Source organism: Ursus americanus, chromosome 9 (genome assembly GCF_024610735.1).
Source record: "Ursus americanus isolate L20-20 chromosome 9, mUrsAme1.1.p, whole genome shotgun sequence".
NCBI classification, from domain to species: Eukaryota; Metazoa; Chordata; class Mammalia; order Carnivora; family Ursidae; genus Ursus; species Ursus americanus.
The window spans coordinates 56,315,189-56,459,367 of record NC_142135.1 but is presented as its reverse complement, the minus strand read 5'-3'; positions in this window follow the sequence as shown (position 1 = coordinate 56,459,367).

The following is a 144,179-nucleotide window of genomic DNA, read 5'->3' as shown; positions in this document are numbered from 1 at the left end:
TACTATTAAATAAGCTTTTCTTCTTTTAAATAATTTTCCTATTGATAATACAAAACATGAGTACACAATAGGAGAAGAGGAAAAAGAAAGCTTGAGAACTGCTGGGAAAATACCCAACCTTTTGTTTGTTATGTTTGGTGATGGAAACTGATTACATAACTTGCCATCATTTGTTTCACACAGACTAGAAAAAGGAATAAAACAATGAGGATTTAAACATGGGAAGCTGTTCTTTATCAGGGGAGTCTAGAAAAGGAATTTTGTGTAATGGAGACTATATTTTCAGTATTATGAGGTGAGAGGGGAATAAAGGAGGAGGACAGGAATGAAAGGCGGAGGATTTTTAAATTACATTTCCCAAGTGTTTCTCAAACTAAACTGAGGTTTACTGGGAGTAAATATTTTTCTCAGGATCAAGTTACTTAATATTGGTACTACTTGTGTTGTTTATATTTTTATGTGGTTCTCAGCATCAGCATCAAACTTGTACAAGTCCAAGATTCTTATAGGAAAAAATGGCAGGGCCCACCTGATAAGGAATGGCTTGATATTTGGCCTTCATGAATATATTAGCAAATTATCTATAAGTAGTAATCCAGCAGACTTTCCAGAGGCATTTCTTCCCTATTTCCTCCTCTGTTCTTGAGAAGTCACTGGGGATTTGTTTCATTTGCTTAGTTTTCACATTGTATTCCAGATTCTGTGTGTGTGTGTGTGTGGGGGGGGCACAGGACATCAACTAGTTGTGTGAGAAAATGAGTTATGTGGCGTGGCTGAAAAATGAAAAGAAAGATCATTTCAATGAATATTTCTTTAATATGTATACATGCAAAAATACAGCCTGGGATGATTTTTCCTTCTTTTGCTTTCTCCTTTTGAAGTTGCTCATCTGGAAGCACTGTCTCAAGATTTCTTTCTCTGCAACACATGCATATGGTGGCCTCCTTTTCCTCATACTAAATGAGAGATGCATTCATGGGACAGAATGAAGTGTTTGGTTCTGTGCCCCTGGGCAGGGCCAACTCCTAACAGAACTTTGATGTGAAATGATCTGATTTTCATCACAGCCACTGTCTTTCTTGCACCCTCCATTCTTACAGGGGAGATAAGATTAACACACAATAACAGCAGGAAGTATATGATAAGAATAGACATTTGAACTGTAGTTTTTCAGAGGCTTTACACAGAATCTAGACTTAGAGCTGAATATTGAAACATGGGTACACTTTAGATAGCTTGGCATTTCTTTTTCCTCCTTACTAAAGCCTGCTCTTTAGAAAGAGTATTGTATAAGCCATCAATGTGTTGGCATGCATTTTTGAACTTATCTTTTATAGAGTTATATACATTTAAAACAATGACTTTAGGTATATTGTAAGAAACATACCCTGAGAGGCATTACTGAGCAGGGAACAGAGATTATTTTTGGACAGGAGGATCTTCCTAGAACTTCTAAAATGATATTATAAATATTCATTATATATTTTATCAGCTTACAAGGGTCATGCTTAACTCCAGTCATATTGGATGAACAACTTCCACCTAGGAGAAGTTGGCAAGCTAATTCTTCTCTTTTGCTGAATCAGAGTCAGGTTCTTAAAATGCAGTGAGTTCTCCTGCTGCTGAGGAGTTGTTTGTCCTGGGTCCATATTAAAGGACAGTAGGCTTTTTTTGCTTCACAGTGGCTGTAGACCTCAATAGGGTGAAGTGACTTAAGAACTAATGTTATGAGGAATACATGACTCTGCTCATAAATGCTCCAGCATATCTATGTTGTCCCTTATTTGTTGGAGGGAAGAGAAAATTGAGGTCAATATGGAATTGTTAAAAATAACGTATTCAGTGGTGCCTGGGTAGCTCAGTCGGTTAAGCGTCTGCCTTTGGCTCAGGTCATGATCTCAGGTTCCTTACCATTGTAAACACACCCATTCATACATAAGCTGACCAAATTACCACAGTACTTATAAGTCATCAATGTTACTCTACTATCTACTAAATAAAGTTGAACTCTAATATGCAATGTCCTTTGTAATTTCTTTCTTTTGGCTTCCACAGCTTAAAGTAGTACCCATCTCTTTCTTACTGTTTTTTAGTGATACAAAAAAAGAAATCTTTGTGATACAACTCTGCAACCAAAAAAAGAATTCCAAAGATTTCTAAATAAAATTCTCTTCGTCCTTTGGAGGGCAGTGCAGCAATTTAATCAAGTAATTATTGACCACCTGAGTTCCACACTAGAGATTGTGACAGATACAAATAACAGGGTGACAATTAGTCTAGGTTTGCCAGGGACACCCCTTGCTTGTGTCTGAAATCCAAGAACTATTACTAATATCCTCTTTTTGCTTTCATTTTGGATGAGACATTAGGTGAGCACCCATCATATAGGGGACAGTTCTTGCTATTATAGAGATGTCATTTGGACATGTATGCAGGAAATTATTAAAAAGAAATACAAGATTTGATACAATCAAACATTTAATTTTCTGATGGAGCCCAAAATGTTATATTCTTGAGGAACAGTGAGAGGGTTGAAGTCATTAGGAAAGGTTTTCCATGGGAAGAACCTGAAGGCTAGATAGAGAAGGAGGGCTGACATTCCAAGTGAGGAGTCATAGGGGTGGGAATATGCATGATAATTTTGTGCTCCACTAAGGAAAGTGACTTGAATGTAGTGGGGAGAATGGTTTATGGGATGAGGTATGCTATTTGATGGGGAAGCATAGACTCTTTTTGGACAATAGAAATTGTGGCATTCAGTGCACAGGAATGAGAAAACACGGTAACAGTGATGATTTAGGAAAACTGGTCAAGAGTGGTCAGTAGGAGATGGCTACTGGTCCTGTGTGGGGAAGAGAAGTTGAGATACTAAACTCAGGGGGATAATTCTCACTTTACATAGCTTCACTTTAGGGAATTGTATTGAAGGGGATATCTATGTTAGCAATGCTCAGGTAGGCTTCTGTCATCCCATGGGACACAGTTACATGGCACAGACTAATCTCACTCTTGCCACAGGACTAATTGGACAGAAATAATTTCCTGGAGGAAACTGTTTTGTGTAAGATGATAGGTATCTTTTAAGTCAATAATCTATAGAGTCATTATTATTCCTTTTTTTAATGAGAGAAAGAACAGAAATAAAAATACAGTGATGTGTTCCACGTGGCTTACTGCCACGTTTTACAACACACTCATAGGTGATCAGTCTATTTTCTTGTCCCTGCTGTATCTTGCACACTCATCACACACAAGGCAAATGTTTCTTTTACTCTTCTATCTCTCTTCCTGCACCGCAAAATTTGCATACTCATGATCTCATTTTAATTATATTTTATCTTCAGTGCTTTGCATAATACACTCCATAAATAGTAAATAGATGACATTGAATTTCTGCTTTTGATGATTCAGTTTTCACCCAAAAAGATTAAAAGATCCTCAAAGAACCAGAGAAAGGAATGCAATATGCTTTTAGGGCTAACCATTGTCAAGACTTATAAATGGCTTCACTACTCAGTTCAGGCTGTTGTGAAGTTTGTAATGGATTTGACCATGCATAAAATTATTACCTGAAAGATGATAACCATAAGATGTCTCTCTTCTCAGCTAAGACATTAAGTTCCCTGTTTGGATATTGATGTATTTTACTCTTTTTAATGTTAGTTTCTAATATTACCTAAATCAACAGTCAATAAATATTAACGTTTAGGTACAGAATTTATCCTTTATTGCACTCCCTAATGCTTCTTATTATTAATTGTATTCCTAAGACCACAAACAGTCATATTAGGAACTCTAATGGGCTTTGGAATCAGATGCACCTGGCTTAAATTATTCTATTTCACCAACTAGCTTTGTGACCATTCATAACTTCTTTCTTTTCTCCAAGCCTCCATTTCGGTTCTGTAAAATGGGGACAATAATAGACCTATCTTATAGAGTTGTTATGATTATTAAGTGAGATATATATTTAAAAAGAATACTGTAGAGAGGTGATATCATCAAGATGGAGACATAGGTCATTTCTGACTTCAGTACCCCTTACAAGAAGGCAAACTAGAAATTAACCCTAGATAAGACACCACTGTGAAAATCCCAGAACTTGAGGATAAGGCTTAACCCCCCCCCCAGGAACAAAAAGACTGATAAAGACCTCATTACAAGGGTAAGAGGAGTAGTTTGACTTTGACCACATTGCCCCTCTCTCAGGTTGGCATGGCACAGCACTGAGAGGGCTCTGCTAGGCCTATGGTTTTTCCAGTGGGAAAAGAGAGCTGAAAGTAGATATGCTTTATAGGACATTGTAGGACACATCCTTGGAGGCCCATTCAGGTTTTGCTTCACAGGGACCATAGGGGGAGCCTGCAAGGATTAACCACTGGGAATCAGATAGAGATGGAAGAAGAGTAGAGGTTATTGCACCCACCACTCTATCTTAGTGGACCACACTCCTGCTTGCAGTGGCACCCAAACAGAGATCCCAGCCAGCAGCTCCGCCCAACTGCAGAGTTGAACTGGTGGCCCCATCTGGCCAGGGAGCTTGTTGGGAAGTTCTGCTTGATTTAGATCCCCAGTCAACTGGCTATACCAACTGTAGAGCCCATTCGACATTTTGGGCATGGAAATAAATTAGCAGCCCTGCTCAACTGTGAACTATCGTCTACAATTCTGCCTGAACAGAAAGCCTGGCTAGAGAACCTGGGTAGCTGTGGTGCCCATCCTATAGCCCTGCTTGGGCAGGGAGCCAAGTCAGCAGCGCTTTCTAACTGTTGAGCCTCTAGCCCTGCAAAATGAGGGATCCTAAACAGTGACCCTGGGCAGCCTCAGAGCCCAGCCTATGATATTGCCCAGCTGTGGAGACCAGGCTATAGCCCTACTCAGCAATGGAGACCAACATATGGCCTTGCTCAATTGCTGTGGACTCACCCAGACAAAAAGCCCACGTAGTGATCCTTCCTAATCACAGAGCATAGCTTGCGGCCCTACCTGACTAGAGTCTGGATTGTGACCCTACTGAGGAGCTTAGTCTCTAGCACCATCCAACGCTGGAAAACCTATATGCACAGAGAGCCTGGCAAGTGACTTTGCCTTACAACAGAGCTTAGCAACTGATAACTCATCACAGGACAGCTGTAGCACTGTCCAACTTTGGGTCACAGTCTCTGGCCCCACCTGTTCACAGAGCATGGCCTGAGGCCCCGTCTGATCATGGAGCCCTGCTTGTGGCCCTGCATGAACACAGAGTCCAGCCAACAGCATCAAGCAGATAGGTAGCATAACCTCAGGCCTCACCCAGCCAGGAGCAATTGTGGAGTCCAGCTCACAGCCCTGCCCAATTGCAGAGTCCAACCGGTAGCACTGCCCTGCCAGGGAACATAGCCTGAAACTTTGCCCAACCACATGTGAATGTAGAGCCTAGCTAGTAAAGCAGAACCAGCAGCCCTGCCTGGTCATACAGGTCACCTAGTGGCTCCACTTGAACATGGAGCTCAGCCAGCAGCACCACCTCCCACCTTAGAACATCGGCAATGGCCTTGCTTAACTAGAGACCCCAATATGAAACCACACCTACCTGTGGATGCTTCCAGCTGATTCATCCAGTATTGCATGCTGAGCTGACTGGTGAAGGTCTTTTTCTGTTATAGCAAACCTGTAAAGCCAGGAAGAGGAGATTGCTTATTCAAGTGCACAGATACCAATGCAAGGATCAGGGATCATGAAAAATCAGGTAAACATTATACAACCAAAGGAAACTAATAAAACTCTGATAACTGACCCTAAAGAAATGGAGATCTATGAACTATCTGAATTCAGAATATAATCTTAAATAAGTTCAGTAAACTACAAAAATACACAACTAAATGAAATTAGGAAAATAATAAATAAACAAAATAAGTTCAACAACAAAATAAAAACCATCAATAAAAAAAACTAGACAAATCTTAGAGCTGAAGAATCCAATGACTATACTGCAGAAATCAACAGAGAAATTAAATAGCAGGTCCAATGAAGCAGGAGAAAAGTCACTGAATTTGTAGATCATTGAAATTATCTAGTCAAAGGTACAAAAAGAAAAAAAGAATGAAAAAGATTATAGGATTTATGGAATACAATAAATGGAAACCATGTACACATTATGGGAAACCAGACAAGTGAAAAGGACAGAAAGTCTATTTAAAGCAATAATGGCTGAAACCTGAGTAGAGAAACAGACATCCAGATTCATCAGCCCAAAAGATCCCAAACAGGTTGAACCCAAGAAGGGCCACAAAGAGACACATTATAATTAAATTATTAAAAGTCAAAGATAAAAAGAAAGTTTTTAAGAAGTAAGATGAAAGTGACTCATTACATACACAGGAGACTCCATAAGACTATCAAAAGTATCTTCACAGACCAGGAGAAAGTAGAATGACATATTCAAAATATTAAAAGAAAAAACTGTCACTTAAGGACTACATCTAGGAAACCTGTCCTTCAGAAATGAAGGAGAGGTAAAGACTTTCCCAAACAAAAGCTAAGAGAATTTGTCACCACTAGAACCACCTTACAAGAAATATGAAAGGGTGTTCTTCAAACTAAAAATAATACCAATTAATATTATAAAAACATATAAACATGTAAAACTCACTAGTAAAGGTAAATATGTAGTAAAAGCCAGATTCTCTAATATCATAGTGGTGATGCATGAATCACAACTTAAATTAAACTTAAAAAACAAATGTATTAAAGATAACTATAATAATTTGTTATTAGATACACCATATTAAAAAATGGAAATTGTAACATGAATAACCTAAAATAAGAGGAAGTGAAAGTACAAAGTTTCTGTATGCTATTGAAATTGTTACAGCTTAAAATAAGTAAGACAGGAAGCAAGGAACAAAGGATCTGCAAAAAAGTAAAAAAAAAAACAGACAAAACAGACTCTAAGCTAAAAATGGTCAATGACAAAGAAGGCAATTATATAATAATAAAGGGGGTCAATGTATCAGGAAGATGTAACAATTTTAGGTTATTATGCATCCAACATCAGAGCACCTAAATATATAAAGCAAATACTAATAAACACTAATTAACAGCAATACAATAATAGTCAAAGACTTTAATATGTTACTACCAACAATGATAGATCATCCAGAGAGAAAACCAATGAATTTGATCAACAATATAGACCAAATGCATATAACAGACATGTACAGAATGTTCTATCCAGCAGCAGAAACCTGCAAATTCTTCTCACAAGTACACAGAACATATTCTAGGATAGATCATATGTTAGGCCACAAAAATGTCTCAATGAATTCAAGAAGATAGAAATTGTATCAAGTGTTTTTTTCAACCAGAATGGTATAAAACTAGAAATCAATAAAAGGAGGAAAGCTGGAAATCCACAAATACATAGAAATTAAATAACACTTCTGAACAACAAATGGATCAGGGAAGAAATCAAATAAAAAATTTCTTGAGATAAACAAAAATGGAAACACAATATACCAAAACTTATGGGTTGCAGCAAAAGCAATTCTAAGAGGGAAGTTTATAGCTATAAACACAAACATAAAAAAAGAATACTAAGATCTCAAACAATTTTACATCAGACCTCAAGGATCTAGAAGAGAAAAACAAACTAAGCCCAAAGTTGGCAGATCGTGGGGAATAATATACCATAGAAATAAATGGAATACAGGAAAACAATACAAAAGATTAATAAAATTAAGAGTTAGTTCCTTGAAAAGATAAATTGACAAACATTTAGACTACCCTCCCAAAAAAGGACAAATAAAATTCTAAATGAAAGAGGAGACATCACAATGGATTCCACAAAATACAGTCATAAAAGTATGAAAAATTATATGCCAACAAACTGGACAGCCCAAAAGAAATGGATTAATTTCTCAAAACATACAACTTACCAAGACTAAAAAAAGAATAAATAGAAAATCTGGACAGATCAATGAGTAAGGAGATTGAATCAATAATCAAAAACCTCCCACTAAAGAAAAGCCCAGGACTGGATAGTTTCATTGGTGAATTCTACCAAAAATTTAAAGAGGAATTAACACCAATTTTTCTCAAGCTTTTCCAAAACATTGAAAGGCAGGAAACATTCCCAAATTCATTTTATGAGGACACCATTATCCTGATACCAAAGCAAATAAGGACACTACAAGAGAACTATAAGCCAATATGCCTGATGAATATAAATACAAGAAATCTCAATACTAGCAAATTGAATTCAACAGCATATTAAATGATCATACACCATGGTCAAGTGGGATTCACTCCTGGGATGAAACGATGTTTTAACATATGTCAATCAATAAACAAATCACATTAATAAAAGATAAAAATTATGTGATCATCTCAATAGATGCAGAAAAAACACTAACAAAATTCAACATTCTTTTATGATAAAAACTCTCAACAAATCGAATACAGAAGAAATGTACCTCAATACAATGAAGGTCATATATAACAAAACCACAACTATTATAATACTTAATGGTAAAGGTTGAAAACTTTTCCTCTAAGATCAGGAACAAGACAAGAGTGTCCACACTTAACACACCTATTCAACATAGTACTTGAAGTCCCAGCCAGAGAAATCAGGCAAGAAAAAGAAATAAAAGACATCCAAAGGGAAAAGAAATAAAATGGTCTCTGTAGATGACATGACCTTATGTATAGAAATCTCTGAAGACTCTACCAAAAACAAAACAACAAACAACAAAAACCTGTTAGAATAAACAAACTCAATAAAGTTACACATTATAAGTTGACATACAAAAAATTAGCTATATTTTATACACTAACAATGAATTATCTGAAAAATACATAAATCCAGTTTAAACAGCATCAAAAACAATAAAAAATACTTAGGAATGAATTTGACCAAGGATGTGAAAGATATCTACACTGAAAATAATAAGACATTGATGAAAGAGATTGAAAGAGACACAAATAAATGAAAACATATCCTGTGTTTATAGATTGGAAGAATTAGTATTATGAAAATGTCCATACTACTCAAAGCCAACTATAGACTCAGTGCAATGTTTTTCAAAATTCCAATGACATTTTTTACAAAAGTAGAGAAAACAATCCTAAAATTCATATGGAACCATTAAAGACCCTGAATAGCTAAAACAATCTTGAGGAAAAAAAAAAAAGAAAGAAAAAAGCTGGAGGCATCGTGCTTCTTGTTTTCAAACTGTATTACAAAGCTAGAGTAATCAGAACAGTTTGGCAAAAAAATAGACATAAAAACCAACAGAACAGAATCAAAAGCCTGAAAACAAACCTATGCAAATATGTTCAACTAATATTTCATAAGGGAATACCGAATGGGGAATAGATACATGTTCTCAATTAATGGTGCTGGGAAAACTGGATATTTGTGTGGAAAAGAACAAAGTTGGACACTTATCTTTCATCTCTCACAAAAAATTAGCCAGAAATAGACTAAAGACTTAAGAGTAATTCCTAAAAACATCAACCTCTGAGGAAGGAAACAAGGAATAACCTTAACATTAGTCTTGGCAATAATTTTGTAGATACAGCTTCAAAAGCACAAGCATAAAAAGTAAAAATCAAAATATGGGACTACAGAAAACTAAAAAGCTTATGCATTGCAAAGGAAACATCATCAAAATGAAAGACAACCTACAGAATAGAACATATTTGTACAGCATATGTCACAAGGAGTTTATATCTAAAATATATAAGTAATTCATATGATTCTATAGTAAAAGAATCCATTTAAAATGGGACAAAAGATCTGAACATTTTTGCAAAAAAGACATACAACAACCAACGGGTACATAAAAAGGTGCTCAACATCATTAATCATCAGGAAAATGCAAGTAAAATCCACAATGAGATGTCACCTCATATCTGTTAGAATGACTTTCAATAGAAAAAGCATTTGACAAAATACAGCATCCTTTCCTGATTAAAACACTTCAGAGTGTAGGGATAGAGGGTACATTCCTCAATATTATAAAAACCATCTATGAAAAGCCTACAGCTAATATCATTCTCAATGGGGAAAAGCTGGAAGCCTTTCCCTTAAGATCAGGAACACGACAAGGATGCCCACTCTCGCCATTATTATTCAACATAGGACTAGAAGTCCTTGCAACAGCAATCAGACAACAATAAGGGATAAAAGGTATCCAAATTGCCAAAGAAAAAGTCAAACTGTCTCTCTTCACAGATGACATGATACTCTATATGGAAAACCCAAAGAATCCTCCCCCAAACTACTAGAAGTTATAGAGCAATTCAGTAATGTGGCAGGATACAAAATCAATGCTCAGAAATCAGTTGCATTCCTATAAACGAACAATGAGACTAAAGAAAGAGAAATTAGGGAATCCATCCTATTTACAATAGCACCAAAAGTCATACATTATCTCAGAATTAACTTAACCAGTGATGTAAAGAATCTATATTCTAGAAACTACAAATCACTCTTGAAAGACATTGAAGAAGACACAAAAAGATGGAAAAATATTCCATGCTCATGGATCGGAAGAATTAACATAGTTAAAATGTCCATGCTACCCAGAGCAATCCACACTTTCAATGCCATCCTGATCAAAATACCAACGACATTTTTCAAAGAACTGGAACAAACAGCCCTTAAATTTGTGTGGAACCAGAAAAGGCCCTGAATTGCCAAGGAATTGTTGAAAAGGAAAAACAATGCTGGGGGCATCACATTGCCAGATTTCAAGCTATCCTACAAAGCTGTGATCACAAAGACAGCATGATACTGGCACAAAAACAGACACATAGACCAATGGAACAAAACAGAGAACCCAGAAATGGACCCTCGGCTCTTTGGGCAACTAATTTTTGACAAAGCAGGAAAAAACATCTGGTGGAAAAAAGACAGTCTCTTCAATAAATGGTGCTGGGAAAATTGGACAGCTACATGCAAAAGAATGAAACTTGACCACTCTCTCACACCATACACAAAGATAAACTCCAAATGAATGAAAGACTTCGATGTGAGACAGGAATCCATCAAAATCCTGGAGGACAACATAGGCAGCAACCTCTATGACATTGGCCACAGCAACCTTTTTCATGACACATCTCCAAAGGCAAGAGAAACAAAAGAAAAAATGAACTTGTGGGATTTCATCAAGATCAAAATCTTCTGCACAGCCAAGGAAACAGTAAAAAAAACTAAGAGGCAGCCCACGGAATGGGAGAAGATATTTGCAAATGATACTACAGTTAAAAGACTGGTATCCAAGATCTATAAAGAACTTCTCAAACTCAATACACGAGAAACAAATAAACAAATCATAAAATGGGCAGAAGATATGAACAGACACTTTTCCAATGAAGACATACAAGTGGCTAACAGACACATGAAAAAGTGTTCAAAATCATTAGCCATCAGGGAAATTCAAATCAAAACCACACTGAGATACCACCTTATGCCAGTTAAATTGGCAAAAATTGACAAGGCAAGAAACAACAATTGTTGAAGAGGATGTGGAGAAAGGGGATCCCTCTTACATTGGTGGGAATGCAAGTTGGTACAGCCACTCTGGAAAACAGTGTGGAGGTCCCTTAAAAAGTTAAAAATTGAGCTACCCTATGACCCAGCCATTGCACTACTGGGTATTTACCCCAAAGAGATAGATGTAGTGAAGAGAAGGGCCATATGCACTCCAATGTTCATAGCAGCTTTGTCCACAATAGCTAAATCGTGGAAGGAGCCGAGATGCCCTTCAACAGATGACTGGATTAAGAAGATGTGGTCCATATATACAATGGAATATTACTCAGCTATCAAAAAGAACGAGTTCTCAACATTTGCTGCAACATGGACGGCACTGGAGGAGATAATGCAAAGTGAAATAAGTCAAGCAGAGAAAGACAATTATCATATGGTTTCTCTCATCTATGGAACATAAGAACTAGGAAGATCAGTAGGAGAAGAAAGGGATAAAGAAAGGGGGGGTAATCAAAAGGGGAATGAAGCATGAGAGACTATGGACTCTGAGAAACAAACTGAGGGCTTCAGAAGGGAGGGGGGTGGGAGAATGGGATAGGCTGGTGATGGGTGGTGGGGAGGGCACGTATTGCATGGTACACTGGGTGTTATACGCAACTAATGAATCATCAAACTTTACATCAAAAACCAGGGATGTACTATATGGTGACTAACATAATATAATAAAAAAATATTTAAAAAAATGAAAAAAAATTTGAATAAAAAAAGGAAGTATATGGATAGTAAGGAGGGCATGTATTGAATGGTGCACTGGGTGTTATACACAACTAATGAATCATCGAACTTTACATCAAAAACCAAGGATGTACTGTATGCTGACTAACATAATATAATAAAAAAATATTATTACAATAAAAAAATAAAAATTGAAATAGAAAAAAAACCTTGGAGAGAGGAAAGCCTTCCTAGTTAACTATGAAACCATAAAATAAATGATTAATTTATTCTGCATAGAATATCTTCTGCCATATCCGCATATAACAGAACATACCATAAAAAAGTCAAAAGAAAAATTACAACCTGAAATATCTTGCAAATCTTTTTACAAAGGCTAATCTCCTCTTATATATAAAAAGTACCTACTAAGCCAGTAGAAGTATTTGTAAAGGACAGAAACAGTCCATTGAAAAAGAAATACTAGTGATCATTAAAAACATAAAAAGAAAGGGTGCCTACATAGCTCGGTCAGTTGAGTGTCTGCCTTCAGCTCAGGTTATGATCCCAGGATCCTGGGATGGAGCCCTGCGTTGTCGGGCTCCCTGCTCAGCAGGGAGTCCACTTCTCCCTCTCCCTTGGCCTATTTCCCACGCTTGTGTTCTCTCTCTCTTTGAAGTAAATAAAAATCTTAAAAAAAAAAAAGAAGTTATTGGTAAAGAATATATGCTTTCAACGTTTAAGGCATCTGTGAAAGATACATATATCATTGTTGGTGTCTGTCAAGCTCTTAAGAAATAAAATTCCCATATTGTGGAAGGAACCGAGATGCCCTTCAACAGATGACTGGATTAAGAAGTTGTGGTCCATATATACAATGGAATATTACTCAGCTGTCAGAAAGAACGAGTTATCAACATTTGCTGCAACATGGATGGCACTGGAGGAGATAATGCTAAGTGAAATAAGTCAAGCAGAGAAAGACAATTTTCATATGATTTCTCTCATCTATGGAACATAAGAACTAGGAAGATTGGTAAGAGAAGAAAGGGATAAAGAAAGGGGAGGTAATCAGAAGAGGGAATGAAGCATGAGAGACTATGGACTCTGAGAAACAAACTGAGGGCTTCAGAGGGGAGGGGGTGGGGGAATGGGATAGACTGGTGATGGGTAGTAAGGAGGGCACGTATTGCATGGTGCACTGGGTGTTATACGCAACTAATGAATCATTGAACTTTCCATCAGAAACAAGGGATGTACTGTATGGTGACTAGCATAATATAATAAAAAAACATTTAAAAAATATATAATTCCCATGAATTTTTTTCTCCCCACTGGAGTTTGGGAAGTGTCCTATACTCATCAATTTTTAGCATAACTCTCTAATCATATGTGGGCATAAGAAGGACATTTCTTGAACTCTAATAAAGTAACTACAGCTGTGGTTTGTAATGGCACTTCTGTGGATCAAGTTAGCTAGCTGCTATTGACACAAGTATTTTCCTTACATATGAATTGAGATTTTTTTTTGGTTAATGTGTTCTTACAAACTGTCTAATTAGGTGTTTGAAGACCATGATTTATTTTGATGCAATTATCCAATTGATTTGCTTACTATTTCCAGCTTCTTACATCCAGTATACCAATATAAGAACACCTCACCTGGTGCCAAAGATAACAGAGGACTCAGCAGAGCTGGCTGCCTTGACAGTGTATCAACAACAGAGCTGATCTGGCACCTGATGGCTGGGTTCATTTCAGCAAATCCATTATTAAAATTTTATTAGCCAATGATGAATAAACAGGTTTGGAGCTTTTTTCTCCCTCTATCTTATTTTATATAATCAGCATTGTGTGGAAATTTTGTTTTTCTGGTTCCACATTTGTGTTTTCAAAGTAAAGTAGTCAATAAATCTTTATAATTGACTCAAATTGTACTAGGACTACAGGCCAAACATAGAAGGCTATTGATGTGTTTTACAAATTTGAGAAGGAAGCCAAAGAGCTCAAGCAAAAGAACCCTGGTTACTGGGAATTACAAAATATATGATGAACTCAAAGTAAAGCAATCTGGCTCTGGAGAAGTGGTGGTGTTTATGGAACTTGAGACATATTAACCAGATAGATTGCTTTTGAACAGAGAACTACATACAATCAGTGATGTATTATCTGGCATATATAAACACATGTAATCACAGAGCCTTGGGGTCTTTATAAGGCAATGCCATGCCCGGCATCTTGTCTGATAACAGAATGGTGCTTCAGGTTGAGGTATGGTAAAGGTCACACACATCTTGTGTATGATAAACACACAATTGTGTTTTTGCAGCTGACAGGAAAGAAATACCTCTTCCCACATCAGAAGCCTTTCAGATATCAATACTCTACTAATTTCAGAATATTAGAAAACAAGATATTACAGCGGTGAGAAAGACCATTATTTCTGAGTCCATTTATTAAAACTGTATAATTTCAACAGGGATGGAATTGAGATAGGGACAGTATGAAAGGTAAGTTATAATCCAAGACTCCACATTCTCTGATAAAAACCATGTTAGGGCGCTAAACAAAATATCTTATTGGTTAATTTGACAGTGGAGAAATACACTAACAAACATTATTTGTGTTACCTTATTGTAGCCATTCTGTATTATTAATATCTACTAATCATAGGTATTATTATTAACCCATTTTAAGGATTGGGAAATAAGGCTTAGAAAAGTTAAATGACTCACTTAGAGCCACCCAGCTACTACTAAGTGGTAGTGCTGGGATTTGAACCTAAGTCTTGTGTGTGTGTGTGTGTGTGTGTGTGTGTGTGTGTGTAAAAAGCATCTTTATTTTTAAAATTTTTAAAATTTAAATTAAATTAGCCAATATATAGTACATCATTAGTTTCATATGTAGTGTTCAATGATTCATCAGTGACTGTTTTTGAACTGAACTGGTATGCTCTCTTCACTCTAAAGTTTTGCCTCTGTTTTAAACACTATTGTCTGCCTTAGCTGACAGCTCCATAAACAGCTGTGGAAAATTACACCATTGTTGACAAATAGTCACATGCTTTGAATCAGTTGTGCAAATTTCCTCCATATAGATGCCTCATATCCATTTAGAACTTCTCTCAGATTTCCTAGTATATCCAAATGGTTCTGGAAGAGATTTAGCTCTTCATCCAAGTTTGTCAACCATCATGCCATCTGGGTTCATGAGACCATTTTTCAACACTCCTCAAAGCATATTTCTTCTTATATAATACTTCTAACCAAAGAATTTTAGATAAATGATCTAGAACCTTGTTCATTTGATCAGCTTTTAAAGTTTCCTAAATTCTTTCTACCAAGTATGAACTTTTTCATCAGCAACTCTAGCAAGGCCGTCTACTCTTCACTTATTTAAGAGGAACTCTCTAAGGGAAAACAAACATTTCCCTGAAAAAAGAAGGCTCTAATAACTCCTTACCAATTCAGGAAATCACACATAAGTGGAAAGGAAAGGCAGATTTTATCAAACCAATTTTGCTCCTTGAAGGGCCATTGTATCCAATAAAAAGACATGTTTTATTCTTCCTAGTCTCTCTTTTCCCTTTCTTTTACTCTTCCCCTCTCTCATTTGCTCATTTGTGCAATCTGTTTCAGTGTAGGTTTTATGGAGGCTTAACATGGCACATAAAATACAGCAAAGTGATTTAATTAGAAAATGCGTGAGGAATAAAAAGATAAGAGGAAGAAAGAAAAATACTCTATGAATTAAATACTTCAGAGGAGAAGGCTAGGACCAACTAAATTTCTTGATGAATAAATAATGCTATAATTTAAGCATGATAATGTTTAAATGAATACAGAATATTAATGAGATCTCTCAGAAAATTTAATTTCCAAATACGTATGCACATGTATCATTATTCACATTGTGCTGTTTATTTCTACTTATCTCCACTAAACTACAAGCTGTAGTAGGGTAGGACTCTAACTTTTGAGTAGAACAGTGTTGGTGTCCCATCCATACTTCAGAGGACTTCAAGGATTTTAAGCTGAGGAAAGCCAGTTTGCTCAGGCAAGAAATTAACACCTCCCCAAATTCTCCAACACTCCATTCACCAAAAATAATTAGTTGGTGTGTAAATACCTCAGCTCCCTCACCCCTTAGGCAATGTGACCTTATGGTGCATGTTTCCCAATCTTTCCAGGGAACTAAGTCCCAGTCACACCCACAGTAGTAGCTCTCTTGTTTTTATCAGCTACCTTCTTCTCTCACTTCCCTACCCCTCAACCAAATAAACTGCTCAAATATAAACCCTGTTTTAGCATCTGCTTTTGGGGGAACCCAAATTAATACACTAATTATAACCACCAAGCCTACTTTAGGATCTAAAATAAATTTTTCGTTGAACGATATAATTTTTAAAAATTATCTTAAATTACAAAATCATAGTTATTGCTATCACCTAAAAAGATGTTTTTAATGCAAAGGATTAGGGTATTGAATCCTGAAGCTCATTACAAAACTTAACTTCTTGGAGATGGGGTGAGTGGTGGTCTGTTTGAGGTCTCCAGTGATGACGTAGCCACACGTTAACCTCTGAAGTAGATAGTGCACCATGTCCACTCCTTCACTTGCTGTCTTTACTAACAAGGGAGGCAAGAAAGCCCTGTGTCTTAAAGACCTTCTCCATTATTGAGTTAAGGGGAAAGAAATGAAAACTATCTTTCCACTGGTTCATGTCTCTTTTTAGCACTTTAATTACTTTTTTTGTTCAAGGTACATAATAAGACAATACTTCAACCAATCACACACTTTATGGTACTCCTCAAGAGTTTCTGCCTTCTCCTACCCTTGAGAGCTGTGGTAAATGGCCAGGTCAACAGCATGGGAAACTGGTTTCCTCTCACTCTTTCCTGTAGTCCACAGCTTAGAGCAAATCCTCAGTGCCCAGCTGCCTGCTTCCTTCCTCTGGTGCTACATCTGGCTATTTAGATCCTCAATGGTACCATGCAAACAAAAATTCAGATTTTTGGCTTCTCTTGAAAATAATCTGAAGACCCCATCAATATTCTAAGCCTGCGATCCTATGTGGCACAAGTGGCTGGAACTGCATAACTGCTGTCCTGTTTAGATGGAGCTCTCATTGTCTAGTTTCCTAACCTGCCTTCTTCCTTCACTCATGTCCCTATTTCTCAGTTGAGCTTGTGATTTCTGGGGGCTCCCTAAAGCTCTTGTGTTCTGTTGTGCATCCTTTGTCTTGAAGGCTGGAGGGAGGGATAGGCCAGCCCCTCTCTGTCGTCTTTCCTCTAATGAAGAACATTCTCAAAATTTTGTAGTTTTATAGCAAAGTGTAATTATATAATTTTATTCATATATACTGCCCATTTTTGATATGAGAATTGAGATTTCCCCCCCAAATCCTATAATTGTCTTTATCATTTCATTTTGAAAATGCTCATCTACTGTAAAGACTATATTGATTTTATCTTGCCTACTATTTTCATGTAATGGAATCACCTTAATTCATTATATTTGCATATACATTTTTACTACTGTTTTTGTGATAGCTCTTATGTACAAAAGTGATTTGATGGCTCAAAAGATGTTTAATAACATGTAAAAGTAATGATAAAGACAGTAAAGTAAACCCTATAATTAATAACTTCTAAACATAAGTAGCAAACTGACTTCAATATTAATATTGAGTACAAATATTTATGGACTGGAGCAAGCAAACCTGCAAATGTTATTGTTTTGCACAAGAAAAAACTAAAAATGTAAATAAGATGAATAATAGTTAACTAGAAATGGGATATTGTTGCAGCAGTAGTCCATTTGTTTCTTGTTCTTCTGTGGTGTTATAAACATTTTCTGAAATAAAGGAACAAAGCCTTGGAAAATTTGCATAATTATGAACCAAAGGAGAATGGGTTCTCTGGTCCAAAACAAACAAATGACTTGCAGTATGAAATATATAAATTTTGTTGCTAAAGATAGCAATGAGTCCAAAACTCCTAGGTAGCCATAGTTATATTTACCGTGGCGAAAATTAGATACAAAGGATACCATTTCTGAGATAATTTTAAAAAGCCACAAAATTAATGCTAACTTCTATGCTTGGAGAGAAAGCAGAAAAGCAGTGTATAAAATCCCTTTATCAAATGACAGAGTTAGAGACTGAATAATATCAATGGCATGCAGTCTAGAAATCCATGTATGCATTAGCAGATGCAGGTACATGGTACTGCTGGGATACAAAATAAGGATCCTTTCTTGCATATATGAGGGAGAAGGTCCTGATGACTTGTCTCCTCATCACTCAAAACTCCTCTTATGGCTGAGATTTTCTAAGTTAATTATTGTTTTGTGATCCATGTTAGAGCCTGGAAAGGATATGCTGAAATCAGCAGTCACGTGAAACCCACTGTATCAAGGAAAGTTTTAACAAGTAAATTCTGGTCACAGGTCAAGATAGTGACAAAGGAACTCACCATCCATGGACATACCAAATCAACTGTTATACTGTGGAACGATTTCCTTTGAAAAGAACCTAAAACCTGGCAGAGTGACCCCTTCACATCATATAAATGAAAGGGAAACCACATTAAAGTAGGTAGGAAAGGCTGAGAGGAAATGTCACAATAAACCCCACCCCCTGGCACAGTGACCCACACTCAGGAAGAAAACTGAAACCTGGAGCTTGTCCCTGAGAAGCAAAGAGTTCATCAGGCGCCTCATATCGGCTACCCTAACTTTTAAGCTTGGCCCCTGAGAGATAAGCCCCCAAAACATCTGGTTTTGAAGACTAATCGGGCCTGTGCCAACAAGACCTATTGTGTTGTGGTGTATAGAGAAAGGGCTCCTAAAGGGTGTGCATTCAGACTCACCTGCTTCAGGGCTTAGTGCAGAAGCAGCCCTTGGAAAGCACCCAGACTTAATGTGAAAAAGACTAATTTGCAAATTCTAAAACTTTAGTCTATGGGGTGGGGTCCTCCTAGGTTACTCTCTGGTGGGTGCCATCTTTTTTCTCTCTTTGCTTTGTTAAAGCCAGCAGAACCACCTCTTTCTAAAATTCTTTTTTTTTTTTTTTTTTTTTTTTTTTGGTGGATGGTACCTTTGCTCACCCCCTTTCTTTGCTCTAGCCAGTGGGCACCATCTTTGCGTGTTCTGTTATACTCCAAGGTGCCAGTACCTCCAGAAGGGGAGCTTCCACACATGTCTGGTGCCCTGGTCTTACATCTGGTGACCCAGTTTTTTCAGCTGCAACCCAGGGGACATCTTTTGATTGCCTGGCTCTGAAAGCCAGTGGGCTTGTGTTCCTGGGTGCTGTGGGACTGTAATAATTAAAGAGATGGTTCTTGGCAGACTATTACCCCCAGGTACTGCACAGATAGCAGGCTGAAACACACCCCTAATCTTTGTGAGAGAGAAGCCTATTTGCTTGACCAGGAGCTTTGGCCTGAGGAGCAGACTTCTGGTTTGGCACATTTATGGGGCCTACAGAGGTATTTTTAGGAAATGGAGGCTGGTGAACATAATTACTATCCTTTCCCTCTGCCTCACTTCAGCTGGTATCTTAGGGAAAGGAGCTTATGCCTTTGTCTGTTGCCCTGATATTTTCAGCTACTACCAGGGCACACCTCTACATCATTTGGCATTGGAGGCCAATGGGGCTTATGCTCAGGTGTTCCCACAGGACTATAACCAATGTAGAAACAGTTCTTAACAGCTACCCCTCCAGGGCACAGCAAGAGGCAACAGATCTAAGAACTCAATCTTCCTATGAAAGAGACCTATTAGCTTATCAACATAGATGCAGCCTGAGTGGTGGCTTCTCCATTAAGCACACGTCTAAGGGCTGCATTTAAACCTTTCCTGAGCCTTGGAGGGCTGTCTTGGAGAAGAGCTTATACATGTCTAGTGCCCCCTGTTTTTATATTTGGTGCCCTGGTTCTTACAGCCACTGCCCAAAAGTAACCCTTGATTACCTGGTTCTAGTGGCTAGGGGATTTGCATTCCCACAGCACTGTAAGAATTAGAGAGATACTTTTTGGTGGGTTACCTCCCCCAGGACACAGACAGCAAACTGAAACACCCTCCCAGGCTTTCAGTGAAGGAGGCTTACTTGCTAATCCTGTAGCTTTGGCCTAAGGTTCAGGCTGCAGGTCTGGCATGCATCTAGTGGCTACAGAGGTAGTCTGAGAGCATTAGGCAGAGGATGTGATATTTGTGCTCTCTCTCTGCCTTGCTACAGCTCATTGGTATCTCTAAAAAAAGAACGTCGATAGTAATCTGCAGCCCCAGTTTTTATGACTGTCACCTGAGACACCTTCAGATCACCTGGCTATGGTGGCAGTGGGACTTATGCTTGCAGCATATATTTGCATTCTTTGAAAGCTGCTCACTGAGCTCAGGAGAAAAATGGATAAACACAATGAGAACTCCAACAAAGAGAGGATTTAAGAAAGTTCTGAACAGAAGTCACAGAACTGAAAAATACAATAACTAAAAAAAAAAAAAAAAAACAACACTAGAGTGGTTCAAGAGCAGAAGCAGCAGCTAAATGAAGCAGAAGAAAGGATCAGTGAACTCAAACAGGGCAGAGGAACTTATTCAATCAGAGCAGGAAAAAAAAACAACAACAACTGAAGATAGCCTAAGGAGGTTATGGGACAACATCCAAGCTTACTAATATACACAATAAAAGAAACTGAGGAGAAAAGAGTGGGGCAGAAAACTTATTATAAGAAATAATCCTGAAATCTTCCCAAACTTGGGAAAGGAAAAAGACATCCAGGTCCAGAAAGCTGGAGAGTTTCAAATAGCATGATCCAAAAGAGACTGACATCAAGACATATAATTAAAATGTCAAAAGTGAAAGGCAAGGAGATAATCTTAAAAGCATCAACTTCTAAGCATCAACTTTTTACATACAAGGCAAACCCTGTAGGGCTATGAGGCGATTTTTCAGGAGAAACTTTGCAGGTAGGAAGAGGACGGCATGATATACTCAAAGTACTGACAGAAAAATCTTCCAACCAAGAATACTCTTCCTGGCAAAATTATCATTCAGAACTGAAGGAAAGATAAAGAGTTTTTTAGACAAGCAAGAGTTAAAGGACTTCATTACCACTGAATTGGCTTTATAAGAAATGTTAGAGACTTTTTAAGCTGAAAAGAAAAGGTGCTAGTGGACAAACATATCAATGAAGAAATCAAAAGAGAAAAAAAAATCTTAAGACAAAAGAAAATGGAAATACAACATACCAAGACTTGTGGAATGCAGAAAAAGCAGTTCTAAGAGGAAAATTCATAGCAGTAAGTGCCTACCTCAAGAAATAAGACAAATCTCAAGTAGAAAACCTAACTTTATACCTCAAAGAATTAAAGGGGAAAAAATTTACAGGCTATCCCTGAACATAGATGCAGAAATCATCAACAAAATATTAGCAAACTAAATTTAAAAATACATTAAAATGATTGCATATGATCATGTGGGATTTTTCCAGTATGCAAGGTTGGTTTAACATCCATAAACCAATCAATGTAATACATCACATTAACAAAATGAAAGATAAAAATTATATGATTATCTCAATAGATTCAGAAAAAAGCACTTGCAAAATTTAATATCCATTTATGATAAAAAAAAAAAAAGATCTCAGCAAAGTGTGTACAGAGGAAACGTGCCTCAACATAATAAAGGCCATGTGGGAAAAGCCCATAGCAAACATTATACCTGATGGTAAAAAGCTGAGAGCTTTTTCTTCAAGATCAGGAATAAGAGAAGGATGCCCTCTCTTGCCATTTTTACTTAACACAGTACTGGGAGCCCTAGCCAAAGAAATTAGGCAAGAAAAAGAAATAAAAGGCATCCAAATTGGAAAAGAAGAATTAAAACGGTTACTGTTCGCATATGACATGATATTATATGTAGAAAACCCTAAAGACTTCACCAAAAACTGTTAGAACTAATCAATAAGTTCAGTAAAATTTCAGGATACAGAAATCTGTTGCATTTTTATATACTAATAATGAACCAGACAAAAAAGAAATTAAGAAAACAATCTCATTTGCAACTGCACCAAAACATAAAATACTTAGTAATAAATGTAACCAAGGAAGTGTAAGACCTGTACACTGAAAACAATAAGACGCTGATGACAGAAATAGAAAACACAAATAAATGGAAAGATATTCTGAATTCATTGATTGGAAGAATATTATTAAAATGTCCATATTACCCAAAGCAATCTACAGATTCAATACAATCCTATGAAAATGTCAGTGGCATTTTTTTTCCACAAAAAAGAAGAAACAATCCTAAAATTTGTATGGAACCATGAAAGACCCCAAATAGCCAAGCAATTTTGAGAGGGAAGAACAAAGCTGGAGGCACTACACTCCTTGATTTCAAACTACATTACGAAGTTTTAGTAATCAAAACAGTACAGGAATGGCTTAAAACAAATAGATCAATAGCACAGAATTGAGTCCAGAAATATACCCATGCATATATGGTTAATTAATCTATGACAAAGGAGGGCAAGAATGTACAATGGGGAAATAACAGTCTCTTGAACAAATGGTGTTGGGAAAACTGGACCATGCATGAAAGTTAACTCAAAATGGATTAAAGACTTGAACATTAGTTTCAAAACTATAAAATTCCTGAAAGACACCATAGGCACTAAACTCCTTGACATTGGTCTTGGTGATAATTTCTTGTATTTGACGCCAAAAGCAAAGGCAATAAAAGCAAAACAAAACAAAACAAAAAGTGGAACTCTATTAAACTAAAAAGCTTTGTACAACAAAGGAAACTGTCAATGAAATGAAAAAACAACCTTCTAAAAGAGAGAAGATATTTGCAAATCATGTATCTAATAAAGGTTGATATCCAAAGAATTTATACAACTCAATAGCAAAAAATTAAACAATTTGATTAAAAATGGGCTGATGATATTAATAGACATTTTTTTTGGAAAGATACACATATAGCCAGCATGTACATGACACCTGTTAGACTATCATCAAAAAGACAAGAAATAGTAAGTGTTGGTGAGGATATGAAGCAAGGGAACTCCTGTTCACTGCTGGTGGGAATGTAAATTGGGGCAGTGACTATGGAAACCAGTATAGAGTTTCTTCAAAAACTAACTGACTAACTAACTAACTAACTAAATGAATAAATAAAAAAAAAAACTACCATATAACCCAGCAAGTCCACTTCTGGATACTTACCCAAAGAAAATAAAACACTAACTTGAAAAGATATATGCCCACCTATGTTCATTGCAGCATTATTTACAATTGTCAAGATATGGAAAAAAACCAAGTATCCCATTGATGGATGAATACAGAAAATGTGGGATGTGTGTGTGTATGTGTGTGTGTGTGTGTGTGTGTGTGTGTGGCAAGATCTTGCAATTTCGATGGTCCTCAAAGGCATTCTGCTAAAGTCAGACAAAGTCAAACACTGTATGTTCTCCCTTGTATATAGAATCACAAAAAAACAAACTAAGACACAACAAAAAAATAAGCTCACGATAAAAAAATTCCTTAACTATGCATGGTGATTGATGTTAACTAGACTTATTGTGATTTCGCGATATACACAAATATTGAATCATTATTTTGTACAACTGAAACAATATAATGTTGCATGGCAATCATTCTTTAGCAAAAAAAAAAAAATGAAAAAAGACAAGTTGTACTTCAATGTCTATCTACTTGATTTTGGTTAGTGGTCAATAGTAATTTTCTCTTAATTCACTTTTGAAGGAAACAGTGAAAATCAGAAATATGATCAAATCATGACCAATAAGTGTATAGCCTTTCAGTGTTCAATGCAAAGAAATGTATCATGAGTGTCTATTTTGCACACTGAAGTATGGTGGCTTGGGGGGATAAAGGTGCTCACATTTTTTTTAGTGGTTTTTTTTTTTTTTTTGAGTTTTAGTTCAGAGCAAAATTAAGTAGAAAGTACAGAAATATCCTATATACTACCTATCCCCACACATGCATAGCTTCTCCCATTAACAACTTCACTCACCAGTGGTACATTTGTTATAACTGATGAAACTACACTGACACATCATTATCGCCCAAAGTCCATAGTTTACATTAGGCTTTGCTCTGGGTGTCATATATTTTATATGTTTGGATAAATTGGCTTCTTTCACTTAGTAGTATGCACTTGTTTCCTCCAAGCCTTTTCAAGGCTGTACAGTTTTTTTTTTTTTACCCAGTGAATAATATTCCGTTGTCTGGATACACCACAGTTTGTTTATCCATTCACTCAGTGAAGTACATATTGGTTATTTCCGTTTTGACAATCATGAATAAGACTGCTATAAACATCTGTGTGCAGGTTTTTGTGTGGGCATATTTTTTCAACTCCTTCTGGTAAATACCAAGGACTGTGATTACTGGACTGTATAGTAAGAGTATATTTCATAAGAAACCACCAGATTGTCTTGCAAAGTGGCTGTACCATTCTGCATTCCCATTAGGAGTGAATGAAAGTTCCTTGTTGCTCCATGTCCTCACTAAAATTTGGTGTTTCCAGTGTTCCAGATGTTGGCCATTCTAATAGGTGCACGGTGGTATTTCATTGTTTTTTTTTTACTTTGTATTTTCTTGATGTGGGCCATCTTTTCATATGCTTATTTGCTATCTGTATATCTTTTTTGGTGAGGTGTCTGTTAAAGTGGTCCATTTTTTAATCAGGTTGTTTTCTTATCGTTGAGTTTTAAGAGGTCTTTCTTTATATATTTGGTGTAATAGTCTTTAACAAATGTGTCTTGCAAATATTTTCTCCCAGCCTATGGCTTTTCTTATAATTCTCTTGACTTTGTGTTTTGCAAAACAGAAAATTTAATTTCAATGTAGTTCAGCTTATTGATTCTTTTATGGCTTGTGCCTTTGGTGCTTTATCTAAAAAGTCATTGTCAAACACAAGGTCACCCAGATTTTCTTCTATATTATCTTTTAAGAGTTTCATAGTTTTGAATTTCACATTTAGGTTTGTGATCCATTTTGAGTTCATGTTTTGAGGGATGTAAAACTTATGTCAGTATTGAATTCTTTTGCCACAAGTGGACGTTCAGTTGTTCTAGCACCATTTTTGAAAAGTCAATCTTTACTTCATTGTATTGCTTTTGCTTCTTTGTCAAAGATCAATTGAATATTATTTATATGGGTCTATTTCTAGGCTCTCTATTCTGTTTAATCAAGCTATTTGTCTCCTCTTTCATCTTGATTACTATAGCTTTATGTGAAGTCTTGAAGTCGGGTTGTGTTAGTCCTCCAACCTTGTTCTTTTCTTTCAATACTGTGTTGGATATTCTGGGTCTTTTGCTTCTCCACATAAACTTCAGAATAATTTTGTCCATATCCACAAAATAACTTACTGGGATTTTGATTTGGATTGCATTGAATCAACAGACCAAGTTGGGAAGAATTGACATCTTGACAATATTGAATCTTTCTATCCATATACATGGACTATCTCTTCACTTATTAGTTCTTTTGTTTATCTTATCAGATTTTTCAGTGTTCTCATATAGATCTTATACATAATTTTAGATTTTTATCTAAGCATTTTATTTTTTGATAACGTAAGTGAGATTGTATTTTTAATGTCAAATTTCACTTTCTCAGTGCTTGTATATAGGAAAGTGATTGACTTTCATATGTTAACCTTGTATCTTACCACCTTGCTATAATTATTATTTTCAGGAGTTTTTCTTAAAAAAATTCTTTTGGATTTTCTGCATGGATGATAATGTCATCTGCAAACAAAGAGTATAAATTTATACATTGTTGGATTTGACTACTATTTTGCTGAGGACTTTTGCATCTGTGTTCATCAGAACCATTAGTCTATAGTTTTATTCTCCTGCGAGGTCTTTGTCTGATTTGGCATTAGAGCCTTATAAAATGTGTATTTCCTCTGCTTCCATTGTCTGAAAGATATTTTAAAGAATTGGTTGTAATCTCTTCCTTAAAAGTTTAGGAGAATTTACTGGTGAGCCATCTGGGGCCAGTGCTTTCTATATTGGAAGATTATTAATTATCGGTTCAATTTCTGTAATGGTTATAGGTAGGCCTAATCACATTGTCTATTCTTGTGTGAGTTTTGGCAGATCATGTATTTCAAGGAATTGGTCCATTTTATCTAAATTATCAAATTCATCATCATAGAGTTGTTCATAGCACTCTTTTATTACCCTTTTAATGTCTATGAGATCTGTAGTGATACCCCCAATTTCTAATATTAGTTTGTGTCTTTTTTCTTAGCCTGGATAGAGACTTATCAGTTTTATCTTTTCAAAAAACCAGCTTTTGTTTTCAGTGTTTTTAAAAATTTTTTATTATGTTAGTCACCATACAGTACATCCTTAGTTTTTGATGTAGTGTTCCATGATTCATTGTTTGCGTGTAACACCCAGTGCTCCATGCAATATGTGCCCTCCTTAATACCCATCACCAGCCTATCCTAATCCCCCAACCCCCTGCCCTTTGAAGCCCTTTCTTGATTTCTTGTTTTCGATTTCATTGATACCTTCTCTAACTTTTATTATTTCCTTTCTTGTGCTTACATTGGATTTCCTTTTTTTTTTTTTTGGTATCTTAAGATGAAAGTCTAGATCATTGATTTTAGATGCTGTCCTTTTCTAATATATCATTCATTGAATGTTATGAACTTTTCTATAAACACTGTTTTCACTGCATCTTATAAATTTTGATAAGTTGTACTTTTACTTTCTTTTGGCTGAAATACCTTTTAATTTCTCATGAGATTTCTTCTTGGACTTGTGTTACTTAGAAATGTGTTGCTTAATCTCCAACTAATTTGGAATTTTGCAGCTATCTTTGTTATTGATTTCTAGTTTAATTCCATTGTGTTCTGAGGGCATATTATGTATGATTTTTATTCTTTAAAATTTGTCAAGGTGTGTTTTATGGCCTAGAATGTGATCTTGTTGAATATTCCATGTGAGCTTGAGAATGAAGTGTATATTCAACTAGACAGGAATTCCTATGATGAGAAGCTTTCTTTAGAAAATACAAATTTGGGGAGCTCTAGTGGCGCAGCTAGTGAACAGTCCTCATACAGAAAATATCAGATTTGAAACTCAGATCACAGTGTTACAGAGATGCAGCGATACAAATGGTTAGTTAAGTACTCTTGTCAAAAAAAAATAACTAATTAATTTAATCCTTGTGGTAAAAATACTTATGGTATGTTGTCCCTCACAGTTGTTCCAAATTTTAAGACTTGCCAACTCTTGTCTCTACTTATGTTACTCTCCACTTCTCTTCTCTCTGTCCCCCATTTAAGATCACCTGATGTGAGAACTCCCTTTCTTCACTTTTCTCAAGTCAAATGCTATCATCACGAATTTCATCTTTTTTTTTCCATTTCCACTTAGACGTTTTATCTTTCTTCCACAATGTTTCATAGATTAATGTTTTCCTTTTATTATTGCCATTATCTGATTTCATGACTTCTTGCTGTAAGACCCAGTAGATCTAGACTCATAAGACTTTGAAAAACTTGAAGCACTGAAAAGATTGGAAGCTCTTTCTCAGATGTATTTCAAAATAAAAACACTCTAAGTCCATAAACGTAAGATGTTCAACATAGTGACAGCTTCAGACCTTTTTAAATATAACATTTTCCAAGAAAGCCTCTGGGTGTAATGTCTGTGCTCTTTTTAAGTTGTTCTGAATAATGCCCATGGGGGCAAAAGGGCACAAAATACAGTTCTTGAATTCTTGGGCTGTGCTACATAGTTGCCCCAAGTGATGGGGCAAGGGATGTTTGCTTTAGCTGTAAGTTTATTTTTTTAAGACATATGTTCCATGTATTCCATTAATCACAGGATTACTTTGTTTTTTTTTTTTTTTAAGATTTTATTTATTTATTTGACAGAGATAGAGACAGCCAGCGAGAGAGGGAACACAAGCAGGGGGAGCGGGAGAGGAAGAAGCAGGCTCATAGCGGAGGAGCCTGATGTGGGGCTCGATCCCATAACGCCGGGATCACGCCCTGAGCCGAAGGCAGGCGCTTAACCGCTGTGCCACCCAGGCGCCCCCACAGGATTACTTTGAATCCACACACCTCAAAATTTCTGAATACTTACATTTTCTTTCTCCCCCACATCACAGTTTCTATTTATTAAAAGTTATGTAGTATAGAAGAGCTTATAATAATACCCCCCCCCTCAACATTTCTTGCCTCTTCCCTACATTTTCTCTGGTCTGCTTCTCATAGATAATCATTTTTACCTGTTTGTCTTTAGGCTTTCTAAACAATGCACATAATATATATTACCTTTAGATATTGTCTATTAACTTTCCACAATGACACATGGAAACTCTTCAATCCCATAACAGTTTTTATACTCTTGATTTTTTGTCTCATGTCTTCTTTTTCCATTTTGTAAAACATTGTATACATCTTTATTTCACAAATTTTAGAATATTCTATTTCTAGATTTGGGGAGGATGATAATTCTCCTGTTTGATATGTTCGAAAATTCTTCCTCTTCATGGTTTGTTCTTATGGTTTGATTTTTGTTTTCATTATGAGCTTAATGTGTGGAAATTCTCTTCTCCAGCAATCTTGTATGCCTCAGGATATAGAAGAATCTCTACAGACTGGTTTTGCATTTACCTGGGTTCTTAACTGGCTCTGAAACAAGTTCCTTAAAAATTCAAAGTTAAGGGTTCTTGCCCCGCTCTGTTGGTATAAATCTGAACCTGTTATACAAACATGGAGTCATCTTGGGTTTCTAGCTTCTTGCCGGTAACTCTTTTTTCCACCTGGAGCACTGGCAGATGACAAGCTGCTGTACTGCTTCCTGCTTAGCAAAGCAGAATTTATAGGGCACATTGGTTGTATTTTTGTTTCATGAAGAGGACACTTCTCTGAGGCTCTCAGCTTAACCCAAGGTGTTTTAGTCCCAAATATACAGCCCTGAGGCCCCCATCTTGGGTCACTAAAAATTCATCTATCACTGCCTAATATATACATCTGAGTCCTATACTTGTTTGGGCTCCAATTATTTAAGCTTTTTCTTATAGCTCTGACATTGAGCTATATCTTTATTTCTGACACCTCTAGATATCTCCTTTTCACTTTTTGAGAATGGCTCTGATTTTACAAAAAAAATGTTTTATACCATGTAATTCCATGTAATTTCAATTCCATGTAATTCCATGTAATTCAAGTAAGATGGCATTTTTGCTCATTAACTTCCAAATATTGACTGAAAAACCCAATTGAATTTTTCCTTAATCTTAAAATTTTAAATCAAAGTCACAATCATAGCTTAAAAAAATCAAATATCATAAAAGGCTAATAAATTACAGGGATCAGATAATAAATGGAATTCTAAAGTCCACTGGGTCTGAAGACCTACCTAGTGACCATTTCCCCAGGCCTCAAATGTATAATTGGGACTGACATGCTTGGCAGGTAGCTCAACCCCCATATTACATCTTATTCTGAGGGGTAAGATCTATCATAGTGGGGAAAACAAAGAGAAAGCCTCTAAAACTAATGTCCCCCTACCATCACCAGAGACAAAGTGGTAAATCAGTAACTATATCACATCCTAGGGTGGAGAGATGGTAGAGATAGATTAACTATATCATAAGGATCTGAAAAAGGAATTGGAAAACAACAGACCCTGGACAAAATCTGATGCATGACCAGTTTTTGTACAGCCTGCAAGCTTAATTTCACATTTTTAAAGGATTGTTAAAAAAATTAAAATATACCACAGAGACTATATGTGGTCTGCAGTCTAAAATATTTACAATCTGAGTCTTCACAGAAAAATTTTTGGCCTCCTTATCTACAGAATGCAGGGATAGTAGTCCCATTACATTTATTTAATTCACCTCTTTGGCCTCTGAAGAAAGTAAATGGGTCCTACAGTTTGATTGCAGATTACAGCAAGATCAACTAAGTTATATCCCTGATCTAAATCTTTATATCAGATATACCTGATGTCCTTGCTAGAGCTGATTAATATGACATCAGATAAAAGTATGTAGCTTTGATTTGGGTAAACACAAGTTATATTATTTGCTAAATTACAACCAAAATAGTTTTTATTTACATAGAATGAATAAAAATATACATTTAAACTTTTGCCTCAGGGCTATCTTCTGCACTCTGTCATAATATAGGCCAAACATATTTGGAGCATCTTGGCATCCTGAAGATCTATTCATTACACTGAGGACTTTATGTTTATTAGTGAGATGAGCAAAAGGCAGTCACATTGGAAACCTTGAGGAAACACCCGGGATACAGAAAGTGGAGATAAACATATTTGAAAAAAACATTTAAAGATCTCAGGTGAGGGGTCATGCCAGGATATCCTCTCTGAAATGAAAGACAAATTAGTGCATTTTTCTCCTTCTACCATGAAGAAGGAAACACTAACTCTGGTGGGTGGTAAGTAAACCATGTGAGCAGTTAGCCCAAACGTCATCCATCATGGTTATACAAGCACACCTTCTTCAGCTTGTGTCTATGACTGTATGGGGAGTCCTGTATGACCAGCTGACATAGGAGTAAAATGTCTGAGTTCAATTTTACAGATGGGCTGGCTTGGTATGTGGGTACAGGCTGAAAATGGAAGACAGCTGCACTAAGGCCTTAGGGGTGGTCTTGAAAAACTGTGGTAAGGAAGAATCTTCCTGATGAACCACTTTGTGGGTAAAAAGAAATGGTTGGAGATTAGAAGATACATAGGTCTCTAATTCAGGATCTGAAAGGGAGAAGAAAGGGAAGATTAGGGCCATGGAGATCTGGGGTAAAGGCCTGTAGATTAACACATGGGAGTGGGCACAAAGTGTACAGATCTTAGTTTATGTTATACACACCAGAGAACATCCTTCTTGGAAAAAGCCATAAACAACCAAGTAGATGAAATCACCAGGCTGATTGATATTTGCCAGCCTCTGCTACTGGCCACCCTATTGCTGGTATGGAGGGCTCACGGGAGAAGTGGTTGAGATGGCAGACATGGAGACTACACATAGGTGTACCACCATGTATCACCAGTTCCCAAGGCTGATCTAGTTGCTGCCATTGCCTAATGTCCAACCTGCCAGAAATAGACTGTCCTCAACTCCCAACATGGCAGCATTCCTGTGGAGACCAACTGACCATTGATGACAAATTGACAACAATGGAACTTTTCATCTTGGAAAGGTTAGTGATTTGTTCTCACAGGAACAGACATACATTCATGTGTGGATTTATATTTCTTGCACCATTAACTAAAGACTTAGAGCGCTTGATCCACCAGCATGAGATCCCACATAACATTGCATTGGACCAGAGAGCCCACTTTATAAAAAAGCAGGTATGAAAGTGGACTCATGTCCATGAGATTCACTTATTACATCACATATCACAACACCCAGAAGTTGTCAGCATTTTAGAGGTTTGGAATGGTTTGCTCAAAACACAGCTAGAACACCAGCTTAGAGATATACTATGTGGGGAATGGGGCAACATCCTCCAAGACGCCAACATACACATTGTTATATGTATAATAATTAAGAAAAGATTTTATTTGAATGCATAACTCTAGTCAGTATTCCTTTCCTTTTCTTGGTTTTGGGTAAAGTTTTAGATTAACTTAATAGTGTACCTTATGGGAAAGCACAGAGTTATGCCAAAAGTAACTACAAATGGAACAGGCACAGTCTATAAATCCATCCATTCATTGGGAATCTATTTTCTATTTTGATTTGCTTTATAAAGAAAGGTTGGAAAAGAACCTAACCCTGAACTATATAGTTGTGGACTAGATAATTATTTAATTGACCCACTGCTCTTGCTGATTCAATGGTACCTCACAGGTTTTGAAATGTGTCTATGGATTCCTGGTTTCCTTAGAGTCTCTGTTGCTTCCCTGGCCTTTGGAGAGTTTTCAGATGACATGTTATTGACTCATGCTAATGGTCTAAATCTGTCTACTGTGAAATTTACTAGCTGGATCAAAAACAATAAAGGTGTTTTGTGTTAAGACAAAGTTTTGTTTGGAAATAATATGCCTTTTCTTTTGGAAATAATAAAACTTTTCTTTTACTACTTGTTAAGGCTGAGTTGAAAATACGTTTTACTTTTGCCAAATTCTCCCTAAAGAAAGGTAAGCTCTTCATTCACTAATTTTATGACTTCTGATTAAAGTCAACTTTCTGTCAAAAATTTCCTCTCTGTAAAATGCATTTTGTATCCAGCTTTCACATTGGGAAAATCACTTAGCCTATATATCCACTCTTTAAAATGTTTCTGTGTCACTTCAGATTGAAATCCCCAGTTTTACTATGGAAGAGACTTGCTTTCCAAAAGTCCAATATCCCTTCAAGATTATACACTCTATGCTTTCTTGATATGTACAAAGTGTTCCCATATACTAGCAGCTGCCTGTGTATAGTGGAGTTAATGAATTAGTGCAATTATCCAGAACATTTACAGTAAATATTGGAGAGAAAACTGACATTTTTGCTTGAATACCTACAGTTATTTCCTAAACTGATCAAACTCAGAGGAAGGTTGCACAATTTTCCACAGTACAGAAGCAAAAGGTCTAATATTAAAGACTGAGGTGTTTATGGGTAGGCATAACTGAAAGTTAATTAGTAGAAGACTAGAATGTACCTAGGTCTGGGTGCAGTCCCCTCCGGATACTGAGCTAGTCCTCCTGACTTCTTCATTTCTTTTCTGCAGGCCCTGAAGAAACACCCTGTTTTTTAAATCTCTCTGTTTGGCACAGCCCTGTCTACTTCTTGGAATTCTGTTCCCTCAAATCTTGACTGATGGTTTCTGTAGTTCCCTTTTCTTGCTTTTGCCAAAGAGATACACATAAATCTTCCAATTTTCAGTGTGATGCTGATAATTATCTGTGTGGTCTCATAGGAGATGCTTAACCTTTTTTGAAGCTCAAATCTTCACAATTAAATAAAGAAAATGACTATTTCATCATGTTGTTAGGAATGTTAAATGAGATGTCTTGCATAGCAATTTTAGTAGGTATGTAGTAAGCAGTTCTCTCAAACTTTTCTGTCTCATTTTGTTCGTATACACAATCTGAAACATGCACGATTTAAAAAATGGACAATAATATTTTATATTGGTATGATAATTGATAACTTACAAAAATATTTCCTTATGTCTCATCTTATTTGTTCTTCTCACACTGATTTGAAATAGGTAAAATAATGATTTATTATTACTACTTTCAGATAAAGAAATTGAAGCCCAGGGACATTAAGAGAAGTGTCCATATTCATAAAGCTATTAAACACAGAGTAGAAATGAGAGGGAGGTATGATAATGTTTCCTGGGTTATGGTGCTTAGTAGGGACAGCTCTATGTGGGTTTTACTACTGGAAACCAAAGTATAAATCCTGGGAACAATGTTTCTAAATATTGGTGGATTAAGGCCAGGGAAACAATCCAAAACCAGGTTGCACTCTAAATGGCAACCCAAGCAAGTGAAGAAACCATAGCTGGAAGCATTCCTCAGGAAAAGCTTAGGTTCCATGTGGACACATAGGGTGTACTCAGAAATTAAAAGACGATGTTGAATGGAAAGACCATTAAAATGTTTCCACTGGAAATAATTACTTTTTTCTAACAAATTAGCTTAAGTTGGTTATATGTGTAGGTCCTGCCTAAATCTGTTTTTCCAATTAATATCAAAATCAACTAAAAAGACATTTAATGAATATGCATACATGGAAAAATCATTTGGGACTTTTACGAATGACACACCAATGAATGTATAAGATTACATTATTCTCTACCATGTATTTGACAGATCATTCTTGTACACATGGAATGTGTCAGCCACTTTGCTTGGTACAGGGGCTATGACCAGCAAACATGGTCATGAAACTTAAATTAGTAGAAAAGAAGTTTATAGCTTAATAACAGGAAAAAAATCATATGCAAAACATAGAAAACTTTTCTTACATGAAAAATAGAAGAAACTATAAATATGGTTGATTTAATCAGAATTTCCTTGTATTGGATGTCATCAAATTGGCATTATGCACCTTATTTTTTCTAAAAGTAATAGCAAATGGAGACAGATTTATTATTTTATGCAACAGTATCTGCATATATAATTTCTAAATTTTCCATATTTTATTAAATCGAACTAGCTGGAAATTTAAATTTTAAGTTATCATAAAATAAACCTAGGATTATCCATTACCAAAAAACCTCAGTCATTTAAAGTAATAAATAAGTAATTTCATGGAAAGGGCCATTTTAAAAAATAGATAATTTTTTTTATTAACATTCTAGTTGCAAATAAAATTATTAAGCTAAAATAGTTGAGTTTTATTTTAATTAGGTTAAACATTTCTTCACAATTTTGTTTGACTATATCATAAATATTCTTAGCAGGCCTTTTCTTTAATATGAAGTAAACTCCAATTGGCCTCATGTCAAATTTTCAAAAGAATCTGATTTAGTTGATGCTACATTTATGTGTATGTATTCCTGTGCACCAAGTGAATTCTAAATTATTTTTTCTTTAAGAATTAAAAGCATGAGTATGGAATCAATAGGATTAATTGCTCGTCACTTTACTTCACAAAGATCCAGGTAGATTTAATCTAAGTGTCTTATAGCCTGTAATTCTCTCTGCCTTTGTTCTATTCCAAACGAACCGAATTGAGTAGGGGCAGCATAGAGGGAGTCAAGAAAATAGCATTCCTGGATGCATGTTTCATTATTGGACTCTTTGAGCAAAAGAGAGATTTTTATGTACAGATGAGAACATTATTCAAGATACATTTTGACGGATGGAAAGGAAGGAATTTTAGAGTTTAGGTAAATGGGGCCAGATTTGATTATATTTAAGTGTCTTGGTAAAGTCTCTGAATGGGAAATAGGAAATATGTATTCTAGCTTTATTTCCTCTAGACTGCAACATGTTAGAATTAGAAGGGACTTTGGCGTACTTTCAGTCTGATTCTCTAGATAGGAGAAAACAAAATTCCAGAGGCCATAATGGCTTGTTCAAGGTCACTTTGATGGTTGGTAGTGGATCAAGGAGCCACCTCTACCTGACCTGATGATCTCTCAAAATTTCTTTCCATTACTGGACTTTCTTGGAGGGTAATTCAAATCATTAAGGACCTCCAAATACATGTCTTTCTTTTCTTTTGAATACAGCAACTATAAATTAACCTTTTTTTTGAATCAGTAATACAGTGTTATATAATACAATTCTTTATAAGCCAGTTAGAGACAGTCATCTAGAGGAGACAGGCAGAAACAAAAGACCTGATTGCTAATGGATGAGTGGCAAAGAAGATTAAATAACATGCATAGCATATATAAGCTATGAAGTTTATAATATTGACTTTGAGTCATGTCAAAGAACACAAAGCGTATGTTCAGTACATTCTGTTAAATAAGTTGGGAAAGTATAATACATTTTATAATGGTGATTTTCAAAAAATGAAATATTGGCCCTGAGAATATAGACAGATTTTTGGAGAATATATTTATATTGAGTACTTAAATCCTCAGGAATGCTAGGTAATTTAATTATTTAGATTGGAAATAAGTGGCAATATACATTTAAAAGGAAAAAATACAACTACTTTAACTTTAAGTGTACCTAATGGTTTAATTACAAATTCCGGGCTTTTTTGCAACTTAAATGAGGCAAAGCGTTTGAAGGTGTTGGTAGGAAACAGTTAACATGGGTAAAATGGCAATGAGTTTCATTTTGTGTTTAAAGTATGTCCAAATTTTGTTTCGGAAAATAGGTTATCTTTAATCAGCTGTAGTTAGTTTTATTCAATATACTGCTACTTAGAAGAGAGATAGCAAATATTTTGGTTACCTCTGTCATTTTCAAGTGACTGCTAATGAGTTATTATTCTGTATGCTATTCATTATGGAAGATTTTGAGGCTGTATCTGATTTGGTGAGGGAAAAGTGTTGTGAATGATTAGCCATGTGTGAAAAAAAGCTTGGAAAAGGGAGAATATTTGTGCCATTTATTTGCAATCTCTGGCTTAGTTCAGCCATAAACTATGTTCTTTCCCTGTAATTCTAATTTTCATGTTACTACAATTAGCCAGTTCTGTATGCCTGATTTGTAGTGAACTTTAGTATTCTATTCTGCAGTGGGAAGAATAGGTAGATTGGATTTGAATCTCATCTTCCCTAAGGACGAGGATTAGCATGAGCAAGTTATTGAACTTCCACAAGTCTCAGTTTAATCATCTATAAAATAGGCAGAATACCAGTTTTCTACGGATTTGGGCAAAGCAAATTGGAAATTTTAGGTAAAAACGCAGTACTTTAAATTATTTAACTTCCCCAGCCAGTGCCTATGTGAGTTTAAGGACTATAATGACATTTTGATATTGGTTTTAAATGAAATTTTCTTGGGAAAATAAATCTGTTACACAATACATTCTAAAGAATATATAGACGAAGTTTAAATATTGGCGCATCCCTTCACCTAAAATAATGTAGACATCTAAGAAATAACTGCTTAATTAGCATAAGACACTTATGTGACTTTGCAAAATTGATGTGCAAAGAAAATTTATTCGCTCATTAAGAAAACACCTTGGGGAAAAAATTATAGATACACAATTTAAATCAGTTAAAAGAAAATTAAGTATATAATATATAGGCTTATAAAATTATAGATTTTAGCAATTCCATTTCCTATGAATTTAAACCAAGCCTATGCAGAGCTGATTGTCTCACACATAGCTTTCTCTTTTGCTGATCACAAACATAGGAGTTTTATTTTCAGAACTGCAGCCTGTCCTAGCTTGCCCTCTACTGGTTAATGTTTTTGGTGCACCAATGCTTAGGTCCTAAGAGGAGACCTAACAAAGGAGGACCACTCACTTTTAGAGTAAAAAGCAGGTGGAATCAGAAGGAAAGCAAACAAATACACACAGGTTATACTTCAGATTCTTGTCTTCTAGTATCTTATACACATGATTTGCTCATGAATTTATGGTTCTAGCAGTCTATACCGCCTCCAAAGACTTACAACTCGGATATCTTCATTTCGTTTTTACATTTAACACACACATGCATGGAGTTCACACCATGTTTAAGTATAGCTCAAGAAAAGGAAGACAGACAAAATCTCTGCCTTCATGGAGAATCTGGTTTATATTCTGATTATAAAGCCAAACAAGAAACAAGTGAATTCAAAGTCAAATAGAGATAGATCTGAATGAAGTTTCAGTTTTCTTCATTCTGCAGAAAAGAACACTGTAGTGAGACAGCACCTGTGTGGGTTGGTGGCATGTGTAGTTGTGACAGGGTCATCAGTGAAGACCTCTCAAAAGAAATGAATGAAAGAGAAGCTGAAATTTAAAGTGGAAGTGGTAGGCAGGGGTCAGATTACCATAGGGCCTGCAGATCATTTTGAAGTTTATTTTTTTCAAGTGCATTGAGAAGCTGTTTGAAGTTTTAAGAATTGCCATTCAATTTATGTTTTTAAAATGTGACTCTGAGTCAACGTGCAATGGGGAAAGATGGCAGAGTAGGAAGATCCTGAGCTTACCTCTTCCCAGAAACACACTAAGGCAACAACTACATGTAATGCAGCTCACTCTGAAAATGACCTGGAGACTGGCAGAACAGATCTTCCACAGATAAAGACATAAAGAGAAGGCCACATTGAGAAGAGTAGGAGGGGCAAAGATGTGGTCAGAAACAAAATCTCCCATGTGGTGACCTACAGCAAGAGGGATATCATAAGCATGGAAGAGTGAATGGATCAAGCCCCACACCAAGTACCCTTTTCTCTGGAGACTGGCACCAAGAAGATGAGCCCTCTAACATCTGTTTTTGAGATTATCTCCAAGAGATCCAGAAGGCTATGAAAATAGTCTCTGCTCTTAAAGGGCTAGCACTCTATATAACTTTTCCTGAGACCCAACACAGAAGCAGCAATTCGAAAAGCATCTGGGTTATACATGTGGGAGAATTATTGAGTACTTTTAGGACATGTGATGGAGGAGCAGGGATCTGTAGGAGTTCCTCCAGGAACGGAAGTGCCAGTCAGTGAGTGCCATTTATCTTGTCCTCCTTCAGCCTAACTGCCCAGACGCTTGTGAGAGCTGGTTCTGACCCTCTTTTCTACCTTACAAGCATTGTTTGTCTTGCGCTGGTATTCCCCTGTGGACTCACCACACTCAATATGCCCACTCCACCAGACACCCTTCCAAAGTGGCTTCTTCCCTGCTACATCTGATAGGCAGCCCCAACCAGCACCAGCATCCCCCATCCCCCGCCCCCCAGAATGACTTCATGTAGGAGGGGAGTTAGTCCCACCAACTGGCATGCCTACAGTATATGCAGCTGGGACACTCAGCCAGCTACACCAGGGGCCAGCCTTGCCCATCAGTGTACCAACAGTTTTAGCCAATTATTGCTGATGGTGGGTTGAGAGCCAGCCCTACACACCAGTATGCCTACAGCAGTCATGGTCTAGCCATAACAAGATGGTGCATGCAGCCCACATAGGGGACGCCCTTGGGGCACCTGGTTTGATAACCAGGGATATTGCACTATTGGGCTCCACAGGACACCTTCTATACAGAGCCAGTATCTTCAAGACCAGAAGATATAGCTGACCTACCTACCATATGTAAAACAGAGTCAGACAAAACGAGAAGACAGAGGAATGTGATATCAATGAAAGTAGAAGACTAAAACTCAGGAAAAGATAAATAAAATGGAGATAAGCAATCTACATGATAAACCCTTCAAAGTAACTTTCATAAAGATTCTCATTGGATTGAGAGAAGAATACATGAACACAGTGAGAATTTTAACAAAAATATAGAAAAGATAAAAGAGAATCAGCCAGAGCTGAAATAGAGTAACTTAAATGAAAAATACAGTAGAAGCATCAGTAGCAGATTATAGGATAAGGAAGAATCAGTTGGTGATCTGGAAAACTTGGTAGTGGAAAGCAACCAAGCTGAACAGGGAAAAAAAGAAAAAAAGGTGAACAGATCGCTAGGACAACATCAAGCATACTATTATTTGCATTATAGGGGTTCCAGAAAGATAAGAGAGACAGATAAATGGGCGCAAAACTTACTAAAGAATAGCTGAAGCTCCCTAACCTGGAGAAGGAAACAGACAGCCAGATGCAGAAAGTACAGAGAGCCCCAAACAAGATGAACTCAAGTAGGTTTACAACAAGACATAATAATTAAAATTTCAAATTTCAAAGATAAAAAGAGAATCCATGATATTTCCCAAAGTGCTAAAAGACCAAGACTACTTTACACAGCAAGGTTGTCATTTAGAATTGAAGGAGAGACAAAAAGTTTCCCAGACCAACAAAAATTAAAGGAGTTCATCATCACTAGATTGGCCTTACAAAAAATGTTCCAGGGATTTCTTTAAGTGAAAAAGAAGAGATCATAATAAAAAAAAAATTAAAGGAAAATATTTCACTGCTAAAAGCAAATATACATACAGTAAAGGTAGTAGATTGGTCACTTATAAAGCTAATATGAAGGTTAAAAAACAAAAGTAGGGAGTTGAGGGGAAGACCCTAAGTCTTCACTGTGTCCCATGAATGCAACTAAATAACTATGAAATTGTCCTAAATACCACAGAAATTGATCTGAAAACTGGAAGAAAAATTCCACAACTGAAGGTAGAGAAGAAGACACATTGAAGAGGGTAGGAAGTGTGGGGATGTGGCTTGAGAGAGAAATGGACTGTGGCTGCTGCAGTGGGGATGAAGGTGCTATCACACAGAAGGGGAAGAGATAGACTAGTACAGGGGAGTGCCTGGGGAAAGCGAATCCCCATAGCAATTGGCTTGGAAAGAGAGAGAGCCCAAATTTTGTGAGTTCCTGCAACCAGTGGGGCTTAAAGGATGGAGTTTTGAAGGTCAGCATGCTTGGTTCAGAAAAGGTCAGAGAACATTGGGGAAGCATGCTCTTGGAGAAGAGGCAGGGCAAACGGCCCATGGGCATACAGTGTGGAACAGCAATCTAAACTGCCTGAGGCACACAGTGAGGAAGTTAGTTGCTCATCTTGAGCTGTCTCCTAGGGAGTCAAAGTTCACAGAGAGACTCCACAAAGGAACAAAGGAACTGGAGGTGTCATTTTCCTCCCCTACTCCTCAACATAAGCACAGGGCCATTTGGGGGAACCAACACAGAGCTGATGCTTGTTACCTAACTTGTGTACACCAACCCCTGCCCCTCCACACTTCACACTTGCTTCAGTCCCAGCACAGTGGGCCTCCTCCCCTAAAAGAGCAGTCCAAACCTCTGCCAGCACTGTGTCTCCCAAACTGGGAGTTTTGCAAGGCCTCAGTTCTGGTGGCAGCAGCAACAGGTCTCATTCACAAGCAGACCAGGGCACACTTAGTTAAAACATGGCACATTCTGGGCAGGGACCAAAGACTACCCACAACAGCCAAAGACAGCCTCTGCAGATGACTGACCTAAAGGATAAACCAGCCAGGACACAACGGCAGAGCATATGCAGCACACATTGGAGACACTCCTTGAAGCACCAGGCCCTGGGGAACAGGGAACACTACAGAACCTCTTTTTCATAAAGCCATTACCCTCAAGAACAGAAGACATAGCTGACTTTCCTCACACACAGAAACAGTCACAGAGACTTAGGCAAAATGAGAAGACAGAGGAATTTGTCTCAAATGAAAGAAGAGAACAATGCCATGGATGGAGAACTAAGTAAAACAGATATAAGTAAAATGCCTGATGGAGAATTTAAAGTAGTAATAATAAGAATACTTACTGGGCTTGAAAAAAGAGTGGAGGACATCAGTGAGATCATTAACACAAAGATAAGGAATAACAGAGCAAAGATAAAGTTCTCAATAAAATGAGAAAGATGCTTGATGGAATGAACAGCAGGCTGGAAGAAGCAGAGGAATAAATTACTGACCTAGAAAACAGAGTGATGGAAAGTAATCAAGCTGAACAAAAAAAGAGAAAAAAGAATTATGTAAAATGAAAATAGTCTTAGGGAACTCCTTGACTCCAGCAAACATAGTAACATTCGTATTATAGGGATCCCAGAAAAAGAGAGAGAAAAATGGGTAGAGAGTTTATTTGAAGAAATAATATCTGAAAACTTCCCTAATCTGGGGAAGGAAACAGATATCCAGATCCAGGAGGCACAAAATCAACAAAAGCAGATCTATACCAAGACATATTGTAATTAAAATGGCAAAATACAGTGATAAAGAAAAAAAATATTAAAATTATTAGAAGCAGCAAGACAAAGAAGACAGTTACCTATAAAGGGAACCCTATGAGGCTATCAGTGATTTTTCAGCAGAAGCTTCACAAGCCAGAAGGGAGTAGTATGATATATTAAAAATGCTGAATGGGAAAAACCTGCAGCCAATACTCTATCCAGCAAGGCTATCATTCGGAATAGAAGGAGAGGATAAAGAGTCTCCCAAACAGAACAAAAGGAGCCCATAACCACTAAACCAGTACTGCAAGAAATTCTAAAGGGACTTGCTGAGTGGAAAGGAAATACCAAAAATGGCAGTATGAAGGTAGGAAACACAAAAACAATAAAAATGAATATTTCTGTTAAAAAATCAGTTAAGGAACTCATGAAATAAAAAGATGTAAATTATGATACCCTCTACCTAAAGCATGAGGAGGAGTAGAGAATGGGTTCAAACTTAAATGGCCATCAACTTAATATAGGCTGCTATATGCAGAAGATGTTATACACAGACCTAATGGCAACCAAAAATAAAAAACCACTAATAAACATGCAAAGAATAAAGAGAAAGAAATCAAAATATATCTCTAAAGAAAACCAGTAAACCATGAAAGAGAGAAAGATAAGAAAGATCAGAGAAAATTTACAGAAACCACAAAATAAGTAATGAAATGGCAATAAACACATATATCAATAATTACTTTGAATGTAAATGGACTAAATGTTTTAATCAAAAGGCATACAGTGACAAAATGGATTTAAAAAAAGACCTATCTATATGCTGCCTAGAAGAGACTCATTTTAGACCTGAAGACACCTGCACATTGAAATTGAGGGTACGGAGAAACATTTATCATGCAAATGGATGTAAAGAGAAAGCCAAAACAACAATGTTTATATCAGACAAAATAGACTTTAAAGCAAAGACTGTAACAAGAATTAAAAAGGACACTACATAGTAATACAGGGGACAATCCAACAAGAAGACAATTGTAAATATTTATGCACCCAACATAGGAACACACAAATACATAAGACAATAATAATACAATAGTAGTATGTGACTTTCACACCTCTCTTATATCAATGGACAATCATCTAAATAGAAAATCAACGAGGAAACAATGGCTTTGAAAGACAGACTGGATGAGATGTATTTAGCAGATATATATACAACATTCCATCTTAAAACAGAAGAATACACATTCTTCTCAAGGGCGCATGGAACATTCTCCAGAATAGATCACATAGTCTCAAAAATTCAAGAACATTAAAGTTCTATCATGCATTTTTTCTGACCACAATATTATGAAACTAGAAGTCAACCATGAGAGAAAAATCTGGAAAAACCGCAAATGGAGGTTAAATAATATTCTTCAAAACAATAAGTCAACCAGGAAATAAAAGAAGAAATTAAAATGTACATGGAAACAGAAGAAAATGAAAACACAACAGTTCAAAACCTTTGGGATTCAGTAAAAGCCATTCTAAGAGGGGAGTTTATAGCAAAACAGGCCTACCTCAAGAAGAAAAATCTCAAACAACCTAAACTTACTCCAAAAGGAGCTAGAAAAAAGAGCAGCAAACAAAATCTAAAACCAGCAGAAGTAAGGAAATAAAGATTAGAGCAGAAATAAATGCTATAGAAACTCAAAAAACAAAACAAACAAAACAAAACAACAACAATAGAACAGATTTGTGAGACCAGGATTGGTTTCCTTGAAAAATAAAAAATTAAAAAGAAATTGATAAAACTGCTAGCCAAATTTATCAAGAAAAAAGGAGAAAGGACCCAAATAAAATTACAAATGAGAGAAGAGAAATAACAACCAACACCACAGAAATACAATTATAAGAGAATATTATGAAAAACTATATCCCAACAAATGGACAACTCAGAAGAAATGGATAAATTCCTAAAAGTCCAGGACCAGAAGGCTTCACAGGCAAATTCTACCAAACATTTAAAGAGTTAATATCTATTCTTCTTAAACTATTCTCAAAAATGGAAGAGGAAGAAAAACTCCCGAATTCACTCTATGAGGCCAGCATTATTCTGATACCAAAACCAGATAAAGACACCACTAAAAAAGACAATGACACACCAATATCCCTGATGAACCTAGAGGCGGAAATGCTCAACAAAATACTAGCAAACCAAATCCAATAATACATTAAAAAAATCATTCACCACAATCAAGTGGGATTTATTCCTGCCTTGCAAGGGTGGTTTAATATTCATAAATCAATCAATATGATACATCACATTAATAAGAGAAAGGATAAGAACCACAAGATCTTTTCAATAGACACAGAAAAAGCATTTGATAAAGTACAACATCCATTAATTATAAAAACCCTCAACAGAGTAACATGAACATAATACCTCAATATAATAAAGGCCATATACAAAAAACCCCACAGCTAACATCAACCTCAATGGGGAATAACTAAGAGCTTTTCCCCTAAGGTCAGAAACAAGACAAGAATGTCAACTCTCACCACTTTTATTCAACATAGTACTGGAAGACCTCACCACAGCAATCAGAAAACAAAAAGAAATAAAGGCATCCAAACCGATAATGTAGAAGTAAAACTTTCACTATTTCCAGATGCCATGATACTAAATATAGAAAATCCAAAGACTCCACCAGAAAACTCCTAGAACTGATAAACAAATTTGGTAGAGTTGCAGGATATTAAATCAATATACAGAAATCTGTTGCATTTCTGTAGACCAATAATGAAACAGCAGAAAGAGAAATTAAGAAAACAATCCCATTTACATTTGCACCAAAAACAATAAAATACCTGGAATAAAACTAACAAAAGAGATGAAAGATCTATACTCTGAAAACTATAAAACACTGATGAAGGAAATTGAAGATGACACGGGAAGTGGAATGACATTCCATGCTCATGAATTGGAAGAATATTGGTAAATTATCTATACTACCCAAAGCAATGTACACACTTAATGCAATCTTTATCAAAATACCAACAGCATTTTCACAGAGCTAGGACAAACATCCTGAAATTTTTGTGAAACCACCAAAGACCCCAAATAGCCAAAACATCTTGAAAAAGGAAAGCAAACCTGGAGGCATTGCAATTCCAGACTTCAAGTTACATGACAAGGCTGTAGTGATCAAGACAGTATGGTACTGGCACAAAAATAGACACATAGATCAATGAAACAGAATAGAAAACCCAGAAATAAACCCATAATTTTAAGGTCAATTGATCTTCAACAAAGCATAAAAGAATATCCAATGGGAAAAGGACAGTCTCCTGAACAGATAGTGTTGGGAAAATTGGACAGAAACATGTAGAACAATGAAACTGTACCACTTCTTATGCCAGACACAAAAACAATCTCAAAATGGATAAAGACCTAAATGTGAGACAGGAAACCATCAAAAAAGGCAGTAATTTGTCTTATGTTGGCTTTAGCAACTTTTTTCCTAGATGGGTCTCCTGAAGCAAGGGAAACAAAAGCAAAAATAAAGTTTTGGGTCTACATCAAAATAAAAAGCTTCTGCACAGTGAATGAAGCAGTCAACAAAACTAAAAGGCACCCTATGGAATGGGAAAAGATATTTTCAAGTGACGTATCTGATAAAGGATCAGTATCCAAAATATATTGAGAACTTATAAAACTCAACACTCAAACAACAAATCATCCAGTTAAAAAATGGGCAGCAGTCATGAACAGACATTTCTCTATAGAAGACATACAGATGGCCAACAGACACATGAAAAGATGCTCAACGTCACTCATCAGGGAAATACAAACCAAAACTACAATGAGATATCACATCACACCTGTCAGAATGGCTAAAATCAACAGAAGAAAAACAGGTATTGGCAAGTATGTGGAGAAAAAAGAACCCTCTTGTGCTGTTGGTGGAAATGCAAACTGTTGTAGCCACTGTGGAAAACAGTATGGAAGTTCTTCAAAAAGTTAAAGATAGGAATACCCTATGATCCAGCAATTGCACTATTGGGTATTTACACAAAGAATACAAAAATACTAATTAAAAGGAATACATGCACTCCTATGTTTATGGCAGCATTATTTACAATAGCCAAGATATGGAAGCAGCCCAAGTGTCCAGCCCAGGACATTGATAAATAAAGAAGATTATATATATATAACATATATAATAGAATGCAATTCCATATATAATGGAATCAAATCTTGCCATTTGCAATGACATGGATGGAGCTAGAGAGTATAATGTTAAGTGAAATAAGTCAGAGAAAGACAAATACCATACAATTTCATTCATGTGTGATTTAAGAAATAAAACACATGAGTGAAGTGGAGGAAGAGAGTGAGATATAAAGAGACAGACAAATCAAGAAACAGACTCTTAGCTATAAAGAACAAACTTATGGCTGCCACATGGAGGTAGGTATGGGGATGGATGACATAGCTAATGGGGATTAAGCAGTACAGTTGTGATGAGCACTGGATGATTAAAATAAAAACTTAGATGAATGCAGGGAAACCAGTTATATTTAAACTGTTAAGGGATTCACAAAATAAAAAGATAAAAAGTATGGCATAATATACATAAAATATCAAGGGGAGAGTAAAGATGTAGTGCCTTTAGAGTGTTCAAACTTAAGGGAACATCAACTTGATTTAGACTGCTACATACACAGAATGTTATATATGAACTTTGCAGTAACCATAAACAAACCTATGATAGACACACAAAAAATAAGGAGAAAGCATTTAAGTGTAACACTAAAGATGTCATAAAATCACAAGGGAAGAGAGCAAGACGAGAAAGGAACAGAGAGCTATAAAAACCCAGAAAACAATGAACAAGATGGCAATAAATACACACCCATTAGTAATTATTATAAATGTAAGTAGTCTAAATGCTTCAATCAAATGATATAGGGTGACTGACTGGATAAAACAACAAGAACCATCTATATGCTGCCTGAAAAAGATTCACTTCATACCTAAAGACACATACACATTAAATGTGAAGGGATGGAAAAAAAATACTTCATACAAATGGAAATGATAAAAAGCTGGGGTACCAATACTTGTATTACAGAAAATAGACTTCAGAACAAAGACTGTAAGAGAAAAAGAAGGGCATTACATAATGATAAAGGGATCAATCCAACAGGAGGATATAACAATCATAATATCTACATACTCATAACAGGAGAACTTAAGTATATGAATTAAATATTAGCAGACATATAAGGAGAAAATTATAGTAATACAATAATAGGTTACATTAATACCACTTATATCAATGGATAGATCACTCAGAAAATCAATAAGGAATTCAGTGGTTTTGAATGACGCATTAGACCAGGTGGACTTAACAGGCACATACAGAACATTTCATCTAAAAACAGCAGATTACACATTCTTTTCAAGAGCACATGGGACATTTTCCAGAATAGATAACATGTTAGGCCAAAAAACAAGTCTTAATAAATATAAGATTGAAATCAAATCAAGCATATTTTCTGACCACAAGGGTAGGAAACTAGAAATCAAGAAAAAAAAAAAAACAAACTAACCTGGAAAAACCCCACAAACACATGGAGGCTAAACAATATACTACTCAACAAGCAAGGGGTCAACAAAGAAATCAGAAGGAAATCATTTTAAAAATCCCTGAGACAAATGAAAATGGAAACATTAGGGTTCAAAAGCTAAGTAGCTTTTGAGGTAAGTATATAGTAGCTCTAAGAGGTAAGTATATAGCAATACAGGCCTACCTTTAGAAAGGAAAAAAAAAAAAACCTCAAACAATTTAAACTTATACCTACAGGAATTAGAAAAAGAACAAAGTCCAGAGTTATTAGAAGGAAGTAAGCAATATGGATCAGAACAAGCAAATGAAATAGAGATTAAAACAAAAAAAATAGAAAACATCAATAAACTAAGTGCTGGTCTTTTAAAAAAGTAAACAAAATTGATAAACATTCAGCAAAATAATCAAGAAAAAAACTGATGACACATATAAATGAGAAGTGAAAAAGAAGTTACAACAGCACAGGAATACAAAGGATTATAAGAGACTATTATGAAGAACTACACGCCAAGAAATTGAACAACCTAGAAGAAATAAATTCCTAGAAACATACAGTCTTTGAAGAATGAATCAGAAAGAAATAGAAAATCTGAACAGATCGATACTATCAACAAATTTGAATCAGCAATCAAAAAACTCTCAAGAAACAAAAGTCCAGGACCAGAGAGCTTCATAGGTGAATTCTACCAAACATTTATTTTTTTTTCTACCAAACATTTAAAGAAAAGTTAATACCTATTCTCAAACTGTTCCAAAAAATAGGAGGGAAAACCTCCAAATTCATTCTGAGTCCAGCATTACCTTAACACAAAGCCAGACAAAGGGACTAAAAAATGAAATAAAAAGAAAGAAAGGAAAAAAAAGGAAGAAAGAAAATCACAGACCAATATCTCTGATGAACATAGATGCAAGCAAACATCCTCAAAAAATATTAGAAAACTGAATTCAAAAATACATTAAAAGGATCATCCACCATAGTCAAGTACGATTTGTTCCGGGGATGAAAGGATAGTTCAGTATCCACAAATCAACCAATGTGGTACACATTAACAAAATGAAGGCTAAAAATCATATGATCATCTCAACAGATGCAGAAAAAACACTTAACAAAGTTCAACAACTATTCATACTAAAAACTGTCAACAAAGTGGGTTTATAGGGAACATATCTCAATAAAATGAAGGCCATATATGAGAAACCCACAGTTGACATACTCTAATGAAAAGCGGAAAGCTTTTCCTCTAAGATCAGGAACAAGACAAGATGTCAGCTCTCACTACTTTTATTCAACATAATACTGAAAGTCTCAGCTGCAGCAGTTAGAGAAGAACAAAAATAGAAGATATTCAAATTAGTAATTTAGAAGTAAAATGGTCACTATTTGCAGAGGACATGATATATATATATATATATATATATATATATATATATATATATATATATATATATATATAAAACCCTAAAAACTCTATCAAAAATCTATTAGAACTAATACATGAATTCAGCAAAGTTGCAAGACATAAAATTAATATACAGAATTCTCTTGTGTTTCTATATGCTAATAACACAGTAGCAGGGAGAAATTAAGAAAACAATCCCATTTATAATTGCACCAAAACCAATAAAAAAACCTAGGAATAAATTTAATGAATTAGGTGAAAGACCTGCACTCTGAAAACCATAAGATATTGATGAAAGAAGTCGAAGATACCAAAAAATGGAAAGATATATTATACTCATGGATTGGAAAAATTAGTATTATTAAAATATCCATACTACCCAAAGCAATCTACAGATTTGATGAAATTTCTATCAAAATGCCAATGGCATTTTTCACAGAACTAGAACAAATAATCCTAAAATTTGTATGGAACCTCAAAAAACCCAAAATAGCCAAAGCAATCTTGAAAAAGAACAAAGATGGAGGTATCACAATCCCATATTTCAAGCTATGCTACAAAGCTATAGTTATCAAGACAGCATGGTACTGGCATGAAAGTGGACACATTTATCAATGGAACAGAATAGAGAGCCCAGAAAGAAACCTATGCTTATATGGTAAATATAACTGTGACAAAGGAGAAAAGAATATATAATGGGGAAAAGACAGGCTCTTTAATACATGGATGGTGTTGGGAAAACCACACAGCTACATATAAAGGGATGAAAGTGGACCACTTTCTTACACCATATGGAAAAATAAATTTAAAAAGGATTTAAGGATTTAACCAAAGCTGGGGGCATCACAATGCCTGACTTCAAGTTATTTATTACAAAACTGTGATCACCAAGACAGCATGGTATTGGCACAAAACAGACACACACATCAATGGAACAGAATAGAGACCTCAGAAATGGACCCTCAACTCTATGGTCAACTGATCTTTGACAAATCAGGAAAGAATGCCCAGTGGAAAAAGTCTCTTCAATAAATGGTGCTGGGAAAATTGGACAGCCACATGCAGAACAATGAAATTAGATCATTCTCTTACACCATACATAAAAATAAATTCAAAATGGATGAAAGACCTCAATGTGAGACAGCAATCCACCAAAATTCTAGAGGAGAACATAGGCAGTAACCTCTTAGACATTGACCACAGCAACTCTTTCAAGACATGTCTTAAAAGCAAGGGAAACAAAAACAAAAATGAACTTTTGGGACTTCATCAAGATGAAAAGCTATTGCACAGCAAAGGAAACAGTCAACAAAACTAAGAAGCAACCCACAGAATGAAAGAAGATATTTGCAAATGATGGATAAAGGGCTGGTATACAAGATCTATAATGAACTTATCAAACTCAACACCCCCCAAAAAAGTAATCCAGTCAAGAAATGGGCAGAAGACATAAACAGACATTTCCCCAAAGAAGACATACAAATGTCTAACAGACACATGAGGAAGTGCTCAACATCACTAGCTGTCAGGGAAATACAAATCAAAACCACAATGAGATACCATCTTACACCAGTTAGAATGGCCAAAATTAACAAGACAGGAAGCAAATGTTGGTGAGGATGTAGTGAAAAGCAGAACCCTCTTACACAGTTGGTGGGAATGCAAGCTGGTACAGCCACTCTGGAAAACAGTATGGAGGTTCCTCAAGACGTTAAAAGTAGAACTACCCTATGACACAGCAATTGCACTACTAGGGATTTACCCCAAAGATACAGACATAGTGAAAAGAAGGGGCACATGCCCAATGTTCGTAGCAGCAATGTCCACAATAGCCAAATTGTGAAAGGAGCCTAGATGCCCTTCAACAGATGAATGGATAAAGAAGATGTGGTTCATATATACAATGGAATATTACTCAGCCATCAGAAAGGATAAATACCTACCATTTGCATTGACATGGATGGAACTGGAGGCTAAGTGAAATAAGTCAAGCAGAGAAAGACAATTATCATATGGTTTCACTCATATGTGGAACATAAGGAATAGCATGAAAGACCATAGGGGAAGGGAGGGAAAACTGAATCGAAAGAAATCAGAGGGAAACAAACTGTGAGAGACTCTAGACTCCTGGAACCAAACTGAGTGTTAGAGAAGGGAGGGAGGTGGGGCGATAGGGTAGCCGGGTGATGGATATTAAGGAGGGCACATGTTGTGATGAGCACTGGGTGTTATATGCAACTAATGAATCATTGAACTCTACATCAAAAACTAACGATGTACTATATGCTGGCTAATTGAACATCATAATAAAAAAATAAATAAAAACTACATATAAGCATAGCTGCATACCATTAGACATAAGAACAAGTTTAAAAGTAAAAGGATAGAAAAGACACTGACTATTCTAAGATTAACTGAAAAAAGGTGACAGAGCTAAATACCAGGTGGGTAGACTTTAAGCCGAAAATATTACCAGAGATGATAAAAAACTTTTCATAATGATAAAATGTTTTTTTACCCACTAGAAGATATAGTGACTCTAAACTTGTATGCATCTAATAACATAGCTTTTAAAATATACATAGCAAAAGATGACAGAACTAAGAGTAGACAAATCCACAATCATAGTAGCTGATTTTAATATCTCTCTCATTAACTGATAGGACAGAAAAGTGGTAATATTAGGAACATTTAAACAAAAAAAAATCATTTAATCACTCTGGTGATGGAACTAGCTTAGTAATTTTCCCTCTCCTCCATGTTCCCACGTGGTGAATTTTAAGAGGCATTTATCATTTGTGACTGTGAGATAGAAATTACTGTTAGACCATGCTTATCAGCCCTGAGAGTTGATAGTGGTGGTGTAGCTAAATTTTTATAATTGTCTTTTTTTTTTCAAAGTACTTTTTATAAGATTCCCACATTGGTGATAGTTATCTTCCTTTTGTAGATTAGAACATGTTGGCTTCGACAAATTACTACTGGTTCCACAAATAATACATGTTCGCGATAATGTTGAGACCCAAGTTTCTTGACTCCAAGTCTTCTGTTCTTTCTATGAAAACATTGTATAAAAAAGATGGCTTGAGCATATTTAATTAGGAACCCTCCATGTTGAATAAGCATCTGTTGCTTTTCATTAAGCACCTGCTCCATGTCTTCCTTTGGAGGGCTGCAGTATAAGAGAATGAGATGGATGTGGAGTGTGAAGACCAGCATCTGGGAATTACCTGGTTGGTATGGGGAAGACACATAAATTTCCCTGATTCTCAGTTTCCTCATCTTTAAAGTGGGGGTGATATTGCCAACTTATATAGCATTTTTCAGAGTCTTAAGAATAGCATAAAAATCATTTTCTTTGGCTCCACCCTGACTTGCTCTGTGAGAATCCTGGCATCTTCAATTCTGGATGCCACCAGTGACATTTGAGACTATGTAGTCCTTTTGAAAAATAGTAAGTACCAGGAAAAGGAAGTGACCTGGTAGGGCTATAAAGTAACATAAATAACATTAAAAAGTTACTATATATGAAAATTCATGAATTCTAAAGCAATGTACTAAAAACTATTGAGTTCCTCTTTAGTGTCTAGATAAGGATACAAAAATAATATCTAATAATAATACCCACAAGAATATTATAACGTACCATTTTCCTAAGGCTCTAAGTAGGATATTAAACAGAAACAAAATTTTGAGGCAGTACTATTGGAAGGAGTGATAATCTATAGTTCAGTGTGTGTGCTAAACTTAGTTTTATGCTTCAAACAGAGGGGTATACTAGGTTAATGCTACTCAAACATTAATGTACATATAAGCCATCTGGGAATCTTGTTAAAAATGCAGACTCTGATTCAGTAGGTCTGGGGAAGGACCTGAGATTCTGCATTTCTAACCAGCTCCTAGGTGATATGAATGGGGCTGGCCCAAGAATCACACTCTAAAAGGAAAGATCCCACATACCTTGTAAAGATAATAATTTGTTCTGGTACAGGTTCTATTTATTTTGATTAGAGTGCTTCACTACCAACAATGCCAACCTAACTCTGGTAATGTTAAACAAAAAAGGAATTTATTAAAAGGATATCAGACAGTTCACAGCATTGATGGAGATGCTGGCAAACCATGTTTAAGAAAATGAGAATAAAAGATGATCAAAATCATCTCAGGAACAGTCTACTTAGGACTGTACTACTGGCACCAGCTCTGCTACACCCTCCCCACAGGCAGTGTTGGATTCTTGGTTGCCATAAATGTGGCAAGTCATCTTTGGCCTTGAAACTTTCCATTTGCCCTCTAAACAGGTTCAGAGTCATAGGGCTTGAGACACTGATTCACTGTGCTAAGATAGAATCCTTCCCCTGTTAGAACTGCCCTCCCTTCAAGGTTTGGTCCTGCCTTCCACCTGTCTTGGCTTTCCCCCAAATGTCAAATATCATTACACTCTTAAATCTTAGAGAGGTATAAGCAACAAGAGACCATGCAATCCAAATGTACCCTTTTGATAAAAATGTGATTTCCAAAGATATTATAAAACATAAGGTTTTCATATAAAATTAGGAGAAGGGGGAGAGATAAGACTATAATTTTGCAATAATTTCCAATTTCCACCTTGTCCCATCTCCTGAATCCCTTGAGGACCTTTTCTTCATTGACTTAATTCATATGTCTTATAAACGTTTAAGAGAAAAGATGAACAGATGGTAGATTTCAAAAGCCAATGCCATTTTATGGTTTGTGTTGTGGAAACCATTGGATAAACAGAGTTTGTGTTACTCAAAAGATTGATAAGCTGTGACAATAGAGTAGTGAAACTAGATTTATTTAACTACACAGAAATTAACAATCTATTTTATAAGGAGGCTGGAAGAGAGATAAATAGATAAAGGAAAAGCTGTATTGAATAGTTAGTAATATTTTAAATGAATTCACCTTTAACAAGGTAGAGATGAAATTCTGAGTTAAAAACACTTAAATCAGAGGGAAAATATTTTATGGTATCTCTTTAAGAATTGTCAAATGAATTTCTTTTTAAAGGTGCATAAACACACACTCACACACAACTATTTCCTTCATGGCTGAGCCTTAGAGATTCCAAGTTATTTTTGGTGCCAGATTTCAACCCAGAGGAAGTTTTATGGCTGAGTTAAAACCCCCTGAAAGCAAAGGTTACAATGGAAATGCTGACAGAGTCCGTGCCATGGCAACATTTGTGAATGTAGTTTTATTAAAACAATAAACAACTTTTGTTCAAGTGCAAGTGAATGTAAAAACAACAGAAAAATGGCCCCTTCCTGTGTCTAATGCTTTATCTCTCTCTCTCTGTTATTTCCTTGCTGGGGCTCTGATCTGAGCTTGCTGGTCGCACATACCATTATTGGTCTGAAATCAACACTTGCACCCCGGATCCTTATAAAAAGGCCAATAAAACACCAGGAGAGGGAACTCACCTCTGACCTTATTAAAGTGGTTACTGAGTGTATGGTCAATTGGGGCATTGGGTATATTTATAATTGGCACTAGATTTGGGTTTTTAATTTCCTAATTGACTTTGTATGTATTTCTGTGCCAGATTATCTAACAAATTATATGTGTTTCCTCCTTTATTGCCAAGTAACACACCAAGGTCTAAATGATGCCTTATGTGGTACACACTGTGTTTGCTCAGGAACAGATGGAAGAAAACAGTGAGGCCAGAAGGCTCACCTCCTCACACAATGCAGTCAGTCGACCAGGCAGAGCTGCTTTATGGCTTTTCACATTTGAAGTTTACAGAGAGTCTCAGTGACCCTAGGAAGTGTGGAGCTGTGGGGAGAATAAGAGTGCTGTACTCCCCTTGCCCTCCTTCTCCGCAAAGTATTATTGTGCATAGTGTTTGCAAATGACATACATCTAGCAGGAGAATAAGGACCATCCAAGAAATACTTTCCAAAGAATGAAAACACGAGTAAATATCCATGAAGCCAAACTAAAATGTGAAGGAAATCAAATATATGAATTTCTCCAAAAAAGACATTAAAAAATAACTTCTGTGTTTATAGAAGGGTACAGAATATAACAAAAGGGAATGAGAGGTTTGAAAAGTAACAGTAGACTAGAGGCAAAAGGGCAGGGGATCGGTGAGAAATTTTCCATTGCTCAGAGAACTGCCTGAACTTACCAGAACAAATGAGCCCAAATTTGCTCTAATTAAATTATTTTGGGAGGCTCTGTGCTCACATCGTTCAACTACCAAGTCCTATCCATTTAGAACATTCTCAAGCCATACTGAAGATTAGAATCACCTGGGGGTGGTTAAAAATCACAATGGTCATGTACAATTAAATGAGATTCTGGGGCTGGGGTGAAATGTATATCAGTTTTGTTTTTTGGTTTTTTTTTAAAGCTCCCAGGTGATTCCAGGGTACAGTAAAAAACTGTAGACCACTCCAGAGGGACCCTACAACCCTAGACATACTGAACTTTCAATGGGAAAAAAAAACAAAACAAAAAACCCCAAACAAAAAACTACAGATGTTTGGGGCAGGACATTTCCTCTAGGCAATTCATTGGGCTCCTCTGACTGTTAGCAGCATTCACAATTTGGTTCTCTGGCTCCAAGCCCAATTGGTAGAATGTCTATAGCAGATGTTTGAATGACATTCACAAATGGAAGCTTCCAAACCTTTCCTTGTTTAACAAGTAACAGCAGGACCTTATTTAAATAAAGATCAGTAGTGATCATTTAATCCCCTTAAAATTGCCTTTTCTTCCTCTCTTCTATAAGCTCGCTGACCTTTGGATGCACAAAGCAATGCTGCAGACGTCTGCAAGTTGCTTTCTGGAGTAACTGAGCAGTCAATTGAATTGCTATGTGCTCCATCACGTTTAGTTATTAAGACTAAAATTATGGAGGTGGTTGATTATTCCAGCCATCTGAAGGACTGTTCTGAATTCAATCAATTCTTTTTTCATCGCTGTTCTCAGGGCCAAAATGCTGAACAGAGTGGATAACACTTGGAATGTGGTAAGGCCAAAGCAAGCCCAACTGGGACTCAGCGAAGCCGGTGGAAACAGTCTTTTCCTCATGTGCTTTTAATGTTTTATGTCTTATCCACATTTTCATGATTATAAGCTGTTACTTTGGGCAAAGAGTTGCCTCTAAGTAGCCAATGAATTGTATACACACACACACACACACACACACACACACACACACACACACACATATATATATATATATATATACAGGCTCGTTTTGGATTCATTTACAGGAAACACCTTTGAGCCTTCTTGCCTCCTACCGCTCCTGCTGCTTTTATTAGTACACATGTACCAGAAGCATGTGCGGTGGCCACTATGAGCCAGTTGTTTGCAACCCTGGCTGCACTCTGTATAGGGTGCTTTGGAAGCACCTTGAAAAAAATCTGAATCAAAACCAAAAGCTCTTGAGGATTGTTGGTTACTGTCCACTTGCAACTGGACCACAATACATTGATCAGCAAATGCTAGCATCTAGCAAGGAAGCTTCTCTGCACTCTAATCTAGACACAGAGCTAATGAAGCAGGAAGCGTAACACTTTTAGTTTTCATTCTTCTTGGAGACATCTCATCAAAATAAATAATTCCTTTCCTTCTCTCCAATTCCTTTGGGAGCAATCCATTTAGCAGTGAATGCTTCTTTGGGAGATTTTTTTTTGAAAAGTGAAAATCACAGCTTCCCTTTGGAACTACCTTAATTTTTGAAGCATTATTTAAGTGAGGTGATGGATATGACAACTCTGTATTTATCATGATTTATTGTTCACAAAGAATTTTTATACAGTTGACCCTTGAACAATGAGAGGGCTAGGGGTGCCAACCCCCAAGTGGTCAAAAATTTGTGTATAACTTTTGACTTCCCCCAAAATGTAGCTATTAATAGCCTACTGTTGACTGGAAACCTTACCAATAGCAAAGAAGTTATTTTTTTTCTCTTGTATGTATTTTATACTGCATTTCTCACAACTTCCTTTGTGAAGTTTTTAGAGTAGATATTGCTAGCCCTTCTAGACAGTAAGGGAAACAAACTTATTAAGAGACCTGCCTCACCTGTCAAATGCACTTTTAAGTGCATTTTACCAATTTTGTGGGATTTTTAAAAAATTTTTATTTAGTTGACATACAATGCTATTTAGTTTCTAGGTGTGCAACATAGGGACTCGACATTTCTATACGTTACTAAACAATCATAAGTATAGTTCCCATTTATCACCACACAGTTATTACAATATTATTGACTATATTACCTATGCTGTACACTTTTAATCCCCATGACTTATTTTGCAACTGGAAGTTTGTACCTCTTAATCCCTTTCACCTATTTCATTCATCCTTTCCCCCACCCAGCAACCACTGGTTCGTTCTCTGTATTTATGAATCTGTTATTTGTTTTTAGATTCCACATATAAGTGAATCATATGATATTTGTCTCAGACTTATTTTTCTTAGCATAATACCCTCTAGGTCCATCCATGTTATCACAGATGCTAAGATCTCATTCTTTTTCACAGCTGAATAGGATTTTGTTTTGTTGTTAACAATGGAAAGGGAGTAGCCACTGGAAAGATCACAGCACACTATCTTGAGCAAAAGAAACCCAGGTAAAATGTGGCTTCATGACATTTTAATTCTTTATAAGTACTTTTGAAGTTGAGGTGAGATGCCACATTTAGAAGCTGGATTATAGCCCCTTAGCTACTGGCATGGCCTGCCATTTGTGTTCTGTTATTCCATGGTCCTCAGTCTGAATCTTCAAAGGTGGTCTAGTTATAGACTTCCTGCTTCTTTACAACAAACCACCTATTACTTTAACTTTCAACTACAAAGCCCAATTCACAGGGGGTCCTAAGTGGCTTCACTCTCTCAGGCAAAGAGAAAGCCAAAGTGGCAACAAGAAAGAGTGTTGCACTGACCTGTGAGTGGGTACTGACCGGTGGCTAGTGGGTTTTCCCAAAAGCTGTGGTCAAGTAGATCATGGTGAAGGCAGCAAGGAAGCAATACTATCAGTGGTGAAGAAGAGGGGCTCGTGCAGGGTTCCGAGAGGGTTTTCTTGCTTGTCTCCAACCTCTTTGTATGTACACATTCAAGAGCTTATCAGGGTACCAAGTATCATGTGTTCCTCATAAGAGATGCAAATATTGTGTGTCTTAGAGGAAGAGAGTCAACTGCAAAGGAATTCTGAAGGAAGGAAGGAATTCTGAAGGAAGGAAGGAGAAAAGGAAAGAGAAAGAAAGAAAGAAAGAAAGAAAGAAAGAAAGAAAGAAAGAAAGAAAGAAAGAAAGAAAAAGAGAGGAAGGAAGGAAGGAAGGACGGACGGACGGACAAAACTGGGGTGTAAACAGCAGTGGGTGCCAGGTGTTTCAGGTCATATTGAAAATGTAATCTCCATGACTGGAAGTAAGTGGGTGGTCTCCAAGGTCAAGACTGCCTTGGCCTCGTTAGGATCTGCTTGTAGCTGTCTACTTTAACTTATTTTGAATGTATCTATTTCAAAACATTTCATATTAGTTAAATTTATCCTCAGAGTTCCAGAAAAGGGGTAAGATACATTTTCATATTATCTGGGAAATTATGTACAATGTGTTGTTAGAAGTGATATGCTAGGGATCCATGAATATGTTTTTGATAGTTATGGTAAAAAGAGGATGATAAACATAATTTAGGAGAAATTGTATTTTTGGTTATAATCTTTGTTATATTGGTGTTTAAAAGAGTTTTTTGAGGAGTTTGACCTTCTGTATCTTTTTCATTTATTATAGTATTTCAAATTTTTCTTTTAATTCTTTTGTACCAACTTCCTATTTAAATGAGATGACTGAATATTAGAACCAGGAGGGGCATAATAATTTATTTAGCCAAAACTCCTGTTTGTCAGAGAGCCAACTGAGATCAGAGAAGTTACATGATTTGCCCAAAGTCACACACCTAGTTAGAGGCAGAGCTAGGACTAAAACCAAGGAAAATATACAGTGGATTCTTTTTCCTGCTTTTCTTGAGTCTTTCCAAATAAGCATGTTGAGTGAAAACCCTTCATAAAGCAGGTAAAAAAGACAGAAAATGATGTGTGAAATACAGGGTTATGTCAGAATGCCACAGACACTTAAAATCAGCAATGAACACCTCTGACTGACCTTAGTATTTTCCAAATTTTTCTTGGGACACCTTTTATAAACCTGGCTGCCATCTCTCTGAACTTTTTGTGCGTCCTAATTGTCAATTTATAGATTAGCAACATTTAGTCACTCATTCTTTTCCATTAAAATCAAAACAGGAAATATAGGGATTTAAGAATTCATTTACTTGTGTCCCCACTATTTTGTAAATCTTCATGAAGAGAGGGGGTGAATTTTTCTCACTGTTGTATTCCTGGTGCTTGGCACAAAGCAAGTATTCAATAAATATTGGTGCACTTTGCAAACCTATAACCACCTACCCTGAAAGCTAGTAAATACTTGCATATGCATTTAAAATATCTGACCACATAAAATGTCTTTCAGGTCTAGGACTAACATACTTTTAAGAATCTCCCTAAAGAGGCTAGCAAGAACATCTTCCTTTCTATATTTGTGTTAACACTTTGAGAGCAACTTTTCTAGCAGTGAGAAAAGTGTCCACTCAAAATAGGCAGCGATTCACCTAGAAAAGAGTTGTGTTTTGGCAGTCACTGAGTAAACACTCCTTGCTTATGATTCTCGAAGTGATTTTGCATGCAACCTCATGATTTTTATAAAACTCCTATGAAATACATGAGACTGGTATTTTACCATTGTATTTAGTTGATGTAAAAAAAATTCCAAAGTCCTTGGGAATATGGACACAGACCTTCTGACTCTAAATACCATATATTTCTCCAAACCCCTTTCGTCCTTCCCGATAGAAACTATGGCGTTGGTAAATTACTCATAATAATTTTCCCCTCTTTTAAGTACATTGGAGATTATGATCCCACTTCTGTGCCTCTAGGGGACTATAGAGGTTACTCAATGGAGAAGGTCAAGTTGTTAGTGGCTTCATGGGAGTTTTCTCCTTACCTATGCAGTCTCCTCATCTAACATGAAATTTAGTGGACTTTGTTACATGACTTGATGTCAAATCTCTTCATCTAAAATTTCATAATCATAAAAATCTCAGATAACAAGCCAAACATTGGTCTTGGGGAAAAACTATTACAACCAAATGTTGAGATGACAATAAAGTTTGGGTAGTTCCTTTGGATTTACAGTAGTAATAAGATTTTCAAGTCAATTCAACAAATAATTGTTGAGTACTGCCTATGATAAAAGTAGACCTTATTTTTACAAGTATAAGGCACATTTCCTGTCTTTAGGCAATATGCAGTTTCAGGGAAAAGACTGACCTAAGTAATTGGCTGTGCAATGTGGCACTTGTTCAACAACTGGTATAATCAAACTACTATGAGGTACAGAGGAGGGATTCATTTTACAAGTGACATATTATCTGGCCTTTAAAAGAACAATAACTATCATTCCTGGTGAAGGACATGGTGACACAATAATGCAAACATGAAAACACAGTAAGACACAGTGTTGGTGCTACTATTGTGCCATCCTAGGGTATAAGCAGCAGTTTCTATTTGAAAAAGTTACTACATTTATTGTGAGAGTTGTTGCAAGTTGGGCTCCGTGAGATGGAGATTTTAAGATGGAGATTGACATGCAGAAGGTTTATTAGAGAGTGTTCTTGGGATCCACACCTTAGAAGGGAAGGAAGCAGGACTGGGCTGAGGAAGGAGGTGAGCAGTGAGGTGATCTCAAGGGAGGCCTCTGCTAACACTAACAAGAGCTCTGAAGCTGCAGTGATCCTTCAGAGTTGTCAAAGGTGGGGCAAAATGCTCTATGTCTATCAGCCATTGGATGTGGGCATCACTGGGAAGGGGGCTTGACCTTGAACAAGGTGGATTGACAGTGTTAGGCCATCTACCAGAAGCATTCCCAGTGAGGAGAGAGCATTATTCTAGGCAGGGATTCTGGACGTAAAATGTTCTTTAGCTAAAATACTAGGGTTGTCAAATGGTGTTTTATTTAGTCTGCATCATATTAGTGTCTCATAGTATTTTGCCAGATTTCTACTTAGATAATAAGACTCGCATTAAAATTTTTTCCTCACAAATACAGGTAGAATGGTATATCCTGAGAATTGATATTCATAATTCCAAGAAACAATATTTTGTTCTAAATTTTATAATAAATTTATAAAAGCAATCTTTTTAATTTCTGTGATGATTTAAGAATCTTGCAGGACCCACAGCTGTCTTTTTGAAGAAAGGGTGAGCATGCATATTATTATACTCTACGTGTCATGACAACATTTTTACCCTCCACACAGAGAATATCTCACTTGATAGGATAAGCCATGAGATAGATACTCAGGGCACTATTGGTCTTCCCATTTTATAGGTGATGAAATCAAGTTACAGAGAGCTGACATGATTTGTGCAAGGTCACAATGATAGAAACTGTCAAAACCAGTGTAATGGCTCAGTTTTCTGCCTTGAAGTACAGTAGCGCAGTTCTCTCTTCATTGCAACACATTCTCTCAAAGTGGAAGATTGTCCCCCATCGGCAAGATCTTCTGAGTTCTGAGCATTACTTTATTCTACTATGGGAGTGATGGTAGGCTATTTCCCCTACTCCAAATCTTCTATCTCCTGAAATTAAGGTGGAGTAATATTTATCCACCTGTTCATTCAATTAATAAATATTTTCTGAGTATTTATAAAGTGACAAGTTTCATGCTAGTTAGGCCCTGGGTTATAGACATAAACAAGATACAGTTCCTTCTCTCAAGAAGACTAGTTCTGGTCTAACACCTGCTTAGGGGAGTTTTTGGACATAGACGGGGTTTTCCTCCCATTGAATTAGAAAAGAAGTGCTCGGTTATGTACTTTCACTTAAGAATTGTGGTGGCCTATAGACACAAACTGCCAAAGAGTGCACAGAGTGCACAGATGTGGACTTGCCAGACTCTCGTGATTGTAGGTAAAAGACAAAAGAAAGATTTCTAGAATGTTCTTTTGATTCTGAAAATTAAGCAAAACTCCCTAATAGCTACATATATATTATAATTCAAAGAGTGAATGTCTTCCACATTATTTTCTTGAGAACACTTCTGTTCTAACATTTCAATTTGTAATTTGGGATACTTTCTCATTTTTGGTAGCTCACTGAGGACATTGAGTAATGATTTTGTAATGATTACATAACCAAAATATAGGAAGGTTCTGGAGAATACTAAAAAAATTATTATAGATGAACTGAAATACTATCACTAAGTGGTTTAAAAGTGAATACAATTATCATATGGTTTCACTCATTTATGGAACATAAGAAATAGGAAGATCGGTAGGAGAAGAAAGGGAAGAAGGAAGGGGGGTTAAACAGAAGGCGAAGTGAACCATGAGAGACTGTGGACTCTGGGAAACAAACTGAGGGCTTCAGAGGGGAGGGGGGTGGGGGATTGGGATAGGCCGGTGATGGGTATTAAGGAGGGCACATATCGCATGGTGCACTGGGTGTTATATGCAAATAATGAATCATGGAACATTGCATCAAAAACTGGGGATGTACTGTATGGTGACTAATATAACAAAATAAAAATTATAAAAAAAAACAAAACTAAGGATGTACTGTATGGTGACAAACGTAACAAAATAAAAATTATTATAAAAAATAAAAAATAAAAGTGAATACATTCTAAAAAAAATAAAGTGAATACATTCTTAATGTCTATTTCTTTTGTAATTATGTTTAAACATTGCCCAAAATGTGCCGATTAGAGCCACCTATGGCAACTGTTACAGCTAAAGCTGGAAAAAGGCTTTGACTAATGTAATGATTAGAGGGAAGAAAGGCCTGTTTAAAGCTGACTGAAATCATTTGCTGCATAGTGAGAGGGCCTACACACTGAAATATGTTCATTTTCATATTTGTTGCTGGCTTATATGTCAGTAATCAGGAGGGACTCTTCTGCTCAAGGGCTATTAAAATGGCTTTACATGAGCCAGCCTGCTTAAATGATCTTATTTCAAGAGAAGTGGGAATGTAAGTGATCTTGTTTTCTTTACTCTTTTACCTTTTATTTCAATTTAAAATACTTAGCTGATTCCAGAAGTCTATATTTTTGAGATAAACAGTAAAAAGCCTTAAGAAGATGATGTAAATATTTTCCAGATACAACAACTTGATTATCAAAATGAACCTTTATGGGGACAGAAGGAGTCTATCATTACATATCCTAAAGGTGACTTCTCATTTCAGAAATAATCAGTAGATCCAAAGTTACATCAACTAATAAGTACTTTTTATTGTCAAATCTTTAAAAGCAGGTAGCATTGACTGAGCCATGGCTTATCACTCATGCACACAACTTTCTTTATGGTGACAACAGTTCTATTTGGAATTAAATTGATTGTTGTTGTTATTGGCTTGGTTAACTCAGACCTTAGACTAGTAAGTTACATTGATGTGATTATTTTAGTACATGAATATGCACTGTTGCAGGAAAAAATATTAGATATATCTGAAAAAAAAGTGTCATCTGTTATTTAAAACTCCCAGCCCCTGAGATTAGATTTTATATAATAGACAAATCCCACATTTGTTGACTGTAAGACAATTTGTATTTTAAATATTCAGAAAAAGAAGAAAGGGTACTTTTCTTCTTTTCAAAAAAAAATCTTTGGAAGTTATTACTATTGGACTCTCTTATGGAGAAATTAGGTCATTTTTGGCCCATTTGGGTGTATTAAGAGAATAACCTGTTCTAGTTCTTTTCTTCAAAGGGCTAGATTTCCTCCAGTCTATACCCTGCAAACATGAAGCAGACATTCTATTTGTAACACTAGTTTCCGATATACAGAAAGAGGCCAGAATTTTTACAAAATCTTTAAAGTTGTTTAATCACCAACTTTTTAAAAAGGTTTTGTATTTTCTAGAATACTTTTTGAACATTATTTCCCCCCACCCTAAAATAGCATCAACTGATTATTTGACTAATAATGAATAATAAACGAAGAACTTATTTTCAGAGGTAAGGAAATATCTTAGGCTTCAACTTAAAATTAAATATCTGCACCTCCCTTGTTATATTAGTCATGTTCCTGACAACAATTTGTGAAGAGAATGAGATCATTGTAAATAATAGCACTAGTTAGAAGATAACAGTGTGATTGGTCTATCTACTAACCAATTCATAATTACAAACTCAATAGAGATATGAAATCAGGATGCTGGGTGATATCCAGACTACTGGTTATAAGATCATGTAGGATCTTATCATCTCCATCTTCTGGGCTGGAATAGGAGGTCAAAGAAACTAAATAGGTTTTCACAGAAATATGCTAATAAATTTTATGTAAGCAAATGTTTGCATATTATTGAGTTTATGTATGGTAGGGCAGGTAGGAAGGAGGGATGAAAAGTTATCACCCCTGAATCAAGACTGGGATAGGGAGAGGCTTTTTGATACTGGAACTATTTAACCATAACTTAAGGAGGTAAGATACACACACACACACACACACACACACACACACACACACACACACTTTTTACCTACTCATCACTAACACAATGCCTGACTCCTAGGTGCTCAATAAATATTTGTTGAACTATATTTTTTAAAAAGTATGCGATAAGAAAGAAGGGAAGGGAAAATTTTAAAACACACATTCTGAAGAGGCTGAAACCCTGGGTTCTCCAAGTGTTTGCTTTTTGTGATCTAATTTCTTTGAATCTCAGTTTCCTCAGCTGACAAATAAGGATGATAAGGTAATCTACTTCATAGGACAGTTGTCTTGAATAATGAGATATGCAGAAATCTCTCTGTAAAACAAAGTGCTATTCAGACAGATGTAATTGGCTTTATCAGAGTAATAGCAGTTGGAAATTTCTTAGTGGATGCCTCCTTTCAAAATGTGCATTAAAAAGAGCCATTTTGGCAGATATGGGATGGTTGAAATAGATAAAGGGGATTAAGAGTATACTTATCTCTATGGGCACTGAGAAATGTATAGAATTGTTGAATCATTATATACCTAATATTAATACAACACTGTATATTAATTATACTTCAATAAAAAATAAACCAGTAATCTAGTAAAAAAAATACCACTTAATGTAGATATTATGTCAGATCACATCAACTATGAGTCTAGTTCTCTTAGGAAAAGATGTACTCTGTATATGATTTCATCCACTTAGGCAAAATCAGGTGGTAAATAAGCTTCTGCTGCGTATCGGAGACTATTTACTTGTTTGCTGCCTGCAAGGTTTAAACCAACTGTATTATTCAACTTCATTTTGATCTGTGCCAACCCCAAATGTGCTGGTTGTTTTTTTCTCCTACTCCCAAATCCAGCTTATCTAGATAACAGCTTATTAACTTGAGATAATTACTTACATTTTTATTTTTAGCAATGTGTCAGGGAATCCCAAAGAGAACAAATACCAGACCATTTGAACTGGTGGGGAGTTGGTAACTAAACTAACTCACTCTCTTATTATATGGATGAGACAGCTTGTGAAGACATCAAGTTACTTACACACCTCATACAGTTACTAGATAGAGCTTGGAATAGAATCCGGATGTATAGACTCTTAATTCGTCTTTTCATTAAACCAATTAAATTCCCTAAAGGATAGAAACTTTGGAATCCTGCATGGGAAAAAATTAGATACCTGCTAGATATTTGGAAGAATATAATAGTATCACATTTATCTTTTCTTTTTTCCAAGACGAGTGACGGAGTCCACAAAAAAATTAAAAGCCAGCAAAATACCCAAACTCTTAAATGTGCTTCCCTGGAAAAAGATTACACACTAGCACCTCAATTTTAGTTTGTGTTATGAATTTTACTTCTCTTCCTATTTCTAATTGTAGGACTAAATCTAAACATAAAAGATCATCCCTGACACTTGAGAGGGTAAGCATTAATGTAATTGGGTATTTGGTTGATGCTGACACACAATATACTCTCAGATTGCACTTTATTCTGCACCTACCAACAAGAAGACCAAATGCTTAACTTTGGGGGTTAAGGTCACCCATTGTCCCTAATGTTAAAATATAGCTCTGGCTCCAATTCACAGATAAACCAGACAGCAGTATATTACAAATACATTGGCAAGTAGGTTGGATACTGGAAATAGAAAAAGAGTTGGCATTTACTGGAAAAAGTGTATGCAAAGATCTTGCATCATGGTGCTGGCACCCACTGTTTGGCTTGACAGCTTGTCCTAGCATGGGTTCTGTTATAAGCAAACCAGTATCAGGGCTCTCTCCTTTTTCTGAAAAGCTACTCCAGTCTGGAAAACATTAAAGAAGCAAGATAATTCTAAGGAAAAGAGGAAAGATCAGAAAAACTTCGAGTCAGCACTGTGTCTGAGACCTGATCTTTATAAGAACATTATAAAACATCAAAGCCAAAACTGAATAAATGGAAAAATGTGGTACTTATTGGTTCTAGAATTATTCTACAATATGAACTCTTCACACACACACAATGATATTCAAATATTGTTCCCTTTACGTACCAATAGATAAGTTAGAGTGAAATAAAGGTTTATAGGAATAGGTAAAGTTAAGAAATAGATCCTGAATGATTTACAGGAAAAACATCATTTACACAAGGTTTTAATTAATGCCTGGAGTCATGTTACTTGAAGTTTTAAGATGCTTGGTCTGAACTAAGCAGAAGAAACCAATTTTTCCCTGAAATATAAGTTTAATGAGGGCAGAATGGTTTCAATTTCCCAATTAGAAGATTTGAGACTCATTTTCGATTTTTAGTAATAAAAACTAGCAATTTATCATGTCTTTTTAAAAGTAATATATGGTATTTCACATACATGACCTCACCTAATTGTCTTATAAGGATAAAGTTGGGCAGGTATTATCACCACTATCATTTTTACATGAGGAAGCAGTTTCGTAAAATGACACAACTGACAATTGGCAGAATCAAGATTCAAATCCAGGATTCCACACTAAATTCTAGCTATTCCTCTCCATCGTACTGACTCAATACTTCAGTTCTCATGTGGAAAGTCATTATTCCTGTGATCTTCTGGAAAATGTAGGGTCATCTAGTATACAGACAAGGTTGTCAAAACCAACTTCCCACCTATTATGTGACTTCCTTTCTTACTAGAGATAGGTGACTCACAGTATCAGTCAAGTTGTTTAGGTATAGCCCACTCTATTAAACAGCTATCCTTTCTAGAAATTTTGTCCTTTAATGGAGTGAAATGTACCTCTTGGTAATGACTGTCTGCTTCTAGTTCTGCTCCCTGGACCTAATTTGAGTGAAGCTTAATTACTCTTCCACGTTACTACCCCTAAAATCCCGAGAGAGTATTCTGTCCCTTATGCAACTCTTTATACGCTTCATCTTTCTTGTTATTCTCCTTATACTGCTCAAGTTTACCAATTTCCCTGTAAAATCAAATATCTAAAATTCAGTCAACTATTCAAATGTGTCCTGACCAATAAAGAATATGATGGATTTTTTTTGCCAAGGTTTTGAAATTTAACTTTTGTTAATGTGGCCTGGGTTTATATGTTGGCTTTATTGAACTTGGGGTTCAATGAAAACCTCAGTTATGTTTTTTCATACGAAATATTACAAGTTTATAAACATTTTTCATTTAAAAATACTTCTTGGGCTTTTATTATTTTAGTTGCTTGGGAAAATTTTGAATTCTGATTTTGCCAATCCTCCCCCAACTTGCCCAACTAAGGAACTCCACATTTACTCTATATTTGATAAGCTGTCTTCAGTGTCTTTATCCTGGGCATTGGTAACAAAACTGGACAGAAGTGAGACAAAGTCAGGGCATTCTGATATACCACCAGAAGACTGTTGAGTAACATGGAGCCCTTCCTCATTCTCTGGTCCTCTTGTACTCTAGATTTCCTTGTGCAGAGAGTAGGAATGATGGAAATCACTTAACACTTACTCCTTTCAGTTTTCATTGCCACCTTTAGCAATTATCATAAACACCAGCTTAAGTGTCAGTTTTCCTCCTAGACTATAAATATCTAGTTAAGGATTGACAGAGTAGGCAATAAATAAATATTTGCAGCTTTGTTCACTTATTTTCCCTTTGTCTCCCATGAAATGAGAGATGGTATATTAAAGAATAACTTACCCTTCTACTCAATCTCAATGTTCTTTATATCTCTACTCAAATGTTCTTTATATCTTAAATAAAGATTTTCAAAACTAAGCTCATCATTTTCCTTTTGATTCCTTTCTTCTTGGTCATGCTAGTTCATGGACTCACATTCTCTCTGACAGTTTCTAACACTATCATTTTGGATTCCTTTCAATTTTTCATATCCAACCAGAAGCTGCATTCCTTAGTTTTATTTCTAAACATCTCCCATGCTAAATCCTTGTTCCTTATTATTAATGTCTTTACTTTGCTCAGTTCATTTCTTTCCTTCTGGATCATGGCAAAATTATTATTTGCACCTGACATCGCTTCTACTTTATTCTCCACTGCCTCTTCCTGAAGCACTACTCTGATCACTTCACGTTATAATCACAGTCCATAGTAATTGCCCACTGATGTATTCCTTCATCTGACACCCACTGCCAAGGTCCTCATGACTCGGGTAGACTCTTTCCAGTCTCCTTCCCCCTCATCCCCTCCATCTGCCCTTTGCTCTGATTACTATCTACTCTCTCCAGTATGGTCTCAGCTCTGTTTTGGCTTTAGTTTTTTTTTCCCTCCTCCTTGATTAATTTTTCACTTTTATAAAGAGTTCATGCATGGCATGATACTTGGTTTTCAACACAGATTTTTACAAGTGAAGATCCATTTATTCAACTTGTATTTATTATAGCTTAAGGCAGTATGGAATGGGGCTTGATAGCATGGCCTTTAGAGTCAGACCTAAAACTCGTTCTAATAGTGGCTCACCATCATTTAGCTCTGTAATCTTGGACAAGTTGTTTAAACCTTTCAAAGTCCCAGTTTTCTCATTTGAAAGTAGATATGGTTATTTCTACCCACATAGTGGTTTTAAGCTTTAGATGAGGCACATGTTCCAGCATCCGGACCATGTTCACAGGTCAAAAAATGATAGAAATATTTTCTTTCATTGAGCTTTTACTGTGTAGTAGGCAATCTGCAAGGAACTGGGGAGATAAATGGGAAAGAATATTTCTCCCTAAAGAATTTAAGACAGGGTAGCTTTGTTAAATATAATCTATAGACTCTTCAAAAATGGTATAATCAGGAAACCAACCAGAGTTTCTGGGAATCAGTGTAACCCACTCCACAGGCCTGATTACAGTGGCATTTGAGTGGAGAGCCCAGCCAGTGGCCCTGCATCTAGAAAGCCAAGATGGTGGCCCTGTCTGGCCAGGGAGCATAGTGTGCACTTCTGCCTGATTCAGTCCTCAAAGAACTTTGCCAGCCTTGGGGCCTGTTCTGCAGGTTCAATTGGGCAAGAAAGATAATTTATAACCCCCTCTCCCCCCAAAGCAAAATACAACCTCCAGCTGGCCTGACCAGGAAATCAAACTGGAGCTCCTAGGAATCTGCATAGCCCATCTGAGTGGAGACCCCAGCTGGTGGCCCTGCCCACCTGCAGAACCAAGACAGTGACCTATCAGGTCAGGGAACATGGTTCAGAGTTCTGCCTAATTTGATCCCCAAACAAGAGCCTTGCTGCTTTTGGAGCCTGTACAGTGGGCCCTTCTAGGCCGGAAAACTAATTCATAGCTCTGCCCACTGTTGAATATAGCTCTCAGCTCATCCAACCTGGGAACAACCAGAACCACAGAAAGTTGTGTAGCCCATCTTACAGCTCATTTACAGTGGTGCTTAAGCAGACAGCAAAGCCAGAAGCTCTCCATGTCTGTAGAACAAAACCAGTGGCTCTATTAGGCCAAGAAATTCAGTGTACACTACAGCCAACTCAGGTCTACATGCTGTCCTTGGGGCCCATTCTGCTGTCGCATTGGGCAGGGAAAATAATATACAGCCCTGACTACTGCTGAGTATAGTTCTTAGTCCTGACCATCAAGGAAGCCTGATCAGAAAAACTGAACAACTGTAGAGACCATCCCACAGCTTCCATTAGACAGGGAACCAAGCCAGCAGCACTATTCAACAGTTTTCAGCCAACGCTGTACCACCCACCCACTGGAGCTAAGGCAAGGCATTGCCCAAAAAGACGCTGATAGCAAGCTTTGCCTGCCCAAGGATGCTGTCAGCTGACATGTCCAGAACCTTAAGCTAAGCTGACTGGTGAAGGACTATTAAAACAAACCTATCAAGTCTGAAAAGGGATTCTGCTTCCTCTGACATGCAGATACCATGTAAGGAATCGAGAATCACAAAACAAGACAGATAAACATGATACAACCAAAAGAAACTAATAAAGCTCCAGTAAGTGACACTAAAGAAACAGAGATTTATGAACTTGCAAAGAATTCAGAATAATTGATGGGTATTAAGGAGGGCACATATTGCATGGAGCACTGGGTGTTATACGCAAACAGTGAATCATGGAACACTACATCAAAAACTAATGATGTACTGTACAATGACTAACATAACATAATAAAATAAAGTAAAATTTTAAAAAAGAATTCAGAACAATCACATTAAAGAAGTTCAGTGAACCACAAGACACCCAGACAACTAAATGAAATTAGGAAAACAGTGCATGGACAAAACAAGTAGTTCAACAAAGAAATAGAAACCATAAACCAACAAACCAAACAGAAAACCTAGAGCTGAAGAATGACTGAAAAATTCAATAGATAGTTTCAACAGCAGACTTGACCATGCAGAAGAACCAATGACCTAGAACACCTGATTGTAATTCTCGAGGCAGAGGAGCAGAAAGAAAAGGGAATGAAAAGCAATGAAGAAAGCTCTGAGGACTTATGGGATATAAGGAATTACCAAAGGTGAAGACAAAGAGAAAAGGACAGAATGTCTATTTAAAGCAATAACGGCCAAAATGTTCCCAAACCTGGGGAAAGAAATGGATGTCCAAAGGCCCGAAGAATACCTGAAGGCCCAAAGAATACCAAATTGGTCGAATCTAGAAAAGGTTACACTGAAATATTATAATCAAACTGTTAAAAGTCAAAGACTAAGTAGTTTGAAAGCAGCAAGAGAAAAGTAACAAGATATATACAAGAGAACCTTGTAAGACTATATGTGAATTTTTCAAAAGAAAATTTTCAGGCCAGGAGAAATGGTATGATAATTAAAAATACTGGGGAAAAAAATCTGTTGACTCAGAATATTATACCCAGAAAAGCTGTCCTTTAAGAAGTGAAGAAGAGAGGACTTTCAAAAACAAGAAGAAGCCAAGTGAGTTCAAAATCCCTAGATCTCTCTCTTACAGAAATGCAAACAGGAGTTCTTCAACCAGAAGTAAAGGGATTCTAATTAATATCATAAAAATATATGAAGCTGGGGTAAAATTCACTGGTAAACCTAAATTTTGTCAAAGTCAGATATGGTAATGGTAGCATGTAATCCACTTACAACTCTAAAGTTAAAAAAAAAGTATTAAAATAACCATAATTGGTTATTAAATGTACAATATAAAAATATGTAAATGCTAATATCAATAATCTAAAATGGGGGGGAGTAAAAATTAAAGTTAATATGTTAACAGACTAAAATAGAGTGTTATAAATATAAGGTATTTTAAGTAAGCCTCATGGTAACCACAAAGAAAAAAACCTGTATAAGTTACACAAAAGATTATGATAAAGGGATCAAAGTATACCATCACAAAATGTCTTCACATCAAAAATGAAACCGGAGTGAGAGGAAGCATCTAAAAATAGTCAGAAAACAATTAACCAAATGGCAATAGTAACTTCCCATCTATCAATAATTACTTTAAATATAAATAGATTAAATTCTCCAATCAAAAATACAGAATAGCAAATGGATTAAAAAAAAATGGCCCAATGATATGTTGCCTATGACACTAACTATAGCATTAAGGAAACACAGACTGACAGCAAAGGGATGGAAAAAGATATTTCAAACAAATGGTAACCAAAAGAGATCAGGGGTAGCTATACTTATACCAAATGGAATGGTCTTTAAATTAAAAATGGTCACAAGAGATCAAGGTCATTATATAATGATAAAGAGGTTAATCCATCAAGAAGATATAAATAAGTATGTATGCACCCAACATCAAAGCACCTAAATATATAAAGCAAAAACAGAACTAAAAGGAGAAATAGGCATGAATACAGTAATAATTGAGAACTTTATTACCCTACTCTCAATAATGGATAGATCATTCAGGTAGAGAATCAATAAAGAAACTGGATTTGAACAGCACTATAGACCAAATGGACCTAACATATAAACAGAAAATTTTATTTAGCCACAGCAGAATATACATTCTTCACCAGTACAAACAGAACATTTTCTAGGATGGATCATATGTTAGGCCACAAAATAAGTCTTAGCAAATTTAAGATTGAAATAATACAGAGTATATATTGAACACAATGGTATGAAATTAGAAATCAACAGCAGGAAGAAACCCAGAAAATTCATAAGTATATGAAAATTAAACAACACTCAGTTGAATAACCAGTGGGTCACAGAAGAAGTTAAAGGGGGGAAATTAAAAAGTATCTCAAGAAAAATAGAAACAAATATACCAAAACTAATGAGATGCAGCAAAAGCTGTTTTAAGAGCAAAGTTTATAGGTCTGAAAAGAAAATACAAAGAATAACAACCTAACTTTATACCTTAGTAACTAGAAAAAGAACTAGCCCAAAGTTAGCAGAAGGAAAGAAATAATAAAGACTAAGCAGAAATAAATGAAATAAAGAACAGAAAAACAATAGAAAATAGTAGCAAAACTAACAGTTGGTTCTTTGGAAAGATACATAAATTAACAAAACTTTAGCTAGATTAACCAAGAAAAAAAGAGGACCCAAATCAAAAAATGATACATGAAGTAGGAAGCATTACAACTGATACCACAGAAATACAAAGAATCGTAAGAAGCTATTATGAGCAACTATAAACCAATAAACTAGAAGAAATGGATATTTTCAACCTACTAAGACAGAATCAGGAAAAAATAGAGAATCTAAACACATCAATTACTAGTATGAAGATTGAATCATGAATCAAAAATCTCCCAACAAAGAAAAGGCCAGGATCAGATGACTTCACTAGTGAGTTTTACCAACATTTAAAGAATAATTAATGCCAATCTTTCTCATACTCTTTCAACATTTAAAGAGGAGGGAACATACCAAAACTCGTTTTACAAGGATAGCACCACCCTGATACCAAAGTCAGATAAAGACACTGCAAGAAACAAAAACTACAGGCCAATATCCCTGATACATATAAATGCAAAAACTCTCAAAAAATACTAGCAAATCAAATTCAGCAACACATTAAAAGAATCAATTATACACCATGGTCAAGTGGGATTCATCCCTGGTTTAAAGGATGGTTTAACATACACAAGTCAATAAATGTAGTACATTTGTTATGTTAATAAAATGAAAGATAAAATCGTATGACCTAACAACAACAGATGCAGAAAAAAAGCATCGGACAAAATTCACCATCTGTTCATAATAAAAACTTTCAACTCATTAGGTATAGAAAGAACATACCTCAGCATGATAAAGGCAATATATTACAAGCCCACAGCTAACATTATACCCAATGGTGAAAGGTTAAAAGCATTTCCTCTAAAATCAGAAACACAACAAGGGTGCCCACTCTCACCCTACCTATTCAACATAGTACTGGTAGTCCTAGTCAGACCAATCAGGCAAGAAAAAGAAATAAAAGCTATCCAAATTGGAAAAGAAGAAGTAAAATCGTCTCTATTTGCAGATGATGTGATTTTATGTATTGAAAACCCTAAAGACTTCACTATAAATCTGCTAGCTCTAATCAACAAATTCAGCAAAGTTGTAGATAAAAAATCAGTAGCATTTCTATACACTAACAATTATCTGAAAAAGAAATCAATCCCATTTATAACAGTAGCAAAAAGCAATTACATACTTAGCAATAAATTTAACCAAGGAGGTAAAAGATTCTGACACTAAAAACAAGATGCTGGTAAAATAAATTGAAGAAGACCGAAATAAATGGAAAGACAGCTCATGCTTTTGGATTGGGAGACTATTGTTAAAGTATTCATACTATCCAAATTCGTCTATAGATTTTTTCTAATTCCTATTAATATTCTGAGGGCATTTTCCACAAAAGTAGAAAAAACAATCCTAAAATTTGTATGGAACCACAAAAGACCCTGAATAGTCAAAGCAATCCCTAGAAAGAAGAACAAAGCATCATGTGCCATGATTTCAAACTATATTGCAAAGCAATAGCTATCAAAACAGTATAGTATTAGAAAAAAACGACAGACTAATAGAACAAAATTGAGAGTTCAGAAACAAACCCATGCATATATGGTCAACTAATATTTGATAAGTGAGTCAAGAACACTCAGTGGAGAAAATAGTCTCCTTAGTAAATGGTGCTAGGAAAACTGGATATTCACAGACAAAAGATTACAACTAGATCCCCATGTTACACAACTCACAAAAATTAACTCAAAACAGATTAAAGACTCGAATGTAAGACCTGAAACCACAAAACATCCTAGAAGAACACAAAAGGGACAAACTTCTTGACATGAATACATGACTCTTGGCAGTGATGTTTTGGATATGACAGCAAAGCACAAGCAACAAAATTAAAAATAAAGTGGGACTACAGCAAACTAAAAAGTTTCTGTGCAGCAAAACAATAAACAAAACAAAAAGGCAACCTACAGAATGACAGAGGTATTTGCAAACTACATCTAGTAGGGGGTTAATACCCCAATTACATAAGAAACACCTACAACTCAATAGCACCCAGGAGGGGGAGGTGCTCAATAGCACCCAAATAATAACTCAATAGCATCCAAATAATACAATTAAAATGGGTAAAGGATCTGAGTAGACATTCCCAAAGAAGATACTGAAATGGTCAAAAAGTATATGAAAAGGTGCTCAACATCACTGAACACCAGGGAAATGTAAATAAAAACCATAATGAGATACTACTTTATACTTGTTAGAATGATTATCAGAAAGACAAGAAATAACAAGTGTTGGCAAAAATGTGAAGAAAAGGGAACCGTTGTGCAGTGATGGTGGAAATGTAAATTGGTGCAGTCACTATAGAAAACATAGAGGTTCCTTAAAAATTAAAAATTGAACTATCATATGATTCAGCAATTACACTAATGTGTACATATCTGAAGGAAAGGAAATCAGTATGTCATCTTTTTTTGTAGCATTACTTACAATAGCCAACAACCTAAATGTTCGCCAACAGATGAATAAATAAAGATTAATACATATACACACACGAAATACTGTAGCCATAAAAAAGAATGATATCCTGCCATTTGTGACAACATGGATGGACCTTGAGGGAATTATGCCAAGTGAAATAAGTCAGACAGAAAAATACTGTACAGTTAGACTGACATATGGGATCCAAAAAAATTTAATAATTAGACAAAAAACAAATTTAAAGATTTTTGGTTACCAGAGGCAGGAGGTAGGGAGTGGGGAAATTGGGTGAATGTGGTCAAAAGGTACAAACTTGTAGTTACAAGATAAGTAACTACTGCTGATCACATTATGATGTCACAACTATAGCTAACATGGCTATATGGTATATTTGAAAGTTGCTAGGAGTAAATCCTAGAAGTTCTCCTCACAATGAAAAAAAACCTTTTTTTGTAACTATGAAGTGATGGATGTCAGCTAAACTTATTTTGGTAATCATTTCACAAGTACTTATGTCAAGTTATGCTGCACACCTTAACCTTATACATTGTTGCATGCCAATTCTATCTCAATAAAATTGAAAAAAATTTAAGTGAGGCATGGTAAACATTCAAGATACTTTTTTTAATAAAAAAAGAAATTGCAACTAGTATGCATTGTATGAATTGACTTCACATATTTTTATATTACAACATGAATATTAAGAATATTTTGAGAAATGTCCAACTCATTGTTTATCTCAGAGGGGGCTGCTAGTAGTAGTGTTAGGATCATTGGGTCTTTTAACATAGTAGGCACGTATATATTTATACACATGTTTTTAAAGACAGTGTACCAAGGTTATAAACAGAATTATAATTGTTCAAACTATGATGAAATAAAGTATTTTAATGAAGCATATTTATTATTCGATGCAGGAACAATGCAGAGAACTATTAACCATGAAAAGAAAGGTATTGTTCTAATTATCAAATTCTTACTTTCTTCATAAATTTTTGTCTCTGGGCCTTTATCCTGTTCCTCTTTTCCCAAATTGTCATTTGAAAGCTTGTTTTACACGCTATGGGGACAAATTATAGAAATTGAAGGGGCAGAGAATGAATTTTTATAATGCATCTAACTATCACAGCAGTCTAAGGAAGATGTGACTTATGAGTTCCCTTTCATGGTAGTTACTTAAACATTAACTTATTTGACATGTATGGTCCTTGTATCTTCAATTATATCAGCGTACCTTTTAGCGAACTTTGTCTGGTAGCCAATCCAGGCATCTTGGCTGTGAACCACCATTGCCAGTCACTCTTCTAGGTGCTTAGAATTCATGAGTTGACAAAAAGTCGAAACCTCTGCTGTGGTGTAGGGAGATGAACAAGCATAACAATTAGAGGTGATCTGTGCTATGGAATAAAATAGAGCAGGAGTCCAGGGTGAGAAGATACAATTTTAAGTAGGGTTGTGGGGGCTGGAATTATTGAGGTGGATATAAATGTGGACCACGTATGGTCTCCCAGCTAACAAAGGGAAGAGAGGTTTCGGAAGAGGAATTAGCTGGTGCAAAGTCCCCAGGTCAGAAGGACGTCTAGAATGTTCACAGTAGAAAACATGAAGATCTGGGAATATGGTCAGTTTGTAGCACAAAGATCAGGGTCTATGCAATCAGACCACCTAGCTTCAAAACCTTGCTGTACCTCTTAATAACTTCAAGTCTCGTCTTAGTTCCTCCACGCTGCTATAACAGAATACCACTACTGGGTTGCTTATAAACAGCAAACATTGTTTTCACAGTTCTCAAGACTGGAAGTCTGAGATTAGGGTACCAGCATGGTGAGGACCCTTTTCTGGGGTGCAGGCTTCTCACTGAATCCTCATATGGCAAAAGGGACTAGAGAGCTCACTAGGGTCTCTTGCCCACTACACTAATGAGCACTAATCCCATTGGTGGGGATCCACCCTCATGACCTAATCACTTTCCAAAGACCCCCTCCTCCTAACACAATCACTTTGTGGGTTAATATTTCAACATACGAATTTTGGGGACATAAACATTTAGACCACAGCTAAGTGTTTAGCTAAGTTACTTTTCCTCTCTGAGCTTTAGCTTCTTTATCTGGAAAATTGAGAATACGGGAGGTTTTCAAGTTATGAGCATGGCAGTGGGGCTTCTTTCCACATTATCATGTAGGAGAAAATAGACCAATTTTGTTTTAGTACCTAAGAATATACCTTGAAACCAGCGTGGAAGTTAAAGGGACCTAAGTGTTCCAGTGGAAGTTAGCATGGGCCAACAATTACTACAGTGTGAGACTATAGGAGTGGTTTAATAAGGAGTAATTGAGAAGCTGGCAATATGGCATTTATAGTCTATATTACTACTTGATTGATATTCATTATACAGTTACATAGTTTCTTATTTAACCCAGACTCAAAAATTCATTTAATCTCTTGTCTTTCCCTTTCCTCCCCACCTTGAAAAAGTTTTGTGCAGAAGTTCAGTTCTCATCTGAACTTCAGTTCACAGCATTGCTGCCCCATCACTTTTTTTCCCCCTCAAACCGTTGTCGTTGTAGTTGTTTAGTTGATTAAAGTAAAAAGATCCCACTCATATCTGTCCTCTTAATTCCATTATTTTGTGAACTACCTCAGGGAAAACTGAACCTTCATTTTCCATTTTAACTCTCCACAGATTTTGGTACAGTAAATTCTTAAATAATTGCTAACTGACTGAAACTAAATGGAGATCAAAAGAAAAAACAGAGGATACTGTTTCTTCCCACTTATGTGCACTGTTTTTAAGATAATGTGCTTCTTTGAGACTTGGGTACTAGGTAATAGGAGACATGGACGTAAATCTCTCTTCTCTGGCTTTGCAACGTGTCAGAGACACCATTCTACCACATGCAAAATCCTGCTGTTATGAAAACACAGGTTTATGTTCTACCTGTTTGGATGCATAGAAATGTGTTTGCTTCACTTTGTATGGGGTTAGATAATGATCACAGAGTCTCTGCGTTCTGTTTATATATCGAAAAGCTGCATCATGTATGTTTAACCTGTTTATAGACATTCTATTTCTTGCCTTTCTGTGATTTTACATTGTTATGTAATAATCGACATATCACCAAAATTTTATTAGTTTTAATGCTTCTTAACCCAGTTGGCAGAATAATAATTCCTTATGACGTGAAAATTCTTTCAGAGGATTCAGAGAACAAGTAAAAAAAAATTAATAGCCAAGTGTAAAAAAAGGCAAAAATTGTGATGGAAGGGAGAGCCTATCTGACATGGTTTCTCCCTTTTTTGTGCTAACTCAGCTGACTGTTCCATCTCCCTTCATTTCACATACTTCCTTAAAGTTATTTTCTCAGGTTGATTTAAGAAAGAGAGATACTACATTGTCAATGGTCCCCAGACGTTTCTGGCTTCAGGTTAATGTTTCATTCATTCATTCTCCAAGTGGTCTTCCTACGTCAGGAGAGAAAAAGCACAGAACACTGAAAGAGGGCTTTTTCCTCTTTGTACTTCAGAAGTCTTGTTTGCATCCTTTCAATTCCAAAGGGAAATTATTCTCTTTTGAACATGATAAACATAAATTCTAAAAATCCTCATCCAATTGCCTAGGGCATTCTACTTTAATTGATCCAAATTGCAGAACAATGAATATAAACTTCTATGATTTTTCTGTCAATAGGTCCTAGGCTATCCTTGGGTTTGATCCTCATCTCAGAAAATTACTTTGGAGTTCTTTTTTCCAAGCTGTTTTTAGTTAATTTATGGAGAGAAGAAAGCACTTAATGGAATAATTTATGTTCACTGGGCTTCAGAGCATAAGACCCTTAGTAGCTATTTTTTCATCACTGCACGCACATTGGAAATGACAACTCTGCACAACTCTATGGAAAGTTACAGTATACTAATTAAACAAAGCCAACAAAGCAGATGCTTTTCATCTGCAATAAACAGCAGAGCCATTTGCTCACTCTCATCTGTCCATTTGATGGGTTGTTCTTGTTAATAGATTTCTAAATGCAACAACAATGATCAGACTGGTATATGAGACACAAATTAAGTATACCGGCAGATTCCAAGTAATTTTTCAAATGTTATTTAAGACATATAGTCAACAAAATGGATCTATTTGAAGAGTAAAAAAGAAGTGTTTTTGGCTTAGATTCAATACTGATAAACTTGTGAAAAAACGTCACCATCTCATTGCATCTTGTCCTGCACACTCGCCCTCATTTCCTTGTTCATATGAATGATCGCTTTGAAGATCAAGTATATTTTTTCCTTTCTTTCCTACATTTCAGTATTTAAATGGATGCAGATAGTTTTTATTTTCAGGGTAAGGTAAGGAAGAAGCAAGGAACTGAAGGATTTGCCACCGTCAGGAAATAATCATAGTTATTTTCACTTGCATTTTACATGTAGCTCTTCAGAAGCTACTGTTCATTCACAGTCAGTAAATACATATTTATTATGTATTAATAATACATAATAATACAATAATACATTAATAATACATACTTCTCAGACATCCTCCTCAGGGAGGCTTAAATAGCAAACACTTATTTCTAACAATTCTGGAGGCTGGGAAATCCAAGGTGCTAGCCCAAATGATTATTGGTGAGGACCCTCCTCCTAGCTTACAAATAGCTGTCTTCTTCTGTATCTTCATACGATACACAGATAGACAGCGGGGTTTGGTGGGGGGCATGTGCTCTGGTGTTTCTTTTTCTTTTAATGGCACCAATTCTATCATTAGGACCTCACCCTTATGAGCTCTTCTAAACCTAAATTACTTCCCAAGGGCCCTACATTGGATGTTAGGGATTTACCATATGAATTTAGGGAGCATGGGGGTGGAGGGACAACAACATTTAGTCCATAATAACCTATTTACTGAACACTCACTAGATGCTGGGTACTGGGCTAGGTAGGGCTGAGAGCTCAGTGAAGAACAAGACTCGCTGCTTAAAAATTCAGTGGGAAATTTAAGAAATAACCAAAAGTGTAGGATACATGAAGTATAGGGAGTTATGGAAACACAGGAAGGAGATAGTACGCAACCTACTTCGTGCAGCGTCTATTATTACAATCCTATTTTCATCATAAAAATATGATAGTCCCCAAATATTTGGGGACTATTATTGCAATCCTATTTCAGTCATAAAAATGATAGTCCCCAAATATTTTTCTCCATTTGTGTCTTTGTACTTTTAATTTATTTTTAAAATCATAGCAGTTTGACTTCTGACACAAGGTATCACATTACACTCATACTTTGTGCCTTGAATTTTCTTAAACTTTGGGTTTTAAGATTCCTAAGATATAGACATGCATGACATTTTTCTGAGTGCAACTATAACATAGCATTTCCTTAACAGAACTGTCTTTAGTCTGTCTTTTTCTTTAGTATTTTCAATTTTGGGATAATATGATAATACTTTTTCTGGGACTTCTAGGATTTCACAAGGATCAAATTTTACACTTCCATCCAGAAGCACCACCCAGCCAGCCCTACCTGACTGAAAAAAATCATGTGATGCATCTCAGAGAATGAGGTGAGAAAGTGAAGATTGCTTGGGGTTTTTGTTCATCACTCCTGGGAGATATCTTTTATTAATTCCAATTCCAAGAAGTACTCTAGGAAGCCCTGAGGGAAAGCAATATCTCTTCACTGCCTTGGGGTGGTTCTTGGGGAATGATCCTATCAGCATGTGTGAGAGCCATACACTGCACCACCCACCTCCTCAGTCTCAAAATTACCCCCGGTGAGTAATATAGAAATATTTTGAACCTGAGGGATTCAAAATATTTTGCTATAGGAATTATTATTTTTAGATATTGCTGGGGGTAAAATGAAAGTTATCTATGTTTATCATGGTAAAAAATCAGCAATTATGAATGGGTGCTGTGATAAACATGGACAGAGCCTGCAATTTTTTGCTAAAAATAAAAACATAGTTATAGGTTCTTCCTCTCCATTTCGCAACCCATGGTATTCACTGATTGGACTCTAGATACAATCTGGATTCCCAACTGTCAATGTCCGTTTCTGAATACAATGGATTTTCTTTGACCTAGGGGAAGTAAAACCTATGCTATCTTGAATCATGGCTGTTAGCAAAAGGAATAAGGTGAGAGCTGATGTAATAAACAGAGGTGTGGCTTGGTTAGGTGGGTGGACTCTGGACTCAGCCGCTCTTAATTTAAATCCCAATTCCACGTTTGCTAGGTATAACAACCCTGTATCCCAGTTTGCTCAGCTGTGAAACGGAGCAATGATAGAACCTACCCATTACAGTTGTTATTCCACCTTAAGAAGTTTGTGTGAGGATTAAATGTAATGCATGTAAAACATGCAGAACAGTGACTACCACATAAGTATTTAACAAGTATTAGGTATTATGCAAAGGAGTTCTAGAATCTCTACATTTATCAGGGAATTCAGCTGAGCCTGGTTAATTAAGGAGCCCCTGTCACCCTTTTTTATTAATTGGAGAACATTGCAGGCTTTCTCATACTACATTAACTAACCTAAATATTTATCTAGGGCTCTCTCTAAACTAACAGGCTCTGCCCTAAGCCAGTGTATTAAGCAGGGACTATATCCAGAACTTCTTTAAGTTACTTTCCAAAAATAACAAGTCTCTGAACATGCAGTACCCAAGTCTCTGAACAAGCAGCATTTAATCTGTGGGAGAATGTGGACTGTCAGTTTGGAACTACAAAAGCCGTCAAGTTTTATGTTTTGTATACCAGTGCCTGTAAGTGACCCCGTGTTAACAAATTTGGTACATCAGATCACAGGTGAATTTGGGAGAGATATTCATACACTCATTCAAAGCATAGGGAGGTTGTCTATTCTGACAGCAGCAACACTTAATGGTGAAACTAAGGCTGGGCAGTGAGGAAGGAAGAAAATTTATAATAGAGTATATCGTTCAAAAAATAAGTTTATAATACAAGTCATAATAAAAGATGCTGTCTGTCATTAAAATAGAAGATTTCATTTTCCTGAGGATGAGGTCTTTACATTTTCAGACATTTGTCATCACTGTAAGCACTGCCTCTAGGTGACTAGCAAGTAGGGGCAGGGAATCTGTACTGCCCTCTGCTTTCCCTGGAATTATCCACACACAGTGCAGGTCAGTGAGAAACCGAGTTGTCTTATCTCTGAGGCTGAAATCCTGGATGTTCTCAGGAGAACAATAATTGTGAAAAACAAGCTAGCAGCAAGTACATATCTAGCTCCCTGGGGTAATTCCTCAAAGCCTACTGATGAGGCAAGTTTACAGGATCCGCTCTCCCGGAGCCAGCATCTGACACCAGAACCTCTGGCAAAGAGACCCGTGGCTGTAACTTACAAGTGTAGGCCAAAAGGGCGGGTTAGGAAAGGCTTGATGTGGTTTATCTCATAAGGGAAACAGAAGAGAGTTATGACCTCACCCTTAGCTTGGAGGCTTTACAGTGCCTTGGCAAATACACGCTGGCCTTGGGGTTAAGCTTGTAGAAAGCCCATATCAACAGAGCGAAACACTGTGACCACCTGTGTACTTTGGCTGTAATAGCATGGTACACAACAAGTGCATATGAAGCCCTGGGAAAAGCACAGGAAAGCAGAAGTCAAGGTAGGTGAGGCTGAATCTGGGGGCTCTTCTCATGATACTCACGAGCATCACTTAGCAACACAGCTCAGATGGTTTGCGGACTTGCACAGGTTCACTGTAAAGTCTATTGTGAACCCGGAAGGAGGACAGCTGCCAAATGGCACACTATGGAGGGATCCTGAGGTCAGAGTTGAGATGGACACGTTGTCTGAAGTGAACAAATGGGGAAATGGGGAAAAGTATCTGGAGCACAAGCGAAGATGGATTCCCAGGAGAGTTGAAGCCCGAGTTAAGAGAGAAACTGAAGAAGAGTATTGCGCTTGAATCAGAGTAGTTCCAAAAGGGCAGGTGATTTCAGACTGATGAATACTGTGAATCAAGAAGGAGCTCCTGACTCTGGTCCCTTCCATCGAAGGGGGGCTTATGTGGCAAGCAGGCAGCTGAGAGGCAGGAACAGTGTTTTAGTGGGGGTGTGCAGGCAACATCAACTCAGAAACCAAAATATCTAGAGACTCAAGAATATTATTACAACTGGCTTCAGTTAGGCAACAACTTAAAAATAAAGCAACTTAAAAATGGATTAGAAAACTAATTACTCTACTATTACCATTCAATTAAGCTATACTTTGAAGAAGCCGAAAGGAAATCTGACTTTAGGAACATTTTCCATTGACACACAAAAACAAACTTGCACAGCCATGACCAATTCAGTCTTGTGTTACTGGTTTTGTAGTCCTTGGCTTTTGACAGGTACGCAGATAATATCGCCTGTGGATTAACTGATAATGTCATTCACTTACAGAATACTTCACAGAGGATTCAGGTGTTTTCACTTCCATGCCCTTATTTTCTCCCAGTCAGTCTGTGAGCTATTATCTAACTTAATAAATGAGGCTTATTTGATAAATAGGATAACAGAGCTAACAAATAATAGATACAGGACTAGAATCCAGTCATTTCTATTTCTATTACAACTAAGAAAATGTATTGTTTTCTGAGTGTTAAGTTAAAACAAACTCCAGCACTATATTTTGGCTTGACATATACTTTATAGTTGCTTCCTCCCCAACCCCTTTTTACTATACTTGGAAAAAGATGTTTGTGTAGATATATGGAAAAAGAACTTAAATATTATAATTTCATGCTGATGGCAGATGGTATATCAACACCCTCAGCCTGGCATTACTCAGGCCTATTTCCTGCAGAATTGTAAACTTCTTAGAGTCAAGTGGTCATTTAGAATCTATTACCTTTGAAAGCAATTGGTCAACATTTACCAGGCAAAGTGTGGTCATATACCAAGTGGTCATCTGAGTCTTTGAAAGAATTCATGTGCTCACATAAGTTTACTTCCAAAGTTTGCTGACTTGGGTCCCTGCACATTTAATACTATTTTTCACTAATATTGGTTTCATTTCATTATGTTTATTGAGGCACAGCACTCACTTAAGATGTGTAGCCAGAGCTCAAGGGCCCTAAGCCATCAAGAGGCCCCTATTACTGAGAGAATGTGTATTCTAGTCTTTTGGCAAAACAGGTAAGCATGGGGGGTGCCCTGGTTGAAGGCCAGAAGAAAAGGCAATTACCTCACTGCATTTATCACAGTGGCATATCTGAGTGCTGAGAGAATAATTTGAACCATATCTCAAGTAATTTAATTTTTAAAAAGTAGATATATGCTCCTAGGCTTAATATCAGACTAAGAGAAGAGAGGGCAGAGATGTTCCTGGAACTACAAGTGGAAAAAGTTATTTCAAACTTTTATTATCAGGTGGCAATAGAAAAGAACTTTGGGTTTACCTCATCTCAGCTCTCTTCGTGGCAGTGGCAACAAGATTAAGAAGTTGAGTTTATTTTTTTTATTACTTTTAGTTCTCTTATGGTTTTATTGTTTTACTTATATTCTTTCAAGTTTTATTGAATTTCCAGTTAATATATAGCATAATATTGGTTTCAAAAGAAGAACTTCGTGATTCATCACTTATATACAACATCCAGTGCTCATCACAAATGCTCTCCTTAATCCCCATCACCCATTTAATTTATCCCCCCCCCACACCCTCCTCCTCTCCAGCAATCATCAGTTTGTTCTCTATAATTGAGTCTTTCACGGTTTGCTTCCCTCTTTTTTCCCCTTCTCCTGTTAATCTGTTTTGTTTCTTAAATTCCACAAGTGAAATCATATGGTATTTGTCTTTCTCTGATTTCACTTCACACAATACTCTCTAGCTCCATCTACATTATTGCATATGGCAAGATGTCATTCTTTTTTATGGCTGAGTAATATTCAGTTTAGATCCCTATTCTTATGTGGACATTTTACAGAGAAATGACTATTAGAAGCTGTGTATATCTGACGTATAATTCTAAACTCTGGAGTGCTCAGTCTTGCTGGACTATTGGATAAGACAAGACATGGATAAATCACTGAGGTTCAATTTGAGGAGCACATACTAAAATTCTTTGTCCCCTCCCCAAATATATCTCTGCTTTATTAAGCCTTAGCATCATTTTTCTTCAGGATTTTTATAGGAAGGTTGGAATTCTTTATTTGCTTAAGGTATAGCTAATCTGGGGAACGATAGTTATTTTTGAAGAAATCCATTTGTCTGATTGTTTCACAGATACCTAGCAAAGACTATCTAAAAGATGAAGATATGTCCTGGCAAAATTACTTTGCAGAAGTTTCAAAGTCAGCCATCATTTGGGAGTAAGAGAAGAATGGATTCTGATGAAAAACGTCAGAAACATGAAAACAGGAAATCCATGGGTTCAAGAGGAAGGAGGCTAAGAACCTGTGATATATGGAAATAATGTTGGAAATTGATGACAGGATCTTTCATCTTGGGTATCTTAGATGTGTTCTGTTTGGGGGCAGGGACCTCAAATTATGTTTCTCGTGTTGCTGGCTGGAAACATGCAACCTGAATTCTGGAGAGCGGGACAGGCTAGTTGGATGTCACAGGCACATAGATGACAGCTAAAGTCAGGAAAGAAGTGGAATACAGTCAGGGAATTCCTGTACAGTGAGAAGGCTGAGGACCAATCATGAGTAACGGCAGCATTTGCAGGGTGAGCTAGAGAATACGTGTCAAAAACAAAGCATTTCCACGGGCAGGAAGACAATCAGAAAGAGTTTTAGAGAGGACAAAGTGGTAAAGTGTCAAATGCTGTGGGGAGCTTAAGCAAGAAAATGGCTGAGGAGTATTATTTAGACCTGAGAATTAGCAAGACCTTGTGTTTCTGCCAGAGAAGTTTCAGTAGAGTTTTGAGGGCAGAATCCACAGTCTAGGGGTAGAAGTGTAAATAGTAACTGGGGAAGTAGAGGAGTGGCATACAGTGGTTTAGAGTGTAAATTCAAAAACAAAATGCGTAGGTTTGAATCCCTGCTTTGCCATTTAGTAGCTGTGCCCTTGGGCAAGTTATGAACCTCTTTGTACTTCAAGTTTTACATCTGGAAAATGACAGTAGTAAAGGCTCTGAGGATTAAATATGTTATTTTATATGTAAAACACTTAGAATTGTACCTGGCCTATAGTATGTGTTGTCTATAAATATATTGGCAATTTTTCTTATTATGCCTTAAAGAAGAATATGTGAGAAGTAAAGTTGAGAGGTGCATTAGTTTTCTATGGCTGCATAAAAAACTCCTGCAAACTTTGAGTCTTAAAACAATAGTGGCTTATTATTTCACAGTAGGTCAGGAGGCCAGCAGAGCTTGACTGAGTTCTCTGCTCTGTTCCTCACAGTTGTGCAATCAGGGTGTTGGCTGGTCTGCATTTTTTTCTGGGTGTTCTAAGAAAGAATCTACATCCAAGCTCATTCAGGTTGTTGTCAGGATTCAATTACTTGTGGTTATAGGACTGAGGTCCTTCTTCCCTTGCTATCCACTCCTAGAGGTAACCCACACTCCTTGCCATGTGCCACCTCTGTCTTCAAAACCCAACAATAGTGAATTCATGCATTAGATTTTTCTCACTTGCATGGTATATGCTAGATGGCTAGTTTGTGCAAGCACACCCTGAATGTTCCTGTTAATTACTGTCTTGATAATGTAGAGATCCTGGTCTTCCCTCTATATTCCCATCAAGAAGAAGGTGAAGAACATGCTGTTCAGTGTTCAAGGTCAGAGGGTCTGGGGGTGACCAACCCAGAGCACCTCCCTTGCAACAAAGAGTGTCCAGATGGCGGGCCGTAGGTCCTATTGAAACACTGGCCATGCAAGGAAGGAGAGGCTACAGATAATTACTATGTCAAGTGGCTACACTAGAAAAGTAAGCTACATGTTTGGTGCTCATAAATCCCAGCAGCATATGCTTTGTCCAGTCTGCCGCTCCTGGACTACCTGCACATAATTTCCCCCAATAAATCTATGTCTCAATCACTATCTCTTGGTCTTTCTTTGGCCTCATCAGATTATCACCCACCTTCAGCTTAGAGTCTGCTGAGGTGTGGTGACACACTCACTTCACTTCTTTTTTCCCCTCAAGAAAGAGCACCATCGCTTCTAAGAGCTCATTTAATTAGGTAAGGCCCATCAAAAATTATCTCCCATTCTTCAAGGTGGGTATACCATCTAACGCAAGCAAATCACAGGAATGATATTCTGTTACATTCACAAGTCTCTCCCATACTCATATGGTAGATTATACAAAAGCACAGGTCATTAGGGTTCATCTTAGAGTTCTGCCTAACAGTGCAGAAAGTAAGTTTTGTGTGGGTTAGATTGGTACATATTTGTAGATAGAGGGCAAATAATCAGTGGAGAGGGAAACATCAAAGAAAATAGGGGGGAAAAGTGATTTTTTTTCCCTAGAGTAATGTGAAAACAAGTAGTCATGTAGGGTATTGAGGACAGAGCTAGATGGGTAACACTGGGAAGGAGCAGGGATATCTCTGAGAACATAGGAAAGATGGTTATAACATATCACTGTATTACTTGATGGTTAGTAAACAATCTCAAACCTGTGGCATATAAAAATGACCAATTATTTTTCACATGTCTGCAGGGTCCAGCTGATTTTGGCCAAGCTCCTTCATGCATCTATGGTTCAACGGGTCTATTCGCATATCTAAATGTTGGCTCTTCTCCATGATTCATTCTTTCTGGAATAAACAGGAAAACTCAGGCAAGTCCTTCTCATGGTGAGAGTAGAAGAACAAGATTTCTTGAGGTTTAGGCACTGGTATACCACTACTTCTGCCTTATTCTATGCTTCCAAGTAGTCGTGTGTCTAGTCCAGTATGAGTACAAGTCCACCACAGAGATATGGGGACAGGGAAGAACTGACATCAGTACAATCTACCAGAATGATAAGCACGTTTGGAAGCAGAACTATTAAGTGGTGATGAAATTCACCATTTACTTAATGGCATCTAAGTTTTTGGTGATGGGAGAAGACTATGACATTTAACTTTTTTCAGTTTGGACATGAGGAAAGTAACAAAGAAAAAATATCTCTGAATATTTAGAGAGGACAACAGTTTAGCTTGATTAAAGGAAGTCTAAAAGGGATTTGTGGTAAATTCAAACCATCATGTAAGGCTAGATCAGAAAGCCATTTAATATTAAGGTAATGTGCTGGTTATCTTCCCTCTAGATCCACTTTCTACCCTCTCATCTCTATACCCCCAGGAAACTGCCCTATCTGGATTGTTTTCCATTGGTCACTAGGTTTTATTTGGATTCAGCCAATAGGAAACACTAGGAGTGATCATGAGGGAAGGGAGTGCGGTCTGGTGTTTATTCTCCAGGTTTCTTCCCTGCAGATTGAGTCTTTCTACAATAGGCCACAGCACCTGTAAGGCAGCCTTCTGCATATGTTGCCACTTTAGGTTCTGGTAATTTCTTCTTTCCTTTTCCTTTTCAGGATTAGGGGCAGTAAGGCTTCCCATTTCCACTAGCCTTAAAGTCCTATATTATACTTGATTGGTTTCTAACATACTGCCCACACTTAGTATAATTCTTCTAAACTCTCCTAAGTAGCTCAACTTGAGTGTGTCACCTGTTTCCTGTTGGGATTCTGACTAATCTAGTTAAGGACTTGGGACTTCATTTAGTAAGCAATGAGAAACAAGAAAGTGTTAGGAGAGGTCTATGAGTTGAACTGTGTTGTGGGAAGGTTAATATGAAAGCCACAAAAAGAGAGCATTATAGGAGGTAGCAGACCACACAGGAGATACAACTGTCCAGATGAAAGGGTATGAGGGCCTACACCAGAGCCAAGGCTGTGGGAATGGAAAGGAGGAATGGGTGCAAAAACAACTGTGGGTGCAGAATGGATCAGTATCACAGCATTTGGTAGCATTTAGATAGTCAGGATGAAAGAGCATATTTCCAAAATTTTCAGCCTTGAGAACTAGGAGATGAGTAATACCATTAAGAAGAACCAGGGATCAAACCAGGGATCACAAAAGGATACAATGTTCTGTTTTTGACATCTGGAATTTTCCATGTGATGTTCAGTGTCCTATGTATAATTGGAAATGTTGAACTTGGGAGATAGATCAGGGCTGGGAATAATTTGGAAATTGTCCACAGAGATTCAACAGTAATCAATTTGAGGTGCAGGGAAAGAAGAGGATAGAAAGAAGGGAGAAATAAAATAGACGGTCTAAGCTTCGTTTGGAAATACAGTTGCTGAGTCTGGGAGGAAAAAGGGAGGAGTGTAGCAGATAAACATTAAACTGAAACAAAAGAGTCTGTGTATTTCAGCCCTTTAGTAAACTTTGAGAAACTAAATTTTTGTGGATTAGGACGTTTGTTACATTGTTTTTGTTTTATTTTAGGGGCCAAGCTTCCTAGTGTGGGTTTTGGTTTCTCTCATGAAGACCTTGGGCCTGGGGTGCCACTTATTTTTAAAAAGTGCAAACATTTTCTTATCTTGTTTTTAGACTTTTATCATTTGATCCCTTCCAACTGAAAGATATTTTGATTAAATTTTTTTTGTATGTGTGAAATACTATCGCACTTGAGGACAAATAAGCTACAGGAACAAGGGGGGGTATTAACAATCCATATGCATGCAATTCATAATACCTTTTGAATATTGTTGCTATTAATCTTGCTTCTTTGCCTATATCCTTTATGGACTTCATGGTAGTCAATCAATCACTATATTCCCACAGAAAAGAAATCTAGGTCAATGGAACTTTATGTTTAAATCTATTGGAGGAATAGTTGTTTGAAGATAAGTTCTTTAGAAAATTCATTTGTGCAGTAGATCAAGCCCTCTAATTCATTTATTTTAAATGCTTTCCTATCTATAGCTATCTATAGACATTTTTAGAATTGGCTTTTCTTAAATCAAGGCACACCTGTCAACACTTTTTGCTTATTTGACTTTTTCTCTCTGCCACTATCAGTTGCACATCTCAGGGTGAGGTCTAAGCAGAGAGGAATTTAAAAGGACAAACGAGGAATGAGCTCGTTTATACTAACCTGTTAACTTTGTGCTTAAGAAAATTTTTGACTTTGAGAAATAGGAGTTTCTGAAACAGAGTAGGAAAACCCTGATCTCACCTTATCCCATGGACACACCAAGGTAACAGCAATGTCTATGTAATTAACTCTGAAAATAACCCAAAGACTGATAGATCTTCTGCAGCTAATAGAGAAAAGGCCACATAGAAAAGGTATGAGGGGTAGAGACATGATTGAGAACCAAACCTCTGACAAGATATGTCACAAAGAGAAGGCACATCACAAGCATGGAGTAGCAGGAGAATTAGACCCCATACCAGGCACCCCTGACACTGGGGGCCCGCACTGAGAAAATGAGTCCCCATAATGTTTGGTTTTGAAAAACAAGGTAGCTTAAGCCTGGGAGTTTTAAAAATCAGTGGTCTTAACTCTGGAGAGCTGGAGGGTAATAGGAAACAGAGTCCATCACTTAAGGAGCCAACATACTAACTCACATGAGACACAGCATAGATCAAAATGGAGTTCTAAAAAATATTCAACTAAGCCACTGGAAGATAGGGAGAAAAAATTAAACAGAGAGAAAAAAACAGAATACAATTATGACCAGCCATCATGTTAGGTGAAAGGCAGAACTTAAAAAAATTAAAAATGTATCCAGTAACAGTGATTTGCAGGTGGTTTAAGGGAGATTCCCAAAGAAATTTTTTGTATTGAAGTCTGGATTTCCTATTGTATCCCAAAATCTGAATAAAGAAAAAAAAAAATAGAAAAAAAAAAAAGCAGCAGCAGCAGTTTGAAAAGCACCTGTGGTATATGTGAAGGAGATTACTGACTAATCACCTTAGGACAGGTGATGCAGGCAGGGATTTCCCTGGGAACAAAAGTGATAGAGGAGCCATTTCTTTTCCTTCTTTCTGCCAGCCTAGACAGCCAGATGTTTGCAGGAGCCAGTATTATAACCCTCTCTATCTTGAGAGCATTGCAGCACTGTCCCTGTTACCCTATGAGCCCTCCCCACTGAACCTGCTCACCTTGGCAGCCATCCCTCCAAAGCAGCTTTTGTCATGCCATACTAGGCAAGCAGTCCCAGCTAGACTGCTGCCATTCCAAGTGACTCCTGCCCAACCAATGGGAGAGATATAGCCACACACCAGCACCCCTGCAGTTCCTGAAGCCAAACCTATTAGCTGGCTGTGCAGGGAACTGGCCTTGCCCTTCAATATGCCTGCAGAGAGGCTAATCACAGAAAGTTAAACTGACTGCTGCCCCTGTACCTAACTAGCCCAGAGGTGCTGCAGACAGGCCTCTCAACAGTGCAGGAAGCAAACTCTCCTGTAGTAGGTAAAGTGCCTGTAGTAGGTAAAGCAGGTCACTGCAACTAAGCTGAAGGTAACTGCTTCTCAGTCACAATAGGAGGGCACACCTGAAGTGCCTGGCTCTGACCAGGGGGTATTCTGCTATAGGGCACTGAAGGATTTCCTGTGTACGAGGCCACTATTTTCAAGACCAAAAGATACACCTGACCAATCTAATACATAGAAACAACACAGAGAGACAAATTGATGAGACAGAGGATAAGTCCCAAATGAAAGAACAAGACAAAAATCAAATAAAAGAGCTAAATGAGATGGATATAAGCAATTTGCCTGATAAAGAATTCAAAATAGTGGTCATAAAGATACTTATTGGATTTGAAGAATGGATGAACTCAGTGAGAACTTCAAGAAAAAAGATAGAAAATATAAAAAAGAACCAGATGAAAAATTCAGTAACAAAAAATACACTAGAGGAAATCAGTACAAGATTAGAAAATGTGGAACAGATTGGTAATCTGGAGAGCTGGAAAGCAGGGTAATTGAAAGTGACCAAACTGAACAGGGAAAAAAAAAAAAAAGAGCATGTGCACAAGAGAGAGAGAGAGAGAGAGAGAATAGTTTATGGGAATTTTGCAACATCATCAAGCCTGATAACACTCACATTATAGGGATCCCAGCAGGAGAAAGGTGAGAGAAGGGGGCCAAAGACTTATATAGCTGAAAACTTACCTAATCTGGGGAGGGAATAGATATCCAGATCCAGAAAGCACAGAGAGCCCCTAACAAGATGAACCCAAGGACAGCCACATCAAGACACATGATAATTAAAATGGCAAAAAAGTAATGGTAAAGAGAGAGTCTTAAAAGCAGCAAAAGAAAATAGTTACATATAAGGGAAACCCATAAGGCTATCTGCTGACATTTCAGCAGAAACTGAAATAGGGAGTAGCATGAAATATTCAAAGTACTAAAAGGAAAAGAACCTGCAATCAAGAATACTATACCTGGCAAGGTTATCATTCAGAATAGCAGGAGAGATAAAGAGTTTTCCAAACAAAATTTAAATGAGTACATCACCACTGAATCAGCCTTACAAGAAACAGTAAAGGGACTCTTTAAGTGGAAAGAAAAGGCCATAACTAGAATTAAGAAAATTAAGGAAGGGAAACATTTCACAGGTGAAAAGCAAATATGGTAAAATTAGATTAATCACTTACAAAGCCAGTATAGAGATTAAAGCATAAAAGTAGTAAAGTCAATTATATTTACAAAAATTATCCAAGGGGTACATAAAATAAAAAGATGCAAAACATGACATCATATACATAAAACGTGGAGGGGAGAGTAAACATGTAGTGCTTTTAGATGTATTTGAACTTAAATGGCCATCAACTTGATATAGACTCTATACACATAAGATGTTATATATGAACCTAATGGTAACCACAGATTAAAAACATATGATACACAGAATGCAAAGAGAAAAGAATCCAAGCATAGGCCATAAAACCACAAGGGAAGAAAATAAGAAGAAAGGAACAGAAGAAATATAAAACAATTAGAAAACAACAAAATGGCAGTACATACCTTTCAAAAATCACTTAAATGTAAATGGACTAAATGCTACAATCAAAAGAAATAGGGAGACTGAATAGGTAAGAAAAAAAAAAAAAGATCCATCTACATGTTGCTAGAAGAGACTCACTTCAGACCTAAAGACACATACATACAAAAAGGAAAGGGATGGAAAAACATATCATGCAAATGGAAGCAACAACAACAAAAACAACAAAAAACAAACATCAAAAGAAGCTAGGGTAGCAACACTTGGACAAAATAGACTTTAAAACAAAGACTGTAGCAGGAGACAAAGAAGAACAATACATAATGATAAAAGAAACAATCCAACAAGAGGGTATATGAACTGTAAATATCTATGCACCCAACATAGAAGCCCCTAAACACAAAGCAATATTAACAGACATAAAGGAGAAATTGACAGTAATAAAATAATAGAAGACTTTAACACCTCACTTACATCAATGGAAAGATCATCCAGACAGAAAAATCAGGAAGCAAACAGTGGCTTTGAATGATGCATTAGGCCAGATGGACTTAATAGGTATATACCGAATATTTCATCCCAAAACAGAATACATTCTTTTCAAGCGCACATGAAACATTCTACAATGTGCCAAAAAAAAAAAAAAAAATCAAAGATGAAATAAAAAAAATACATGGACACAAATGAAAACTAAAACCTAATGACTTAAAATCTTTGGGTTGCAGCAAAAGCAGTTCTAAGAGGAAAGTTTATAGTAACATAAGCCTACCTCGAGAAGAAAAATCTCAAACAATCTAACTTTATACCTAAAGGAACTGAAAAAAATAAGTAAGCCCAAACTCAGCAGGAGGGATAAGAAATATTAGAGTGGAAATATGAAATGGAGATTTAAGCAATAGAAAAGACCTATGAAACCAAGAGCTGGTTCTTTGAAAAAACACAATTGATAAATCTTTAGCCAGACTCATCAAGAAATAGAGGACTCAAATAAAATCAGAAACGGAGAAATAACCAACACTACAGAAATACAAAATATTATAAGATAATATTATGAAAAGTTATATATCAACAAACTGAATAACCTAGAAGAAATGGATAAATTCTTAGAAGCATATATTTATCTAAAATTGAGTCAGGAAGGAATAGAATATTTGAACAGATTAATTACTGGTAATGAAATGGAATCAGTAATCAAAAAAACTTCCAACAAACAAAAGTTCAGGACCAGATAGCTTCACAGGTGAATTCTACCAAATATTTAAAGAAGAGATAATACCTATTCTCCTCAAACTATTCCAGAGAATACAAGAGGAAGAAAAACTTCCAAATTCATTCTACAAGGACAGCATTACCCTGATACTGAAAATGGGTCAATACACTACAAAAAAAGAAAACAGGTCAATATCTCTGATGCTTATAGATGCAAAAATTTTCAACAGATATTAACAAACCAAATCCAACAATACATTAAAAAATAATTCATAATAAATCAAGTGGGATTTATCTCAAGGATGCAAAGTTGTTCCAATATTTGCAAATCAATATGAAATATCATATTAACAAGAGGAAGGGTAAAAATGATATGATCATCTCAGTAGATGCAGAAAAAGCGTTTGACAAAATACAACATCTGTTGATGATAAAAACTCTCAACAAAGTGGGGTTAGAAGGAACATACCTCAACATATTAAGACCATTTTTGAAAAACCTACAGCTAACATCATACTCAATGGTGAAACTCTGAGCTTTTCCTCTAAAGCATGAATAAGACAAGGATGTCCACCCTCACCACTTTTATTCAACATAGTATTGGAAGTCCTAGCTGCAGCAATCAGACAAGAAAAATAAAATAAAAGGCATCCATATTGGTAAGGAAGTTGAACTGTCACTATTTGCAGATGACAGGATACTATATATAGAAAACCCTAAAGACTCCAAAAAAAAAAAAAAAGAAGAAGAAGAAGAAGAAGAAAGAAAGAAAAGAAAAGAAAAGAAACCCAACTATTAGAACAGATAAATTCAGTAAAGTTGCAGGATACAAATAAACATACAGAAATCTATTGCATTTCTGTACACTCATAATAAAGTAGCTTAAAGGGAAATTAGTATTTCCATTAACAGTTACACCAAAAAAGATACAATACCTAGGAATAAATTTGACCGAGGAGGTGAAAGGCCTATACTCTCAAAACTGTAAGACACTGATGAAAGAAATTGAAGATGATACCTACAAATGGAAAGAAGATACACCATACTCATGTACTGGAAGAATTAATATCATTAAAATGTCCACATTACCCAAAGCAATCTACAGATTCAATGAAATCCCTACCAAAACACCAATGGCATTTTTCAAAGAATTTAGCATTTTCAAATTTTAGGTTTTATGGACCCACAAAAGACTTCAAATAGCCAAAACAAACTTATGAAAGAAGAACAAACCTGGAGGTATCATAATCCCAGATTTTAAGATACACTACAAAGCTATAGTAATAAAGACAGGATGGTACTGGCACAAAAATAGACATGTAGTTCAACGGAATGGAAGAGTGATCCCAGAAGTAAAACCAGGTCTTGATCAACCAATCTATGACAAAGGAGGCAAGAATATACAATGGAGATAGACTGTGTACTCAATAAATGGCATTGGGAAAAGTCGACAGCTACACGCAAAAAGATGAAACTAGACTACTTCCTTACATCATGCACAAAAATAAAATCGAAATGTATTAAAGACCTAAATACGAAACCTGAAATCATAAAACTTCTAAAAGAAAATGTAGGGAGTAATCTCTTAAGACACTTGTCTGTGCAACATATTTATGGTTATGCTTCCTGAGACAAGGGAAACAAAAGCAAAAATAAACTATTGGGACTACACCAAGATAAAAGCCTTTTGCACAGCAAAGAAATCCATCAACAAAATAAATGGCAACCTACTGAATCAGAGAAGATATCTGCAAATGATATATCCAATAAGGGGTTAATATCCAAAATATATTATGAACTCATAAAACTCAACAAAAACAATCCAATTAAAAAATCTACAGAGACCTGAATAGACATTTTCCAAAGTCAGCATACAGAGGACAAACAGAAAAAATGCTCAGCACTAATTATCAGGGAAATGCAAATAAAAACCACAAGGAAATACCCCCACATCAGTCAGAATGACTATTATCAAAAAGACAAGAAATAACAAGTGTTGGTGAGGACATGGAAAAAAAAAAAAAAAGGAACCCTTTGCACTGTTGGGGAGAACGTAAATGGGTGCAGCCACTGTGGAAAAACAGAGTTTCCTCAAAATATAAAATAGAAATGCTGTATGATTCAGTAATTTCACTACTGGTTGGTTATCTACACAAACACTAGTTTGAAAAAGATATATGCACCCTTACAATAGCCAAGATACAGAAGTAACCCAAGTGTCCCCTGATAAATGAATAAAGCAGAGAATATATATATATGTGTGTGTGTGTGTGTATATATATATATATATATATATATATATATATATATATATATATATATGTAATATTGCTCAGACATAAAAAAGAATGAGATTTTGCCATTTGTGACAACATGGTTAGACCTAGAGTATATTATAGTGAAATAACTCAGAGAAAGACAAATACCATATGATTTCACTTACATGTGGAATCTAAATAATGAAACAAATGAACAAAACACAGAATTTTTTTTTTTTTAAGATTTTCTTTGACAGAGAGAGAGAGAGAGAGATTGAGCATGAGCAGGGGGAGTGAGAGGGAGAAGCAGGCTTCCTGCTGAGGAGGGAGCCTGATGGTGGGGCTCCATCTCAGGACCCTGAGACCATGACCTGAGCTAAAAGCAGCCATTTAACCAACTGAGCCACCCAGGTGGCCCCAAAACAGATTCTTAAATACAGAGAACTGGTGGTTGCTAGAAGGCAGGTTGGTGAAGGATAGGCAAGACAGATAAAGGGGATTGAGAGGTGTAAATTTCCAGTTATAAAGTAAATAGGTCACAGTTTAAAAAATATAAATGAAAATATAGCATAGTGAATATAGCTGATAATTTTGTCATGACACTGTATGGTGACAGATGGTGGCTACACATTGTGGTAAGAATTCAGTAATGTATAGAATTGTCAAATCAACATGTTGTACTCCTAAAACTAATATAAAATTATATGCCAATTGTATTTCAGTAAAAAATAATGAAATAAAATATTTTAAAATTAAAAATAATTTTCACTTTGAATTTCAGATAACTAAATGCTTTTGATGATTTGGGGATAGTAGGTGGGTATTTTCATTTATTATATCTCTGCAGTAAGTAATAACTTAAATCAGCAAATCCAAGATGTGCTTTTTAATTCCAGTTCAGAATCCTGGGACGAACTAACACCAGGTTCCAAAGAGAGAAGAGTCACAAAGAACTGTTGCTAATGGTCCTTTCATTTTTGCACATAGCACAACTGGTAAAGGTTTGCTTGACTAAAGCACTGTTTTACTTCCACGTCTATAATAAAACAGCATTTGTTTGTGGAGATATTTCCTTTCTCCAGCATCACTTGCTAACACCAATTCTTATTACTGGAGACAAGGACCTTGGGTCAAGGTTTAAGCTCTGATTCAGGAACGTGAAACTTTTTTTTTTTGTTGTTTTTGTATGTCTCCTAGAGTTGGCCTCCATACTAAGAACACCTCCTCTTATATGGCATGTGGAATTCAATTTAGGGTGGAAACAAGAAAGCATTAAATCATCTGTTGAAAATCCTAACTAAACAAGTCAAAAGTCAAAACATACTACGTGAGGCATTTGGTTTGGAGTGCACATCTATCCCACTTGTGAGATATTATAATATGTGATGCTATGTTGAGATTAATTCAGGCTCATGTGACTGGTTGGATTTGGCAAGGCTTACCTTAAATGTGGAGTTAAAAAATGTATTTCCAGATCCAAATATATGTAGTAGATAATATATAGCTAGCTGTGCCAAAATCATTTGCATTTTTAAAATACAGTTTAAAAAAATATTTAGCTCTCCAGTGAGAAGTGGTTTAGAACAATGAGAAGCAATTTGTTGTATGAGAGCAGTGCAGTAAGACTTGTGAAATCTGTTCCATATTAGTTCTGGGAACTTGGACAGAAGACAATACTTTGAGCTTTCATTTCTTTAACTGTCAACAGGATGAATGATATTTCCCCTAAGTACCTGTGATATAGAAAGATCAAAATGTGATGATGTGATGATGTACTTGATAAACTATGAAGTTTTATACCCTATTTACCAGTAACATTTAAGGAACATTTATGAAGCACTTATGCTAGGATTAATAGGCTTGGTATATACAAAGATACATCTGCCTTCTAAGAATTTGTGATCTTATACAGTTAGTGTATGAGAAAACAGACATGTAGAGAAAAAAATACAACCTATTGCAAACATTTGTGGAAAGGATACAGAAGTTTTAAGTAGTCAATTTAGTTGGAGGAATCAGAAAAGGATTTCCACAAAAAGTGATCCGAGTAGGTGTTACCAGTCTGAGGGAAATAGCAGGGTGCTGTTTGTAGATATTCTTCCAGGCTGAGACCAATATAAATAAAGGTGCATAAGGATGAAATCCCATGGCTCATTAGAAGAACTATAAAACTACATATATAGTTTTTCTGCTCTTGACTAATTTGCATCAGATACATTAGTAGATATGGTGAGGATATTCAGTAAAATACCAATAAAAGCAAGGGGTGATGAATTCTTTATGAGAGTACATAGAATATATTAGCTTTTATTCCTACCTTCTCTGGATATATTCTAAATGGCAACCAATAGTGCAAGTGTGAGATTTAGAATGGATTTCATGATGTGATAAGGAGTTTTGGGCAGGGTCTCAAGAATGCTAGGTGTATAAAAGTCATCATTTGTTACATTTGATAGGAAAGGTATATTCAGAAAAAAAATTAGTGATTTTTCAAGGCATTCATTTATCACAACTATATATGTGAGGAAAAACCTGAATTATGAATTAAAAAAATACTTGTTACCAAAAATAAATTTAAACTGTGATAAATATTTTCTCTTCCTTGTGCAGCTGCTCATAGTGGTTCCCACAAAATGGTCCAAATAAAATGTCTTTATACTTGGTGTGTGAAAAATGACCTATGGAATCTTGTTCAATTGTTATCATATATCTAACAGGTGGCAGACATTTTTACTTAAAAATCCCTTTCTGTGTAGATTATTCCATTTCCCATTCTGATCATTTTTTCCAAGTCTCAGGAGATTCTATATATTATACCAGAGTCTAGTTCTTAAAGAAATAAGGCCATATTGTCTACCATCTGTGTTTCTGATCTCCTTTTCCAGAAAAATAATCATTTTAATTTGTCCCCTGAGATTTAAAAATTCTCCAAGTGTTCTCCATCCCCTCCTCTTGACTACGTATCCACCTACTTATACTTCCATTTTACTACTGGTAGTTCTCTAAGTCTTCTATTTTGGTTCTTTCCCATGGTGGTTTTTGTTTTGTTTTGTTTTTAACTTGTTTGGGTCACTTTGTTGTGTGCCCAGTTTTCATCTGACTGGACTTTGGTCACAACTGAGTCACTGAGTTACTTCCTTTCCTTAAATATCATATTGAAAACAAAATCATTGGAAAGATTGAAGGGAAGTGTGTCATTTTCTCAACTGGTAAGGTCAAGCTCTCCCTTGGGATTTAAAGTCCTTTAAATTTTATTTTCTCTTCTTTTGTTAACCTTTTGGAGATAAAGGTGGGGAGAGGTACATCTCAAAAATGAGAACTTTGCTAAGTGATAATTACAGTTTCTCTAATATTTTTATAAAGATCAATTTCTACTGTTATTTTCACATTAATTTTAGAACATTTTTCCATATCATATATTTACTATATTATATAATTTATCATATACATTTGCCATATTGTATCTATTTGTCACATTGAACTTTATTTGTAAATCAAAGAAATCCATTTAGATTAACATAAAAAATTTTAATTGAAGAGTAAGGCAGAGATTTATTTTCAAACTCAAGAAAGATCATCTCAATCTCACAAGGGACTGGAATCAGGAACTGGAGAATGTCAAGGATCAAAGTTACTTTCTCTGTGTGACATGATTATTTTTCATTGTTTCTCTGCTTTTTGTCTCAATTTTCTTTCCTTCTTTGGACTGGATTTAATTATCTGTGTACATAACATAAAATGCTTTAGCCCTTCATAACATCCCATGCCATGAGTACAATAAAGCTATGTTATTCTGTGAACCAATTCCAATAATGAAATATTGAAGATAATTTAGAATTTACATATGGAAAGGAAAATTTCAGAAATTGGGGCAGAATGGAAAATAGGCAGGGAAAAGTTTTGACAGGAATAAATTATGGAATAATTATAAATTTGGAATAAATTATAAGAAATTATAAATCTATAAAAAGCTGTGATGAGATGACTTTAAATGCTAATCAGGTTAGTTTTGGTGAGATTAAGGTTCACTTGGAAGGATAGTATTATGATTACTTATAGCCCTGCTTGTAGTATCATGTGAGCAGAGAGCCTAGCCATTGGCTCTGCCTGTCTTCTGAGGAAAGCAGGTGAGTTCATCTGGTCAGGGGACTCATGTGTGGCTCACTGCCTGATTTGGGTTCTCAAACAAAAGCCCATTCTGCCATCCTGCCTTGTCAGTGAAGCTAATTCAGAGCCCCACTTACTACTGTGTATACCTAGTCTCACCTGACTGAGAAGGTTGGCCAGATAATCCAGGGAACCAAAGAGTCCTTTCTATAGTCATGCTCCATCAGGGAATGAAGCCAGCAGTCCTATCCAACTGTTTCTAGCCAGCAGTAACTTACCCTCTTGACCTCAGGGCTTGGGCAGTGGCCTTGCCCTAAAAGAGACCCTGAGAGCAAGTGTTTCATCTGCCCAAGGATACAATCCGTTGAGCCATCCAGAACCTCACGCTGAGCTGCCTGGTGAAGGAATGTCTCTGCTAACATGAACCCGAGAGCTTGAAAAAGCATACCACTTACTCAAATGTATGATACCAAGGTAGATAACCATGGACCATAAAAGATCAGTTAAACATAACATTACCAAAGGTAACTTATAAAGCTGCAATAACTGACTCTAAAGTAAAGGAGATCTATGAACTATCAGAATTCAGAAAAAAAATTCTCTTAAAGGAATTCAGCAAACTATAAGAACACAGAGAAAGCTAAACAAAACTAATAATGCTGAACAAAATGAAACAAAAGAAGTCATTATATAATGACAAAAGGGTCAATCCATCAAGAAGCTATAATTATAAATATGTATACACCAAACTTTAGAGCACCTTAATATACAAAGCAAATACCAACAGAAATAAAAGGAGATATAAACAGCATTACAATAGTTGGGAACTTTAATATTCCACTCTTAGCAATGGATAGATTAACCAGATAGTCAATAAGAAAACAGATTTAAACAGCACTATAAACCAAATGGACCTAATAGACCTATACAATATATTTCGTACAACAAAAGCAAAATACATATACTTCTCACAAGTGCATGGAACATTTTATAGGATAGACCATGTGTTAGGCTACAAAACAAGTACTAGTGAATTTAAGAAGATTGAAGTCATATCAAGTATATTTCTTGACCGTATGGTATGAAATTAGAAATCAATAGAAGGAAAGCTAGAAAATTCACAAATATATGGAAATTAAACAACACTATCCTGAAAAACTAATCAATCAAAGAAGAAACTAAAAGGAAAAAATATCTTGAAGCAAAGGAAAACAGAAACAAAATATCAAACTTTATGGGAGAAGCAGTTCTAAGAGGGAAGTTTATAGTTCTAAATTCTTACATTAATAGAAAGATCTCAATCTCATTTTACACCTGAAGGAACTAGGAAAAGAAGAACACACTAAGCCCAAAGTTAGCAGAAGGAAGGAAATAAAGATCAGAAGAGAATTGAAATAACCAGAAAACAATAAAAAAAGAAGACTAATAAAGATAAGAGTTGGTCCTTTGAATAGAAAATTGACAAATCTTTAGTTGGACTAACCAAGAAAAAAAGGGAAAGGACCCAAATCAATAAAATTGTATAAGTGAAAGAGGAAATATTACAACTCATACTACAGAAATACAAAGAATCACGTGACTACCATAAATATATGCCAACAAACTGGACAACCTAGAAGAAATGGATAAATTCCCAGAAACACACAACCTGTCATGACTGAATTAGGAAGAAATACAAAATCTGAGCAGACTAATAATGAGTAAGGATATCGAATCAATAATCAAAAGCCTCCCAACAACAAAAAAAGCTAGGGACTAGATAATTTCACTGGTGAATTCTAGCAAACATTTAAATAATTAATACCATTCCTTCTCAAATTTCCAAAAATTTGAAGAGGTAGGAGGGGGTGCTTCCAACTCATTGTGCAAGGATAGTATTACTCTGATACCAAAGTCAAATAAGGACACTACAAGAAAAGAAAACTACAGGCCAATATCCCAGATGAATATAGATGCATAAATTCTTAAGGTACTAGAAAACCAAATTCAGCAGAACATTAAAAGGATTATATACCAAGATCAAGTGGTTTCATTCTGAGATGCAAGTATGGTTCAATATATAGTAAATGTGATCAACCACATAAATGGAATGAAAGATGAAAATCATATGATAATCTCAGTGGATGCAGAAAAGGTACTTGACAAAATTAACATCCATTCATGATATAAAGAGTCAACAAATTGGGTATAGAAGGAATACCCCTATAACAAAAGCAATATATGACAACTCCATATCTAACATCATACTCAATAGTGAAAGGTTGAAAGCCTTTCCTCCAAGATTACAAATAAGACAAGGGTGCCCACTTCCACCACTCCTATTCAACATACTCAAAGCTCTAGCCAGTGAAATCAGGGAAAAAAATATAGAAGACATCTGAATTGGAAAGGAAATAGTAAATTTTTTTCTAACCACGAATTACATGATTCGACAAGAAAACCATGAATACTCAATGGAGAAAAGACAGTCTCTTCAATAAATGGTGCTGGGACAACTGGATATTCACATGTAAAAGATTGAAACTGGACCCCCATCTTATATCACTCACAAAAATTAACTCAAAATGGGTTAAAGACTTAAATGTAAGACTTGAAACTACAAAACCCCTATAAGAAAAAACAGGGAAAACACTTCTTGGCATGGGTATCAGCAGAGATTTTTTGGGCTATGATACTTAAAGCACGAGCAACAAAATCAAAATCACAGAAGTGGTACTATATCAAATTAAAAATCTTTTGCACAGCAAAAGAAATGATCAACAAAATGAAAAGGCAGTTTATGTGATGGGAGAAAATACTTGCAAACCACACTTCTGATAAGGGTTAAAATCTGCAAAGAACCCATAAAACTCATTAGCAAAAAATAATCTAATTTAAAAACAGGCTAAGGACCTGAGTGGACTTTTTTTTTTTCAAAAGACATACAAAAAAAAGTTTAGCACAAAAATAAATAAATAAATAAATAAATAAATAAATAAATAAATAAATAAATAATTAAAATGTTGGTAACAAATTAAAAAAAAAAAGACAAATGGCCAACAGGTACATTAAAGGTGCTCAACATGTCTAATTAGGGAAATGTAAATCAAAACCACAATGAGAACCACGAGATATCGCCTCACACCTGACAGAATAACTGTCATCAGAAAGACATGTAGTAACGAATGCTAGTGAGGATATGGAGAATAGAAAACCCTTGTGCACTTTTGGTGGGAATATAAACTGATGCATGCACTATGGAAAATATTATGAAAGTTCCTCAAAAATGTAGAGCTAGAACTACATTGTGATCCAGCAATTTCACTTCTGGATATATATCTGAAGGAAATGAAATCATTGACCTAAAGAGAGATCTGTACCCCATGTTCACTGCAGTGTTATTCACAATAGCTAAAATAAGGAAACAACCTAAGTTGATGGATGAGTGGATAAAAAAGTCACACACGCGCACACACACACACACACACACACACACACACACAGATATACATATATTATATGTATATGTTTGAATAATGGAATGCTATCCAGCAATTAAAAAAACCACATTCTCCCATTGGATGGACTTTGAGGGCATTGTGTTAAGTGAAACAAGCTAGACAGAGAAAGAAATACTGCATGATCTCACTTATATGTGGAATAAAAAAATAATCTCATAGAAATAGACATTAGATTTGTGGTTTGTCAGAGGCAAGTTATGAGGAGTGGGGGAATTGGGTGAAGCTGGTCAAAAGGCATAAAATTCCATTTACAAGATAAATAAGTTAGGGGATGTAATATACAACATGAAGACTAGATCTTAAAAGTTTTCTTCATGGGAAAAAACTTGTGACTAGGTAAGATGATGATGTTAACATTGTGGTAATCATTTTGCAATATATACATAAACTAGTGTTTGTATTACATTTAAGGTATACAATGTTACATGTCAACTATATCTAAATAAAACAAGAAAAAAGTTAAAAAATAAGGTCACTGAATTCCAAGGACAGTGAAACTCAAAGGAGGGAGAGCAAATATAACACAAACACATCAAAACTGTGAATAAAATTATTTTACCAGATAAATGCAAACCAAAAACTTTGGGTGCCCAAATATGTACTAAATTTTTGAAATGTCCCTATAATAAGCTATGGAAACGGGTTCTTGGAAATGCCAAAAGTGTACAGGAGATAATTTTCAGAAAGATTAAGTCCTAACTGGGATCATTACCTTAGAATTGAACCCTTTTCTGACAAGGCAGCAGCATGGGGCTCAATAGCAACCTGTATAATTTCAATGTCTTAATTATTGGCCTAATCAACATTCCTTTTGGATGAAAGTATTCGTTTCTTTGTATGTTTTGTTTTTTATTCTGAATAAAGTATCAATGCTTGTTAAGGTGGAAAATTATTTTTCATTTTAAATAGTGCCATCACTCTAACTCCTTGTTATCACAGAATTCAAAATGAGGAAGTAAAATTGATTTGACTTTGACCTCTGCAAACGACAAATGGAAAAAATAATTTGGTCAAAAGGAAGGAAGAAGAAATACAAGGAGAAGAGAATAGGTTGACTTTTATACCCATAATAACATATCCCTGAAAATTTAAGAGTTTTCTACTTAAGTTGACTGTCTAAAATTTGGTTGAATTTGATTTGAAATTTTCAGAAAAATATAGGTCCTTTCCACCAAGTATATTAGGCTTCTTAATTGTTGAAACAGAAAGTTTCAGGAAATATATAATTTATATAATTACTTATGTATTAGTCATTATTTATACATAATAGAAGAAAGTTGAAAATACCCATTCTTCAGGAGTTCCTCAGCATATTTACTTTGTACATGTGGACTTTGTTTCTTAGTTTTTACATAATATTCTTTATTACAAAGTTCTATATTTGTTAAATTATTTGAGTAGATTTTAGGATTTTTTTTTAGTTAGATAGAATAACACAGTTTTAGTTTTGTCAATTAGCAAAATGCCTAATGTATTATACAGAATTTATTTGGTTTAAATCACAGCCCTATTAATTCATCCTATGTAATTAATTTGTTTTAGTTTATATTTGAAGTTTAAAATTAACATTGTATATTCTTATTTTTATGCAGATGAAATTTCTCATGTGTACTTATGCTTAATTAACAAATAGATGTGTTGCATCTACTATGAACAAAATACCTTTCTAAGTATTTTAAGAACTATAAAGATAAATTAGAATGGATCCTACTGTCAAAGTATATACAATATCTTAGGGAAAATAAGATCTGCATAAATAAAATAATGCAAAGTAGATATTGAAATGTGCTACAAAATATAGGGTGATATCAAAACAGAGAGGATTTCAACTCATCTGGAAGCATAAAAACATGCCCTTAGAAGATATTGTCCATGAGCACATTTTTGAAGGGTAGTTATGACTGGTGATAAGGTAAGAGCTTTCCAGTTAAGTAGAATGAGCAAAGGGGTGGGATTCCAATGGAGAAAAAAAATGAATGACTAGTTCTTCAAGCAAACATGGGAAGAAGATACAGTTGAAAGTTCGATTAGATCAATACCATGGTGTGCTAGAGCTGGCTGGAATTGCGTTGTGAGAGCTGTTAAATTGTCAAGAATTTTGTTAGACAGCTGACATCATTTTGGTAGCATAAAATTAGCCATGATAGGAGTATTTACACATGGAAATTGTTAAATGCTACAAATCAGGGCTGGGACTTCTTTTATTTGGAAAGTCTGTTAAACATTTACTGGCATACCACTAGATCCATCTGGGCTTGAATGCCTGATTCTCAATATAATTCATTTTATAATGTTGGGTTTTGATATACATTTTACTACTTTGAAGAAGACACTTTTGGAAAAAGAAAATGGTTAATTAAGTATAAGGAAGAGATAAATATAAGAAAGTTCCTTGAAAACAGGATCATTTTATTATGTGAGATAAAAGCCATAAAATCATCTATCACATTTAATAGTTCCAAGATGGAAGAAAGGATGATTGGTGATGTGGGACTCATTGACATGATTGAAGAATCTAACATATATAAATATGACAAGTTTTAACAAAAAGCAAAGAGCATTAGTTATTACAGTAAGTGAACAGCTCATCACAAAAGCCCACTGGTTTGACAACACATAGTTCACATCACTGCTAATCTGGGAGGAGGGGGAATGAGCTATTAGTTAGTGGTTTCATCTAAATAATAACTAAAGGAGCTGCCTGCATGTGTACTTATTCCCTAATGACTGGGGAAGGTGGAAGGCAAGCTTCTGTATGACATATTCCTCTCTCCTGACTGATTAGAACTCCATGTACCACAAAGCTCGTCACATCACTAGAGCTTAAAGGAATCCTTAGGATCAAAATGCTGTGTTCTGTAGATCATTTCCTGTTTGTCTTGTCTGACAGGAAGGAATGCTTTATTAACTGTTTATCAGGAATGAGCGTATTTAGAGAGAGAGAGGCATTCTATGAATAGCTTAGTTTGACTGACATTCTAGTAACCATAAAATAAGTGTGGAAAAGCTCCCTGAAGCTTTAACGATTGGTTTCAGGCATCCAGGCCTTTAGGAAACAGGACAAACCAGTAATTGCTCTCCGCCTTGGAATTTGGGGTAGAGAATTTTGATCTGTGTCACATTTGGGGTTCAGGGCATGTGTGAAACCCCCTTTGTTGTGTGTGCCCATGTATGTTTCTTGAAAGAGGACCCACAGTTTCTTTTCTTCAGATTCTCAACTGAATCTCTGCCAAGCCTCCTGCACATCCAATGTGCCATTCTCCCTGTTACCACACAAAAGTCAGAAATAACAACAACAACAACAACAAAAAAAAGAAGAATCACTGGTTTTAAATGAAAATGAAAACACAACAGTCTAAAACCTTTGGGACTGGCAAAAGTGGTCCTAAGAGGGAAGTATATAGCAATGCAGGCCTACCTGAAGAAGAAAATTCTCAAACAACCTAAACTTATACCTAAAAGTACTAGAAAAAGAACAAAAACCCAAAACCAGAAGGAAATAAGATTTGAGCAGAAATAAATGATATAGAAACTAAAAAATAGAACAGATCAATGAAACCAGTTGATTCTTCGAAAAAATTAATAAAATTGATAAACCTCTAGCCAAACTTATCAAAAAGAGAAAGAATCCAAATAAATAAAATCACAATGAGAGAGGAAAAATTGCAACCAACACCACAGAAACAGAAACAATTATACTAGAATATTATGAAAAACTATATACCAACAAATTGGACAACTAGGAAGAAATGGATAAATTCCTAGAAACATATAAACTACCAAAACTACCAAAGAAATAGAAAACTTGAACAGAACAATTACTAGCAATTAAATTCAGCCAGTAATCAAAAATCTCCCAACAAACCAAAGTCCAGGACCAGATGTCTTCCAGAGGAATACTAAATATTTAGAAATGGGAGGAAAACTTCTAAATTCATTCTATGAGGCCAGCATTCCCTTAATATCAAAAACAAATAAAGATTCCACTAAAAAAGAACTATATGCCAATATCCCTGATGAACATGGATGCCAAAATTGTCAAAATACTAGCAAACTTAATCCAACAATACATTAAAAAAAATTATTCACCACAATAAAGTGGGATTTATTCCTGCTTTGCAAGGGTGGTTCAGTATTTGCAAAATCAATGTCATACACCACATTAATAAAAGAAAGGATAAGAACCATATAATCATTTCAATAGATGCAGAAAAAGCATAAACCATCCATTCATGATGAAAACCCTCAAAAAGGTAGGTTTAGAGGGAACATACCTCAACATAATAAAGGCCATCTATGAAAAACCCTCAACTAATACCATCTTCAATGGGGAACAACAGAGCTTTTCCTCTACGTCAGGAACAAGACAGGGACGTCCACTCTCATCACTGTTATTAACACAGTACTGGAAGTCCTAGCCACAGCAATCAGACAACAAAAAGAAATAAAAGGCATCCCAATTAGCAAGGAAGAAGTCAAACTTTCACTACTTGCATATGGCATGATTATTATATAGAAAACCCAAAGAGTCCACCAATAAACTGCCAGAACTGATAAATGAACTAAGTTGTAGGATACAAAATCAATATATGGAAATCTATTGCATTTCTATACACCAATAATGAAGCAGCAGAAAGAGAAATTAAGGAATCACTCCTATTTACAATTGCACTAAAAGCAATAAGACACCTAGGAATAAACCTAACCAAAGAGGTAACACACCTGTACTCTGAAAACTATGAAACACTGATGAAAGAAATTGAAGATGACACATGAAATGGAAGATATTCCATGCTTATGGGTTGGAAGAGCAAATATTGTTAAAATGTATATAATACGAAACAATCTACAGCTTTAATGAAATCCCCATCAAAATACCAACAACATTTTTCACAGAGCTAGAACAAACAATCCAAAACTGGAACCACAAAGACATCGAATAGCCAAAGCAATCTTGAAAAAGAAAAGCAAAGCTGGAGGCATCACAATTCCAGACTTCATTATATTACAAAACTGTAGTTATCAAAACAGTATAGTACAGGCACAAAAATAGAAGCATAGATCAAAAGAACGCAATCAAAAACCCAGAAATGAACCTACAACTACACGGTCAATTAATCTTAGATTAAGCAGAAAAGAATATCCAATGGAAAAAAGACAGTCTCTTCAATAAATGGTGTTGGAAAAACTGGACAGCAACAAGCAGAAGAGTGAAACTGGACCACTTTCTTACACCACATGCAAAAATAAATTTAAAATGGATTAAAGACCTAAATGTGAGACCTGAAACCATAAAAATCTTAGAAAAGAACATAGGCAGTAACCTCTTTGACATTGGCTATAGCAACTTTTGCCTAGAAAGATCTCTTGAGGCAAGGGAAGCAAAAACAAAAATAAACCTTTGCGAATTCATCAAAATAAAAAGCTCCTGCTCAGCAAAGAAAGCAATCAACAAAACTAAAAGGCAACCTACAGAATGGGAGAAGATATCTGCAAGTGATATATCTGATAAAGGGTTAGTATCCAAAATATATGAAAACTTATAAAACTTAACACCCAAAAAACAAATAATTCAGTTAAAAAATGGGCAGAAAACATGGACATTTCTCCAAAGACAACATACAGATGGCCAACAAGACACATGAAAAGATTCTCATCAGCACTTATCAGGGAAATGCAGATCAAAACTACAATGGGAAATCATCTTACACCTGTAAGGATGTCTAAAATCAACAGCAGAAGAAACAGGTGTTGGCGAGGATGTGGAGAATAAGAAACCCTCTCACACTGTTGGTAGGAATGCCAACTGGCACAGCTACTCTGGAAAACAATATGCAGATTCCTGAAAAAGTTAAAAAGAGAACTACTCTATGATCCAGGAATTGCAGTACTAGATATTTACCTACAGAATACAAAATACTAATTCAAAGGGATACATGCATCCTGATATTAATAGCAGCATTATCTACAATAGCCAAATCATGGAAACAGCCCAAGTCTCCATCAATAGATGAATGGGTAAAGAACATGTGTATGTGTACACACACACACACACACACACACACACACACAGCCATCAAAAAGAATGAAATCTTGCCATTTGCAATGACATGGATGGAGCTAGAGGGTATGATGCTAAGTGAAACAAGTCAGAGAAAGATATACCAATTTCAAAAATATGGAATTTAAGAAACAAAACAAATGAATGGGGGTGGGAGAAGAAAACCAAGATATGGACTGTTAACTGTAGAGAACAAACTGATGGCTTTTAGAGGGGAGGTGGGTGGGGGGATGGGTTAAATAGGTGATGGAGATTAAGGAGTGCACTTATGATGAGCACTGGGTGTTGAATGGGAGTCTCGAATCACTATACTGTACACCTGAAACTAATGTTGCACTATATGTTAAATAACTGGAATTTGAATAAAAACTAAAAAGAATCACTGGTTTTCCTCATGAATGTTGGGTGCAGCCACTGTGGAAAGCAGTAGGGAGATACCTCAAACAATTACAAATAGAAATAACATATGATCCAATAATTCCAATATTGGTTATTTAACCAAAGAATATAAAAACACTAATTCAAAAAGATATATGCACTCTTAGGTTTATTGCAGCATTATTTACAATAGCTGAGATATGGAAGCAATCCAAGTGTCTATCCATAGATGAATGGATAAAGAAGTGGTGTGTATATGTCTACTGAATATTACAGTCATAAAAAAGAACGTGACCTTGCCACTTGGCAACGACATGTGTGGACCTGTATGGCATTAAGCTGAGTGAAATAAGTCAGACAGAGAAAGACAAATATCATCTGTTTTCACTTATATGTGGAATCTAAAAAGCAAAACAAAATAAAACAAAAAACAGTAACAGAACCATAAAAGTAGGGAACTGGTGGTTTCCAGAGGGGAGGAGGTGGGAGAATGGGCAAAATGGGAGAAGGAAAATGGGAAGTTTAGACTCCATTTGTAGAATAAGTCACAGGGATGAAAGGTACAGCAAAGACAATATAGTCAATAGCATTGTATGGTGACAGATGGTAGCTACACTTGTGGTGAGCTTAACATATAGAATTGTTGAATTCTATGTTGTACACCTGAAACTAATGTAGAAGTGTGTGTCAACTATACTTCAATTAAAAAAAAAAAGAATTACTGGTTCACCCATTCTGATACACTTTAATGTTTTTAGAAAATAAGAGAAAGATGAATGTACCTTTATCAAAAAGAGAATGGACTTATTCCCAGAAGTCATTTAAGGTCTGCTTGTGAGAAAGGCTTTCAAATGTTTTGAGGCATGATATATTTTTATCTTTCTCTTTTAATACTTAAGAGACAAATGAACAGTGTAGTGTCACTCTTAGTATCCTGAATTAAGGATGAGAGAAGTTAGGGCTCAAGACTTCTTAACCTAGACTACTTAGCACTTTGGAGCTTTAAAAAAATATAATGGTCAGGCCCCACTCCTAAAGATTCTGATTTGATTGATCTGATGTAGAGCCTAGTTATTTGCATGTTGTAAAAAGTTCTCCAGGTGATTCTAGTGATTCAGCCCAGTTTGGAAACCACTGTGTTCATTGCTCTAAGAATGGAATTTGTGTTTGACATCTGGGATTTGAACACTGCCGCTGAGCACAAGACTATTACAAACTTGCACTACACCATTCTGTCAGACAACGAAGTAATGACAAGTTACCATATGAAGTTAGTAATATAGGCAGTATTATTGACAGGGAAAGTTTTTCTAAAAACTTCATCCTATTTGAGAAGTAATGGGATATCCTGCAGATGACATTTTGGACAAAAGTACTAGAGCAAGAAAGACATTATAAAGAAGAGGAAGAATGAGAATTGTTGATAAGAACTGCCACTAATTCCAGGAAAACACAAGACTAATTTTTTTAAAGTCAATAAAATAAAATTCTATTTGAATAATAATTGTCAAGGAGAGCAACTGCATAACAAACGTCTTAAATACAGGATTTTTCTTTGATTTGAAAACCTGTTTTTGCTTTACATTGGCTGTGGTAAATATCTTACCATTAAATCTGTATGAAATGACAAACTGGCCTGTTGAAAAAGGAATAAACAAAGCAAAACAATTGTTTTATTGTCCTTGTCTGATAATTCTGACATCTATGTCCATTCAGGTTTGGTTTCAATTGATTTTTCTTCATTTTGGGTCATATTTTCTTCTTTGCATGCCTATAATTTTTAATTTTACTCATATTGTAAATTTTACCCTTTCGAGTGCTAGATATTTTTTGTAGTCCTATACATTTTGATCTTTGTTTTAGGATGTAGTTAAGCTACATAGAAACAGTTTGGTCCTTTGGAGTCTTCTTGTAAGATTGGTTAGCAAGAGCCAGAGCAACATTTGGTCTAGGACTAATCGTTTCTACTAAGGAGGCAGGAATCTTCTGAGTACTCAAATCAATTTTCCAAGACTTAAGATTTTTTTTCCTGTTTGAAGAGGACAAGTGCTATTCCTGGACCTGAATGAACATCTCTAGGATTCTTCTAACAACTCAAAGAATTTGTTCTTTTCTCAGTGTACTCCTAATTTGTTTGTATTTATATAAGCTTCTCTGTAATATTGATATTTTAATCTTAAATTCATTGTCCACTACTGTTTGGTTGCAATCATTTGAGCTTTATCAATTTTGTTCTATCACACAGCACTCCAGCTGGGATTTCCCATTTCTGGAAACTGTTCTTCCTGTTCTCATTTCTGTGTCTTTGTTCTTGCTATTGTATATAAGAGACAGTGACCACAACATGATAAATAGGCTTTGAATGGTAGGCATTTCCTTTTCTCCTGAAGACTGTCCTATGGCCTCATCTGTACATGTTGAAATCATCCTGCATCTCAAGATCCAGTTCTTCAGAAAGTTTTAGTGCTTTCAATTGGAATAAATTTCACCTTTTCCAAGAATCTTCTGATATAATTTCAAATTTTATATTGCAGTAAAATTGGTTAATATTTTGACAAATATTTAATTCCTACTATGTGTTTTTTCTATTAAGTTATAGTATATTTTAGGATAGGAACTGAGTTTTACTAGTTTTTGGTTCCCTTGGGATAAAGTAAAATACCCAGGAAAGCAAACTTTTAATAAATATTTTATTTGATGGCTACCTGGCATTAGCTGGCTTTAATTACTCTTATCAGATTCTGACAGGCTTCTCTTACATTACTCAGGAGCATTATTAACTACATTTAAATGAATAAATCACTGCATCTTCTTACCAGGAAGTACAATTCACTATGTGAAAAGCAGATTAATCACAAATCAATGACTATGTATTTTGGAACTTCTGCTCTAGTAACTTTCAATCAGTGTTCTCATTTGAAATGACTTTTTTGTCACTGTGTATTAATGCATTCTGCCATTCCTAATCAGTCACACAGACCCCTTCTTGCATCCTAATTTTATTGCTCTAGAGGACAGCTCTTTTGGATTCTTTAGGGTTCTTACTTTCCTTCCCTCCAAAGTTACATAGTCTATATTTTAGGATACCATGACTTACATGCCATTTTTACATACTGGGGCAACAATCAATCAGAATTTTAATATTAATTAGCTATGATACAACACACACACAGCAAAGTCTGCCCAGACAGGAACCTTGTAATCTGACAAAAGAACTTCACAAACATGGACAAAGTACAGACCCTAGAGGAAGATGGGAGTCAAACTGGAACTAAGCAGGGAAACATATAATATCACTGCTCTCCGATTTGATTCCTTAGGGCATTTCACAATGAATCATTGAGAAGTTTCCCATTCATTATGGTCTTTTGACATTTAGGAGAAAACTAGAAATAGGTTTGTGAGTTCTCTATTTAAAAATTACCCTCTAATTTTATGAGTTACGGGGTCCCCTCATGAATTTTATAAGGAAATCTAAAGTAGGGTTAGTTGACAAGAAAATACCTGGAATAAGTCACTTTGAAAATGTCTGTGTTTTGGGGAGCCATGATGAGGAAAATAGCTGCAATATGACTGCAAGGACATTTTAGTGCTTTGTAAATAATTAAGGAATTTGTACTGAAAGAGTTCCAACAAAGAAAAAAGTATTTTGATAGTCAAAAACTCAGATTTGAATGAATCACAAGCTGGGCTCACACAAAAAAATAAAGAGCTCTAGAAACGGTAATGACAGGGGGAAATATAAAGTTTTTAAAAAATTATTTATTTCCCTGTAAAAGATAATCAACTGTTTAAATTGTACCAATGTATTGTGAGGTTTTTAACATACAGAAGTAAAATGTGTAGCAACAAAAGCACAGAAGCCAGGAGTGGAAGGAAAGAAAATGCAATTATAAGATTCTTTTGCGATACGTGAAGTATAATATCACTTGAAGTAAATGGTGGTAAGTTAAAAAAAAAATTATACCATAAATCTTAAAGTGACCATTAAAATTACAAAAACAAAGAATGTAGCTAGAAGGAACAAAAACATAAAATGAAATAAAAAACCTTCAATCCTAAAGGTGGCAGAAAAATAGGGCACACCGAACAAAGAATAGATAGGATAATTAGAAAATGAATAGTGACACGGTAGATTTAAATCCAACCATATCAATAATCATCTTAAATGTAAAGATTTAAAACTCCCCAATTAGAAGGCAAAAAAATTGTCAGATTGGGTAAAAAACCATATCCAATTATATATACTCCTTAAGAAACCCACTTTAGGGGCGCCTGGGTGGCACAGCGGTTAAGCGTCTACCTTCGGCTCAGGGCGTGATCCCGGCGTTATGGGATCGAGCCCCACATCAGGCTCCTCCGCTATGAGCCTGCTTCTTCCTCTCCCACTCCCCCTACTTGTGTTCCCTCTCTCGCTGGCTGTCTCTATCTCTGTCGAATAAATAAATAAAATCTTAAAAAAAAAAAAAAAAAGAAACCCACTTTAAATATCATGATCCAAATAGGTTAAAAGTGAAAAAATGGGGCAAGGTTTACCTGACAGACACTAATGAAAAGAGCTGGAGTGGCTCTATTAATATTAGACAAACTATTTGAGAGCATAAAAATAATACCAGGAATAAGATGACTATTTCACTGTGATAAAGGGAGTGACTTCTTCAGGACGACAATCCTAAACATTTATTCACCTAATAATAGAGCTTCAAAATATACAAGACCAAACTGACAGAATAGCAAGGTGATACAGGCAAATCTAAAATCTTACTCAGGGATTCAATACTCCGCAAGATAAAGAGACCAAAAAATTCCAAGAATATTAAAGTGTTAATAACACTAACAATCAGGTTAATCTAATTGACTTTCATAGAGCACTTCATGCCAAAAAGAAAAAAACCAGAATATGCATTCTTTAAGGGTACACTATCCATTTACCCAAATAGACCATGTTCCAAGTCAAAAGTCAAGACTCAATTTTAAAAGGATTCAAGTCATACAAAGTATGTTGTCAGACCACAATTGAAAAATCTCTGGAAAATCCTTGAATATTTTGAAATTATAAATGTAGTTCCCAATAATCTGTGGATCAAAAAAACAATTGAATGAAAATGAAAATACAGCATATCAAATTTTTGAAGTACAGTTAAAACAATACTGGGAAATTTACAGCACTATATATTTGAAAAAACTGAAATTACTTCTGCTTTCATTTTAAGAAACTAGAATAAGAGCAAATAGCATTCAAAGTATTTTGTTATGGAACAAAATAAAAAATGGAGAAAATTAATAAAACCAAAGGCTGATTATTTGAGATGAATAAAATTAAACTTTTAGCCAGCCTGACCAGGAATATCAGACTGAAGGTATAAATTACTGGCATAAGGAATGAGAGAGGTGACATCATTACAGAATTCACAAGTATTAAAAGGACAATAAAGAAGTATTATTTTAAAAGCAGGTCAATAGGGGCGCCTGGGTGGCTCAGTCGTTAAGCGTCAGCCTTCGGCTCAAGGCGTGATCCCGGCATTATGGGATCGAGCCCCATGTCAGGCTTCTACACTGGGAGCCTGCTTCTTCCTCTCCCACTCCCCCTGCTTGTGTTCCCTCTCTCGCTGGCTGTCTCTCTGTCAGATAAATAAAATCTTTAAAATAAAATAAAAGTAGGTCAATAAATTTGACAACTTACAGGCAATGGCCAAGTATCCTTCAAAGACCAAAATGACCAAAACTTACTCAAGAAGAAATAAGTAACTCGAATAGCCCCATATTGAGTAAAGTAATTGAATTCGTAGTTAAAATTCTTCCCACACAGCGCTTGCAGAACCAGATAACTTCACTAGGAAATTATATCAAACATTTAATCAAGAAATAATACCAGTAGTGTATATACTCTTCCAGAAAATTTAAAAAGAGCATGTTTCCCAATAAATTCTACAATGCTAGCATTGCTCTGACATGGAATCTAGACTAAGATATCACAAAAGAAAACTGCCCTCCAATATTCTAGAGCATGGATGCAAAAATTCCTAATCAAATTTTAATCAAATCCAACAATATATAATAATGATAATACATCAAGATCACATATGATTTATCCCAAGAATACAGGTTATTTTAACATTTGACAATCTAATTTACCAAATTATCAAACTAACAAAAGAAACAGTGTGACCATCTCATTAGATGTAGGAAGTCATAGACAGATCCAATACCCAGTATTGATATAAAAAAAAAAATTCTCAGCAAACTAAGACTAGAAAGAAACATCAACCTACTATAGACATCTATAAAAAACCTGCTGGTACATGATACTTAATGGTGAAAGACTGAATTATTTACCCATAAGATCAAGAAAAAGCCAAGAATGTTCACTCTTACCATTTGTATTCAATACCATGCTCAAAGTTTTAGTGCATTACAACAAGAAAAAGGTAATAGATGCTGAGATTGGAAAGGAAGTAGCAGAGAAAAATCATCATGTACAAAGAAAATTTCATCGATTCTACAAAAGATATACTAGAATAAGTGAGTTTAACAAGGCTGCAGGATACAAGTTTAATAAAAAAATTCAAGTGAATTTTTATATGCTCACAAACAATTGAAAATCGAAATTGAAATTCAATACTATCTACAGTAACATCCCCAAATATGAAGTACTTTAAGAATAATTTTCAAAAGAGATGTAGGAACGTTACAGTAAAAACTATAAAATATTCCTGAAAGAAATTTTAAGAAACCTAAAAGAAATGGAGAGATAGCATGTTATTAGTTTGGAAGACTTAATATTGTTCAGATGTCAAGTCTCTCCAAACTGATCCATATATTCAATGTGATCACTGTCAAAATCTCATCAGGTCTTTAATAAAAATGGCCATGCTCTAAAATTCATATGGAAATACAAAAAAATCTGGAATAACCACAATGACTGAAAAAGAGGAACAAAGGTGGAGAACTTAACACTACATAACTAATAATTTTTATAAAGCTGTAGAAATCGTAACAGTGTGATATTGGCTTCAAGATAAAAAAATGAATCTAGAAATAGATTCACATATCTATATTCATGGATTTTTAACAAAGACTCAAAGGCAATTCAATGAACAAATAGTCTTTTCAATAAATGTTGCCTAACAGTTGGGCTATCCCTATGCAATAAACATACTTCAGTGTCTACCTCCACCATGTACAAAAATTAAGTCAAAATGGAGGATAGATCTAAGCATATAACATCTAAAAGAAAACATAGAAAGGAGAATTTTAAAAGGGCATGGGGAAACTTTTGGAACTTATATGTTTATTATCTTGATTGTATGTTTACTACCTTGATTATGGTAATAATTTCATGGGTATATATGTGTGCACACATATATAATTGTATACTTTAAACACGTAGTTTATTGTTTTATCAATTACACCTTAAAGTTGTTTTAGAAGATCCTTTTATTTTCATGCCTGCTAAAATTTGCATCAAAATCTAATTCATCAGACTTAGGTTTTTCAGATCAGTAAAATTCAAAATTATGTATTCATATTCTCATAGTGGGTTAACATTCTTACAACATTGGCTTGGGTGAAGCGAGATGAAGATATAACACTAAAAGCATGATCCATTACGAAAGGATTGATAAACTGAACTTAAACACAAAGAAGAATGGCAACTTTTAGAAAGGCAGTATTTAGAGAATGAAAAGACAAGCCAGACTGGGAGAAAGTATTTGCAAATCACACATTTGATGAAAGAATCTGTAACTAGACAATATAAAACAATTTTCAAAACTTAGGAAAAAAAACTTAAAATGGGCAAAATATCTTAACATATACTTCAAAGAAGATATACTGATGACAAATAAAAACATTAAAATACTAAATATCAATATTCACTAGGGAAATGCAAAATAGAAAGTGAGACACCACAACACCTATTGCAAATGTCTAATGTTAAGACTGACCATGCCAAGTATTGGAGCAACTGGAACTTTCATATAACGCTGGTGGAAATGTAAAAGAGCACAACTACTTTGGAAAATAAAATTTAAAAATTGCCAGTTTTTTATAATTAAGCTTAAATCTACCATATGATATATATCCATTCTACTTTTTTGTTTACTCATGAGAATACTATGGCCATGAAAAGGATTGTACATGGATGTTTATAGCAATTGCACTTTTAATAGACAAAAGCTGTAAACAAATGCCCATTAACTGGTGAATTGTAAAACACATGTTTATCTATACAATGGAATGCTCTTCGGAAATAAAAAGAAATGAACTACTCATGTATGCAAGAGCATGGATCAATCTGAAAATTATGTTGAGAGAAAGAAGCCAGACTAAAAAGAGAGTGCATGCTATATGATTACACTTATATAAAACTCTAGAAAATGCAAACCAGATTAGTGGTTGCCTGGGAAGGCAGTGGCAATGGAAAAAGGGCTGAGCAGAAAGGGGCAGGAAGGAGAGATTATATAAGGGCACTAGGAATATTTGGGGTGAGTGATATTTTCATTACCGTGATTATGAGTTCGCCTGTGTATCATGTGTGTGTATATATAATTGTATACCTCAAACTTGCAATTTATTGTTTGACAATTATACCTTAATAAGGAGCTTAAAAAAAAAAAAGAATCCTTCCAGGTAATTCTGATGCCTGCTAAAATTTCAGTGAGATTTGGGTTTCTCAAATCAGTAAAATTCAGAACTATATTTATATTCTCATAATGCTGCCTTGATTCAGTGATCAGAAATTAAGACTAAGGGGTGCCTGGGTGGCACAGCTGTTAAGCGTCTGCCTTCGGCTCAGGGCGTGATCCCGGCGTTATGGGATTGAGCCCCACATCGGGCTCCTCCGCTATGAGCCTGCTTCTTCCTCTCCCACTCCCCCTGTTTGTGTTCCCTCTCTCGCTGGCTGTCTCTATCTCTGTTGGATAAATAAATAAAATCTTTCAAAAGAAAAAAAAATTAAGACTAAAATTTAGGAAATGATTGATAGGATTTTAACTATTTTGAAATGCTAGTAGGGGAAATATTTTGAGGTATCTATTTCAGAACTTGTCATATTACATTTTAGTGCCTGTAGCTCAGTGATTTCCATCCAAGCTCACTCTGAGGTAAGAGAGCAAGGGTTTTAATGGAGAGTCAGTACCTTTCAGCTTGGGCTGAGGAATGGCTACAGTTGGTAGATGAGTGTGAGTGCTCCACCCTGGATGCTTTCTGCTTGGACACAGGCCGTGTTCACTACTAGGTAGTTTGTATATATACAATCTGGAAAAACCAGCCACGGTTTACATTTCATGAAAGCATAAATTATGCTCTGACTAGTCATAGAAGGAAAGTATTTCTTCTAACTGCCCTACCCTTTATAAAGTTTGGAGAATGGACCATTTGTCTTAATAACCTATTTACTAGTTCTACCTAAGTCTTAAAAAAGTCATTTTATAGTGTTAAAATTCATTTAATATGTTATTTTTTCCCCTCATGTGATGGAGTAAAAGCAGGAAAATAATCTAAGATGTATCTATGAAAAATAAAATGTTCCTTTCCAGTTCCTGTGAGATCCTGGGGTCCAAAGACACAGGTGCAGACTTTGCAGCAAGTGGAGCCAAGAGAAAGATTCAGAGCTAGGGCAGAAGGTTGGAAAGATCTGGGAAAGCAGCTGTGCTGTGTGGGAAGACAAGTCTCATAATGGACAAACAGCTGTTTGAATCATACAGTGAAACCTCGAAAAAAGGAAGCAAAGGAGATCATTGTTGATGAAAAAGGCTATAACCATGACTAGTTTCATGGGTAATAGTTTAGTTCAGAGGCCTATAAAAGCTTAGATTGAAATCTCTGGTTTGAGAATTGGAAGACTGGAGACTGGAAATTACAAATACATCAATTGTGTTTCTCCTGATTCTCAAAACATGCTTAAACATCTCTGGTACCATATGAATATCACACAATATTGTAGAGAACCACTAACCTCAGTTTAGCATTCAAGAGCGGTAGAAATAAAATCATGATCAATTATGTTTTTGATATTTTTAAACTCAAAATAGCTACATATAATTTGTAAAGAGAGGATACATGTGTTTAGACCAGTAGCCATTACAGGTTTCTCTCATCTGTACGAGACACTAGACTGGGTGGGAAGGAGAGAAGAGAATTTAAGAAACAAAACAAATGGGCATAGGAAGAAAAAAGGACAAACCAGGAAACAGACTCTTAACTATGAAGAAGAAACTGATGTTTACCAGAGGGGGGATGGATAATAGGTGATAGGGATTAAAGAGTATAATTATCATGATGAACACTGAATAATGTCTAGAATTATTGAATCACTCTATTGTATACCTGAAACTAATATAAGACTGTATGTTAACCATACCTGAATTAAAGTTTAAAAACTTAATAAAAAAAAGAGATACTTATAAAACTTGGCAGTGGGGATTTTTAAGCCATTAACAGGATTTGTTCATCTGGTTTTGAAATATTTTTAGGTCTGTCAAATCCAGTCAGGAAGTTTCAGGCCATGAATTAGGTATGTACTGGTTATTCATTGAATTTTAGATACTTATATGAAATTAGTTGATGGAGACCATAGTTTTAATTATTCCTCTGACTCTTTATCAGGGACTTTCTTTCTCTAATTTGAGAAATCCCAATAATTTCGCATCTTTCTCAGAATAAAACAGGGGACTGAAATAGTTGTTCAGATGATTAAAATGTGCTTCTACTGAATTATTTAACATTTAAAATTATTTGTATTGCTTTCTGTCCTTTGGCTTTGAAGCTGGCATGTAATAGCTTATAAAAACTATGTATTTTATATTGAATCTTTGTTCTCTGATCCAGCTACTGGTTTCTGTGCTGTAGTAACAACTGCACTCTCAGAATATCTTTGTTGGCCTTTTTTATCTATCATTGTCTAATTAGTGTGCTATTTTTGTCTTTTCTCTGCATCCACAATTATTGTATCTTATACTTGTTCTCCAAGGTAGTAATTTGAATTTTGACTGGCTGTCTTGTTTCTTGCTATTCTAATTGACTTTTTGGGTCTACAATAATACATTTAAATGCTTAATTTATCATCTCACCCTTTTAAAAATATTTGAGTTCTAGCTTTATTGACTTCATATTCTCATTATTTATAGCTTGAACTTCTCAAGAGTAATTTTTCTTCAGATTGCATTCTACTATATTTTCTTTATTCCTATTCTGATTCATTTTCTTTCCTTTATTTTCTTCTCTATTTAAAAAATGTATGCAACTTTTAAAAATCTGGCATATTTTAATAGTGGCAATTCTCCACACCAACTATTTGCTCTGATATAGTATCAACGACTGTTTCTTGATACGGTCACCGCTCGGGATAATATTCAGATTTACCTGAACACAAGTACATCAAGGGGTACAGACAAAAGATCTGCCCCCAAGGAAATCAAAGTGTACCAAGGGGCACAGCAAGGAATAGAGATTGAGGCTTGTTGTTACTGTACTGTGAATGCCACCATCTCTAGGGGTATGCAGTAAAACCACAGTCAAGGCCCCTTATCTACTCATTCATGATACCTTTAAATATCTTAAAGTCTAGACCACTCCATCTAGGAGGGTATAACCCACTCCCACTGGCTTTGATAAATTCTCTTGGCTTAGTACAGTGCCATGAAAAGTGAAACCCGAACATTGGTACCTTTCCTCTCCCTCTACTGAGATTCCAGAGAGGTTTATAGGCCTTTCTAAGCTCATGATGTTTTTCAGTATTTTTTCCCCACACTCTTGCTGCTTACTCAAACTATTAGTCTTTTTCCTTTCAAATGGAGGGTGTTAGTAAAAATTCTCATGCTCTCATCTACTCTCTTTCTTGATCTTTCCTCAAGGTGATAGAGATTGGGTAAAGGACTGACACTCTTTCATCTCTCTTCAAAGGCTATGGCCTTTCATTTGTGAATGTTGACAGTTTTTTTTTTCATTAACTATTGGGAAAAGGGGGTTTCTGGGACCTGGGTTCACTACTATTTTTATTCAGTCTCTCTTGAGTTTTTAGATGAATCTATAGGTATCCAGACTTTCCTTCCAGGTTCAAAAAGATAGGGAACCACTGTGTAGCTGTTCTCAATTTTCCTCTAAGGATTCTCCCTTTTATTTCAGCAATATCTATTGAGGATCTGCTCAATGTAATTACCAAATCTTAATTTCCTTAGTGTAGAACTTGTATCTTGTTTTTATTTGTATTCCCAGGACCTACAGAGACCAGAACTTAATATGTCCTTAAATGTTTGCTGAATAGAGAAGTTGAGGTGAATTATAATCTTCCATTGTTCTCTTTTAACCTATTACCTTTGTTTTTCATGGATACATTATCTGTCTGGGCTCTCTCTAACCTTGTTTCTATATTTTTCTCTTTAGTCTTAATTATAATCTAAACTTTATTCATTGCACTACTACAATATTTTTTTAGTCATAAGCTATTATGCTGGCATAGTAAAAGTCACGATAATAGTAAAAATTCCTGTCTTCCCATCTTGTACGGTAATATCACTGTAAGTGATCGTTTCTAAGTCACGTATATGTGGAGATGAAGTGTTGGGATAGATTCTGTTATACGTGCTTCCATAGCATCTCTTCCAGGCCTTTCACACAGCAGATACTGTTTTTTGTTTTTGTTTTCCTACAGAATCAATGGTATGACAAGGTTCCCAGAGAAACTTCCTGTTCCTTTTTATTTCTTGTGATTATGCCTCCCTGAATGTGGAACACAAAGATCTACTTACTTATCCTATAGATATAGATACATATACATATATGGAAAATTTTGAAAGATTTTTAGAGTCAACTAGAAGACAATTGCATATGATAAATAGTGACAATTATCTATCATCTGACTATATTGTTACTTTAGATACATATTTACCAATGGGACATAGTGAACTGGAGGACAGGAAACTTTCAGACAAAGCCTGGAGGAATTCAAACCCAGGTTTGAAACTGTGAGGAATCATGTAATGCTGGCAATTCCCAGTTGCTCGAGGCTTTCTTGTTTGGTGTATTACACACCTCCTTTCTTTCTCCTTATCACCGCCCTCATTTCATTTGGTCATTTTGTTGCTCTCTTTATTTAGCAGCTAGATATTAATAACTGATGGCAAACCAGGCTGCTACACCCTTGAAACATTTTCTAATCTAGGTCTGTACTCAACAAATAACCGTCACAGAAATGTAAATAAAGCCCGACTCCACAGATTCTCAATAGAGAATTATGTGGATTTCTTGATGACACAGGTACAGAAAAGACATTTCCTTTTCTTCAATACAGATTGAATGTAATTTTTGCCATGAGGCTAAATCTTGATGAAATTATTCTGAAGACGTTAAAAATTCCTCTATAGCTCAAAGCATTCAAGTAAGAACCATTTTTAATCTTACTTCTTAGGTGTAGTGTCCATTTCTCTATTCCCTTATTTTTCTTCTGTCAGTTGCTGTGGTTTCCCCACCCCTCCTGAGAACAGCTGCTTTCTAACTGTGGGCTTCTTTACTGTCAGCACTGGCCAAGTGAATAGGTCAGAGAACAGTGGGAAGGAGGCCAAGGGTGTGGTTAAATTTCCATGTGGAGCCAGTTAATGACACATGGAGTTCTATCCACCATCCAAACTCAAATAATCTCTGAACTCCAACTATTACCTTCCTGCTAATTATACCCACATTTGCAGCTCTAGCACCAACTTTGCCCTTAGAGCAGGTCATCTTTGTGTACAAGTTCCTCTCATGGAATCAAAGATTATTGCAGCCAAAAGAAGTCGAGTCCACTATGCCTCACCCACATTTCAGATAAGAAAAACTGAGATCTGGCAGAATATCAGTCCTAAAGGCACACAGCTAGTTACTGACTTGAGTCAGGCATAGTCTCCAGGCCTCTTTCCTCCTAGCCCCATGCTTTTTAAATCATATCATACTGCATCCAGTCTTTAAACTTAGCAGTTTAAAATAATATTTACATTTTTCCTAATATCTAGCTCCTCATTTAAGCTTTCCCATGTTATTGACATCTTCATTATGTTCTAATATTTTGATTCTTCCATCTTTCATATACATAATTGTCTACTATGTCTGTTATATTACATGCTTATATCACATCTCCGTGTCCTCTCTAAGAATCACTGCCTCTGTGCTGAGTACTTTATGCCCATGTAGCAACAGAATTGTCCTACTTTGTGTCCCTGTTTGTAGTTTTTGTATTTCATTCATATAAAAGTATAACCCAACATCTACCATGTACCGGGCATAGTGCATATATGGCAAGTCCTCCTAATTAAGGTAGGAAATAATAAAGAATACAGATAAAGACTTGGTTCCTCTGCTTTCTTCTTTCCCACTGTGTCTTCAACCTATTGCGCTCATACTTTTGACCACACTACACCACCCAAACTGCTCATGAATGACCTGGTCACCAGTGAAGTGACCTCCACATTATTAAATTCAATGCCCAAGTCTTAGTCCTCATCCAATTGACCGGTTATTGTTTAACAAATGTTATTGAGCATAAACCACATGCCAGCTCTTTTAATTTCATAGCCCCAGGACCCTGAAACAGGAGAAAAAAAAAATACCTGCTTTTATGGAGTTTACATTCCAAAAGTCTCATTTTACAAAGTTGATTATCCTGTCTTATTAAACACTTCCTTTTTTTCGTTAGCCCCTGGGATACAAGCCCCTGTTTCTTATCTCATTTGCTGCTCAAAACTCATTTCTCAAACTCTAAGCAGTAGAGTGCCATACTTTCAAGAACTTGAAGGCTCTTTGTTCCTCTGTCTCTTCCCCAGGTGACATCACACACTCCCATAGCTTTAAGTACATCTAGAAGCTTCCTTCAGGGCTTTCTTCTCAATTATTTATCAATAAGTATTCCCTGACTACTCTATCCAAATCATATCTGTCCATCATTCTCATCCTCTTGCTCTATTTTTTCATAGCATTTAACACTATCTGCTCTGACAAATGGGTTTGCGTATTTATTGCTTTTCTCCTCCTCATAACAAAATCTTCATGAAGACAAGGATGTTGTTTTGTTTGCTGTTAATCCCAAGTGTTCAGAATTGCACCTGACACATTGAGGGCACTGTGTAAGTATTTGGCAAATGAATAATAAGGGTCAGAAGGAAAGGGTTTATGGTACAATAAGAGTATATTCGACTCAGAAAGTCAGTGAAGTTTCCCTGAGAGGGTGACAATTAAACTGAAGTAGGTAATCATCAGGCAAATCTGGGATATTCTATACAGAGCAGGTAGATGTGCAAAGTCCCTGTGGCAACAAGAATGATCAATATGAATAACAGAAAAAAGGCTCACATAGCTGAAGCACACAGAGTGTGAAGGAGAAAATTACAAGATAAGTTTGAACAGACAGGCAGGAACATAAACTACTTAAGACTTTGTAGATCAAATGAAAACTTGTTTTTTTAATTTTAGAATTTATTCTGAGGGAAATGGGGTGAAGCCATTTAAATATTTTAAGCAGCTGGGTGCCATGATTAGGGTTGAATTTCACCATCACTCTGTCTGAAGTACACAGAGCAGACTACAGATGGTAGAAATGAACACAGGACAACTGTTTAAGTGGTTACTGAGATAGTCTAGGAGAGAAATTATGATCATATAGACTGTGATGTGTCATGCAGAAGAGAAATGAATAGATTTGAGAGTTATTTAAGAGATAAATTTGACAGTAAAGAGTTATATCCATGGAATGACAGAGAAATATCAAAGACGACTCCTAAATTTCTGGTTTGCCTTTTACTGGGATAAGAAATTACACAAAAAAGGCTAAGCTTAAAAAGTGATAGAGGGAATTATCCATGAATTCAATTTGGGACATTCTTTCCGTTAGGGGGGAAATCTAAATAAGATCTTTCCCAATCTTCTTTCTTTTCTACCCAAAATCCCTCCAAAAGTTTCTACAAACTTGACTATCCTCAGGCTTTGCCATATCCCTCTTTTTCCCCTTTCCTAAGTTTTTGGAAGAACAAGTCCATATTTGAGATTTCCACTCTCTGATACACACCTAGGCTTTGCTCCATGTAGTCTGGCTTTCCTATTGTCCAATCCATTGCCTCCTATCTTGAATTTAGAGATGTTGCTACAGTTAATTTGGCTTCTGACTTCTGTCTTTGGTTTCTCTCATGTTCTATAGGTCTATTTTTTCCTGATCCAAATGTGTTTCGAGGTTGTGAAACACTTGAGTCTCACCTTTGCACAGCTGCCATCATTACCTCAACATAGCAGAATCTTTTTCCTGAGTTATAAGATGTGAATTTCTATTAAGTATCTCCATTTGGCATTAGTACCCTTAACTTCATCTCAGAAAGAGCCATCATCTTATTTCCCAAGCCAGATTTTCTTTGTTGTATTGTTTCACCAACTTCTTAGCCATTTAGGCTGAAGACCTATCATGCTTTCTTCTTTATACCTTCATCTTATAGAATGTGTTGCTACATTCTTTGATTCTCTCATTTCAAATCTCCTGCATTCACTGTACATCTAGTGTTGCTATTGCTCTAATTTAGCCTTTCATTATGTCACATTAGGATTTTTTTCAGAACATATCTTAACTTTTTTTTTTAAGATTTTATTTATTTATTTGATAGAGAGAGGCAGCCAGCGAGAGAGGGAACACAAGCAGGGGGAGTGGGAGAGGAAGAAGCAGGCTCCTAGCGGAGAAGCCTGATGTGGGGCTTGATTCCAGAACACTGGGATCACGCCCTGAGCCGAAGGCAGACACTTAACGACTGTGCCACCCAGGCGCCCCAGAACACATCTTAACTTCTATTCTTGCTTTTAATTTATCCTATTGTCTACCCTACATATTTGTCTGATCAAATTTTTAAAACATGGTTTTACTGTTATTTTCTTATGGCAAAATACTGATGGATTCTCGTGGTCTATAGAATGAGGCTCAAATTCCTTAGTAATTTCTGGTGATTTCAGAGCCTATTCCAATATAGTGTTATCCTATTTTCCCAGCCTCACTTCTTAATTTTGCCCTTGCAAAACCTTATCTTCTGGTTCAACAGAACCAAGGCTACTCGTTCTTTTTTCACAGTCTGATGATGTGTTTTACAGTTTATTCCTTTAATAATAGCTTTCTTCTACATCTCTGCCTGTCAGAATCTTCCTCATCTTTGAGGACTTTTAAAATACCACATCCTTCATGAAGGTAGGTATCAACATAAGACTTATCTCTCTAGGACTGTGGTCAACCAGCTCTAAACACATCAAGTAGTCAAAGACTTGGGGGAGTTTAGTGATTTATTCAATATCACAAATATGTGAAAAGAAATGAACTGGATCTGTAACTCATTTCTCCTGAGTCTTAGAATAGAATCTTTATATTAGGACTTTATCTCAACTGCTAAGTGAACTGGTTGGTGATCTGTATGAACATATATCAGGCCAGTTAAATTTTGGTTACGATTGCTTGAGTTATCAGAATTAGTTAGCAAAATTTTTAATCATGAAATTAGAAAGGTAATTCCTTTTACCCATCTCAAAATCACTGGAGCCAAACATCGCTTGCTCTGGTTCTACTCCCCATTATGTTTGGCATCCCAGCTGTAGTATCTTTCCAAAAACTATTTACAGAACTACCAAAAAGAGCCAACTTGTGACTAATTGGCAAAGTCTTGAAAAGAATTAATATATATTTGAACTTTGGCAAAGATGGAAATCATGGAAATTTTGGTCCAACTGATTTTCCATTTTGTTCTGGGAACAATTAGCCACAAACATGTTGTATAGTTTCTAGGGTACCACCCAAAGGCCAACTGATTCTCTTCAAATTGAAAGCATATCATTCTCTTCAACATCATTGTTGCCACAGCCAAAGTCCTGGGCTTATGTCACTTTGCCCAAAGTTCAAAGGGGATTGATTTCACTTCAAGCACGTTCTTGATCTTTCTTCTGGGTAGTCCGTGTGGTATGATTAGATTGACTCACTGTAAATAAACTGGAGGATTTTTGTGGAACCCAAGTCTTTTATTGAAATGAAGCATTTGCTACTAATCAGGTTCTCACACTATTAAGTACACAACTGGTTCTTCACTTATTTTTTAAAGTCCAGATCCCCAACTATTTTCTATCTGACCTCTTGTAAAAGTGAGGAATTTTCTGAAATTTGTGTATTTGATATATATTGAATAAACACTACTATTTACACATTTAAAAAATGCTTGTAAATACAAATGGTTGACCTGTTGATATCTGTATTTTTAGATTCATATTTATAAGGTATTTTCTCTTAATGCTTCCTTTGCAGGCATCATGGCACCTTTGCATTTGGGTTGCATTTGCATTATATATTCCTGAAATTAATATTTTGAGTCTTGTTCTTTCTGATTACAGCTGCCTGTGGGATTCCATACACTTTTTCAGTCTCTAAAATAATTAAAAAATGTGAAAGAAGAAGGAAATGATTTTTTTTTTTTTTTGGAACTTTAGCTTTCAAGGAGGTATGGAGGGAGATCAAAGAAAGTTGTGCAGGCACAGATGAACATAGCTTAGGATGAATACATATATTCTCAAACTATATGGGACCAGGAGTAATTTTTTTTCTTTCTTTTCTTTTGGATCTTGCCATCTGCCATTATGGGACCTGAACTTCCTTTTGGAGGCACACAAAAATGATAGAGCACTTCACAAGAACTGGGAGAGATTTGGAGGCATCTGTATAGTATTTAGTGACATGTAATTATAAAAACTAAAATACAAAATGTTAAGGAATACATGGTATTGGATTGTGATAAATGTTAACTTTGTAGTAAATTGAGCTTTCTTTTGTTTATATTTTAGATGGCTTACACGTAATTCTTATTTTGGTGATTATCTCTCTAAAAATCCTGATAGATACCATCATTGAGAAACCGTATAATCAGTTAAACTTTTAAAATCTTTAAATCATTGCCCCCAAGTTTTTAACAACTGAAATTATATTTTACGTTTTGTTAAAACTTTTTCTTTCACTGATGAGTGTAATGTTAAAAGTTCTTATAATAACACAAATTGATTTTGGATCCAGTTGGCCTTTTTCACATCAAGTATTTCAAATTAATGATGAATCTATAATACTCATGTATACATTATAGGAGCAGTCATACCACAGCAGCCTGGGATGATTTTAAATGGTAAATTAGCCAAAATGCAAAGATAACTATTTTGTTCCACTACCTATAACCATGATTATAGGAGATGAAGAGTCTCCCTTTCTTCCCCTAATCCCCAGACCAGCACTCCTTAGCCTACATGCATACTCTTTGGACACCAGCAACAGGAAATTCTCTAAGTGGCTTCATGGCCTCTTGCCCACAGTGGTAGCCCTGGGCAGCTGGCTGCTGGAATGGGTGCCGGGGTGGAGCAGTGCATCCTTGGTTCATTCAGAACCTCAGCACAGAGCAGCAAGTGATGGATTTTGTTTCCATTTTCTGCCAGCAGGAATCACTAAACACCCCTCTAGACACCACTTGACTTAGGGTGCCCTTCTAGGATACTCAGATAAGATTGCTGGCAGCGAGAAGATTTTTCCCCTAATTCCCACAGCCCAGGTCCTGACTTGGCCATTAAGAGCAGAGTGGGTCACTTCTTAGCATCAACTTCTAACTCATTGATCACATACAAGTGTGCTAAGGTACAGAGACTGGGCCATTCTCTACCAGGATATCATTTCTGTGGGTGGATATAAGAGAGTTCCCAGGCAAAGTCATACCAGTTCCTTTGAGAATGTAAAGAATGTTCTGAGGATATAGAGTGGAAAATTGGATTCAGATCTGTTATTAAAGTCCACAATATAAATTTGAACCTCAGGGCTTTAAGCAACAAGGTGTTCTACCTTTTATATATTACTAATACTTCCTTTGTCTAGCAGTGATAGAAAAGGACTTATCACCATTTGGATGCATCTCCTTCCGTGTGTGTGTGTGTGTGTGTGTGTGTGTGTGTGTATGTGTGTATGTGTGTATTTTTTGAGTCATTCAGTATTTTCAGGTCTTGCTCATAGGGCGAAGGTCACCATCATTTCACACCTGGACACCTTATTCTGCATACTGCCCTACACCCCAACAAATTCTCAGCACTGTAACCAGACTGATCTTTTACAAATACCTACTGGTTTTTAACACAGCCTACTTAAAACCTTTAACATCTTACCATTTTTCTTAGGAAAAAAGAACAAAAATCTTTAATATGGCTTTAAAGTCTTTGTTTTAGCTTCTACTTAACTCTCCAGTCTGAATATTCCGATCTCCTTCTTAATCATTGCTCTGGAGCCATCATGATCCTGTTTTGCCTCTCACTCCACTCAGTCTCCTTGCTGAACATTCACCTTTTAGAGGTCAGAACAAATGCCATCTTAGAAAAACACCCTAGCCTAGTTAGATTTTTGTTCTATATTTTCAAGAAATCGTATGCCTTTCCTTTAGGAAAACTTACAGTTGATAAGTATGCATTCATTGGTGTGATCATTTGTTAATATCTCCCACTATCTAATGTAAGCTGCATGAAAACAAGGAAATTTCTTCTTTTGATCTTCATTCTATCTCTAGAACTGGCATTTAACAAGCACCTGACCAATAGCTGATCAATGTTGTTGAATAACTGAAAATAGGGGTTCATAAAAATTCCAAACTGAGTTATATGAATAATTTGGATATTATGGAATCTTTCTGAAAAAAATATCAGTGTAAAAGAGTATATTGAATGCCTATTTGAAACATTTAAGTAACACTTTTCTATTTTTGGTCTAGATTTTTATAAAAGGGGAACTGAATCTATTACCTGGGCAAGTCATATCATAAGTTAAAAAAATATTCCACTTTTACATGTGATAGGTAATGACAAGGAGAAGCAAAAGTGAAATTGTTCTTAAATTTCTGGGAAAATGGTTGAGTAGGAGGATTGTAAGCTCACCTCGTCCCATAAATTCACTGAAGTAACAGCCACATCAGTGCAACTAAATCAAAAAAGCACCCAAAGAGTGGCAGAACAGACTTTCCAGCTAATCAGAGAGGAGGCCACACTGAAAAGTGTAGGAGGGGCAGAGATGCAGTTGAGAACCAAACCCCTGGCAAGATTAACTACAAATGGGAGGGACACCACAAGCAAAAGAAATGAGAAGATCAGACCCCACACCAGGCATCCCAGCTACTGGGGACTTGCAGTGGGAAGACAGCCCCACTTCATTTGTCTCTGAAAACAAGCTGGGCTTAACTTCATGAGATTTTACCATTAGTGGGGCTTAACTCCAAGTACTTTAAAAGTCAGCGGGCTTAGCTCCAAGAGAGCTGGAGGGCAGTAGGAAACTGAGGCCTAACCCTTATAGAGCCAGCGTAACAAATAACCCCATTGAGATACAGCACAGAAGCAACAGTTTGAAAAGTGCCTAGGATATATGGGAAGGAGATTTATTTACTGATCTCAGAATGTGTTCTGGAAGGGCAGGGATCTTAGGAAACCTCTGTAAGAACAAGAGAGCTGGCAAGTGTCCTTTCTCTCTCCTCCCCCACACAGCCTAGATAGCCAGATATTTGCAGGAACCAGTGCACTCTTCACCTATCTTGCTAATACTGCATGATCCCAACGTACATTCTCCTGTGGATCTGCTCCATCCTACTCCTCTCACTTGGCAGTCATCCCTCCAAAGTATGCTGCAACATACCCTGTAAGCAGCCCCAGCAGGGACAGACACTATTACAAAGTGACTCTTGCTCTGGGAAGAGGGGAAGATAACCACGCACACACCAGTGTGTCTACAGTCCCAGCAACCAAACCTTATAGCTGGTGATGCAGAGAGTGCCTGCCAAAGTAATCTCACTACCTCCCCAGCAGATGGGCTAGGGACAAACATCTGCTCAGACTATTACCCTGCTCATCAACAAAAACCCCTCAGGGGCTGGCACAGGGAGAGAGCTCTGCAGTTCAGTGTGACTGCAGCCCCAGCAGATGGATGAGGGGCAGGCATTAGGTCTGAGGTCCCACCCACTATTAAAAGCCTCTTAGAGGACAATGCAGGGTGAGTGCCCGGAGGATCTGACTGCTGGCACTGCCCAAATACATGTTCATTACAGCCCGAGCTGGCCCTTAACAATACAGGGACCAAACTCTATGTATAAGAGACAAAAATGAGCCATTATAGCTGACTGGACTAAAGGCAAAGGTGGCTCAGCCAGAAGTAGGGCACAGGAAACACACATGGGACACACCCCTGAAGCACCTGGTTCTGGTAAACATGGGACATTGCACTATAGGACCTCTTCATCCTAAGGCCACTATTCAAGATCAGGAAATATAACTGGCTTTTCTGATACATAGGAATAAATATAGAGAGACAAATAAGACAGAGGAATAAGTTTCAAATGAAAGAATAGAACAAAACCACAGCAAAAGAGCTGAATGAAACGGAGATAAGCAATATGCCCGATTAAAAAAAATTCAAAGTAATGGTCATAAAGATACTCACTGGACTTAAGAGTGGAGGATCTTAGAAACCTTCAGTAAAGAGAAAATATTTAAAAAGAAGTGCAAATCAGAAATGGAAAACTCAGTGACTGAAATTAAAAATATACTAGAGGGAATCAATAGATTAATTAGATTAATAGAGGAAACAAACACAGATCAGCAACCAAGATAATAGAAAACAACCAAGCTGAACTGCAAAAAGAAAAAAAAAAATGAGAATAGGTTAAGGGAATCAGCAACATCATCAGCCATAATAACATTCACATTATAGGGATCCCAGAAGGAGAAAAGAAAAAGGGGCAGAGAATTTTTTCAAAGATAAAGACTTTCATAATGTGGGGAAACAGACATCCAGATCCAGGAAGCAGAGACCCTCAACAAAATTAACCCAAGGAGGTCCACACCAAGACATACAATAATTAAGATCTTATTTATTTGAGAGAGTGAGCAAGAACAAGTGAGCGAAGAGCAGAGGGAGAGGGAGAAGCAGACTCCTTGCTGAGAAGGGAGCCCAATGCAGGACTGCATGCTAGGACTCCAGGTTCATGACCTGAGCAGAAGGCAGATGCTCAACCGACTGAGCCACCAAAGTGCATGATGGGTATTTTAATTTTTTATTTGATTTATTTTTCCGAGAGTGTGCATGCACACACAAGCAGAGGGAGTGGCAGGCAGAGGGAGAAGCAGGCTCCCAAGACATAATAATTAAAATGGCAAAAACTAGTGATAAAGAGAATTTTAAAAGCATTGAGGGAAAAGAAAATTATTACATACAAGGAAAACCCAAAAGATATCAGCTGATTTTTCAGCAGAAACTGCAGGCCAGAAGGGAATGTCATGATATATTCAAAGCGCTAAAAGGAAAATACCTACAACCAACAATACTCTACCCTACAAGGCTATCCTTCAGAATAGAAGGAGAGAAAGTTTCCCAACAAAAGTTGAGGAAATTTATCACCACTAAATCAGCTTTATAAGAAGTGCTAAAGGTAATTCTTTGAGTGGAAAGAAAAGGTCATAATTAGGAGTAAGAAAACTATAAAAGGAACAAATTTCACAGGTAAATGCAAACATAATCAAAATAGATCATTTGTAAAACCAATATTGAGGTTAAAATGCAAAAGCAGTAAAGTAAATATATCTACAAAAAAATCAGTCAAAGGATTCACAAATAAAAGGATATGACATCATATACATAAAATGGATATGTGTGGGGGGGGGAGTAAAAATTTAGTACTTTTAGAATGGGTTCAAACTTAAATGACCATCAAATTAAATATAGACTGCTATACACACAAGATGTTATAATATGAACCTAATGCTAACCACAGATTAAAAACCTATAATAGATACACAAAAAATAAAGAGAAAGGAATCCAAGCATATCACTAAAGAAAGCCATTAAACCACAAAGGATGAAAGAAGAAAAGAACAGAACAAAAAAACTATAAAACTAACAAAATGTCAGTAAGTACATACCTATCAATAATTGAATGTAAATGGACTAAATGCTCTAATCAAAAGACAGGGTGACTAAATGGATAAAAAAGCAAGATCCAACTATATGACACCTATGAAAGACTCACTTCAGACCTAAAGACACATGCAGATTGAAAGTAAAGACATGGAAAAACATTTATCATGCAAATAGAAGCAAAAACAAAGCTGGGGTAGCAATAATTATATTGGGTAAAATAGACTTTAAAACAAAGACTGTCACAAGAAACAAAGAACACTACATAATAATAAAGGGATCAATCCAAAAAGAGGATATAACAATTATAAATATTTATGCACCCAACATGGGAGCATCTGAATACAAGAAAAAAAAAACTATTAATAGATGCTAAGAAAGAAATTTACAGTAATACAGTATTAAGGGACTTTAACATCCACTTACATCAATGGATAGATCATCCAGGCAGAAAAATCAACAAGGAAACAATGGCTTTGAAGGACACATTGGACCCAATCAACCTAACAAATATTCAGCACATTCCATCCCACAACAATAGAATATACATTCTTTTCAAGTTCATATGGAACATACTCCAGAACAGATCAGATGTTAGGCCACTAAACAAGTCTCAAAAGTTCAAAATTGAAATTATATCATGCATCTTTTATGACTATAACAGTACCAAACTAGAAATGAATCACAAGAAAAAAATCTGGAAAGAACACAAATACATAGATGTAAATAACATGCTACTAAACAATGAATGAGTCAGCCAAGAAATTAGAAAGGAAATTTAAAAAAATACATGAGACAAATACATTTCCATGAAAACGAAAACAGAATGCTCCAAAATCTTTGGAATGCAGCAAAAGCTGTTCAAAGAGGGAAGAGTACAGCAATACAGGCCTACCTCAAGAAAGGAAAATCACAAACAACCTAATCTTACAGCTATAGGAACTAGAAGAAGAATAAAGTCCACAACCAGTAGAGGGAAGGAAATAATATAAATAAGAGCAGAAGTAAATGAAATAGAGACCAAAAAAACACAAAAAACAAACAATAACAACAACAAAATCCAATAAAACAGATCAGTGAAACCAGGACCTGGTTCTTTGAAAAGATCAATAAAATTGATAGACCTTTAGACTCATCAAGGAAAAAAAAAAAAGAAAACGCAGGATCAGAAATGGAGAAATAACACCATAGAAATGCAACCAATTCTAAGAATAGTATGAAAAATTTTATGCCAACAAATTGGGCAACCTAGAAGAAATGAATAAGTTCCTAGAAACTTATAATCTTCCAAAACTGAATTAGGAAGACATAGAAAATTTGAGACACTGATTACTAGCAATGAAAATGAATCAGTAATATTAATTAAAAAAAAAAAAAAAACAACCTCCCAACAACAACAACAAAACCTAAGACCAGATAGCTTCACAGGTGAATTCTACCAAACATTTAAAAAAGAATAGCTATGCTTCTATATTCTAAATAATAAATAAATAAATAAATAAATAAATAAATAAATAAATAATAAATAAATAAAACAGAAAGGAAAATTTCCAAATTCATTCTATGAGTCCAGCATTACCCTAATACCAAAACCAGATTAAGACACTACCAAAAAAAAAGGGGGGGGAGACTACAAGCCACTATCTCTGATGAACATAGATTTAAAAATCCTCAACAAATGATTAGCTAACCAAATCCAATAATATATCAAAAAAAAAAAAAACATTCACCAAAGTCATATGGGATTTATTCCAAGGATGCAAGAGTTGTTCAATATTCACAAACCAATGAACATGATACTTCATGTTCAGAGAAATAAAAACCATATGATCATCTTGATAGATGCAGAAAAAGCATTAGACAAAGTGTATCTATTCGTGATTAAAACTCTCAACAACATAGGATTAGAGGGAACATACCTCAGCATACTAAAGGCCATATATAAACTACCCACAACTAACATCATACTTGACAGCAAAAAAACAGTTTCTCTTTTAAGATCAGGAACAAGGCAAGAATGTCCATCCCTATCATTTCTATTCAACATAGTACTGGAGGTCCTGGCCACAGCAATCAGACAAGAAAAAGAAATAAAAAGTATCCAAATTGGTATAACTTTCATTATTTTGGTATAACTTTCATTATTTTCAGATAACATGACACTATTCATAGAAAACCCTAAAGACTACCAAAAGACTTCTAGAACAGATAAATGAACTAAGTGGCAGGATACTAAATATACAGAAATCAGTCGCATTTTATACAATAATGACATAGCAGAATAAAAGATTAACAATCTCATTCACAATTGCACAAGAGTAACATACCTAGGAATAAGCTTAATCAAGGTGGAGAAGACCTGTACTTCAAAAACTATAAAACATTGATGAAGGAAATAGAAGAGGACACAAATGAAAATATATTCCATGCTCATGAATTGGAAAAACAAATACTGTTAAAATTTCCATCCTATACAAAGCAAGTTACAGATTTAATGGAATCTCTTATCTCAATACCAACAAAATTTTTCACAGAACTAGAACAAATAATCCTAAAATCTGTATGGAACCACAAAAGACCCCAAATGGCCTAAGCAATCTTGAAAAAAAAAAAAAACTGGAGGTATCACAATCCCAGATTTTAGGATATAGTACAAAGCTGTCTTAATCAAAACAGACTGGTACTGGCACCAAAATGGACACATAGACCAATGGAACAGGATAGAGAGCCAGGAAATAAATCCTCACGTATAGGGTCAATTAATCTACAAAAAAGGAGGCAAGGATATACGATGGGGAAAAACTGTTCAACAAATGATGTTGGGAAACTGGACAGCAGCATGCAAAACAATGAAACTGGACCACTTTCTCACACCATATGCAGAAATAAACTCAAAATGGACTAAAGACCTGAGTTTGAGACCTGAGATCATAAAACTATTAAAAGAAAACATAGGAAGTAGTTTGACATTGGCATAGAAACATTTTTCTAGATGTGTTTCCTCAAGCAAAAGAACCAAAAGCAAAATTAAACTATTGGGAAATACACCAAAATAAAAATGTTTTGCACAGTGAACCATCAACAAAGCAAAAGACAATCTACTGTATAGGAGAAGATATTTGCAAATGACATATCCAATAATGTGTTAGTAACCAAAATATACAGAAAACTTATGCAACTCAACACAAAGAATAATCTAATTAAAAATGGGGAGAGAACCTGAATGGACATTTTCCCAAATAAGTCATACAGATGGCCAACACATGAAAAGATGTTCAACATCCCTAATCATCAGGGAAATTCAAACTAAATCATAAGAAGATATTACCTGACACCTGTCAGAATGGTTAAAGTGAAAAAGATAAAAAATGACAAGTACTGGCAAGGATGAGGGAAAAAAAGGAACACTTGTGCATTGTTGATGGGAATGCAAATGGTGCAGCCACTGTGGAAAACAGTACAGATGTTCCTCAAAAAATTAGGGATAGAATTACTACATGATCCAGTGATTCTACTACTGAGCATTTACCCGAAGAAAATAAACATACTATTCTAAAAGATATACGCACCTGTTTGTTTACTGCAGCATTATTTATAAAAGCCAAGATATGGAAGCAGCCCAAGGGTTTATTCATATGTCAATGGATAAAGAAGTTGTATATATACACACATACACAATGGAATATTACTCAGCCATAAAAAAGAGTGAGATCTTGCTATTTGCAACATAGATAGACCTAGAGGTTATAATGATAAGTGAAATAAGTGAGAGAAAGACAAATACCATGATTTCACTCATGTAAAATATAAGAAACAAAGAGGTGATGGATAGTAAGGAGGGCACGTATTGCATGGTGCACTGGGTGTTGTTATACACAACTAATGAATCATGGAACTTTACATCAAAAACCAGGGATGTACTGTATGGTGACTAACATAATATAATAAAAAAATATTGTTATAAAAAAAATAGGAAAAAAAAAAGAAAAGCAAAGCAAAGAAAGAAAGAGACAACCAAAAACCAGACTCTTAAATACAGAGAATAAACTGTCAGTTGCCAGAGGAGATTTGGGTGGGGGATGGGTGAAATAGATAAAGGGGATTAAGAGTACACTTACCTTGATGAGCACTGATCAAAGTATAGAATCCTTGAACCATATTGTACACCTAAAACTAATACAACACTATATGTTAATTACACGTCAAGTTTTTAAAAAGTGAATTTGTTCTGTATTAACTGAATAATTGGGTCCATTATCTATTTAACATTGCAGGTGTCTATGTGACTGTATATTTGTGTGTCTGTTTTACACATGCCTGAGTACACTGGATATCTACCATGGTGGCATCTGAATATAATTAAAATATGACTTAAGCATTTTTAAAGTTAGAATACTTAGCAAAACTATTAAATCTCCACTTTTTTAATGATCTGTTTACATGTTAGCAGGATTATAATCAGGGATGTGGAAGATCTAAAAAGCCTTTAAATTCAAATCTATCAAGCTTAATAACCATGTAACTTTGCTAAAAGGTTAGGTTGATTGCTGGCTCATGTTTCAATATTGTGATAAGGATTGTTCCCTCCCTTTCCATTAGTGCTGTGATTTATATGGCTCTTGGTGAAAGTGGGAGTGATGCCTTCTGATTGCCTTGCTCTGTTTATTATCATTGTTGACAGTCAAGAGAAAGAGAGAGTAACTCATGTTTCAATTAAGGACGAGTCAAAAATTAGAACAAATATCCATTACAAAAGATTTGGCCTTGGGGCATTGGAGAGAGATGAGGGAAGCATAAAACCAAAGGAAATAAGGCATCCAGAGAACTCAGGAACTCTTTTGACAAAAGCCTTTGTATGAAAGCTGAAACTAAGCACTTGTTTAAGGGTTTGGACAGTCCAAAGCAATAAAACATAAACTACCTGGAGAAATGAGGAAGAGAAAATACAATACTTTTTAACCAAGATTAAAATATAAAGGTGTGTTCATGTGATTCAGATGAAAGTTGGAATTGAAACATGTTTTATCAGAAGCTAGTAGATTTAGAAGGTTGAAATGCTGGTGAGTCCCTCATCAACCTAGCTATGTACTGCTTGAGTCAGTGAAGGCAGAGCTTAGGGAAAAACTTGTGTTCAATGATTTCTACTTTTGTGGATATCTTAATGTGAATGGTATTTGGTATTAGCAAACCAGAAAATGGGGCATTTGGTGGGGTACTTCTCATTGGTCTGGATCTCCACAATTCAGGCTCCCAACTGCTTAGAAGTTCTTTTGAATCTTGGGTGATGATTAAGGATTATCAACTCTAAGAGACTTTAAGTTTACTTTCTAGAAGTTCGGTGGTGGGATAAGGAAGGTAATTAATAGAGTTGTATTTAGAGAAATAGAAGGCACAATTCAATGGAAGGTGATATTGCATAAGTCTGATGGAACTTTGGTGATGGGTTTTCTCTGAAAATGATCTCACTTAAGTACTGAGTAGACTGTGGTGGCCCACCAAGCAGAGAACTGGTGAGAAAGAAGGGAAAAAAAAAGTGGTACCTTGCTTGATAATATAGTAAGGGGCTACATGATTTTCTGATAGTCTGAAAAAAAACCTGAAGGTTTTTAGGGGAATCCCCTCCAGTTCACTGATTTATTGAACTAACATTTATTAAGTTCTTCTGCCATCAGCCTTGATTTCATATTCATTTTCTCATTAAACGAATTTGCTGCCCTAGCATGCTCTTTCATCTAAATATTACATATGCATATTTTAAAAATTAAAGATGTTGGCAAGTAACTTATCTGAAGACAGAGACTCTGTCTTTTAGGTCAAAGTAAACTATTAAGTACAGCTCTTTAGCAGCAACTCACGTATCTTCATTTCTTGACTCAGCAAATTTTTATTTAACAAATGTTATGAGCCAGGAAGTATTCTTGATATTAAGAATTCTAAGGTGAACCAGATATTCCTATCAAAGAACATCCAATTTAGTGGAGAAACAAACCCATGATTAGACAATTACAACACAGTGACATGATGGAAGAAAGCAGAGGTAGGCAAGAAGCACATCAGAGAGCCCTCTGCCTGGCTAGGAATTTTCTATAGTAGGTGATGCTTGGGGGGGGGGGCAAGGGAAGTGGTCCAGGAGGATGGGAGAGTAAATGTGAAACAGCAAGGGGGCCAGTTTTGTCCTCCTCTGTAGTGTCAGTCACAAGCTCTGGGCCTCTTCTGAGAACAAATTGTCTCCTGTCACCAGAGGGCAGGTTTTGGAGAAGGGAGCAGCTGTGAGCTTTCAACACTCACAGAAACCCAGGATGGTGCACTGGCCTGGTGGAGGAGTCTAGCTGGTGCACCAGAACATCACTGGTCAACCACCAGGGTGCTGGTGACACCCACACCCACACATCCAGCCAGGCATTTCCCTGAATAAATGTTTGTTGAATGAATAAATGTACTAGGATTTCTCCAGCTGAAGGAAGGAAAGCACATTATAAACAGAAAAGAGTTGCTCAGCGACATGGAGAAGTAAAGGATAAACTAGGACAATGAATTTAAAGTGGCAGTTCAGATCTGATCAGAATGATAAACAGGTGAAGTATTCTGGTCACATCTGATCATGCTAAATATATTAATTTTTTGGTTTAAATAAGAGGGATTTTTTTTTCCAGCTCAAAATAAACACTTCAGATATGTTCCCAAGAACCCTCTCCTCCCTACCCATATTTAGGAGAAAATCTAACCCATTTAGTCAACTTATTGAAAATCAAATTCCTCTTTTCCCTCTTGGTAGTAGGTTGCTCCCATCTCTAGATGGTGGAGGTGGGGAAAGTCAGACCTACTGTCAGTGTCCGGACAATCACAAAGGTCCACCTTTCTGTCCAGGCACAGGGAAGCGGAAAGAGCCAAGAGGAAATGGTTAAGAAGGAAACTCAGGCAAGCCTTTCCCTCAAGAGGAAGAAATCTTTCAGACAAAGGACAAAAGTGCAAAACAGATTTCTCAGGGAAAAAAAAAGGCACTTCAGCTTACAAGTCTTTTATGATAACAAATTCTCTAGGGAGAGATAACTGGGGAAAACATGCGACTTAGCTTTCCAGAAACAAGCCATCTGGAAATGGAAGGAGAAATCATTGGATGTAAGTTCCTGGCAGTGAGCTCCAGAGGGCATATCATAGCATCTGAATCTCCTTAGCAATCTGCTGTATTTTGTGCTACACTAACAACTGACAAAGAAAAAGAATGAAGAGTGTCAAGGAATTACCATTTGGTGGCTCCTACATGCCAGCCACTGCATGAGCTGTTGCATGTACACGACCTCATTTGATCCTCAGATTGACCACTCTGCTATCTTTATAACTTTCATCTATACATAAAATGAGTCAATTGTACCTAAAGCAAAATATACTTTTCCATTTTCCCACAGACCTAGGATTTCAGAAATAGAGTTTCCTGAATTGTGACTAGTTATGAAGCTGCTTTCATATTAGGGTAATTTGAGGACAGTGCAATGAACATATAAGGTACACTGCTCACAGTATACTCCAGTTAGGGAACTCTCAAAATAAAGGGACTTTGGTGCCTGTTGAGCCAGCTTTCTCTGTTTGGCCATTTTGGAAACGTAAAATCAAATATACATCCGCCTCTTTGTTTTCCAACAAATTCTGGGACAACATTACTAGTTATAGCAACAGTGGCTTTTGGTAGAGAATGGATGGGAAAACAATGTTTGATATATTCAAGTAGTCATTCCATTTTTTTCCCTGAAAATTTTGAAAATTACTAGTTTTTATTTTTTTATCACAAATTAGGGAGATGTTTAAAGGTCAAAAAAAGAAAATACCTAAAATTCTTATATCTTACATAGAAGATTCAGCATATTGTAATCTAATTGCCTAATCACATATTTGCCTGTTTAAGATACTTCAATAGCTATTGGTGTGAATGGCCCCTTTGAATTGATGGAAGGAATGTGAGCAGATAGAAATAATTTCTCAGAACCCCTTCTTAATCTATGTAGGAGTATATTGAGCACAGTCAACAACAGAAATTTAAGATGAGAATCCTGGGTATTGGTATTACAGCACCACTATGAAGCTATTTTCCCACATGTGGTATACTTTTGGTGTAGACCTGTCTTCTCCCATGAAGACCAGCTTCTCCCATGAAGACCGGCTTCTCCTGCACTATGGCATGGCTGCACAGGTTTTTTCCAAGACTTCCTGGGAAATCAAGAGGAGCATGTTTGATCTTAGGAGGTCACCAGTAGAATGGGTTACAGTGACCACTAGACCCCAAGTTTGGGATTGGGGTTTACACTCCTGTAGTGTCCCTTGCAGTTCTTTCTTTTAGGGGATGACCTGCTGTGCCTCTGTGCCTCTCTCAAAGGCTATTATGGCAGACCTCTCACTGGCTTGTGTATTTCTAAAATCCTGAGGAGCTGGGGACTGCTGTTACCTTACTTAGGGACAGAAAACTTACTTAGGGAGAAAAAGATATATTGATTCTGAAAATCCAAGCATTTTAATCATCAGTTCTCAAAATTCCAATTTGCTGAACATTTTAAAGCAAAATATACACATCTAAGTAGACAGCCATCTGGTAGGACTTCAGTGTTATTCTTTAATATTCTGTATGAAATTCTTAGACTGTCATGTACTTTCCTGTCCTCATTCCACTGGGTGAGATAATTATGATAGGAACTAGAAGAAATCTTCATGGCTCTTTTCTCTGAGGTCAAACTTCTTATGGCATCCTAAGCTCTTAGTAATCATACCCCTGTCTCATTCTATTTTCATAATAATCTCTGTTCTACAATATAGCCAATTACTCCTAAGTGTTCTGGGTCTAATGCCTGGATTTCACCTTTTACCAACCTTCACCTGTCCAATCTGACCTTCATATTCACCTTTGGTATTTTTTGTTCCTCAGCTTTATGCTTTTCCAACTGCCCACACCATACCCCTAATTTCACATTAGGTCCTTCTTATACGTGTTACTCACTGGGACATCCTTGGTGGTATTATTTAGGCATTCTGATTTGTCAGGCACAAATAAGAAAAATTGAATGCTTTGATCCCAGGAATATATAAGCTATTTTTGCTGTTTTTGTTGTTGCTGCTGTTATTCTGATTTAGTTCCATATTTTACTAACAAAGTTTCTCCTCAGAATGCCACTTCAACTTGCTAAGTGATAGGAGGATTAGTTTCTACACTGCCATGTCACTTGCATGAATTTTACTCTATTGCCATGGTGTTTCATAGGTCCAGAGTATACTAATCTTATTGTATCTTCTTAGGTATCTGTTTGCACATGTAATGCTCAGCCCACTAATGATACCAACTTAGTTCTAGGCTTTTATTTTTAATGGTCCTGATAGGTCTAGTGGTATGCAATTGAAAATAAATACACAAGATCATTAAAAAAAATCACATTGAGATGTGTGAGCCTTTGGCTGCTTAATGGATGAAGAACATTATGGAGATATGATGCTCTGCAAACTTATGAATGTTTTGTACGTTTAAAAGCTGATTAATGCAGCCATTCATTAATTCATTCAACAATCAGAGCACATTAAATATGTCAAGCTTCTTAAAGAGGGGGAACCAAACAATTAGCAGTCAGTTCCTTTCTTTAATAATCTAAAAATCTAATGGGGGAGGCAGACATGTAAGTCATTTTTGTAAGGTGTGATAAGCTTGACTGACATTTTACTATGTAGTCTAGTACTTCTGGAAGACATGCTTGCTCTGCAAATTTAGGTTTCCTAAAAGGTAGAAAGAGAGTGGTATTAAAGAATTCAGTAGTCAGTAATATTTGGAACTCATGTTCAGGTAAGGAACATCAGTTTCAAGTGGAGAGGAGGATGGACAAAAACTGTCTATTCCTAGAATTTGAAGACCCAGATTTCTAGCATTATCACTAAGATATTCATTTAGGCATAGAAAACAAGGCAGAAGTTTAGATACCACCACCTGTGCACAAAGTCATAGTTGGGCGATAGGCAAGAGAA